A 144,179-nucleotide genomic window follows, 5' to 3' on the forward strand; every position below is an offset into this window, starting at 1 on the left:
CTGGCATGAGGGGACAGTTGCGGGTGTCGGTGACTGTGCCATGCCAGTGACGCATGGCTCAATAAGTCTGTACTACATGCACACATGTCAAAGGAGTGAAGGGGATGTGTGGCACCATCACACATGACATGTGTACACAGCTCATCATACTTTTATAAGCTTCACACCTCAGGAGTATAGTGCCACATCGCAGCCTGACCCACCTGTGCCCGACACATGTAGTACTGCACAGACAATGCCTTGATGTCCAGCCTTGGCCAAGTATGGCAGCTCACTTCCTTTCTGTGTGCCGCCTGTCACCACTGTCAGGTGTGAAACGCACCGTACATACGCTCTGAGGGCGTGTGTAGGGTCCCTATCACTATGGGAGTGCTGGCGTATGCGTACGCCACAGTGATACGGACCGTACAGGCGTGTGTAGGGTCCCTATCACTATGGGAGTGCTGGCGTATGTGTACGCCACAGTGATACGGACCGACCCTACACACGCGTGTACGGTCCGTATCACTGTGGCGTACGCATACGCCAGCACTCCCATAGTGATAGGGACCCTACACACGCGTGTACGGTCCGTATCACTATGGCGTACGCATACGCCAGCACTCCCTTAGTGATAGGGACCCTACACAAGCGTGTACGGTCCGTATCACTGTGGCGTACGCATACGCCAGCACTCCCATAGTGATAGGGACCCTACACACGCCTGTACGGTCCGTATCACTGTGGCGTACGCATACGCCAGCACTCCCATAGTGATAGGGACCCTACACACGCGTGTACGGTCCGTATCACTGTGGCGTACGCATACGCCAGCACTCCCATAGTGATAGGGACCCTACACACGTCTGTACGGTCCGTATCACTGCATTTGGGGTGCCCTAGGGCCATGGAACGGACCATACCTGTGTGTAAATATTGAAATTACATAGGGGACACATGAGGGACAAGTATAAGGGCCTAAATGCATGCTGGTTGTCATGGAGACCCAGTTTAAAGTTTGAATTATTGCATCAGGTGGCCAGCAGAAGTCGGTTGGAAACAATATACTTTGTTGCAAAGTGGTTGTTGACTTGACATCATGCTCAATTTTTAAACCATGCAAAGCCACTCACTGGGGTAGGTTTAAAGGGATTGGAGGAAACGTAGGATGCTAATGTGACTGAACAATCACTCTGTACTCCTGTAAATGAAACAGGCCAGCAAGGCAGATATAAGGCAGCCACGTCCCATGAGAGAGCACTTGCCTGCACATCCTTTCCTTCCACAACACTGCTGCTGCTTGTGATTCCTCTGGCACCATGTCCAGGTCTGTGGAGAGGGCCCAGCCATTCACCATGGAGGAGAATATGGCGTTGGTGGATGTGATGCTCCCACAGTACACCATGCTGTATGGTCGACCAGGGGAGCAGGTGAGTGCAGACTCCACTAGCTTAGACTGTGCCCCTTTTTTGTGACTGTGACTTCTGGCATTGTGTCCCTGTGTGACAGACATGCAATGTTGTTTAGAGTGGGTCCCATGGTGGGGAAGGCCTCATGTCTCCCATGCAGAGCATGCTGTGGTTCCTTTGTGCACTCCTCACTTGCATTGTGCTTACTGTGACAATCAATGCATAGTGCATGCCACATTCTGCCTGGCTACTCCTCCTGGGAATGTTGTTGCTACAGTCCTGATGTGATTCTGTGGTCCCCCCAGTGTGACAGGTGACAGTACCCATAGATGTGTGTTTGTTTAGTGTACCTGTGCTGTGAGTGTCCAAATGATGTGTTCGTCCCCTGGACATTGGTGTGTGTGTAAGTCCCCTGTCATGTGGGTGAGTGCATATTGGGAGTGTTGCACACCAGCTGCATGAGGGATGGATATACCCTGCCCATGTGATGTGAGCAGGGAGCAGTGCTGTGTGACTGCCGTGCTGAGCCTGCCCCACACCTGTGACACCCCCCAGTCTAGTGGCACATGGGCAGAGTGAGGTTTGTACCCGCAGTTGGCAATGGCAGGTGATTGTCCTGTGCCTGTGTGTGTCTGTGTACTCTGCTGAGGTAGCGTCAGTGGGCTGGGGCATGTGACTGCTTTGAGGTGCTGTACATAATCCTTGTGTAGCTTGTGATGCACAGTGTGATCGCGGATCATTGATTGTGTGGCACCCCTCATGCCACCTGTGTACTTTCAATGCCACATAGTGCATTTTGCCTTCCACAGTGGATTATGTCGCTATGACAAATGTGCAATGAGTTGCCTGCATTCCATGGCCTGTTCAAAGAAGACAAATTGTTAATATGTGTGTCTCTGTGTCATTACTCAGGTGAATTAAAGTATTCTCACTTTTGCATCCTCACAGGTAGGCGTCCATTCCAAGGGGGAGATATGGAAGCAAGCCGTCAGTGCCGTGAGGAATACGGAGGGTCGGAAGCGGCGCCTAGCCCAGGTGAGGAAACGCTGGCAGGATATCCGGTGCTGGACGAGGAGGATTGCACGGGTCCTGCTGGGGGACTCACCTGAGAGCCGGAAGAACCGTGGGCGCCGGCGTCTGACACACATCCATAAGCGTGTGCTGGCGGTGGTCTTCCCCGACTTGGATAGGCGCTTACAGGAGAAGCAGCAGCAGGAAGGGGGTAGGTACATAAGTGTTTGTTGTGTGTCACCAGCTTTTGGAAGTGCGCAGTTGCATGGATACACTGCCAGGGTTTACATGTGCAGTGCATAACCAGTTCCCCAAAGTAAACCGGTGCTGTTCTTCCTCCCTTCCCCTCCTTGCCATGTGTTCCCTGGTCTGTGTGTAGTCACTCTTGCACAAGGTAATCTAGGCTGGCAGTTAAACCAAGTGCCCAATGCTTGCAGCATCATGTGTGGGGGTGGAGCGTAACAGGTTTTGGGACCTTGGCTGTGCCCTGGCCAGTTCAGTCATTGTGGGGTCCATGTCAGTTGGCACTGATGCTGAGTCCCAACATAGGAGTGTGTCTTTAAAGTGTACTGCCTTCCAGCATGCATGTACAATGTTGTGCCCTCTGACATGATGTGCATGAGTGGGAGTAATGCATAGTGCAGGGACGGTTGCTTCAGTTGCAGTCATATCCATCCAGGACCATGGAGGTGTGTGGCCACTACCGTGTCCTGGGGCACATTTTCCTAGGTATCATTTGTGTCATCCAACAATGTGGACATTCTCTGTGTCTTCGGCATAGGTTGGGCTCTGTGGCATTGTACCCTGGCCTCATCTGTATTTACATAAACTGTGCTACATGTGTCCACTGTACAGTGTGACCCAATTTTGCTTGTGCATACTCACAGTGGGCAGTGCCTGTGTGTATTGGAAGGACAATCTGATGATGGTTGATTGTCAATGATATATGTGGACAGGCGCACCAGGGGTAGTTTGTGTACAATCAGGATTTAGTGCAGGCCATGTGTTTTTATCCCAGAGTAAGAGGTGTAAGTACTTCCTCTGTCTCAATCACATTGTCTCAGGTAGGGGGTGCTTTGTGCGGGCAAGGCCTACATGTCCAAATCTGATGTCTCCCTGCTAGGTCTGGCCTGTGTGTGATGTTTGTCTGGACATACACTCAAGGTGCAGTGACCCAGTCATGTTGGGCATGTTTTAATGTATTAGCTTTGCAGCATGTGCAAAAAGTTAATAGACATGGTTCCTGCCCATCCCTTTTTTGTCAATGCTGTGTGGTACAGATGCTGTGCACGATTGTCCCCAGAGCCTGGCTCCTCTGTCCTATTTGATAGCAAGTAATTTGCTGTTGGGTCATGCTCTCCATTGTTTCTCTGTGGCATGGTGGGTCAACCAGCTGTGTGTTGCAGGGCCTACATATGTACCTTGTGTTGTAGATGTTACTCATGTTGCTTTTCAGGCTATGCACTGTGACCTATGTAGATTTGACTCATGTGACATATGTATACAGGTGTCTGATTATTTCCTGTCTCTTCACCTTGCCCACAGCATCGTCGGGGGACTCCGAGGGAGACACTGGCACGGACCGTGAGGAGGGAGCAGGCACCAGTGGCAGCAGTGCTGTCTTGTCTGGCGCATCGAGTGGCACGGAGGCCGAGGGGAGTGAGGCGGAGGACCTGTCCAGTAACACCACCGACTATGACGCTGACGGGTCCGAGGCTGATCTCCCAGAGGGGGTGGAGGCTGCTCCCACAGCTGACAGCAGCACTCGATCTCTACCCACCCCTCGATTCCCATCACCGGCCTCCCACTTGCTCTGGTCCCTTCCCGCCGTGCTAGGTCACCACATGTCTCCTTCTTGCCAGGCACCGCACCCCCTGCCCCTGTCTCCACTGCTGCCGCTAATGCCGAGTCTGTGGACATCCTGCGCCAGTTGCAGGTTGGTCAGACTGCGATGCTTAATGTCCTCCATGGCCACACACGGGTGCTCACCCAGATGGAGGCATACATGGAGGGCATCTCAGCTGCGCAGTCTGACCAACGCCAGTTGCTGAGGTCCATTGCCTCGACACTGACTGCAGCAGTGGGTCTCCTGCAGTGCTACGTCCCCCCCACCCCTGCACCATCCACACTTCCCACTCCCATGCCTGTCCAAAGCACACCCAGACGTACCCATGCACGCACCCCACCAGACACAGGCACCACACCACCAGGGAAGGCCAAGCACACACCTCCTGTCACGCACACACAGGGTGAAGTAGGCACACCCACTGGGTCGGGGGGGCAAACGGAAGACACGCAGCCACAGTGGGAGTCCACATTCATCACAACCCACTACCTCCAAATCCACTCCCCTCAGCTCTCCTGGCCAGGATTCCACCAAAGAATCCTTCATGGCTGCTCTGTCCCTGAGCCCCAGTGTGACACCACCCCGCAAGCGGTTGAAGGAGTCCCCGGTCAGGGTAGTTGAGTCCCCCCCCTGTCCACACCCTTCCCCAGTAGCGCTGCGACCCATCCCTCCGACACCCCCCCCCTCCTTGGGGCCTGTGGTTCCTTCGGGTGCAGGGGAGATGCTGGGGGACCTTGCAACCGTGTGCAGCGCCATTCTCACCTCCACCTTTGGCGCTGCCCCACCCCCTGTGGTGGAGTCCTCCGTCCCTGCACCCACAACACCTACCCTTGCCCCTCCTGTCCCTGCGGTGCCTGGTCCTTCTCCTGCAAAGGAGGTATGAACTGTGCAGGCAAGCTAGGGGACACACGTCCCTATGTGTCCCCCACCAGGAATTGGACTATTGACTGCCCTATGGGCCTTGTACATATTATTCAACTTTTAATGACAAATCTTTTTTAATGCTGAATAAAGCTATGTTTTTTTCCCTTTGCACACTACTGCTTTTCTGGTTTTGCTGTTGCTGGTGCAGCTCCATGATTTGGGGTGGGGATAATGTTTTAGGTGTCTGGCAAATGTAGTAGTGTGCTGCTCATGGGATGGACCCTGGTATCTGTGTGCCATCACAAGGTATTTGCGAAATAACTTTGTTCATGTCATGTATGTTCTTACTGCATGGTGACATTGTCCCAAGGTGTGTTCCTTCCTCTGTGGACCCTGACATCTTCCCTGCAGGGTGTTTCCTAAATGTTGTGCTGAGCTGTGTCTACATATCCTTTGTGTGTGACGGATCCGTTCAACTTTGGCCATGCATGCTGGGCAATGTCTCCACCTGCATCATTTGTGGCATCCTTGGTGGTCACTGTACTTGTGTGTGGAGTATATTGAAGTTACTTCATGTGGACATGTTCCCTTTTACACACTATGCATGTGTGTACTACCAGCCTCGCACACATGTTACGTGTTCTGCAGGGTCTTTGAGCACCTGACTGACAATTGTGGGCATTGTATCTGTGGGTACTGCACCCTTTTCCTTCCATGGGCACTGCTGGGAGGACTCTGCACCCACCCCTCTTGTGTCTGGGCACTGCTGGGAGGACTCTGCACCCAGCCCTCCTGTGTCTGGGCACTGCTGGGAGGACTCTGCACCCACCCCTCCTGTGTCTGGGCACTGCTGTGAGGACTCTGCACCCACCCCTCCTGTGTCTGGGCACTGCTGAGAGTGATAGGCACCCACCCCTCCTGTGTCTGGGCACTGCTGGGAGGACTCTGCACCCACCCCTCCTGTGTCTGGGCACTGCTGGGAGTGATAGGCACCCACCCCTCCTATGTCTGGGCACTGCTGGGAGTGATAGGCACCCACCCCTCCTGTGTCTGGGCACTGCTGGGAGTGATAGGCACCCACCCCTCCTATGTCTGGGCACTGCTGGGAGTGATAGGCACCCACCCGTCCTGTGTCTGGGCACTGCTGGGAGGACTCTGCACCCACCCCTCCTGTGTCTGGGCACTGCTGGGAGTGATAGGCACCCACCCCTCATATGTCTGGGCACTGCTGGGAGTGATAGGCACCCACCCCTCCTATGTCTGGGCACTGCTGGGAGTGATAGGCACCCACCCCTCCTATGTCTGGGCACTGCTGGGAGGACTCTGCACCCACCCCTCCTGTGTCTGGGCACTGCTGGGAGGACTCTGCACCCACCCCTCCTGTGTCTGGGCACTGCTGGGAGGACTCTGCACCCACCCCTCCTGTGTCTGGGCACTGCTGAGAGTGATAGGCACCCACCCCTCCTGTGTCTGGGCACTGCTGGGAGGACTCTGCACCCACCCCTCCTGTGTCTGGGCACTGCTGGGAGTGATAGGCACCCACCCCTCCTATGTCTGGGCACTGCTGGGAGTGATAGGCACCCACCCCTCCTGTGTCTGGGCACTGCTGGGAGGACTCTGCACCCACCCCTCCTGTGTCTGGGCACTGCTGGGAGTGATAGGCACCCACCCCTCATATGTCTGGGCACTGCTGGGAGTGATAGGCACCCACCCCTCCTATGTCTGGGCACTGCTGGGAGTGATAGGCACCCACCCCTCCTATGTCTGGGCACTGCTGGGAGGACTCTGCACCCACCCCTCCTGTGTCTGGGCACTGCTGGGAGTGATAGGCACCCACCCCTCATATGTCTGGGCACTGCTGGGAGTGATAGGCACCCACCCCTCCTGTGTCTGGGCACTGCTGGGAGGACTCTGCACCCACCCCACCTGTGTCTGGGCACTGCTGTGAATGATAGGCACCCACCCCTCCTATGTCTGGGCACTGCTGGGAGTGATAGGCACCCACCCCTGAAGGACTGGGTTATTCTTAAGACCCAGCGGTGCCAGGGGACAACACCTGAAACCTTCGTGGGTTACCTGTTCTGGCGTACCAAACACAGAGACACGGGACACTTCCAGCGACGTCAGAGATCAGCGTTTATTTACTGCAGGGATACAGAGGTCACAAGAAGTACACAACGTGTAGGTTCTCGGAGACTGCTTCAAAGTCGTAGAAGTGGGTCGCTCCTTTTATACAGGTTTCGGCCATAGCACAGTATGATGAACAAAGGTTACAACTCAGTTCCCACAATAAACTAAAAAAGGGTCGCATTCATGTTTCAAGAGGCCGGAACATAATTACAACAGTCTTGCCGGTTCCCAACTGTAAAAACATATCCCCTCCGTGATAAACACATTCCATCCTAACCATAAACGCATTAAGAGGAAGGACGGAAAACAGATGTAAGGAAAGGACAAGGATGCACAACAGGTTAGAAAAGAGTGTTGGGGGCAATAAAGGAAACTCGATAGAGGGTCAAAGACCTCGTGTCTAATGTATGCGTGGCTAAAACAATAGACCGGCGCGGCAGGATGAGCCTCGAGCGGGGCCATCTGCCTTAGTCGCGCTATTCCCCTCATCATAAAAGTCACCTCAAAGGAACACGTGTCCTTCGTGTAAGCTTGAGAGTTCCAGGGTCACGAAGCGGACAAGAAGCCCGTTCGCTGGCTACCTGAGGGCAAGAAACAAAATGGACGCTGTATCTAAAATGGAACCCGAGGGCTCGGATGAACGAACCCAAAAATGAGGCGAACCATACGTGGCTGCATAGCGAAACTTCGTACACCCACTATACTCGTCATTTGCGGTTCATAGATACCAAACTCATCCATATTCGTCACCACTCAAAAACTGCCGTCCCGTCTCACACGGAACCTCAGACGCTCCTTTTGCCCTCATGTAGGCAAGCACTAGTCAAGATCGGAATCTATATCAATATTCATCAGATCGTTCAGATGCTGCTGGAACATCATTCTATTCATCAATGTCTCCTTGGTAACAGATGGCCGCCTTATACACGTCGCAGCGCATAGGCCACATAAGGCAGGACCACACTGCACACAAAGACAACACGTGAACAGAAACGCTACAACAGCCCCTATGATCATTAGAATCTTCCAACCCCAGGTTGACATCAAGCTCCAAAACCATCCTAGGAGCGTCCAATTACCTTCGTCCACGTGTATGGACTCGGAAATCTTGTGCAACTTCGAGATGGCTTGATAAACAGTTGGAGCATTGTCAGGAATAAAAATGCAACAACTCGAATGGATAATTTTACACACGCCCCCTCTATCTGCAAGAACAACGTCTAGAACCATACGGTTCTGCAGCGTCATGAGTCTATCCGCCTGTAGTTCAGCTGTTAGATTACCAAGGGCATTTGCAGTAATATTAGCAGTCGACTCTACCACACGGGTCAACTGTCTTAGGTTCCTACTATTAACCATAGGTCCCCAAAACGGCAAGAAACCCTTAAAGAAGTCTCCTGCTTCTTGACCAGCAGTATCCTCTTTGCTAATAACGCCTCTCATGACTCTAGTTTTGTGGTAGTCCGAAGCAACTGTGAAGGTTGGAGGCAAAAGATTCGCAATATAACAGGTACCCGAAAAATCGCGGGGTAACCATGTATATGCGCGTTCATAACACACAAAATAGGTGCCCTTAGCAGTCAGAAAAACAGGGGAGGAGAGCATCGGTAGGACGTACGTTTCAGTGCAAGCACTGTTCCCAAGTTGTGCTCTCGGATTTCGACCCAAACCCTGCAAACAGAAATTTCCAAGGTGCGGTACAATCCATATTGGGGACGAGCTCTTAAGTTGTCTATCACCCACTGACGTACTATACTCAGTCTCGCTCAGATCCTTATAGGCCTGCACTTCTTCATCTGGAATGAGTGATGCATCAATAACATCTCTATCCAGATCTGCTATGGCTATCGCCAAAGGTTTGTGGTACGGCCCAGGACCAAAGTTGACAGACCGTGGCTCTCGACTGGGGTAGGAATCTAGTGCACTGCGAAACATAGTTTGGAATGCTCGAGCTGAACCCTGGGAGCTGTATGGAAGGACCAAATACGGAATACCCCTATCCATAGTGTGTGGCATTAACCCACACACCCAACAATTGGTAGTATTCACCACCAACTGATGCTGATGTAGGAGTTGAATAAAGGAATTATTCATGAATTCCGCACGTCTAACCTGCTCATGTTGAGGCAAAGGATGAAAGGAATGTGGGGAAACAGTGGTGAGGGAACTTAGGTTAGGAGCAGAGGTAGGTGAAGCAGAAGGCAAGAACAACGATACTCCGAAATATACTCCACCCACCAATAACATAGATACAGTTAGAAACAATAGAAACACCTGAAACAGAAAACATTTTGTTTGTACAACCCTCCATAACTCTGATCTCTGCGCTGACACCCTTTCTTCGTCCACTAGCTTAGAGAATGCCATCCTCTACAAACCGTCCGTGACGTACTTGACGCACTTCGTTCTGAGTAGCGATTATCAATCCCCAGGAGTTCCCAGAGATCGACAAAAGTAACCAACCTAACGTCAGAAACCTGCTAAACAGAAAGAAGTACCCGCACGGCCCTACGGTGACCCGGATGGCGAGGTTTCCTTGAAACGTTCAAATTTATTACAAGTCTCTTAGCAGTGGAAAGCACAAAAACTCAGAAAGAAAGGATGTAATTGTTCATAATATTCGTGACGTTAAAAACCACTATACTGTTAATTTCTATTAGTCCTTGAACGAAGAAAGTATCGACTTCTTCCAGGTCGAGTTTGCTCTACGAACAATTGTTCAGATGGCGCAACAGTGTTCAATGAAACAGATGACGAGTCGGACCTTGGGTTCTCTGCTACTAATGACTCCACCTGTGGATCTGACAATGACGAATCCTCCTCCACAGGGTGAGCGTCGCTAAATGGCACAAAGCGCAAAGGAGTCTCAGTTTCTGCGGCCGAAATCCCAGTTCTCACCCAACAGTCGGTTGGTAAGGGGATCGGTACCTTCTTTGTGTGGCTGGCATGAACCCAATTTTTCCGGCCCGCCAGTCGAACCGCTGTCCTCGTTGTCAACAAGACTTGGTGGGGTCCGACGAATCTTGGCTCCAAATTACGCTTTCGACCAAAGTTTCGGGTAACCACCCAATCTCCTGGCCGAAGCTGGTGTCCAGGACCCTCTGTCTGCGCTGGTAGAGCTTCAAAGACCTGTTGGTGAATTAACCGTAGTTTAGTGGTCAAATCATGCAAGTAATCGATCAACATTGGATATTCAAGACTATCAAAAGCCCTAGGTCTCGGGACTCCCCAAATATTCGCAGGGCGACCGAACACAATCTCATATGGGCTGAGCCCTACTCGAGAGTGTACAGTCGCTCTGGTCGATAGGAGAGCCAGAGGCAAGGCATCAGGCCATGACAGACCAGTCGTAGCTTGAATCTTGGCAAGTTTCAGCTTCAGGGTACCATTGTACCCTTCAACCAAACCCGCTGCCTGAGGATGATTAGCACTGTGGAATTTCTGACGAATTCCAAGGCCCTTACACACACTCTGCATTACACTTCCCACAAACTCACTCCCATTATCCGACCATACAATCCGGGGCATTCCGTACCGAGGAAAGTATTCCTTCAGCAGGATTTTTGCTGTGGACAGGGCAGTATTATCCTTAAGAGGATAGGCCTCAATCCATCTGGAGAACGCGCAAACCACAACCAAAACATACTTCAGATTATTGCATCTCTCCATATGGATGAAGTCCAGCTGGATAACCTCAAAGGGACAAACAGGAGGAGCGAAATGACCAGGTGGAGTGGGGGTGCCTTTTCCGGGATTATGCATCAAATACACCATACAATTCTTAACCACTCTTTCGGCACACTTAGCGATACCATCATTCCTCCATACAGGAGACAAGAACTTACATATTCCTTTCGCACTAATATGTGACAACCCATGAGCCATCGTCACAACAGCTAATACATATGCGTCTGGTAACATCCACCTCTGGCATTCCGTCAGGTCAACCCAACATCCATGCATATCCAATTTCCCTGTACTTTCTTTCCACTTGGTCTTTTCAGCTTCCGTAGCTTCGTTCTGAATTGCTTTCACACTTTCAACAGTATTTTCACACATACCAGTCTCCGCCGGCCAACTCACTAAACTCGTGACATACGTTCGAGTCGCAAGATTCTTAGCCGTTTCTTTAGCAATCTCATCCGCAAATGCATTACCACGACCAACATCATCCGTCACTTTCCGATGTGCACTACATTTGACGATCGCCACTTGTTTAGGCAACGTAAGTGCATCCAAAAGATCATTCACAAGATGCCCGTGCTGGATCTTTGTACCATGCGATGTCATAAATCCTCTTTCTCTCCACAATCTTCCAAAATTATGCGCAACACCAAATGCATACTGACTGTCGGTAAACACATTCACGCGCTTTCCTTTCGACAAAACACACGCTCTTGTTAATGCAATTAATTCTGCCGCTTGTGCTGAATTCTGGTTCAATCTCGCAGTTTCCACAATCGTGCTCAACGTCACCACAGCATACGCAGTCGTCACATCGCCATTCGGCAATTTGAAGCAAGAGCCATCCACATACAAAGTACCATCAGGATCTGACAAGGGGGTGTTTTTCAGGTCCACACGACCTTTTGTTTCTTCCTCAGTCCGTAAATAACAATCATGTGGTAGCACATCATCTGATTCCATATTAATCGGCAATAATGTCGCCGGATTCAGTACATTACAACGCTTGATCTGTACGTGACTTGCCAAAAGGGTCAGCTCGTACCCAGACAACCTTGCACTCGTCAGATGTTGAGTCTTTGTCCGATTCAAGAGAGTATCAACTGCATGCGGAACCATTACTATGAGCATATTGTCCATGACCAGACCTGCGGACTGCCGAATAGACGCCGCAGCTGCCGCTGTCGCCCTCAAGCAACTTGGCAACGCTCTAGCCACCGGGTCTAAGGTCGAGGAAAAATATGCACACGGACGCTGCTTATCACCAAATTGTTGCGTTAGAACACTCAACGCACAACCGTCCCTCTCATGGACGTATAATGTGAAAGGCTTACTGTAATCAGGAGTACCTAACACAGGAGCCGAACACAGCGCATCACGTAGTTCAGAAAAACTTTTCTGACATTCCTCCGTCCAAGGCAAAGGGGTTGAAACGTCCTTGCACGTGAGAGCTACCAATGGCTTCGCTAACAGTGAAAAATTCGGGATCCACTGTCTGCAGTATGACGTGATACCTAAAAAGGCACGCACATCTCTCTGAGTTGCTGGCACAGGCATTCGAGCAATTGCTGCAATTCGTTCAGGGGTCAACCTTCTTCCCGCCTTTGACAATAAGTGACCGAGATAGGTAACTTCTTGACAACAATATTGTAGTTTGGAAGGTGACACTTTATGATGTAAAGCACAGAGATGCTGTAACAAAGACACTGTAGTGGCTCTACAGAGCTGTTCAGTGTCAGCAGCAACTAACAGATCATCAACGTACTGAATCAAGGCTGCACCAGCCGGTAACACAAACGCATCAAGCTGACTCTTAAGAGCTTGACTGTAGATTGATGGACTCTCACAGTAGCCCTGTGGAGCGCGTTTGAATCTGAAGCTACGACCACCTAATGAGAAACCAAACAAATCTCTGCTTTCCTCAGCAATTGGAATGCTAAAGAACGCATTCTTCAGATCGATGACCGAGAACCATGATGCAGTGGCTGGAATCAGAGTCAGTAAAGCTGTAATGTCTGGCACCACAGGAAACTGCGGAACAACGACTTTATTTACCTCCCGTAAGTCGATAACTAGACGATACACGGGAGGCTTGGAGGGATCCGTTCGTTTCAGAATAGGCAACACGGGACTATTGCACACATTACCTCGTGTCTCCTCAATAACATCCTTGCCGATCAGATCACAAATGATCGCTAATAGTGCCCTTTCACCATCAAGGGAAATACGATACTGAGGTATACGTGGCAAACGCGCACCAACTTTTAGGTGGACAACATAAGGTGGTATATCCAACAGGCCCACGTCATTGGGACCTGTCGCCCACAAAGAGGCTGGAAGAGATCTCAATTCCGATGGAAACTTATCGATCGATAAATACATAGGGGAAATCACGCTCTTACCCAACGTGAGCTCCACACCCGTAGGAGAACAGTACAAAGTCGCATGTAACCTTTTCAACAAATCTAAACCCAAAAGATTCTCACCACAACCAGTAGTCAAAATCAAAGGAGCTTCCAGCTCATGAGACCCAATTGTAAGGGGCAAAGGGCTAGAAACTGGATTACTAACGGGGGCGCCAGAAAATCCAACGGAAACATTCGTGAAGCCAGACAAAGGCGCGCCAGGGAGTTTTGAATGCATGATGGAACTTTTTGCCGCACCAGTGTCCAACAGAAAAGGCTCAACGACGCCCAAAGTGGCTACTGAAACGTATGGCCCTCTCTGATCAACCGGAACTGATACTTCTCCCTTCCTTTGTCTATGGCTGTCCTAATAGATACCATCCGCATCAACATCACACTCAACATAGCAATCATCCACATGATACTGAGTAGACCGACCGGACGATTGTTCGCGCCGATCGAAACAATTTTGCGAATCCGAAGACGTCGCAAAGCGTTCGGCCTGATTCTGGGTAACTCCGCGACCTCTACCACGAGAAACCTGTTGAGGGCCACTACGTCCTCCTCGAGCCGACACACCATTGTTCCTATCACGGAGAACCGGACAGTCAAACTTCAAATGGCCTTCCCCACGACAATACGCGCACTGATTATATCCCAGCACAAAGCGAGGCGCAGGCGAAGCATTGCGCGGCTGTGGTCTAGAGAACTGTGATTGCGATCTGTTTGGCTGCTGTGTATAACTGAAATTCGAACGCGATGGATAGGCTTGCTGCAAAAAGACCTTAGTTTTGAGATCCTTAGTTTTCTTTTCCGCACGCTCACTTTCCTCTTTTTCTCTATTTTCGTAATATTGGGCCGTAGCCAATATTTGGGCAGTGGTAGAGACAGCCCACGCACTCTCAGAATTCTTCAACTTGTTGCTAAGGTCGGGCAACAAATTCGATACAAACTTATCAACGAACAGCCGCTGACCACCCTCGGAACCCATGTCCTGACCGCTATGGTCAATGAACGCTTCCTCAAATCTCGTAAAGAAATCAGAAACACTTTCATCCCTCTTTTGCCTGCACGCCGATAATTTGTCCCAGTTGACGCGCATCGCTGGCATAAGTGTTTTCATGAGGGTAATTATCCTCTGGGGCAAAGCCACGATAATCTGTTCGGGTTTAGCCCCGCCGACCTGCCGGGCATCTGCCGCTGTAAGGGCAGCCCAGTCACCGCCTAACTCGGCCACGTGATTCTCGTGACGAATTTTCGCCCAAATCGGCTGAGGCACCACATTGCCAAACAACATATCAACATCGGCTAGGTTCATAACAGTAGCATCCACCAATTGGGACAGTTCTTTATAGTACCCTGCAGGATTCTTACGGGGATCAGGTAGGGATTGCTTCACTTGCAAAACTTCCGATCGCTTCCAAGGGAGGTGTATCCACACTCTCTGGAAATGGCCTGGGACAGGAGGGTTAGCAGCCGGATCACCTGGCATCCATACCGGGGGAACTTCCCGCATAGGATATTGACCAGGTTGTGCCATCCATTCCGCGGTCGCGTCCTTAAACAGCGCACGCGGTTGCACTGTACATCGAAAGGATAACAAGCGTTCCAGAGCCTCTCGAACTTTGTCACCTACAATGACACCCGTGGCAAACCGAAGCTGTAGCTCGGAAACCTCAGGTGGTATATCATCAGCTATATCATCGTCCCACTCCTCTTTCAATGACTTACACAATTCTTCGAACACGAATCGCTGCGTGGGCACATTAAACTGAGAAAACGTTTCGAACACTACACGTGGGGTGTATTTAACAGGGTTACGAATCCATCTACGTGCCGTTTTCACCAACGATTCACGTTCCCTACCATCAGGAAGCTGACTGCGTCTTTGAGCAATGTCTGAAAGAGTCGAGCCAAGTATCGGCCCAAAGAGCGGAGAATAAAGAGAAGCAACAGCAGTCAAGAGACGACTACGAACAGAAGGAGAAGAAGACGAAGATGCAGGCGTAGCAGCCATAGGGGTGGAAACGGTAGAAGTAGACGCAGCAGCAGGAGTAGCGGGAACGACAGGCTGAGGAGGAACTTGGAAAGGCGCAGTAGGGAGAGAAGCCGGGACAAAAGGATGTACGATCTGTGGCCCAAGGGGATTCGGGAGTACGGGAGGAACGGCGGGCTGACCAGCAGCCGCCAAATCAGCGGGTTGAGGAAGAGGTGGACGAACGGGACCCATAACATCAGGAGCATAGGGAGGTGGCGATTTCATCAGATAAGACAAAAGCGAATCTTCCACTGATTCTTCTCCTGTCTTATCGTTCGTAGAAGGTAGCGCCGGATAACATTTGTCCACTGCCATATGGTGGAGCCGAGCACTAACTTCTTGCTCTTTCTCATCTTTGTCTAACTGATACTGTTCCGCATTGCGCATCACCGTAATGACACCTTCTCGCTTATTTTTCTTATTCCGTTTGATTTCTTTCTGTTTGGCCTCTTTCCGCCATAACCGGAAGGAATCAAACATGGCCGGCCTAGCTTTCTTTTTAAATAATTTAGCTTCCAAGTTATCTAAAATGGCAGTCTCGAAACTACCATGAGGTGGCCAACTAAGGACGCCATCCTTTTTAGTGTAACGAACCCAATATTCATTATATACGATAGGACCCACGCCATGGCGACTATAGAGCTCGTAAAGCGGAGTTCCAGCCGGAGGTATCGGACATGAATCCTCCAGCCGGGAATCCATGCTGCAACATTTGAGAAACCCAAACAAAGTACTACGGCCAGGCATCGTGCACACTAACCGAGTATACAAACTTCAAGGGCTATCGGATTACGATGTCCTCGCAAAAATGCAAGACCCTCGGTTTTTGGCAATTGCAATCGTCAAATAAAACCCAACAACTAAGAACCACGAATGCTATGGAACCATGCAAACAACAAAGCAACACTGGGAGCGACCCACAAATACTTAACTGAAAGAACAATGGCGTCACCAGGAAGGCCCGTTGATCGTCTCGCCGTTCAAAGGACTACGCCAGGCGCCAAACAGGTCGACAGTCAGGGCATCGGTCCGTCGCAGCCGTCAGGAGGCGGGGATCTTCGCGGGAAAAGACGTCGGGCCACTTATTTCGACAACTGGATCGATGAAGCGGGGTGCACCTTCCCTCGGAGATTTCACACGAAGTTCCTCACGATCGTCGGGCTTTGGACCGGTACCGTTGATGTCGCCCCACGTTGGGCGCCAACTGAAGGACTGGGTTATTCTTAAGACCCAGCGGTGCCAGGGGACAACACCTGAAACCTTCGTGGGTTACCTGTTCTGGCGTACCAAACACAGAGACACGGGACACTTCCAGCGACGTCAGAGATCAGCGTTTATTTACTGCAGGGATACAGAGGTCACAAGAAGTACACAACGTGTAGGTTCTCGGAGACTGCTTCAAAGTCGTAGAAGTGGGTCGCTCCTTTTATACAGGTTTCGGCCATAGCACAGTATGATGAACAAAGGTTACAACTCAGTTCCCACAATAAACTAAAAAAGGGTCGCATTCATGTTTCAAGAGGCCGGAACATAATTACAACAGTCTTGCCGGTTCCCAACTGTAAAAACATATCCCCTCCGTGATAAACACATTCCATCCTAACCATAAACGCATTAAGAGGAAGGACGGAAAACAGATGTAAGGAAAGGACAAGGATGCACAACAGGTTAGAAAAGAGTGTTGGGGGCAATAAAGGAAACTCGATAGAGGGTCAAAGACCTTGTGTCTAATGTATGCGTGGCTAAAACAATAGACCGGCGCGGCAGGATGAGCCTCGAGCGGGGCCATCTGCCTTAGTCGCGCTATTCCCCTCATCATAAAAGTCACCTCAAAGGAACACGTGTCCTTCGTGTAAGCTTGAGAGTTCCAGGGTCACGAAGCGGACAAGAAGCCCGTTCGCTGGCTACCTGAGGGCAAGAAACAAAATGGACGCTGTATCTAAAATGGAACCCGAGGGCTCGGATGAACGAACCCAAAAATGAGGCGAACCATACGTGGCTGCATAGCGAAACTTCGTACACCCACTATACTCGTCATTTGCGGTTCATAGATACCAAACTCATCCATATTCGTCACCACTCAAAAACTGCCGTCCCGTCTCACACGGAACCTCACCCCTCCTGTGTCTGGGCACTGCTGGGAGGACTCTGCACCCACCCCTCCTGTGTCTGGGCACTGCTGGGAGTGATAGGCACCCACCCCTCCTATGTCTGGGCACTGCTGGGAGTGATAGGCACCCACCCCTCCTGTGTCTGGACATGTAGGCTCGGGACATACACGGGTGTGGGTACGCTCCATTCATACACGGGTGGGGGTACGCTCCATTCATACACGGGTGGGGGTACGCTCCGTACATACACTGGTGGGGTGTGGGTACGCTCCATTCATACACGGGTGTGGGTACGCTCCATTCATGCACGGGTGTGGGTATGCTCCATTCATACATGGGTGGGGGTACGCTCCGTACATACACTGGTGGGGTGTGGGTATGCTCCATTCATACACGGGTGGGGGTACGCTCAATTCATACACGGGTGGGGGTGTGCTCCATTCATACACTGGTGGGGGTACGCTCCGTACATACACTGGTGGGGTGTGGGTACGCTCCATTCATACACGGGTGGGGGTATGCTCCATTCATACACGGGTGGGGGTATGCTCCATTCATACACGGGTGGGGGTACACTCCGTACATACACTGGTGGGGTGTGGGTACGCTCCATTCATACACGGGTGTGGGTACGCTCCATTCATACACGGGTGTGGGTATGCTCCATTCATACACGGGTGGGGGTACGCTCCGTACATACACTGGTGGGGTGTGGGTACGCTCCATTCATACATGGGTGGGGGTACGCTCCATTCATACACGGGTGGGGGTACGCTCCATTCATACACGGGTGGGGGTACGCTCCGCACATTCCCGTACCCACGATCTGTAGGCCTGGGTACGTACCGTACCCACGCCTTAGGAGCGTGGGTACGGGTCGTACCACGCCCACCCCTACGTCACCCAACAATGGCGGTACGGCCCGTACCCACGTTCTGAAGGCCTGGGTACGGGCTGTACCAGCATTGTTGGGGTGATGTAGGGGTACGCGTGGTACGACCCGTACCCACGCTCTGAAGGGCTGGGTATGGTGCGTACCCCTACGGCGCCCCATTGGGGGTCTGCACTGTACCCAGGCCTTCAGTGCGTGGGTACGGGTCGTACCACGCGTACCCCTACATCACCCCAACAATGCTGGTACGGCCCGTACCCAGGCCTTCAGAACGTGGGTACGGGTCGTACCGCCATTGTTGGGGTGACGTAGGGGTGGGCGTGGTACGACCCGTACCCACGCTCTTAAGGCGTGGGTACGGTACGTACCGGTATTGTTGTGTTGCCGGTTCGCGTCAACATCCACTTCCGTTGTGGGGGACGCTTGCGTTGCTGGACACGCCCCCACCCCCTCGAGGTGACCAGGTCCTGCAGGTCAGGTATGTCCAGGGCATGTGTGATTTGTGACTTGGGTGGGGGTTATGTGTCCTGCCCCTGCCCCCCCCTTTGCCCCTGGGTGTTGTTCTGACCTTCTGCGGCGTGTGTGTCGGTTCCTGTAGAGCAGGTGGACTGCTATGAGTGCTGGGATGACACGTAGGTTCGGGTCCATGGCTGTCCGTCGCGTCCAGGTGCTCCTTGTGCGCGTCGTCCTGATTTCCCGGCAGTTTTTGGCAGCCGGAGAATTTAATCTGTGCGGGATGACGTCGGTGCGGATCGTACTTCCTGGTTCGTGTAACGCAGCCTGAATGCGTCCCGACGTCACGTCGGCGCTGTCTCGGATCACATTGGTATGTATTTTTTCGTCGGTCGGTGTTTTTTACGATTCGTACGGAAATGGTGTTTCCGTGCGAATCGTACTTGCATGTTTGTAATGTTTTTTTCCCGGGTATGAGTCGGACGGAGAAAACGCTCCGACCGACGGTTCGTACCCGGTTTTTCCAGGATCGGAATCGGCACCTTTGTGTATGTTAAAGTAAATCTTAAGACAGCAAAAGGCTGTGGTGTGCCCTTGCTCCTTATAATCGGCAGACTCTTCATACATCCTGGTCCAGCAAATAAAAAATAACAACCCACCTGCTTATACCAACGTTACACTCTAAGATTGGAGTACTGGAAGGCTAGGCGGTTAATTGCCAGTGATTGTAATGCCAATCTTTTTTATATGGGCGCTTGCTCCTGTTGGCTAGACATCATCAACTACTGATGTAACATCCTGCCAAAAGTAATGCAATTTCAAACGACGGGTCCACTTGACATTCATTTAGGCAATTCTCCTAAGGAGATGGGACTTTATATGTTGAACGGGAGAGGTCCGGAAGATCATCCTGCAGCTTATACCCACATTTCTCCATATAAATTGGTGACGCTAGACCACAAGAGGATTTCCATCAAGCATGTCCACGACATCAGTGGGTTCCAAATGACCCCAACGATTTTAAGTGATCATGCATGGGTGGATTGTGTCCTGGGAGTACCCTTCTTGGAGCACAAGACAACTTTGTACCAATTTGAAAGATAAAGTGGCAAACAGATAATATTGATCACTGTGACAACTGGTTGACACAGAGCCTGGATTATATTGTGCCAAAGGATCAAGTGTCTACTTGGTTACCTGGGAAATGGCCGGAGACAATCACAACCTTGCTCGAGTCATGCACCCGCAAGTTGCTCCTGGAAATGAAATAGCTCAGGCCTTGTCTAAAGAAGTCAAACTGAAAACGTAACTAAAGGACAAACTAGGAGCAGTACTGGTTAAAAACGCAACTTTAAAAGAAGAAGCTATAAAAAAACTCAGGTCCAGTTACAGGAAAAAGCTGTAGGAAAAGAAGAAATAGGAAGATAAGCGGAAAGGGGCCAGGATTCACATCGCTATTACATCATATTACCCACTCAGATTCTGTATATAATAAATGAGACACTGGTCCCCCAGTCTAGCCAAAATTCAAGTGGCATCTTGTCAGAAGATTGTTTAAAACATATAGAAAATGTCTACACTGATAAGGTCTCGAGAGAGCTTCAGTTGCCAGTTGAATCTCTCAGTATTAGCAATACCTCACGGACGGCTTAATCTCTTGAATAAAAAGAGAGTGGGGAAAGCAATCCAGTGATGCAATGGGGCTCCTGGACCCAACAGCAAGCATAACTCCACTGAATAACAAGTGCCTATTGGGAAACATAGTCCCAGATAGGTGGAGAGGATCCTTATTGGTGCCCATCTACAAACAGGCATTGGTAAATGCATTTGGTTTCACCTATGTGATTGAAAATATATTTTTTGTGAGCTTTAGCTTGTTGAGTTTTGTGCAATGTAAGTTAAAGAAACTCTATGAAAGTGTTACGACTTGTTTTTTGTTAAAGGTACTATATTGTGCAGTAACTGGTGGTGATATGAAGCGCTCCTGTACCCGAGGGTGATGTTGGTACTATATAAAAGCATACAAAAAATTACTTAAATACAAAACATGTTACATAGCAGCACTGTAACGTTTTTTATTTAAATTATTTTAACTTTAAATGAATGCTTTACCATGGACTAAGGTTGCACTACAGTTTGATACCTTATATGCCTAGTTCTGATTGCTGTTCCTACTGTTTGTACTATTAATATGATTATTGAAAGGAATGGTGGATGTTGTCTAGATTTAGACTACTGAATGTGTAAAGCATTAATGCAATAAAAGGTACTGGTTAATGTTTTTTAGAATTACAAGAAAATATAATAGCAAAATTGAAACAAAAAAATGTGTTTGTCTGGTCTGCAGCAGTTTCTCTATGTATAAAGTAGTATGTCTCTGTCTGTAGACTGTCTGTCTCTAAACACATGCAGTAAAGGACCCAGCAGCCTGGCAGCTTTCTTCTGGCGGTGCTAGGTATGGCCTGGGGTAGTGGGAGTCACATTTGAAGTACTCTAAACACTTATAACTGGTAAGGTCCAACATTATATTTTTGTGCACTAATTGGCATTAGAAGGTAGTTGTATTAGGGTGTGCAGTACTTTAACCTGTAAGTAAGGGCTCTAAGCAAGTCTGTTTCCAAATGTTATCGATGCAGAATAATTGTTCTGTCTAATAAATAAGTAAAGGAAATACTTTTATGAGCATCTTGGAAATCTGTTGTTGAGTGAATACCCTCACTGATGTGTTAGGACTGAGACGGGGAAATTCAATGTTGATGTAATGAACATTACTGGTAAGACATATGCCACATGCACCAGCTTTGCACATGTAAAAAGGTCCTGCAATATAGCCTTCCCAGTCCCTAGTATAGTTTCACTTCTAAAAGTGAAATCTCTCATGTATAGTCTGCAAGTATATGATCACTGGCCTGTCTCTGTAACTCTTTGAGTCTGGCAGGAGGCCAACAACAAATGTAAAACACATTTAAAGTTCTCCCTCCAGCGTCGCAAAGTTAGTCTATCTGTTTGTCTATTGGTCTGAGGGGGGAGACCAAATAGCTGCCTGGTAAAAGTGTTCTCGGCCTTGATGATATTTCTCAGAGAACTATGCCCCCAGAGTTCAGACCCATACATTGCAGCACTCCTTGTCTGCACTTTGTAGATTTCCAATTGTGGCCCAATAGGTTTATGGAAAAAGTTCCTAAATAGCTTAATCAACCCTCCTGTGTTCTGCACTAGCTTCAGGCTTGTTTTATCGATTTGTGCCCCCAGTCCATTTTTCCAGTTAAAGTGACCCCAAGATACTCAAATACAGACACCCTCTCCAATGGAATACCATGTAAACTGGGATTAGGACGAGTTGAGCTGGTTGGATTAAAGACCATATATTTGGTCTTTTGGCAGTTAATATCGAGCCCCCTACTATCGCAGCAGGCCTTGAAGTTGCAGAGGATTCTCTGAAGGCCCATCAGTGACTTTAAGAGCAAGTGAGTGTCATAGGTAAACATCATGGCTGGTACCTTACTGTTTGCTATCTTGGGTGTATCATTATCCTTCCCCATATTCAGTGTGTCTATGAGTGCATTTATGAATAGGAAAAAAAGGGTGGGCGCTAACACGCAACCCTGTCTTAACCCTCTATCTATAGCTATGGGAGTGGTAAGTTCACCATGTTTGCCGAACTTGATTTGGGCGTAATTGCCTTCGTGCAAACGCCTGAGCATATAGCATAGATAGGACGGCACCCCCTAATCACTTGAGACAGCCCACAGTTTATCCCTTGGTACTAGATCGAACGCGGATTTTAAGCCCACAAAGATCAGATTGAGGCTGCCATCCTCTAAAGTCACTATTGTCCAGTATAAGAGTTGAAGCCTAAATATTTGTTCTATGGTGGACAGGTTTTTCCTAAAGCCAGCTTGAAATGGGATCAATATTTTAAATTTGGCCATCTAGGTCTGAATACAAACCAACAATACCCTGGAAAAGATTTTCTGGCTGACATCAATTAAGCTTATAGGTCTGTAGCTGGAGAGAAGAAGTGGTGAGCCCTTTTTGTCAACCGTCAGAGTTTCCGCGCCAGCCCATGTAGCTGGGATTGCCATTCCCTGCAGTGTGGCAATTAAACAAGATCCACAAATAGGGGACCCAGATAGTTGGCTCAGTGCGGAAAATATCCCCTGGGATCTTCTCAAGACCTGGAGCTTTGTAAGGGGCAATTTTGCTTATGGCATTTGCTAATCCTGTGAGCGTTATCTGAGGGGCCTCAGAGTAGATGTCCTGCGGTGGAGAAATATGTTTAGCTGTACCAGTGCCCTCATCCTCCAACCTTAAGTACAGGTCCTCAAAGTGTTGTTTCCAGACATCAGCTGTAATGTTTGGTTCAGTGGCCTGCTTCCCTTCACTGCTACCTGTATTGACTATACACCAGAAAGCCTTCATATCATGAGTGGATAGGGCCTGTTTCTGAGTATCCCAAGTGTCTAACTCTCGCAGTGTTTTTGATTCAGTGACGCTAGCTCTATAGAGTGCCCTCTTTTCTCTGATTAGGGGTCTATCTTTGGTTTTAATTGTCTCTATCAGAGCAAACTTGGCATTCCGACAATTATCCTTAAACCAGGGGTGTTTGGCCTTTTTGCACCCAATATCGGCAAAGATAGATGTGAACACCTCATGGGTCTCTGCAACTCACATGAGGGAGATGAATGTACCACCACTGAAAATGGACTGTTCTGCTGCCACTAGACATGGAATCACTGAGTCGTATAGAGAAGCCATCCTAACGCGGCATTGCTGTAAAGCTAATCACCGGACTCTATTGTTGGTCGGTGTTAATCTGTCATCTGGCGGTATGTTTATACCAAAGACTCCCTAACTAATCGGCAGTTCCACCTCCACAATCAGGGCATTGTGATCACTGTTGTGTTGGGTAAAAACAACAAAGTCCACCACCCTGTGCCACATCCTGAGATCTACCAGGATGTAGTCTATAACAGAAGAGTGTCCTGGGCAAACAGAAGTATGCTTCCCTGGTGTATCTGATTTGGTTTGACCATTGCATGCCCTTAGGTAGTGGTTTAAGGTGAAGGATTTTATCTGGAGCACCAGCGATGTCCAGGCCCTGGTTGGTGAAATGTTAGCCCCAGGAATTGCTGAGTGTAGATCTTCTTCGCTGGGAATTCCTTCGTTAAAACCATTCAGGGGCTCAAACTGGCAGTTAAGAGGGGAAATGCTTTGCCCGAATCCTCAATGAAGAAATAGAAAAATGGGCTCTTGAAAATCAACTGATTCCATGCTATCAGACTGGCTTTCAAAAAGGCTGTGGCATAGAGGGCAAACTATAGTGTCTTACAACACTGTTCAAGGAGTCCATGACCAAAAATGGGAAGTTGTTATATGCAGCCTTTATCAATTTTACAACTGCGTTTGATAGCATGGTAAAAGGTGTTCTGTGGTCAAAGTTGTCGAAAAGGGGCATTTGCCCAGTCCTTCTGAAGGCAGTCATCACCCTGTTTCCTGATATATGGGTGAAAGTTACAGACACATATAACTAGGCCACCAATGAAATGATCTACACCAGATTACGTCTGAAGGAAGGATGCATCCTTGCTCCATTACTGCTTAACCTATACCTAGCTGATCTTCCTAAGTCTTTGGATGGAGCAAGATCCTTTGGACCTTAATTTGCTAACAAAAAATTAAGGTTCTGCAATATGCGGATGATACAGTCCTACCTCAAACAAGGGTGGGTCTGCAAAGTTCGTTCGATGCAATAGCTCGGTTTGGTCAAGCTAATAAAATTCAAATAAATACATCAAAATCTAAATTTGTAATTTTTGGCTGAAAGGTAACGGACTCCCTCTGCCTCAATAATATGAAGTTGAAGACGGTTTGGGCATATAAATACCTGGGGAGTTGGGTAGACGAAAGAGGACGAAAATTGATTCATCTAAAAGGTCCTTAAAAATTCTGCTTGAATCTTAAGTTTTTGAAAGATTATGCAAGACTTTGACTTGCCCATGTATAAGTGTAGGAAGAAAAGTGATTCATATTAAACTAACTCCCACTCTGTCACTTGGGGCCATTGTCTTGCTGAATAAATAGCTGCATGGTTGTACAAGGAACTGACTAGGATTGCATATTCCAGCATGCACTTGCTGAGCTCAAATTCCTTTAGGACATGACCATCCAAGAAAGCAATTTATGATTTTGACCAGATTCTGGTCCTGTTTTGGCAAGGCAAGTATAGCCCATGGTGGTACGCTCAAGACCCTAATTTGGCAGATTATAAGACAAGCTACCAAGCTTCCTTATATCCAGACAAGACAGACCTGTCCAAAGAGGGGGTGGCCTGGCAATAATATACCGTAACACACTAAAATCTCCACATTTGACCTCACAGATCTTAAAAGGGCAGAAAGTCTTGGTTTCTGCTTTCAACTCGAAAGCTCTGTCACCTACGTAGGAGCCCTGATTTATTGGCCCCAGGCACTAGCTTTCACATTTTAGACACCCTGGGAGAAAATCTGAACACCCGGTGGATAAATACTCCAATTTTACTCTACCGGGAGATTTTAACTACACTTACAATCATCGGAAACCCGGGAGAAAAAATGTTTGGAGAGATTATTGAGACTCTGAGACTCGAGCAGTGGATAGCTGGACCGACACTCTACGTGGAGCACACCCTGGACGGAATTTGTACAAACTCCACCAGACTCAAAGTAGATCCCACGGTCAATATAACCTGGTCCGACCATAAATGTATCCCCCTTATGACAGATTCCATGAAACACTCCAGACAAATAAGCCACAAAACTATGCGAAAATGGAACAAAATGCTAACAAATCCTAATCTGCACACGGTGGCAGAACAAGGTAGACCTACCCTAACAGGGGACACACGCCTTCAATGACTGGATGGCCTCACTTAGTCACGTCTTTGCACCACTTGCCCCGCCAAAAAGAAACATCACAAATAAAGCCTCTGCCCCCTGGTTTACTCCACAGCTAAAATAATTAAAAGGTCATTGCATAAAAATAGAACGTAGATGGAGGAAAAGCTACAGACTAGAGGAGCTCACACTTTTTAAAGCTGCTCTCAAAAACTGCCATCAGCAAATCAAATCAGGAAAGAAAGCCCACTACGCGAACTAATCAGTCAGTCAGCATCAGATCAGAAAACAATTTTTAAAATTCTTAAATCTTTTACACACCCTAAAATGCTCGAACACGTGATTCCACCTTCACAGATCCTCAGTGATCAGATTGCTGATCTCTTTGATAAAAAAAGTCCAAGTTTTAAAAAAAATACTTAAAGTCAACGACCATTATGACTGCGCAAGGATCAGACCATGACAACAGACCTAAGCTTAATTTCTTTAAGGAGGTTAGTCTGGAACAGTCAGGCCAAGCTATCCTCACCTATAAATCAGGCTCCCCTCTTGACCCCTGCCCGCCAAAGATACTACATACTATCATTGATACAATCAATCAAACTATCAACAAAATAATAAATGTCTCTTTCATGCAAGCAACAGTATCAGCTAATTGGAACATCGCAGGAGTCAAACCTCTCCAATCAAAGTAACTACCTGCCCCCAGAACTCTTGAACCTCAGGCCCATTTCCCTGCTACCCTGCATAAGCAAAATAACAGAAAAACGAGTAAATACCCAACTGACAGCTTTCTTGCAGGAAGCCAATATTTTACATCCAAGTCAATCAGGTTTCAGTCCTGGACACTCAACAGAGTCGACATTGCTACACACCATGGAAACGCTGAAATTCGCTTTTGATCAAGGGAAGAATGCTGTGCTGATTCTGTTCGATCTATCGGCCCCGTTTGACACAGTCTCCCGTGACATCCTTGGAGACCGACTAGCATCATGTGGCATTTCACACAGGGCCCTGGCCTGGGTAAAATCCTTTCTAAAGAATAGGAAACAAATGGTAACCTTTGGCAACTACCAATTGACGGAGAAACACTTGCTTTCTGGTGTTCCACAGGGCTCGGCCCTGAGCCCAACACTCTTTAATATATATATGGCCCCTCTGCTCAACCTGATTTCATCTTTTAACATTGAGATTATCTCGTATGCTGATGATACACAACTAATCCTAACGTTTGACAAAGATTCTACTGTGGCAGAGGAAAACTTCCGCTGTCATATACTGGATGCAATCAAATCATCTCAAATGCAATAGCCAAAAAACAGAGATCATGCTGCCTGGAAAATAACACCTTTATTCCCAGACAGTGGTGACCGAATGACACTCCACCTCCACCAAACACAGTGGATGTTGGGAGGAACACCTCTCTGTCCTTCCATCAGCAATCTCTCTCTGTAGCCGGCACATGTTTCCACATGATAAAGTCCCTTAAAAAGTTATTCGATTTGCTACCAGGCACAGCTAGAAAGACAGTTGCCGTGGCCCTAATCCTGTCCCGTCTAGATTACTACAACAGTCTGTAGGCAGGAACCAAACATGGCCCTAATCCTGTCCCGTCTAGATTACTACAACAGTCTGTAGGCAGGAACCAAAAAGGCAGTCTGAAAAAATTACAGGTAGTCTAAAACGCAGCAGCCCGCCTGGTACTAAAATTGCCCCGAGGGTCCTCGGCATCAGCAGTGCTGAAGACACTACACTGGCTGCCCGTTCATAAAAGAATTGTCTTTAAGATCTTAGTAATCACATTCAGAACTTTCAGGTGAACAGGACCTAAATACCTCAGGACCAGAATCAAACCGTATGTGACCCAACGCCTACTGAGATCATCATCTGAAAACTTTCTAGCACCACCCAGCTTTCAGTTGACATCCAGAGGGGGGAAATCGATGGAGTCCTGGGGACTAAAGCATGGAACTGCTTACCCACCCATCCAAACTCCCTCAGTCAGAATCTATTTTGCAAGAAACTCCTGAAATCCTTGATCTTTGTAGCCCCAGACAATCTGGTATTTTCACTCATCTGATTAGTTTTTGACCACTCGGCTGCTCTCCTATCTCAGTTTCTTCCGCACTAGTGCCATGATGCTCCCCGGAGTGAAAGCTGTGCTCTGTAAATGCCAGATCACTGACAGAATGTCGACGACCACAATATCGAGTTTCTAAAATATCGGGACATAAATATCATTGTCAATAATATTGATTTCCTATCTTCATAATGGTAAGTACAAAAATATCGAAAAAAATATCGTTGTCAAAAATATCGATGTAGAATATATAGTTTTTTTATATATATATAAAAAATAATGTAAAATAAATTAAATAATAAATGTAACTTAAAAAACATTATTTAGATTTATTTGTAAATGTTAACAATTAAATTAAACATACATATATAAAATGCAATACACTTATTTCCTTAAAAACAACTAATAAATAATAATTTTAAAACGTTATAAATATATCAAAAAAATATAAATAAATATACATATATACTTACACTTGTAACATAAAAATAAATAAATATTTTTTTTAAATTATAAATTAAACTATTTAGGGGCCGACTCCGATCCTGATTTTTTTTTTTTCGTACGACTCGTAACCGTATTTTTTTTCCGTACGAATCGTACAAGTCACGTCCGACCTGTGAAGTATGATTCGTACGGGAAAAAGTACATACAGATCAGCCCGATCCGTACGAATCGTATCAGGAAAAGTTGTACGAGACGGACCCGGACACTTTTCCGTACGAATCGTAAAAATACAGTCCGAGCGTACAAGTACGATCCAGACCGGCTTTCCGATTTACGATTCGTACGGAAAACGTCCCGTACACGAGGAATGACTTTACCCGCTACGAAGCGAAGTTTGTACGCGCTGGGGGTACGGTGCGTACATACGCGCTGGGGGTACGGTGCATACATAAGCGCTGGGGGTATGCACCGTACATACGTGCTGGGGGTACGCACCGTACATATGCGCTGGGGGTACGCACCGTACATACGCGCCGGGGGTACGCACCGTACATACACGCTGGGGGTACGCACCGTACATACGCGCTGGGGGTATGCACCATACATACGTGCTGGGGGTATGCACCGTACATACGTGCTGGGGGTATGCACCGTACATACATTGGGGGTATGGTGCGTACATACGCGCTGGGGGAACGGTGCGTACATACGCTGGGGGAACGGTGCGTACATACGCTGGGGGTATGGTGCGTACATACGGTCTGGGGGTATGGTGCGTACATACGCTGGGGGTACGGGGGGTACGGTGCGTACATATGCGGGGGTATGGTGCGTACATACGCTGGGGATACGGTGCGTACATACGCGCTGGGGGTACGGTGCGTACATACGCTGGGGGTATGGTGCATACATACGCGCTGGGGGTACGGTGCATACATATGCGCTGGGGGTACGCACCGTACATACACAACGCATGGGGGTGTATGCCTGTACGACTCGTACCCCTGGGGACTGAGCTTTTACAGCTGTTATTGGCTCCCGTAAAAAAAGAGCCGTACGGAGTGACGTAGGGACGATTCGTACTTGCTGGGCCGTAAAACGCTGCTTAAATACGTACGGACGTCGCGTACAGGCTGTTCCGGATCAGAATCGTAGTTTTTTTTTTTTTACACGTACGGTCTTTTGTACGATTCGTACGGAAATACCCTTTCTGTATGAATCGTATTTCCTAGGTTGTACGGACAGTTTACCGGGTATGAGTCGTATGGAGAAAACGCTCCGTACGACGATTCGTACAGCCTTTTTCCAGGATTGGAATCGGTCCCTTAATGTTTTTTAAACCTACATTATGCACTACATTGAGTGCAACAGTAGACAAAGTGTTGGATTGCGGAGGGGAAAAAATTACTAGTCCCAATCCAGCGAGTGCAACAGTAGGGACAGTGTTGGATAGCGGAGGGTAAAACATTACTATTCCCACTCCAGTGAGTGCAACAGTAGGGAAAGTGTTGGATAGTGGAGAGTAAAAAATTACTATTCCCACTCCAGCGTATGCAACAGTAGGGAAAGTGTTGGATAGCAAAGGGGATAACATTACTATTCACACTCCAGGGAGTGCAACAGTAGGAAAAGTGTTGGATAGCATCTGGATATAAATTAGTATTCCAACAGAACAAAATTCAAATTTAAAAACAAACAAAATGTCAATTACAATACAAAATATAATAAAAAAACAAAAAAACTAAAACATATATTAAGAATATAAAAATTAACAAAACATATAAAAATATTTTAATGTAGCAAAAATCTAAAATTAACCAATCAACAAAGCTTTATTTCGGGCGTGGCTTGGCGCCCGCGAGTGGTGGCGGTGCCCGAGTAAGGCTCCGGAGCAGCACCGTGAGACCAGCCGGTTCCTGCTTTCTATTCCTGGGGGCGAACAGATGAGAACGCGTTGGATTATGTCCTGATCGCACCCGACGGCGAATGAAGCCCTTTCGTGTCTTCGCGACGATGGAATTTGTCGCTTGAACGCTCCCTCAGGATTATCTCGTTGCGGCAGCCATCTTAGCTCTGCAGTCCAATGCGTGTTATCCTGAGGTAACTGCTTCGCCAGCCCAGCGCTATGAGCGTCTGATATTACACATTCCTTGTGGCCCATAACTCACTTTTATGACAATTTTTTTTTTTTTTTCATCTCTACACTGATTTTTGCAATGCCTGTCTTTTATTCGGAGCACTAGTCACGCATACTGTATTTTAACAATGTTCCTTCACAAAGCGCCCTTTTTCAAGATGTGACATTATCAACGTCCTACTAGGATATTCTCATGCCTTCATCACGGTTGCACGACTGGCTGTTCCTTTATCATCAATGCTATTAGTTGTTGTAGGTTTCTGTGAGGTACATTAGAAGCCATTTCGCTTCGTATCTCGCCGTTTTGCTTGAGAACACCTTGCACTACGAAAGGTGATGTTGTTGACATTCTGCAAAACATTGCCACACTAACAGCATCCTGATACCATCACAATTGGTTCTTCTGTCTTTACCCATGAGCCCTGGCAGCTGATTGCGTCTGAGTATTATGGAGATGGTTGCTTTCTATGCCTGACGTACTTACCACCCTCGTACGCCTGCTGTGTCTTCTCCTGAGTTCTCTTTGGTCTAGCTTTTTGTGACCTTCAACGAGTCAACCATTCCACGGCTCTGTCATATGGGTAGGCTCAAGTCAATGTCGCACTCAACTCGCCCACTCAAACCTCAGATTCTGAAGAATTCAAAGGTTTTTTCTGCTTTTTCACAACTGGAAGATTCTCTTAATTTGTCTGGCTCTGCTACGCCAATGCATCCTTCCAGGCACTCGCCGGATAACTCTAAATCCAACACGAAGAGGCTTAAGTCGGACTCCCTCTCGCCTCCAAAGCATTCTGGTCCAGTGTCCATGGAATTATTGTTAGAAGAAATAAGATCCTTGCGTCCTTTCATGGAAGAGACAAACAGTAAGCTCCAGGTTCTCACGGACAATTGGTCGCAAATGGAGACGAGGGTTACATCAATTGAAAAATCTGTCCAGTCGTTCCAAGAAACATCTTCTGTTGTCTCGAACCTGAAATCTCAAGTTTCAGATCTCCAACAACAAGTAGAGCAGTTGGAAAACAGAAACAGATGCAACAACCTTCGTATTTATGGCCTAGTTGAAGGACTCGAAGGGTCTGACCCAATTACTTTCTTCAAGACGTTCCTTCCCAAGCTCTTGCATTTGCCACAGGATAAGGCTCTCAATATTCAGCGTGCTCACAGACTGGGTCGGCCACCTTCTTCTGCTTCTCCCTCACAGAGACCCAGAGGGGTCATCATCTACTTTCTGGAATACTTAGATCTCTTGATGGTTTTGACGGCGGCCAAATCTTCTCCGAATCTGTCTTGGTCCGGCTCATCCCTATTCTTTGCACAGGACTATGCTAAGGCCACCGCCAATCGTCGCAAGGTGTTTCTCAGCCTAAGAGAAGATCTGCGCGCGATGGGGGCACGATATGGCCTTTATCACCCATGTTTTTTCAAGGTTACCTATAACAACAAGACTACAACCTATGAAGATCCTGTGCGTTTACAAAGCTTCATTAATGCGCACAAATCCTCTACCATGGATGTTTCCGGACCATCATCCTCTGCTCCTGGTTGACTAGTGCTTATGTGACTATTTGAAGGCTCTCTCTAGCTTGTTTTTGTTTAAGGTCCCTCGTTGGACTGCAGTTATCCTAAGTGCTTCTGTTTATTTAAATATCCACTTTGTCGACGTTCTGTTGTATATGCATGATGCTGTCCCCTGTTCTATTTGTTAGTCATAATCTCATCATAATCCCCTAGCATGGTTTAATTCCTTGTTCTTCTTTTTCGCTTTACAGGAATTTTTTCGTGTTCAATGGTGTCTCCCGGTCCCTGCTTCGTTGCTCGTGGATGTGCTACCTCACCCATGTGGTTCCTCCCCTCCCCCACCCTTTCTCGCATCCCTCCTCTGTAGGTATGTTCTTTCATTATTCCTTCAATTGTTTTTCCCGTGCATCCACCGTTCTTTCCCTCTGTCTCTTCCTATTTTTTCTTCCTTTGTTCTCATTTTTGTCCATTTGTATCCATCTTGTCTTCTTACCTCTGATCGGAACCTTTAGATTGTGTAAGAGATGTATCCCTTGTTTCCTTACACACATTTGTCTCTCCGCTGTTTTCTTACTTTTGACTCTCTACTTAAGTTTTTGTACTCCTCCCCTACACTTGTCCTTTCTTGATAACAAGTATGCTCTTATTTGCCCTCTTTTCTTCCTTCTCTTCAACATTTTCATGCTATCTTCTCCTCTTTCTTTATATCTTTTCTTCTTTTCATGGGTTTTTTATTCACTACTCACGTTTTCCATATTTTTTGTGGAATTATTATTATTATGTCATTAAATGTATTGTCATGGAATGTGAAGGGTATTAACTCTCCGATTAAGCGTCAAAGGATTTTGTCACACCTAGCCAAGTTGAACGTTGACATTGCATTCCTTCAAGAAACGCATCTAATTGATACAGAATCTGTTAAACTCAAACGTGGATGGGTGGGCGAACTCTTTTATTCACAGGGTGACGGTAAACGTAACGGTGTGGCAGTTCTTTGTCGTAAATCTCTCCCCTTTCAGGTCCTTACCCAAGAATCTGACGCTTCTGTTAGATGGGTCTACGCCAAGCTATCACTTAGGGGTGTTCCAATCTCTCTCCTTAATGTTTATGGCCCAACCACGGGTGAACCCTCTTTTTGGGCCAGTTTCTCTCCACTTCTAACTAAATTTATGGATCACAATTTTATTCTGGCGGGAGACTGTAACCAACCGCTAGATCCCTTTATTGATAGGACATCTAAGACCCCCTATACTCCCAACAAACCCCACAAGCTGTTTAGTCATGCTATTTCGCAACATAAGTTAGTAGATTCTTGGCGCCTATGTAACCCAAAATTACGGGAATACACTTTTTATTCTCCCTGTCACAGTTCCCAATCACGATTAGACTACATTTTTGTTTCCCATAATCTCGCCCAATCACTTTTACACTCCGAGATTGGCCCGATACTGCTTTCAGATCATGCTCCTGTTCTCACATGTGTCGATGTATTCCCTAAGATTGTTGGTCCCAGAAGATGGCGTTTTAATAATTCCCTCCTTGCCGATTCCAAGTTTACAGCTACCTTCACCTCCTTTTTTGTTGATTTTTTCTCGATTAACGATAACGCCGCCATCCCGGAGCATACTATTTGGGATGCCTTTAAAGCAGCGGCGCGTGACTTTATCATTAGTTACGTTGCAAACAAACGCAAAACTGCTCGAAGGTCCACCAAAAGTCTCCTTTCAGATATTAAGAGATTGGAACATGCCTATTTCACATCCCACTCTGCTGATAGCTTGACGGCCCTTGTTGCAGCAAAAATGAAATTGAATGAGAAATCTACAGAAGATGCCTCCCTGTACCTGCTGAAGTCGACTGCTAAATTTTATGGGGGTAGGAACAAAGCAGGGAAGCTCTTAGCTAACCTTTTGAAGATTAAGCATAATAAGTTAAATATTGAATCTATTTTTGACTCTGATGAAAATGTGAAACATGTAGATGCTGACATTCTTGCTGAGTTTTCACGTTTCTATGAGACTTTGTACACACCTGGGACTCAACCCTCTCCTAGTTCCCTTGCCCGCTTTTTTTCTACCATCCAAACACCAGCCAATTTCCCCCTTGACCTCTCTTCTTTAGAATCTGACGTTACACAAAAAGAATTGCTCATTGCTTTGCAACTTCTCAAACTCAACAAGGCTCCTGGCCCAGACGGGTTTACCGTTGAATTTTACCTTCATTTTTCTAAGTTGTTGATTCCACGATTGCATTCCCTTCTTCACACTTTTATTGTCCAAGGCGCTTCCTCAGGGACGTTTTCAGATGCTCATATTTGTTTGATAGCCAAACCTGGGAAGGACGCTAAGTATTGCAAAAATTATAGGCCTATATCCTTAGTCAACATTGACTACAAGCTTTTCGCTAAAGCATTGGCGATTCGACTGGACCACCTTCTCCCTGATCTTCTGGGTGAAGAGCAGTCCGGATTTGTCAAAGGCCGACATATTACGGACAACACCAGACTCCTATTTAATATATTGTCAAAATCTTCCCGCTGTCAGCATTCCCTTGCAGCAGTAGCCCTTGACGCCGAAAAGGCGTTTGATCGAGTCGAATGGCGCTACCTCTTTCACACCCTCACTTGGTTTGGCTTTGGACCTAGATTTATTTCTTTAGTCTCCCTTCTGTACTCACACCCCAGAGCGGCAGTATTTGCAAATGGTCAAATCTCTTCTTATTTTGATTTAGGCAGGGGCGTCCGTCAGGGTTGCCCCCTTTCCCCCTTTCTTTTCAACCTTGCTTTAGAACCTTTTCTGTCCAAATTACGTCAGAATCCCGCTATCCATGGATTCCAGATTGCAGACTCTCAAATTAAGCTCGCTGCTTATGCGGATGATATTTTACTTTTTCTTTCCAATCCTGCAGAATCCATCCCCGCTTTTCTGGACGAAGTCCGAAATTATTCCTCCATTTCCGGATATAAGCTTAATCATGATAAATGTGAGATCCTACCCTTGACTAAACTCACTTTCAAACAAGAATTTAGTGTCTCCCAGTTTACTTGGTGTCCCTCCCATATTAAATATCTGGGGTTATATATCACTTCTTCCATTCCAGATACTGTCTCTTTATGCATGTCCAAATGCGCACAAAAGATTGCGGACCTCACTGCAAGGTGGCATCCTCTGTACCTGTCCTGGTGGGGTCGCTTGGAGACTATTAAAATGATGATTTCCCCCATTATTCTTTATACATTGTCCAACATTCCAGTATCAATCCCATCGCGATTCTTTAAAAAGTTTAACTCAATATTATCCTCATTTTTATGGAACTCAAAAAAATCCAGAATGTCTCTTGCCAGATTAATTCGCCCTGCTTCTGAGGGGGGTGTCAACTTTCCTGACTTTCCTGCATATCAGAAGGCCTTTTTGTTACGTCAAGCTTCCCTCTGGCTGCAAGATCCCACCTCTCCCTGTCCTTTGTGGGTTAAGGTTGAATGCAATCTCTTATCTCCATTTTCTTTTGCAGAATATCTTGCTTTCTCTCGTAAACCCTCTTCGCTTCCCACTCCTATCCACAAGTACACTCTCAAGCTCTTATTGTCTGCTGCCCCTAATCCCCCTCTGACCATTGATGATTTCCTCTCCTCCACCATCTGGCACAATAAGTATTTCTTAATTAGTCGTAAGCCCTTTTACTGGAAATCTTGGAGAACCCGAGGTTTGATTTGGATCGCGCAACTTTTTTCTGGTCCCACCTTTCTTTCTTTCTCTGATCTCTGTTCTTCTTTTGGCCTACCCTTATCCTTTCTCCCCAAGTATCTTTTACTCAAAGCTGCTGTTCTTGAGACTTATGAGCGGATCTCGAACTCTTCGCCTCCCCTTGCTTCACCCATCCCTACCTCTCAACTCCACTCTCTCCTACGCAGCACCCCCAAGGCATCTCTTATCTATAAATACCTACACACGCATGAGTTGCCTAGACCTAAATCCAAGGTTGAACATCAATGGGAATCAGATCTCGGAATAAGTTGGCCGATATCTATATGGGATAAGATTTGGGCAAAACTCCGTAAAACTTCCAGAGCGGCCTCCCTGACACAATCCTTATTTTTTATAACAGATTGCTTCTTACGCCCTCTACACTGAATAAGCGTTTTTCAAGTACCCCAGATGTATGCTGGTCGTGTGGTACCCCTAATGCTACCTTACTCCACATGCTGTTTCTTTGTAAACATGTCCACGACTTTTGGTTACAGGTGTGGGCTCAAGTTAATGTTATTTTCCATACTTGTATTCCTTTTTCTCTCTCTCATCTCTTCTTAGGTAGCTTATCTCCTTGCTGGGAAAATGTAGATATGCATGTCCGCATTGTTGATTTATTATTGGCTGTAGCTTTTCAACAAATTACTGTTAACTGGAAAAATGCATCCAATGTTTCCCTCAAAGCGTGGTGGTATAATGTCTGCCACAACCATAGACTTGATAATGCCTTTGTTTTTCCTGTTCACTTAGCAGCTAAACGTGCAGACCTATGGCTTCCCGTTACGCTGTATTTAAATCACTGTGCTGCTCGTTCTTTTAGTCCAAGGCCTGTTCAACAAGAAGTTTCTAAACCTCCGTGATACCCTTTTCACATTCACGTTTTTCTAGCATATTGTTTTGTTTTTTTTCTTCTAAGATTTGTTGTTTAATTTATAACGGTTATGCCTTTTATGATTCTTCTCTAATGCCCATGATTACTGTTTCATTGTAGCTTTCTTATCTCTTACATTTTGCATATGTAAACCCTCCCCCCCCCCTTTTTCTTCCCTTCCTCCTTCCTCCCTCCCTTTTATAGCTGATACTGTGTATTGATTATTCCTTTTTCATTCCTTAATAAAACTTCATTGAACTTAAAAAAAAAACAAAGCTTTATTTCGATATATAATATCATAAAAGCTCATTTGCACATAGAAGCACAATTCATGAAAGTACATTAAAAAGGAATTCGTATAAGAACCTTTTTGTTACAATAAATATTTTAAAAATGTATTAAACTTTAACAGCTTTGTGAATATTAAGAGACATTTAATAAAATTCATCAAATAGCCTTCTGCCTAATCAGCCATGCCCAACGAAGAAATTTAGCCACCCCGCACACTATGGTTGTACTAACATCAGCCTTAAGGATTCTAAGTGCAACAGAATAGTCCCTAGTTCCAAGCTGCAGGCACACAGGTTTTAGCCATTTCGTTCTGGGTTTCGAGTAGGCTGGGCATACAAAGAAAAAGTGAGGAATATTTTTCAAAAACACCTGAGCAATTTGGACAATCCACGGGAGTCTGGTACGGGGGGCTCCACTTACTTGTGCGATCGTGAAGTGGGAGGGTGCCCATCCTAAACTGGATGAAGAGGGATCTATCCCTGGGCTTCGTAATAAAGTCTAGATAGGGCTCCAGGCGGGGCGTGGGCTTATGCTGCCGAAATGCCTCAGTCAACCTGCCTTGGTTTGGATCCCTCTGCTCCTGGTGATCAACCCATGCCCAAAAGGATCTCTTAGTTTCTGCCTTAGATAACAGTGCCCCAGACTCCCAAGCAGTTATAAGGCCTATTGCCAAAAGAAGCTTCTTTATGTTAACTAGCCATCCAATTTTATGATCTCCTTGGAGATTCATGACCTCTCTTAGGCCATCAGCGTATCTAGAGAGCTCTGGGGTGCGCCATAACCGCACCCAATATAAAAGAGGACGCAGAGTGACTAGGTCTTTAATAGATCGCCGGCCCAAATCACTCAAGAGTGGCTTGGTTGGGGTGCCCCTCGGCAGCGATACAAGCTCCCTAAAGAACTTATTTTCTGCGGTAACAAGTACATCTACACAACCAAAGCCCCATAGTTCTGCGCCATAGAGGGCACAGCCTACAGCTTTAGCAGCGTATATTTCCAGAGCTGGAGCAACGGGCTTGGTAGTAGAGGCACGAAGTTCCCTTCCTAGAGCTCCTACTACCCGCCTATGGTTTAACGCCATTTTGTCAATGTGGGGCTACCATTTAAATTTGTCAGAGATTCTAATCCCCAGGTAGTCAAACTCTTTGACGCGCTCTAATGGCTTCCCATTGAGAGTCAAGGTGGAGCTGGATGATCTACTCGGGTTAAAATAAAGAAGTTTAGTTTTAGAAGTATTAAGGGCAAGGCCCCTCAGCTTGCAAAACAAAGAGAAGCGATCCAATAGCTTCTGCAATCCTGCCGGTGTTTTCGATACTAACAGCGTATCGTCCGTCTAAAATTAACATAAACATATTCATTTTGTAAATTTAACAAACAATTTGCAAACAAATAAATATTTTGTAACAGTTAATAATCTTAATCCAAAAAATAAAATGTACATAAATGTGATATTTTATTTTCCTACCCTATAACACCACACAATTTACAACACACATCTAAATTAAACAAAGAAGTTTATCTCCATAATTTACACAATTAATTATAAATTAAAAAAATATTAATTTTAAAACACATTTAAAAATGTTAAAATTAATGTACAAACCAAACATTACAGCCATTGAACCTAAATCCACAAACAAAATAAAAACTAAACAATTACCAAAAATATTTATTAATTAATAAATGGTTATTATTGAAAAAGTCATGATTAATTAATGTAAACGAAATTACTTTTCACACTACCCCAAAAAACACCAAAACACACCTAAAAATATTTACACAATTTCTATAACTAATTTTTCAATAATAAATTAATAACAATTAGCAACAAATCATTTTTCTTTTTGTATTTCTTCATACCATTTACCACTATAAACCCCACAACTCACACATCACAATTATTACACAATTGACATATTTAAATATTAATTAATTAGCATTAATTAACAAATAATTAGTTATAAAGAAATTGCCTCCCACCACATTTCGTAAAACATGGCATAATTAACAAACATAATTAATTAACAAATTATTAATTAATAACAATTAACAAGCAAAATATAAATAATTATTAAAAAATTAATTCACACAAATAACACTTTAAAATACAATTATTATATAGTATATTATATATATGAATAAATGTATTAAAATAAAATTACTTCCCACCCTACTTCCCTATCAACCCACAACACACTCCTAAAAGAATAACACAATTAACATAATTACTAATTAATTATTAATAATTAACAGCCCATTATTACATAATTAACAAATTAATTCCGACGATTAATATAAAATATAAAATAATTAAATATTAATTAATAAAATATATCAATAAATTAATTATAATTAAATTACTTCCCACCCTATTCCCATAAAAACCCACAACCCGCTCCTAAAAAAATGACACAATTAACAAAATTACCAAATAATAATGAATACAAATTAACCGCAATTATTCATGAATTAATTATAAATTAATTCCCACAATGAATGCTATAAAATCAAAATTAAATAAATACTAATAAATACAATTTATTATTCAATTTATTATAATTAAATTACTTCCCGCCCTATGTCCCTTTAAACCCACAACTCGGTACGGAACTAAAACGCAAAAGTTTATTAAAATAAAATTAATAACTACTAAAAAGTGAACACATATATACAAAAGCAATACTTATAGAAAAAAACAGAGCACATACATGTAAAATACATACTAAAACACATAACACTAACAAAAAAAGATACTTTTTACAACTATATTTTTGCAAACAATATTAATGACTTCGATATTTTAAAAACAATATTTCTTACCTTAAACTCTATATTCTTGACCACGATATTCTTGCTGTCGATATTTCTGTTCCTCGATATTTCAAAGTTGATATTAGTGCAGGTCGACATTTGAAACTCGATATTCTGACATCATTCATTCATTCAAGAAGGTCCGTCCTGGAACAACTGCCTTAATCAGGCATTTCATAGCCTAGATGGAGGTGGTTTGCTTCTAAAGCTACTTGCAAAAACTTTATCTAAGCAGGTGAAGGTTATCTCTGCTAAATTGGATGTTGAAGGTCTTGCTAAAAAATCACATGGCAGCTTGGCAGTTATACAATACGATCCCATTGAAATTCCCCGTGCATTTATCCCAACCACTATCATAACATCAGAAACACCAGTAGATGTGACTTGGATTTGTTTGATCCATTAAGAAAATATTGCTGTGGCAGAATCTAACGGGCAACAGACTGTGCATGCCACCTTTGTGACTCGCCGAAGGAGTTGTTAAATCATGTAGTCTACAAATCCGGAAACCTTTCTTCCTATGGAAAATTCTGGCTGCGTCTGATGTTTAGAATCCTCAACATCTGGACTTGCAATGAGTCTGTCGAAGGCTGCTTAAAATGAGAGTCCACACAGCAGGCCTCATGTTTTTTTAAAGTTTTGAAGGTGGCCTGTAGTGTTCCAAACTTTTCTCAGAATTCTTAACGGATAAGGTGTCTAGAGTGGACCAGACTACCTTTGCAGTAGAGCTGCTCTGCATCCTAGCACCATGCCTCAAAGTCATTATAAGGGTGGTTTGATGAGATTAAGATTGGGGTCTCGACTTGCACAGCTACCAAGCACTTTCATAAGTGTTAGGGCTCATTTAATCCCACCCATGTAAGAAATGTGGATAGGTCTGACTATGCTCTGCTCTCACCTTCTCTTGCCAACTGACGTAGGCATCGCTGCCTGGTCGAAATGGAAATTTGGTTTTCCTCAATCATGACTTTGTCTAGTTTCAATCTGCACATTATATTTGGGAAATTAATTATGATGCACTTTCTCCTAGCTTGTAATCAGCACTCGAAGTCCTTTTATTATTCCCTTCCAACAATGTTTTGTGCACCAATGCCATTGTGCCCACAGAGGGCCATTAGTGCCCCTGGCGCCTACAGTATAGAAAATTATAGGACTATCTTTTAAAATTGGATTCATAAATTTCTGTCATTACATTTTTAGATTGCTGGTATCTTATACCAACAACCAGACGAGATTCTTGCTCTCTAACTGTATGGTTTTATCTATCTATAGAAATAGTATACAGAGGAAGTGTGATATCATGCCCTAGTGTAAAATGTATTTAATTTATATTATGCCTTGATTTTAAAAAACGGCTTCTATTTTTTTATTTTATACTCAAGGGGCGGGCACACTGTCTGGCTAATTGTATCGACTGACTGTGTGTTTGGTCTTTTTAGAATTCCGCTTGTATTGTCACAATAGACTTGCAGTACTTAATACTAGAAAGTGGGATCGGGGTTACAGGATTAATTGATTTTAACCTATTTGTTAATCTGGTTTTCCTTGTAAGATTTTACTGAAAGAGGAGTTCGGGTGGATTGGTGACAACGGTTTTGATTAATTGGGCCAAATACAGATTACATTGCCTACCTTTGATTACTTTCGTAAAGAACTCACCACAAATCAAAATGGGAGTCCACTGCTGCACAACTGAACCGCAAAGTAGCTCATTTTCAGTATCTGCAGAGGATGTCATTGTGGTTTGCTATATATGAAAAACAGGCTTTCAAATGCAGTTCATCACCCCCATCTATCCATTTCAAAATCTGGTAAAAATTCAAATATAAATTATGTTTCACATAAGCAAGAGTGTTACATTGCATATATTTGCAGTAAGAAGTATCACAATGGAAACATGTTTCTTTCTTTTTTTTGTTTCAGACAATGTAAACATTTTTCAACAATAAAGTATCCCCTTTTATGTTAAATTCACCCTTTGACATGTCTGTAGTGTCATTCTGGCAGGCTGCAATTGAGTGCATCATGTTCCATCCTCTATGCTTCTCAATTTAAAATCTATAAAACAACATAAATAGTGAACGTGCTTCCGACCTCTTGGAGTCCTGTGCTTGTGCTGGACCAAGCACATATCTGTATTATACCTGCTTGGCTGAGAAGGAAGTGGAAGCCCATTGGCTTTGCTGACAAGTCTTGTACCTACACGTAGATTCTGGCCCATATCCAGATTTACAAAAAAGATATGCAACACAGGTAGCAAGTAAAGATGCTGCACTATTGCCTTGTGCGAATTGGATAGCTTATAAGAAGTGGTGCAATTTGTCCTCTCCCTGCCCTGCATTGTGCGAATTGGAGATAGCAGAACTGCGTCATATCTTTTAAGAAGTGGTTTAGTTTGTCTTCTCCCTGCTCTGGCACACTTCTGAAAGCCATGCGTCAACAAAGGTACCCAAGCCCCATAGTACATGGGTGTCTGTGTTGTTGTCAGTATAGGTTTTGTGCCGGAAGGCATCCCGTCATACACAAAAACAAAGGCCCAGGTTTAAATAGATTTTGCCTTGGGTTTAGTATTACTTTTCTAAAGCAGATGCGACAAAAGTATTGGGTTGGTATTTGCAATCCACTGCAAATCATGGATTGCATTTGATTATAACCGAAAGTAGTGCTATGCAGGGCAATGCACTGCATTATGTTACTTTCCATCAAGGGGCATAAGGGTGGTGCCTGTACGGGCGCTCGTATGCAACCGCTTATGGGTCCTGATGGAAATCCCTTTCTGCAAAAAATTATAGGTTGGGATTTGCACCAAAATCCTGAGCCTCCTTGAGGCAGGAATATAAGAGAAAAAATATTTAAATGTTTCCATGTTTTTTCCTCTTTCCTTGTCTGCTGTATTCTACAGCATATACATAGAGAGGAAAATGCCTTCAAGTATACTTTTTGTTTAAGAAGGGACCTTTTCCTACACAAAACTATATTGGGCACAACAGAAACATCCTTCCACTATGGTACGAGTGTCTGTGTTGGTGCATGGCAGCCAAAAGTGCAGCAGCACAGGGACAGAGCAGAATAGCACCACATCTTAGTAAATATGGAACTGCTATGATCTCTCCCTTTCACGAAACACGTTGCAGCAATTACACTTGATGCACTGTGTGATTTTTGTTTTGTATATCTAGGTTTATAATTTAAGGAAATTTCTTCTTTGTGCGGAATGCAGTATACATGCAAAGTGGGAAACATCTTGTTGCCTCAGGGAGCCACTGGATTTTGGCACTAATTCCTGTTTACCACTCTTTGTAGATAGTGAATTGTGTCAAAACCCAATGGTGGTTTCACAGGAATGCCAATGGCCCACCCATGGAAGATCCTCGCAAAGTAAAGCATAGCAGTGTATTGCACTGCATTGTATTACATTTGGTAACAAACCAGTGCTAATCAGGATATGCATTGATTTGCAAATATCAACCTATAATTTGCGTTGAGTCCGCGTCATAAAAGTAATGCAAACGTGATGCAATTTTTTTAAAATCCTGAGCCTCCATGTCTGGTGTTCCTGCAGCTGTACATTAATCAGAGAGTGTACACGGAGACAGTGCCCCAAACACCATGAAGTCCTTGGAGTTGGACCTGGATCACCATGATCTATATATCAAGGTGAGGTCCACAACTAGAGTGAGGTGGCATGTGGCAGAGAGCTCCTGGATCCACTCCAGATACCTCCACTGCTGGGAGTTTGTGGAGAAATAAGTAGCAGCAGAGGAAAAAAGAAAGACACAGAAAGACAGTTGACAACCAAATGGAGGATATGGGTGAGCAAGAAGTGGACCATCAGCTCCACATGAAAAAATGAAGAGATTAAGAAAGTAAAGTGGTCAATGGAAGAAGACAAAAAGAAAGTCTAGCAGTAATACTGAAAATGAGAATGACATTTTGTTGATGAGCAACTGAGGCATTTGACTGACAGACAAGGACTTATGGACTGTCAGAGATGCGTAAAGGGCAGAAACCCCTCCATTCTGCCTCTCGAAGGGGTCGCAAGACTAGGTGGCAGGTGCGTGGGTCCCAATGCCCATGCATCGGGTCTGTCCTGGCATCGGTCAACAACACCCCGGGGTAGAAATATAATGTGTTTCATCTCTTTTCTACCTGCTAATAAGTACAATTATGACCAAACAAATCCCATCTTCCTTTCACTTGCTATAGGGCTGGCTTCAATATTCGGGTTCTGTGCTGGCCTCTAGCCAGGCAACACTACTAACCTATGTACTTCTGCAAAATACAGTCCCTGGGGAATCCGCCAGGATTGTGTGAATCGTGTGTATCCCAGTGGATTTTCTTACCCAAAACGCAGTGGAAATATAAAAACAATGGCCAGAAAAACCTAATTTCCTTAGAAAAGTAGGACTATTGTTATTATCTGCTGAATTGCATTACATATTTGGCTTCCAACTGTAAGTCAGTGTGTACAAAACAATACATTTTTCCAAACACCTGCAGAATCATTTGATAGTGTGGGTAATTCCAAATTCTGCGTGCTACGCATTTTCTATTCCTAAATATTTGAAAAAATGCATAGTTTTTCCTTCATAACAATTTTTTCTTGGTGGAAATAAAAAAGAATTATAGCAGCAGCTTGGTTGATTGCTCTGAGTATCACATGTTTTTTTGACAACTAAAAAAAAAAGTATATATCTGTGAATGGAGAAGGGAAGGGGATGGAAATAATGGCAATTCATTTATTTCACTTTCCTTGAGAAATCTATTAATGATCTACACTTACTCACAGACTGCAAAAAATCAAGTGCACACTCAGAAACTTCTCTGTACAATAACACCGAGACTTAAAAATATACATCAACTGTAAGAAAGAAAAATGCAGAACATTTGGCAAGCAAATCAGCTGAAACAGATGCAGACATTGACGTACATTGATTGTGGGAACTATGGGTCAGTACTAACATCTAGCATTCCATATTGGGCAGTGAAAGACAGGTCATTTCTATCATGTTCAATAAAGAAATCCTTGCTTAAAACCTCACAGATGGCCAGGAAAACATTCTAGCAAAACCGGATCTCCAGGAGGAAATCATTACAACCCAGCAGAATCCACAAACAACCTAGTATAAGATGTGAACATAGAGCTCAGTATAAAAATAACACTTGTAAAAGATTGGTACAACATTTGAACATCATTGTTCAATCTTGCCATTTTCTAGAGACTCCTAGTTGCACAAACTGGGACTCCATTGTCATAAATATATGTAAATGAGTGTGTATGAACAGTAATATAAGTAAATATGTATGCACCATTATTATTAGTGTATAATCCAAAGGTTCCTAACTGACACTACAATTTTACTTAAGTGTAATAACATTTCCCAACTCACACAGTAAAACACAGATCATATCCTACTATTAAAGACACTTACCGACAAGAATCGAAAGAAGAGAAACAGGGGGGTAGTGGGAAGGTGGCCATTTGCCTGATTGATTGGCCTCCAAAAATCAGTTTACTTGATCGAGCACCATGGACTTAAAACAAGTTACTTCAAGCTTCAACAGGGAGGGCATATGGTGTAATACCTATGTGCGCCTCAAACAGCAGTACGGTGAAGGTAAACCTTATTCAAACATATACCTTCAATCAGAAATGGTGAGGAGGAGGTGAAGTGAGGATTCAACCTCAGCCCACCCTGTTTTAATTTTTACATTTCATCAGTGTCAACTGTCCATCAAACTTCATATGAGTAAAGTGCAAAAACATGTATAGATGAATATAATTACCTCCTGTCTCAACAGATACTTGGCACCAGTGGCGTAGCTAAGGAGATGTGGGCGGGGGCGGTCTGCCCTGGACGGCACTCTTTTGGGGGGGTAGAGGTGAGCAAGTCATCTGTCGACTACCACCCCTCCACAAGAGCAAGTCGTCTGTTGAATGCCTGTCAAGATCTTACTTGGACAGTTTGCACGGGAGCCGAAAGATGCTTGTTCCCAATGCCCTTCCAGGAATCAAACCACTAAGTTTGTACTTGAGTTAGTCGAGTTCCCAGGGGGAAAAGGGGGATGGGAGATAAGAAGAGAAAGCCTGGCAGTCGTGGTTCTTCTCAGATAGGTTACTTCAATTCTCAACCACTTGTTCTCTCTCTGCACCCTTCTGATTAATGGAAGAACATTAAAAGAGAAACAGAGCATGTATAATTCTACCCTAATCTATATTCTAACATGCTATCTGTATTCTTAATCAATGTTACTATACCCAAAGCTATCTAGGCTATTGCTCCTCTTCTGCGTCTTATGTAAGTTCCATTTCTTGTGTTGTATGTTTCTTAATTAAGAATTATATTAGCAGTTTTGTTTCAACAATATTAATCTTTTAACTCCTCTTTTACAGCTTCTACTTGCGTGTCTGGAGATCGTTGGAGAGAAGCTGACTCGAGTCTTCATTCAGGTATGAAGATGTTGTTGTCTTACTTCTCTGGAAATCTTCTAAGCAAGTTGGTTGAGAAGCTTGCCAAAAAATCACTCTTCTACTGTGGCCAAATTCTGTGACATTACTATTGTATCGCTATTCAGACTCTAACCCCTTGTCCAAGAGATTAATACATTTTTAGTTTCTTAGTGACTCTTGTTTGCAAATGCGCGGTAACAGTCGGAGGCAAACACTCTATGCTCATAACTCCACGGAGACTAAGGGCGGGTACTAAATTCTCAGGCGAAAGAAAGTACCAATTTAATTCTCTAGCATCACTCGTTTGTGAATGCGCAGTTAACCACAAGGTGAAACACTATGTACGTGTTACTGTAGGGAGGCTATTAGCGGCAGACTCTCTATCAAGACACTAACCAAATGAGTCGCGCAGACTCAAGAAAGGCTTTTCCTTTGTCGAAGAACAGATCTACATGAACTGTAACTGATGAAACTATACGACGCCTCTACCTTAACTATCTAGCATGTTGGAAAGGTTACTCCCTTAGCAATTTCTTCAGGTGAAGTAAATGTTCATTTGCCTATGCGTCTCACATTCCATTGTAATTAATGAAAGAACTAAACCGCTTCAGGAGGAGAAGAGTTGGCAGACATCTTGAGTTTCCAGGGCTGCCAGCTCAACTTTCGTTTATTGCCTTCAGTACCATGTTTCCATTTTCTATTATTTTTGCCCCCGGATTTACTGGCAATGGTTGTGGGGATCCTCCTTAGGATCCTGACACTGCCACTCCGACTGCTCCTACCTGGACCGGGCGGAAAACTCTGGGAGTGCCCAGGGCGGCAATAGGTTGAGATACACCACTGTTCAGCACATAAAATTCTGCAAACACATTCTCACCGTGCATGGAAATTCAAAAAACGTTTCTCTTATTTCAGAGGGTAGGCAGACACACGGCTAGTTTGAGATTCTCCTCATTTTGACATCCTTATTGTTAGGATTCCGTCTACAGCTCACCTTTTTGACTATTACAATATACTGGCTTGACTATTATCATTCCTCCCAACACTTATGAATGAACAAACGTCTTGTACCCTGACTTTTGACCATATACAATATGCTGTTGGTAATAGCTAGCTGTAGCTGGTGGTGTTAGAAAAGGCTTAATAGCTTTTACAAATATTTTACCATGCATATGCCAGGTCAGGTTTCAGGCGCCATGTAAACATCCCAAAAATCCACCACAATAATCATCAAGCAATTGGCATAGATTACATTCTAAAACAACTTCTAGGAGACAGCCTCATCAAATTAATCATCTGCACCTGTTCCTTGCTATAAGCAATTAGAACATGATCTTTGTGAACATTCCAAAAACACCTTCTAGGAGACAGGGTCATCAAATTAATCATCTGCTCCTGTTCCTTGCTATAAGCAATTAGAACATGATCTTTGTGAACATTCCAAAAACACCTTATTGAAGACAGCCTCTTCAAATTAATCATCTGTAGGTGTTCCTTGCTATAAGCTATTACAAAGTGACCTTTGTGAAAATTCTAAAGCACCCTCTAGAAGGCAGTCTCATCAAGTTAATTATCCGCACCTGTTCCTTGTTGCAAACAATTAGAATGTAACCTTTATGAATGTTTTAAAGCAATCTTATTTAAAGACCGCCCACGCTGCTTCCCTTCTCTTAGCCTCTTACCCTGCCATTACCTTTTTCCGGCTTTCAGGACTCTGTCTTGCCAGCTCATTTGATTCTCCTGCTTTGACCTAACCCCAAAGAACCTCCTGCATTAGTCTCACACCTGGTTGGAAAAAAGAACAAGAAGAAAAGGAGAGACACATTATCAGACTTGATTTTACTACACACTGAGCTCAGTCTCAACATCGTGCAACTTGTACATACTTTTAACAGGGCTCTGCCAGAGAGGACTCGGAAGAAGATAATCTTACTCAAATCTACTTGTAAGTTTAATGCAGAAATTATATTTACTACTGTTTCAAAAATGTTGATAAAGGAGCCTCTATGAACAATCTAAATGAAAGCAATACAACAGCAAAACTAAAGGTTGGTTGAGATTTAAAATTCTTTTGTGAGGTTATACCCTAAGAGATAGAGTTAATATTAGACTAAAGCCTTATTATTTGTTTGTTTATAGGTACCACATTTGCTGGTACCATTCATCAGACTAGTGTGAATGCCTGATACAGTGTTGCTGTTGAGTAGACGAGCCAGAACTTTTTTGACTCTACATGCTCTCTCCATCACAAACCTCTTCCCCCTTTGATTTGCCACAGAGCAGTGTCTCCTCCTGTAAGCCGAGGGCGAGTCTCGGGTGGAATCAGCAACTAGCATCGCCACCCCATTGGAATCATCTGGGGTCCAGGTAGGTGACTTATGACACCTATCAATCGCCTTACTGGCCTGAGTGTTTGTTGAATGTTGAGTGTGCTGCCCCCTTTTTTGTGTGTATGATAACTGTTATAGGGAGACCAGCACGATGCTTGTAAAGTCACTCCTTCCCTCTACCTGTGTCATTGGAAAACTCAAAACCAGACACATGCTCACAAAATACAGTGACGACAGACTACAAATAGAGATTGACTGACAAAAATCAAACCATGAACCCAGAGGGGATCGAATTTTCTAACTTTGATGAAGGAGAGACAGAAACAAACTCTCATACACTGCTCTGACTATAAAAAACACTAAGGCACCCACTCTGCAACATGCTGCAAGGAAATTGATGATTTTTCTGGAATATCTGAATATCAAAGACCATTCTAGTTATTCAGCTGGAAACTGCAGAAAGAGCAGAGATTTACCAAGTGGGTGTGTAAGAAATAGCGTTACTGGTTGAGGGGGTGAAGCTCTTCTCAAGCAGCAACCACAATTATTTTCAAGGTGAAGTCACAAGCAAATCCCAACTTAACCTATGCTCAACCCTCAGGTAGCTTGGCATAGAGCAGTCATGCTTAATCCAGGGGCAATGTGTAAAGTATTTGTGCAACACTACAAACAATAATGTAGTGAAAACACACCACAATAGGAACCCGCAAAAGTTTTAGAAAAATATATTAGTTTATTATAAATAAAACACAACCAAAATGACAAAAATCCAATCAGTAGAACAGGAAATATTACATTTTAAAGATTTTAGTGAAATAGCGCCAAAAGGTGGAAAGTGCAAACAGTAGATATCTGGTTGTGTTGGACAAGGACAAGGACTAAGACATCATTTCAGGCCAGCCACAATGGACTGCAGGCCAACACAGGGACCCAGTCAGGCCCACTTAACAGAGTAAATACTGGTTTGCAGAGTGTTGCAGGGTTCAGTGTCGAAGATGCATTCCACAGCCGAAGGGATGTGACAGTTTTGAGATGAGGAAGCAGCGGTGTGTGGTCCTGCTGTGTCATCATTGAAGATCCCGTTGATGAGAGCTTGCGTTGTGAAGTATGGAGATCAAGGATGCATTGCGCAGTCGGGACAATGTGTCGATTCCGAGGAGCTGCAAGGCTGCTAAACTGAGTCTGATGTCATCATCAAGGCTGTCATCAACGATGATAGCAGGGCCTGATTTGAGGATGTGTCACGCCATGGTGATGGTTCCGATAAGAGTCCTTATGGTGGTTTCAGCCAATGCAGCAGTGGCGATGCATTGGTTGTGCTTGGAGTTGTGCTGCCCCGCAGAGGAGATGCGTCCATTTTGTTGGATCTACAGAGCCTGGTAAAGCACCTTAGCCCCACTTCCAAGGGTCCAGGACTGGGGTAGCACCACTTGGCAGGGTAGACTCACTGATGGAAGAGTCCAGGTGCAGGAGTATGGTTTTTGGAGCCTCCTGTCCCTGAGGCTTAAGTCAGGAGGCCAGCCAACTAGCCCTTGGAGTCACAGTTGTGCATTTGAAGTGGAGGATTAGCTTCTAGAGGTTTCCCTTTGAAGTCCCCAGGCATCCTGCATTCCCTGTCCTGGCTGCAGACAGGGGGTATACTGCCCTTTGTGTGAAGGCAGGGCACAGCCTATTCAAGTGTAAGTTAGGCTGTGCCAAGCTCCTCCCTCCCATCCTGCTAGTCATGGACCATTCAGGCACACCAAAGCTCCCTATTGTGTGTGGCTGTCTAGGAGGAATACACAACGCTGTACCCAGTCATGTGAGCAGAGTCAGGCTACAGGGACTAAATTGCTTAGACAGGAAAAGGCCAGCTTTCTAAACGTGACATTTTCAGAATTGTAATTTCAAATCCAACTTAACCATAAGTTAGGATTTTGAATTAGGATTCTAGAAACACCAAACATGAACTGGTTGCCTATTCTCATTTGGAAATTACTCTTATAAAATGTAGTAAGGGGACTCAAATGTTATCCCATGGGAGAGGTAGGCCTTGCAGTAGTGCATAATAAATGTAAGAAATGTTCACTACAAGGACATGTATACCTTAAAAGCAAAGGTCCTACATTTAAGTACATTGCACCCTTCTCTCTGGACTGTCCAAGGCCTACCCTAAAGGTGACATATGTATTAAAACAAAGGTTTTGGCCTGGCAAAAGGGCTACTTGAGACATGTTTAAAGGGCTACTTAAGTGGGAGGCACAATTTAGTTTATAAGTGGTGGCTGGTGAACTTAGAAAAAGGTGCGGCATACATATGAACCCGGAATCCAAGCAGTAGAGCAAGGCTGACACTCTAAAGGAGGGTTTAGGGGGGAATTCTATCACGCTAGAACATTTTGAAAATAGAATGCTAAATGTGGGATTTTACTGTATCATTTTTACCAACATTGGCTAATAATCCAAAGGTGCTGAATAAAATACACCAGTGCTCTTTGTGGTGTGCCAAGCACGTGCTTCTCCCTGCCAAGGTGTTGGAGCGCAACTTCCGCAAGATAACTGTGAAAACATGGTAGCAAAATGGTACGGTTTTCATCAGAATTTACTTTAAAAACTACCTAGAGAGCTGTATATAATGCAGAATGTAACACATGGCTATGCCATATCACAAGACTCATCATCTCTTAAAATACACATTTTTCCATCTTGCTTCTTCACAATGTGAATCTGAGTCATATGCATGAATGAATTTCTGCTTGGGAGAGCTAATCCAGAAACACTGGAGATAGCACTCCTAGAAGCACACCTTGAAGTCAATAGTAACAAAAATCCAGGTACAAATCAACTTCCGGCAAGTTGACACAATAATAGTAAACAATAGTCAGCTGTGGAATGCATTTTTAGTTGCAATTGGAGGACACCCAAGATTCACAAGCTTCCTCAAACTAATTATTGGGGCTCAAGAAATTGTGCGTGGTGACAGAAATAATGGTAACCCCTTAAATGGAACTCAGACCTTTGCCTTGTTTCTTCCAGCCTTTCTAGTTATTTTACCAAACCAACAATAAAGGTTTATGCACAGGTTTGTTTATTGCAGTCATATGGATATCATGGCACCATGCAGGATTAGAAAGTGGTTGAAACCAATGGGTTTGCTTGGGTGTTGGATTGAAAGAAGAAGTGAACAATGATGGTAGATAGAATATATATCTCTACTGAAAGCTAGAGGCTGAAGTCTGGCTCTGGTTTATCTTGAGGCCCTGTTGAAACCTTTAGCCCATGACAAGTCGAGATTTCAAGTGGATTCTTTCTCTCTCTCTCTGTCTCTCTCTCTCTCGCTCTATCTCTCTCCCTGGCCAGGATGTGGCATTACGGCCAGAGCTGCCAAGTTTGGAACTGGGAAATCAGGTTCGAGTCTCCACATAGGTTCAACTTTCTGTGATTCTGGGCAAATCAATTAGACCCTGATTTACTGCGGATTTGCATTGTCTTTGCTTCATGCAAGATGACAAAATGGAAATGCACACCCCTTGAGAGGCTCTGATTGGCATAGTAAATCTGAGAGTAACACAAGGCAGTTTAAGTTGCTGCCTTGCATTACTCTGCCCTTGGAAGGTGTTCCATGGTTGGAGCTGTGGTGTTCCTGAGGGCCCTCCCATGGGTTATGGAATGTATCAAAATGCTATGCCTTCCCATTGAAGGCATAATGAGGAGAAATATGTTCATTTGTTCTGTTCCTCTTTCTACATGTGCTGCATTCTGCAACATACACAGAAAGAGGAAAAAGCCTCTGAGGATTTTGCTTTTGTGCAGGAAGGTGTCCATTCTGGCATTAAAACAACCCTGCCTACAACACAGGCACCCTTCACCATGGGGAAAGGGTGCCTGCATTGGAGCATGGCAGCCAGTAGTGCGCCTGCACAGGGAGAGAGCAGGAATGCACCGTATCTTACTAGATATGTTGCATTCCTGCCCTCTACATATGACGCAGCACAGCAAGTTGTCTTGCTGCGTTACACTGCCTCAAATGTCAGTAAAGATGCCCCTAAATCTCTCTCTATCTTTGCAAAATGTATGTGGTTTGAATGATGTAAGTGGTGCTCACTAAAGTGCTCCAATACCTTCAGCCGAGTTTGCACTATATACAAACTGCAGCTAAAAGGCACAAAGATGTAAATACAAAGTGTTAACATTAAAATAGAAGTCAACTAGATACCCATTTAGTAGCTGATTTTGCACTCAGTGAAACCAGAAAACCTGGATAAATCATGGCTTCTGCGCTTAAATTGTGTGATCTTAGGCACAGATTTTATTTCACCAAAGCTCCTTAATCTTCATTATCGCACATGAAAACACTTTCCAATATGAGTTCAGAATACCAGTTTAACAAAAACCTACTGAGGTTGATTTATTAGACTATAATGTTTCTCTATAATAATCTGGACCACGTGCATGGAACATGACAACTGTCTTGCCTCTTAGTTTACTAGTAGTTCATGTTTAAAAACTTGTAATTAGTATTTCTCAGTGTAGTGGGATAATGTGACGAATTCAATGCCAAGGCTTCCACGCATTAAAGTAGCACGCTGTATCATATTTCTGTGATGTTTTGTTGAATGATTTACATAGCAAACATTTTCAAGGCTCGTAGAAAATGTGTATGAATAAAAATGCGCTCACATTTGTTTTTCTTCCATTAAGAGAGACACAAAAGACTTGTAAATTCACTCACAGCCATACTCTCAGACATGCACCACACCTGCAAGTAAACATACATACATAGATACACTTGCATAACACATTTGGAGACCCACACATTCTAGTATTGGAGATCGACCCTTCTTCTCTAGTCCGGCTTCTGGTAGGGCATGTTAGTGTATGGCAGATTCGGTATAAGCCAATGTCACCATGTTTTATGGAGTAAGCAAATGCGCGATATCACTGGTTAGCAGTGGTAAAGTGTGCAGAGTCCTAAGGCCAGGAAAAACAAGATTAGCAAAAATGGAGAAGGAAGGCGAAAGGTTTGGGGGAAGACCACCCTAAGGCTGACGGGTCTAACACAGGGTATCTCAAAAAAGGCAGAGGTTCTACCAGAGCTTTTTAAGGTCACTACAATCACTACTTTCAGTCTATGAACAAGGAACTAGACAACTTAGCTCCCCTTCAACTGAAAAGAGTCACCGCAAAAGAATCAAACCTCTGGTATGATGGTAGGCTAAATGAAGACAGAAGATCACTAAGAGCAATTAAAAAGACAATGGAGAGCCGCTCCATCAACTGCCCACCTCAAATTGCTAAGAGGCATGAGAAATTCCTATTATAGAAAGATTAGACGATCAAAAGCTGACTTCATAAGTAAACAATTAGACCAAACCAAGAATCGTCCCAAAAGACTATTTGTAATAATAAAAGCTCAATCCAAGGGTGTCTCCCACTCCCCCAAGCTAATCCTGAAACACTCCCCAATTGCGAGGAGCTTGCATTCGTCTTCACAACAAAGACTGAAAACTTGAAGAAAGACCTACTTAATGATCAATTATGCCATACCGACCCACATATGAGAGCCTCACTGACCACACCTGGTACCCCGATTATCTGCTCTACAAAGCTCGACCTCAAGAACAATGCCTCCTGGACCGCCTTCAGCTTTTACAGCAAAGAAACTATCTTAAAAATGGTCACGGCCCTGAATCTTTCCAATCCCTTCACAGACCATCTACAAGCAACCCACTTAAAAACCTTCACTCCACTGCTAGTGTCCCTATGGACAAGGATTATAAACACCTCTCTTCCTCAAGGAATCATCCCATACATCCTCAAAGCTGGTCAGGTATTCCCCCATTCTAAAGAAACATTTGGCGGACCCGTCTGACCTGAATAACTATCGCCCAATTTCCAACATCTCGAACCTGGCCAAACTACTAGAAAAATGTGTCCACGCGCAGCTTAGTAATCATATAGATCACTTCAACCTGCTCGATCAATTCCAATCAGGCTTTCGAACAGGGCACAGTACAGTATCAGCCATGACCCACATAATTGATGGCGCACTACAAATATTGGATCAAAACAAAGCCTGCCTGCTAATCCTGCTTGACTTATCCTCAGACTTCGACACAGTCAAACATGACAACCTACTAGTCCTCTTGAAACACAGGATGGGACTATCTGGTACAGTGTTGAACTGGTTCACTTCCTTCCTCCAAAACAGAACACAAAGATTCAAGATCAACCAATCGTTATCTAACCCCTCCCCGGTCACATTGCGAGTACCCCAGGGCTCCTCCCTCTCCCTGACACTCTTCAATCTGTTTATGGAACCACTCACTGAGCTTCTCAACTTCTCAAATATCCAATATCACATGTATGCCGATGACACACATCTCTACATTAAGGTCCACTCTCTTGAAGACATCAAGACCCTTAATGCAACGCTCCATAAAACATTGGCTTGCAATGAACCATTTAAAACTAAACACCCTAAAATCAGAATTTCTCTTAATCGCACCTCCCAACTAAAACAACCACCATCCGCGAGTGGATGAAGCACATTACAGCACTCGATGGTCAACCTTTCATCATTGATTCCGCTAAATCACTAGGAATAACCCTGGACAATAAGCTAAATATGCAGAAGCACATCAGCGCGGCAACTGAAGGAGCAAATTTCCAGACGAACACCCTGAGAAATTGAAACCCTTTATACCGGCAAGTGACTTAAACAGGCAGTTCAATCTCTAGTAGTTCCCAGAGTGGATTATGGCAGTGTTGCTCTTTGCGGCCTGCCCAGATCAACGACCGCTCCTCTAAGAGCCTCAATCAATACAGCCACCGGAGTCATCACAGGCTCCAAAAGAAACTGCCACATTTCCCCTGACCTTCGTACCCTCAACTGGCTACTTTTTGAGGCCAGAATCCATTTGAAAATCGCCTGTATGACACATAAGGCATTACATCACAAAACACCGAGATACCTAGCGATGAAACTGGTACTATCGGGTGGTAACAGATCTACTAGGAGCTCTAACAATCTTCTACTTAAACCACAACATTTCTCCAAGAAGAAAACATACTACCGTTCCTTCTCAGGAATGGATCCCAGGATTTGGAACGCCTTGCCCCCAGAAACGAGACTTAATCCACCCGCAGCTTTTTAACCCCTTCAGCGCGGCGCGGATAATCGCGCTGTGCCGAAGGGTTCGTGTGCGGGCGGGGCCATGGCGGAGCGGTTCCGTCATACGCACAGCGCAACCGATGCACATGACGGTACCGCTCTGTCATGCGCATCGAAAGGGTTAAAAAAAAGAAGTTTAATTGATTCTCTTGGCCAAATTCACCTGAACCTTTTATACACTCTTGTAAATATGTGCTGTTTTCCAATATTTACCACTACTGTATTCAACAAATTCATTGTACTTTTACGTTTTATGTCAATATATTTGGACCGCAAAGCGCTCTGATACCCGCAAGGGTCTTGCACGCGCTATACAAAACTGTCAAAATAAAATAAAAAAAATTAAAGACCTGCACGTGGTATCAGAAGTCAGCCAAGGACAGATGTGGGTATCTTGACAATGGCCTCTCTTTAAAAAAAACTTAGGGTCAACAAGAATTGCTTAAGGAACATTTCAGGGCGAAGGATATGCCAGCAAGTGCTTTTTATCCCTAATAAGCAAATATCCTTAAAAAGAAAAAATTCTACAAAGTTTTGATCAATGTAATTTACCTACAGTTCTCCTTCGTCATGCCTACCAGTCACACAGACAAACTACATGCTTACCAAAACATTTTTTATATATATGGTATGGCAATGCTGGCTGACCCCTGGGCCTTTGATCTGTACTGGCACCTCATTTTTACAGAAACAGGTCATGCACAACACATGTCCATGTCATGTGCCCCTGACTATTGATGCTGTATCACTTTTGCATTAGATTACACACCCTTTGTAGCAGTAAAACAAAAGTGGTAGGAAAGAAAGTCCTCATCTTTTCAGTGGCCCATCTGCAGAAAAAAAGATTTACATCTTCTACCAAAAACTGAAATTTCTAAATCATAACATGATAATTGTTTCTCTAAGTTGTTGAAAGGTGTACAGTTTGACGTTTCGAAATTTCTGGATCAACAGCATGCTTCAGCTGAGATCACTAATCTGTAAGTCTTGGTAATAATAACTACAGAGTGGCTAAACTCCTCAGGGGAGATATTTTCAAAATGCTGGCAGTGGAAAACAACTGGCTGTTCTGTAATGAAAGTACATTTCGGAATGCACTCCCTGAGGACAGAAAAAGTAATCATTCTTTGACAACTGTGTCAAAGCTGGAGAATTATAAGTCACAAAATGAATGATTCATAAATATCGCATGCATAATTTTATTTCAGCGGTTATTTAGAGAGTGTTGGAGATATAGCTGTCAGAATTATATATCCATTTTAGAATTATATTTCTACATGTTGGGAAATAAGTCCCAAGTACAAGCAGGACAGTAATAAGGAGACCAAAAAGGCTGTCAGGAAATGCTGCTCAGCTGTTTGGCCTTAACTGTTTTAGTCCACTTCCGCTTTAGACAAGACGACAAGCAACATCAGACAAAGTTCGTTTCGCCCCTCCGGCGTGGTGTAACTTCAGTCCGTAAACACAGCAGGCAAGGGGTGTCCAACCGGATATACAATCTCCACTACAGGAGACCCAACCGAGCGAATGTTCTAGTAAAAAGTAATACCTTTCAAAAAGAACAAATGATTCCCAACCTTTTCATTTAATAATGCATGTCTTTGACGTCTCTTGTCTGAAGGTTTTTGACTGCTGTGATGTCCGTGAACAGCTTCTGCTTGGCTTGATGCCTTTGTTCTCTAGACAAAGGCAAAAGGCAAGAAAGTAATAACTTCTGAGAAGGGGGGGTTGCTTGGGAAAAAAGACGGCGAGCACTTGAAAGAGGTCCGAAAGACTTGTAGTATCGCCGCTAATAGTTACCTCGATCATGCAAGTTACATGCACATACATGACACGGTCCAAGGCTACACAGTTGAATACAATGGTGACTGGCAGTGACTGGCAGTACAAAAGAGAACACACAGACTGCATGATCTATCTGGGGGCTCAGAAAAACCGCATGTGACATCCATCAGAGAGCTGCGTGAATAATTACCTGGTAATACCCTCAGCACAATGCAAACATGCACATACATGACACTGTTCAGGGATCCATCATCTAGAGCTGACATTAAATGACCATTCATCATGGTCCCCCATTAAAGCAGTGCACTTTGTGATCTGCATGGTACATGTTCTTTGTAGCAGGCACATTAACCCTCTGTGCTACCTTTCCAGGAGTCAACCCTTCCACTAGACACAACTCAGATCTCTCTCTAGGAAGAACATTAATCACCAAAGTTATCATGAAATTTTTATTGTTTCTGAAAATTGCTGGAGGCCAGGAAGGAGGCAGCAAGTTTTTTTCAAACCATAATATACTTGCAAACACTACGCACCCACCCGAAATAGGTACCCAGTGCGGTCACACCGTTCGCATCGCCCTAACCTCCTCAAGGTCCATGTGACCTAAGTGACAGAGTCACAGCGACTGGATCACTGTTGCTCTAGGGTGTGCTGCTTCGTAGGCCTGCCCGCAAGACTGGAGATGAACTTCAGTATGGATTGTGGTGGACAGGCCTTCAAGGTTAACCCACAATTCACACCACTAGGGTACACCTGTTTGTGCTAAGACATCAAGCCTTCTAAGGTCTAGTGGGGCCTTCTAAGGTCTAGCATGGGAATGTGCTCCCTCAGTAGAGTGGTCTGATGGACTGGTCATGAAGGCTGAACCCGGTTCCCCAGTTTCAAATTCGACAGCTCTGGCCATAGTGCCACATCCTCTCCCCCACTGAACACCATACTTCCCCACTGAGAGAAACTCGCACTGCCTTCAGCTATAACCTAATTGTGCCCGCTATAAACACTTGGATGTGGCTCAATTAAAATTATGCACTTGATAAGAGTAATATGCTGCCTAAAAAAAAAAGTAAACGCAACCACTCCTAGGGAATGCAAGATTAAGTAAAGCATGTGAAATGTAAGCAGAAACAACATGGCTACCTTAACGATCTCTCACTCACTATTCAGAACTCAGCGAGTGGTTTTACCTGAAAAGTTAAGGACATGAATAGAGGGCCCTGAAGGGAACCGTTTTAATGTCCATTGCTTATATCCTTGCAAAACGTAAGCAGTATGGTTTAAAAAGACCACATCCATAAACACAGAGCCATGGTACACATTGGGTTTTGCAATCCACCCATCAACCAGGTATTGCAGTACCACCTGGGAACAACAATGCTGTTCAAAGAAAGACGAGAAAACAAAAGTAGCGCTTCACTGGCAAACTTTGTAAAGTGATGCTGATGTATTTGGATGTAAATAAAAGCAATCTGGCCACTTTGCAACCCCTCTGTCTTGCTTTGTTTAGTTATGTATTTATTCTTCATATTTAAAACCTTCTATTTCTCTCCATCCCGTTGCACTTTGGAATAGAAAAATGTCAGAAAAAGGGCATTTCTCGCAAGAGTGTTTTTCTTTTTTGGATCCATTTTACAGGAAAGCAACTAAATGAAAGAAGGAAAGAGAGGTTGTGAACCGTTTCTTCAAGTCAAGGATTTCAGTAAGTGAGGAGCAAGACAGAAATAGAGGGAATAATAGGAAGAGGGGGTGGGACAGCTGCCAGCACAAAAAAGAAGAGGACATTGCCCGAGTCCTATTCCTTCTCTGCCCGTCCCCGAACGTCCACGGAAGCAAGCCGAGCCTTATCTGAATGCCTTTGTCCTCCCCCAAAATAGTGCCGCCTGGGACGGACCGCCCCCACCGCCCCACCCTAGCTACGCCACTGCTTGTCTTTAAGAAAGGAATCCTTCAAATTGTGCAGGCAAATGTGACCCATCTGGAAAAATCAATTGGTGCTTGATCCAGATGTGCTACATTGTTTAAAAATAGCACCCCTATTGCACTGAGCCCTATTTAACTCTGCCCCAGAAACTATTACATCCAGCCAAGCTGAACTCTGCCATACTAGCATCTGGGTTCGCCCACTTCTAATAAGTCCTGCCCCCATCTGCTTTAAGCCCACCAGGTGTTGCAGTTCACATCTAACCGGGTTACCTCAGCCTGATTCCACTATCCTTTGGAAGCACATGGATTTGTTTTACCAGTTTTTGAAATATCGACAACAAAAAACACTGTTCTGCCAAAATATAGTGCCAATTTATCGAGGACCAAAATATCGAGACAGTAAGGTGCCGATTCCGATCCGTGAAAAATATTCCCCGTACGAATCGTATCCGGTTTTTTTTCCGTACGAATCGTACAAGTCCCGTAACTGGCAAGTACGATTCGTATGTGAAAAAATCCATACGAATCGCATTGGGAAAATTCCCCGACACGTCCTCGGGTCGGAAAAAGTGTCCGACACGTCCCCGGACAGTTTTACCTACGATTCGGGAAACTGAAGTCCGAGCGCGCAAGTACTATCCGTCCCATCCGTCCGAATGCACAACCGTATGGAAAAAACACCGTACGGAGCGAACTCCCATAGCAACTATGGAGACGTCCAAATAGTTGCCCGCATACGCGCCGAACACCCCCCCAGCACACACACCCAAGGACGCGCCGTACCCCAGCACCACCCATGTCCGCGCCGTACCCCCACCCCACCCCGTAGGTACGGAGCGTACCCCCACCCCATAGATACGGAGCGTACCCCCACCCCCCCGCATGTACGGTGCGTTACGCGCTGGGGGGTCCACAGCGCACCTACGGAGGTGGTGGTACGCTCTGTACCTAGGGGGGGTGGGGGTACGCTCCGTCCATAGGGGGGGCTGGGGGTACGGCGCGTACATACGGGGGGGTGGGTGTATGGCGCGTACATACGGGGGCTGGGGGTACTGCACGTACATACGGGGGGATGGGGGTATGTGCTGGGGGATGGTGCATACATACGGGGCTGGGGGTATGCACCGTCCATACAGAGGTGGGGGTACGCACCGTCCATACAGGGGTGGGGGCACACACCGTACCCCCAGCACCCCGTATGTATGCGCCGTACCCCCAGCCCCCCCACATGTACGCGCCGTACCCTCGGTTCACATATGTACGGCATGTACCCCCAGGCCCCTACACCCTGCCCGTGCTTGTACGCACCCTACCCCAGGCCCCTACCCCAGCACCCTCACCCAGCCATGCGCATGTACGAGTTGTACCAAGCCATAGCAAATGTGAGCACTGTACAACAACATGGCCGATGTACGCACCTCACAGACACGAAAAACACACGTACTGAACCAGGACACTGCAAAACACCACACGGAGAGTCAATTCAAATCACACAACATCACAAAACACGTCCAACAAGCTCAAATACATCCAATACACTGACCTGCAACAGCCAAACAGGTAAACAGAGGCCCAAAACACAACCACTCCTTATAACACACCTACCCAAAGTTCAGACACAGCCACACCCACAAATGGAACAATAAAAAGGGCCCACAGACACAAACCATGAGCCTTTGCAACAGACCCACTGCTGCCAGACCCCACAGACAACCCACAGCACCATACTTGAACCTTTACTACACCTTACACTTGCACACCTTCACACAACCACCTTCACAAACACCCCCTCATCACATTCACACACACACCTTCACAACCACACACACACACACACACAAACAACCATCCACACCCACACCCCACACCATGCCCACAGACAGGAATCCAAAGTTCACAACAGCGGAGCTGGAGATACTTGTCAACGAAATCATCAGAGTCGAGCCACAGCTCTTTGGAACATTGGTCAGACAGACCAGCGTAGCAGTTAAATCAGCCATGTGGCAGAGGATCATCGAGAGGGTGAATGCTGTTGCGCCCATCAGAAGGACCAGGCATGAATGCCAAGCCAGGTGGTACGATCTGCGGAGGATGGTCCGCCGCAAAATGACAGACGAATACAACCAGGGGAACATCACTGGAGGTGGCCCGCCCCGCAGACCGGTACACTACCATCCCTGGGAGGAGAAGGTGATGCCCACGCTGCCGCCGGTGGGAGTACACGGAGTAGGAGGAGTCGCAGAGCCTGGTGAGTACACAAACAACTCACCCCACATGGGGGGAACCGCATCAACAACCCAACTCACAATAATGCACGCAACTACCCCAAAGCCATCACCGGACACAACCACACTCAAAAAACACGCACATGCCACTAGCGGCTCCAATGCCCATGCACCAAGCAAGGCCATGCCAAGTCACAGGCCACACAAAACACCAACCCAAGACAGGATGTCCGTGATGCCGGGAAGGGGGGCCTCCAAAATCTCATTGTGCAACTCAGAAGCAGACACCAATGCCCTCAGCCCATATGGCCTAGGGAACAGCTATACAAACAGTGTGTCCCGACACTGTACTGTGTCGCCTGCAAATGGCGGCCGCATCGCAGGATGACATGGGTATGAAGGCCCAATTTGCACATAACAGCAGCTAATGAAGAGGCATCACTGTGAATGAGTGACAGCACACACCGCCGCTGCAGCGCAGACTCAGAGACACTCTGCCCAATGGGGACCGGGAGATTCTAAACAAAGCCTCATAAACAAGCCAATGGCCTTTGAAAGACCTGCAAAGTGTGTGTGCCCAGGAAGCTGGGCTGAGGTGACAGAGGGTGACAGACAGACGGAGGGAGAGGGAGAGAGAGGGAGGGAGACAGAGGGCGACAGAGGGAGACAGACAGAGGGAGGGAGAGGGAGAGAGAGGGAGGGAGACAGAGGGCGACAGAGGGAGACAGACAGACGGAGGGAGAGGGAGAGAGAGGGAGGGAGACAGAGGGCGACAGAGGGAGACAGACAGAGGGAGGGAGAGGGAGAGAGAGGGAGGGAGACAGAGGGCGACAGAGGGTGACAGACAGACTGAGGGAGAGGGAGAGAGAGGGAGGGAGACAGAGGGCGACAGAGGGAGACAGACAGAGGGAGGGAGAGGGAGAGAGAGGGAGGGAGACAGAGGGCGACAGAGGGCGACAGAGGGTGATAGACAGACAGAGGGAGAGGGAGAGAGAGGGAGGGAGACAGAGGGCGACAGAGGGAGACAGACAGAGGGAGGGAGAGGGATGGAGGGAGACAGAGGGCGACAGAGGGCAACAGAGGGAGACAGGCCGACGGAGGGAGAGGGAGAGAGAGGGAGGGAGACAGAGGGCGACAGAGGGAGACAGACAGAGGGAGGGAGAGGGAGAGAGAGGGAGGGAGACAGAGGGCGACAGAGGGCGACAGAGGGCGACAGACAGACGGAGGGAGAGGGAGAGAGAGGGAGGGAGACAGAGGGTGACAGAGGGAGACAGACAGAGGGAGGGAGAGGGAGGGAGGGAGGGAGAGGGAGGGAGGGAGGGAGGGAGACAGAGGGCGACAGAGGGCGACAGAGGGAGACAGACAGACGGAGACAGACAGAGGGAGACAGACAGAGGGAGGGAGAGGGAGAGAGAGGGAGGGAGACAGAGGGAGACAGAGGGAGACAGACAGAGGGAGGGAGAGCGAGAGAGAGGGAGGGAGACAGAGGGCGACAGAGGGAGACAGACAGAGGGAGGGAGAGGGAGAGAGAGGGAGGGAGACAGAGGGCGACAGAGGGCGACAGAGGGAGACAGAGGGAGACAGACAGACGGAGGGAGAGGGAGAGAGAGGGAGGGAGACAGAGGGCGACAGAGAGAGACAGACAGAGGGAGGGAGAGGGAGAGAGAGGGAGGGAGACAGAGGGTGACAGAGGGAGACAGACAGAGGGAGGAGGGTGACAGAGGGAGGGAGAGAGGGAGACAGAGGGAGACAAAATCACCCTTGGGTGGTGTGGGCATGTCCGCTCATCAGCAGGTAGACTGTGTGCATGTTGACAAGGTCTGGCAGTGCGTGAAACACCCCTCATTCATTTGGAAAGCACTGGGCCATGTGTCAAACTGTGCAGGAGTCGATCCTTGCTGCAGGCACAAACCTAACCTCACACCCAGTATACCCACTCACTGTGTTTGTTAGAACTCAGTCACAAATGCATAAGTTACCTACCTGCATTCTCCAATAGACATGACAAAGCAACATTTGGCCATGTACAGTGCAACACGTAAGTCGGTTCTGCAGTGCTCACTACGCACGCTTGCTACACTGCTCACTGCGTTCAAAACTGATGCAACAACAAAGAGTGTGTCACACATAGGAAAAGTGTTGACAGCTGTGGCCAAGGGACATACCCATGCACCATGCACAATGCACAGGGACTTGCAAAGTACAGACAAGGTAGATGACACTTGGCCCTGCTGTAGACAGCAGAAGGCAAACCTGTGACCACTGTACACTCAAACACCAACTCCACATGCCACCTACCTACCACAGGAACTCACATTCACTGTCATGCGAGCAGGCACCATGAGGGGCTAGACACATCACCTGGAAGACCCAATGACAAATCACACCACACCCAACAGCATGCCCGGTCACACACACCCCCCCCCCTTACACAAGCACACACCCCCGGGGCAGCCAACGCAAATTGGCACTCCCACAATGGATATGTGACACAACAAGACCAATCCATAGCCAAATAAGCATCCCAACACTCATCAGACAGGCCAAATAACCAGGAGTACATATCAATCTGTCCCCCGCAACATACCCATCCACAAGTGCACTGTGAGAGGAATGCTAGACATATCCAACTACCCAGAGGAACTGTGCCAACTTGAATATGTATGAAACATGGATGACGCATGTAACACCATTAACATTGTCTCTCTCTCACACACAGGGCAACGTCGTCGATCTCCCCCCAACACTGGGGGGGAAGAATCACAGGACCAGGCTCGGCGTGATGATGATCCCACCGGCAGCGACGACTCTCACCACACCGTGGATGACCCCGACCAACCTGGCCCCTCTGGTGCCCAAGCACCTGCAGCACCTGCGTCAGGTACAACTGTGCCAATCACCACCCCCATTCCTGCCACATCCCAGGATACACACAGGAGCCCTGCTCGCACACAACGCAGCCAGTCTGACCAGGAGGGACAAGGTACCCCGGGCACCCAGGAGGAGGCAGGCAACCCCGCAAATGCCATCCCTCAGGGGTCCCGGAGACCCAATGTGCCCACAACGGCAGGCCAGGCTCAAGTGGGCAGGGGTGGTGGGAGTGGAGGACGGCTGAGGCGCGAACCTGACCAGACAGCTGAGGAACCGGTTATGTCACCCGTCCGCAACATCCTGGACACATACCGGCGTGACACCAGGGGCATCAGCCAGGCCGCGGAGGCCCTCAATCACATTAAGAACCTGCAGGCCGAGCAATATGCCAGTCAACAGCAACACCAAGGACGAATGGAGGCAAGACTGGCTGAGCTTGTGGCGGTGCAAACGGATATGACCCGTGTACTCCGTCGGATTGCCGAAAACATGGGCAACCCTCCCTGTGCCACCAGGCGTAGATCACCACCAGACACAGGGAGGGATCAGGAGGAGGAGGATTTGTCCGACGGAGCATCCCAGACATCGTCACGGCCTGCTTCTGAGGGTCCCCGGAGGAAGGTGGGTCGTCCACGCAAAAGACCGTGAGAGTCAGCGGACCATCACCATCTCCCAGGTCACCTGACCTGGCACCTGGCCCTCTGGCGCAACAGCAGCACCTCATCCAATGAAATTCTCTGCCACATGGACTTGCTGGTCACTGTCTGACCAATGTTGACAAAGACTGTGGCATGGGCTCTGATGACTTCCAATGGCAAGGATCCCAACTCCCCCTGTGAACTTTGGATTACAGACACCCGGCAAGCACCACTTTACATCCCCCCAAACACGTACCCCAGCCCATAAAAATCTTAGAATTCACGAGATCATGCCGTCATTTAGCATTATTCCATTACATGTGTGTGTTGGAAAGTCAAACCATGCCTGAGTTTTTAAGTAACTCCAACCATGCATACCCTGGGGTCTGAGTCTGGCACAGGACACACATGGTTCACAATGTATCATCCAATACAGACATGGAGCACCATACTCACCCGTGATGGGCCCAACCAGCTGAGGGGGTGCCTGCACAACTGTGCGGACAGACCTATTTCGAAGAGCAACAGTCATGCGCAGAGGTCAGGGATCATGTGGAGTGTCCTGGGGTGGGAGTCCCAGGTATGTGTAGCCAGGTGGGAGAACTATGTCCTGCAAGCAGGAGTCAGGTGGATGTGGAGAATGGTGGCCAGGCCAAGGTTGGATGCATGGAGATGGCACAATGGGGTCTTGGATGACAGTGCCACAAGGTTGTGTTGGGGGCGTGGTCGTGGGCTGCATCCTGAGTGTGGGCGTGGATTGTGAAGGTCATCCTGCAGCTGACAGTGATCCATTGCAGCTATCTCTGTTGGACGGTGATGTGGCTGGGTCGCCGGATGTTGAAGCAGAGGTGTGCAGATGCACCCTGGATGTGGACAAGTCTCATGGGAGTTGTAACGTACTTCTCCCTAGAGTGCAGGGTAGGATTAGACACGGATGTTGAAGTTGACCTGTGGGATGGTCTGTCTTGCCTTGAGGTGGATCAAACTGTGGATCTTGTGCATAATGCAGAGTGTGCTGAAGCCTGAGGTACAGATGCTGGTGATCAGCATAGCACATGTGAGCAAGCATTCCATGATGCACACCAGCTCATGTGCGTGGACACTGTGTGCCTGTGCATGGCCCTTGCAGGTGGGACACAAGCAGTTGACCCAGCTGTAAGGGGACAATCTGCAGATGAACACCTCAGTCGTGTACAAGTCCAGCATCAGGTGTCCAACGTGCAGCCATCTGCCAATGGATACCATGCATTATTCAATATGAGAACTGGCAAGGACTGCGTCTTTGGGGAGGGTGAGGAGCACCTGCCTGTCAATGGGACACCAGATGATGATGAGATGCAGTGCGCATGTCATGGTGTAGAGGGGGACCCTGAACACATTGTAGACTGACACTCTGAGACATGATACCTGTGCCATGTGTCCCACAACGACACCATGCTACATGCAGAGGCCTGGAGTACCACTCACATGGCCATGTTGGGGTACAGAGCCCGTGGGGAGTAGGAAGGACATGACTTGGTTGGTGTGACAGGGCCTGGAAGGCTTGCCAGCGCTGTGTAGGCAGTTGGAGCTGCACACTCATTATGCAAAGGTGTTGTGTGGGCGATGAGTGCATGCCTGAGTGCATGCAACAGATGTATTGGATGGACATTGCTTGGTGGGTGGCCTCAACATCATGGTGTAGTGTGATGTGGCACATGCAAGGACATGAGGCACGTGCAATGTGCACGTAGCATGTGCAGACGGTCCAGCCTTTCCCACCGCAACTGTGTCACACACAAGCAGATTACACCAAAATGAATGGGTGGAGGGAGGAAGGGGGGTGCGTCTTAGAGGCGTGTGTGTGAGGGCAAATATAGAAACTCTGTGTGCTCTTGCTGCAGGGCCTGCAGCAGCAGGCGCCATGTCCTGAAAACCATGCCACAAGTTGCACACTAACACAAGCATGTCAGAAAGGACTACTGCAAAAGGTGTATGAGAAGGGAGGAGTGTCTGGTTCAACATGGCACACACACAGACAATGGATGCACATGCAGCAAAGTGGCCGTTGTGGAGACTGAGATGCCAAAATACCTACACAGCCATGTACATCATGTACAATACATATCATAATCCCTGACAAACAGCTTGCATCTTGCTGCTCTACACATAGACTCATATGCACAATCTGTGACAACTATGCCAGACATGCCGCATGCACAGTGGCAAGAGACCTGCATTGACAGAGATGAGGCACCTTGGAGGCTGAGGGACATCTCTATTAGTCATGTTTGCCGGAAGGCAAATGCATCTATATTAACAGATGCACAGGTCATGTGGATGAACATGTGGAACCTACACTGGCACCCCCCTTTGCACCACAGATGCAGGAAACCCATAGAACTGGCACACAAGTGACGGGTTTGAGGCAAACACCCCGTGCTGCTCACGGAGAGGCTGCAATACACCATTGAGCCACTAATGGGGATGTCCCACACTATGTCAACCCGGTGCATCCCGTATGTTTCCAAGAGCAGTGTTACACACTTTGATGCCTTCATCACAATCCACAATCACATTACAGATGACTGTCACCAAGTGTGACTATCAATTCAGGTGAATCCAGCTCCATGTCATGTGACCCATGGTGATTCTACATGTATGCTAAGTAACCAAACATGAACAGGAGCAGTGCACACACATTCCAAACACATAGCACACCCAAAAAGCCGTGGTGCATCCCTTACCCTAAGGTGATTTTTCGACATGTCCGTGCATGTTACGCTGATTCAGCACACGTTGCTGTATTCATGAGGAATAGCAGGAGCACAACAATGCCACCAGCAGACAGCATGCGCAAATACCTGGGGATGAGGGACACACAAGAAGTGAGCCAAAAGAAGCACATCCGCATGCATGGGCATGTACTCGACACGTAAAAGGTTGTCAACATGCTAGGTGAAAATAGTGTCTCAGGTAAGACATACTGTTATTACACCATCACTCGAGTGACACATCCAAACACACCTCTGACTCCCTTGCCATACATGCAGATGGACCCACACATTGCAACACATGCCACACAAGGCTGAATGCGTGCACACTTAGACACTGCAACTCACCACTAAGCAAAGAAGTTGCGTATGAGCCGACTCCGGATGTCCTCTTCCTCCTCCTCCTCAACATCACTTGCCTCGTCACCAAGCCCCTCGTCCTCCACGGGTGGATGTTCCTGCTCATCCGGATCCAGGATGAGTGTCACAGCTTTCTCCACTGCCATGTTGTGCAGCATGCAGCACAGGGGGAAGATTTTGCAGACCTTCACCGGTGCATATGGGAGTGCGCCGCCGGTCTTGTGGAGGCACCGGAATCGGCTCTTCAGGAGGCCAAAGGTCCTCTCTATCACTCGCCTGGTCTGCCCATGGGTGTTGTTGTACCGGTGATCAGCAGCCATTCTGGGGTTGCGGAGAGGCGTGATCAGCCATGGCATGTTGGGATAGCCAGAGTCCCCTACATGGAAACATCATGGACAGAATTGGGTCAGGAGAAGCAGTAAGACAGAAAGATGACGCTAAATGCAGAAGTAACATAGTATACCCACCAACAAGACATGCTCGTTCGTTGCACAGCTGCAGCATCATTTCAGGCACCCTGCTACGCCTCATGATGTAGGCATCGTGTGCTGATCCTGGAAAATGAGCACAGACATGGGAAATAACCATGTTAGCAAGACACACCACAAGGGCATTAATGGAGTGGTAATGTTTCCTGTTTCTATAGGCTACCTCCTGTGCCTGTGGTGGTACCAAAGTCACATGTGTCCCATCAATAGACCCAATGACATGGGGCATCCCTCCCAGGGCATAGAAGTCACCCTTGACACCTGTCAACTGCTCAGGAGTTGGGAAATGAATGAACTCATCCAGGTGAAGCAACATGGCCTCTAAAAAATCATGCAGGACATGGCTGAACATGGTCTGGGACATGCCACCAACATGAGCTATGGTCTCTTGAAACGTACCAGTGGCAAAGAAATGTAGGGCTGCCATCACCTTCATCTTGGGTGTCAGTGCAGTAGGATACCTGTGTAGCGGTTGGAGGTGTGGTGCCAGCCTTGCTGTCAAGTTCAGAATCAACCGTTGGGTGAAACGGTAGCGGCGTATACAGTCACGTTCCCTCAGGGCAGCCAAGTCTGGGATTGGTCGGGGGAGAGGCGGAGCCCTGCAGTAATTTGGAAGGGACAACGAAGAGTGAGTACAGTACAACAACACTGTCAATGTACTGAGCACATGTTGAACATCCAATACACATATGCAACATGCAGAGTCAGGTCTGTGCAATATATCCTGGACACGTATGCCAGGCAGGTGACACTTCTACCAAGAGCCAGCTACAAACGTGGATTCACAAGCTCTACGTGACATGGCATGAAACTAGCTGTGGGCCAGTGTAAGTGAACAGGCAGATGCATTACAGGAGTGACAGACATCCACATGTGTGCAGAATAAGGATGTTTATCATACAGACAGGTTGCGGAACACTAGAGGCACAGGTCACATGTCCCTGAAAAAAGGACAGACCACACACCTTGCCATGAAGGGGTACATGTCAAAACTGATCACACATACATTGATACTACGCAGATATGTCCTTGTCTCGCAAGTCCATGTTCGATGCATACATACGCACGTTACGTCTGATTCCACATGTGTCCTGGTGTGCATAATAGTGTGCCATTCCCATCCACACACATGCACATGTTGGATGCAGCAACTGCAGATGCATTTGACGGAACACCAACAGCAAGCTTATGGGAACACATGACACACACATGACATACTCACATCGTGCAACACCGGTAGTCACATGTCAGGTGTCATTATCCATGTACCTGGCATCACGGGACAGTTGCGGGTGTTGGCGACTGTGCCATGCCAGTGACGCAGTGCTCAACAAGTCTGTACTACATGCACACATGTCAAAGGTGTGAAGGGGATGTGTGGCACATAGTGCACCTTGACACATGACATGTGTACACAGCTCATCACACATCTATTGGGTTCAAACATGAGGAGATTTGTGCCACATCACAGCTTGACACACCTAGGCCCGAGACATGTAGGACTGCACTGACAATGACGTGATGTCCAGCCTCTGCCAAGTATGACAGCTCAATTCCTTTCTGTGTGCCACCTGTCACCAGTGTAAGGTGAGAAACGCACCGTACACATGCTCTGAGGGCGTGTGTAGGGTCCTTATCACTATGGTTGTGTCGCCGTAGGCGTACGCCATAGGGATACGGTCCGTACACGCGTGTGTAGGGTTCGTATCCCTATGGTAGTGCAGCCGTAGGTGTACGCCCTAGGGATACGGTCCGTAAAGGTGTCTGTAGGGTCCGTACCACTATGGTTGTGTCGCCGTAGGCGTATGCCATAGGGATACGGTCCGTACACACGTGTGTAGGGTCCGTACCACCGTACCACTATGGTTGTGTCGCCGTACGGGTACGCCCTAGGGATACGGTCCGTACACGCGTGTGCAGGGTCCGTACCACTTTGGTTTTTTTGCCGTATGCGTACGCCATAGTGATACGGTCCGTACACGCGTGTGTAGGGTCCGTACCACTATGGTTGCGTCGCCGTACGCGTACGCCATAGTGATACGGTCCGTACACGCGTGTGTAGGGTCTGTACCACTATGGTTGTGTCGCTGTACGCGTACGCCCTAAGGATACGGTCCGTACACGCGTGTGTAGGGTCTGTACCACTATGGTTGTGTCGCCGTAGGCGTACGCCATAGGGATACGGTCCGTACACGCGTGTGTAGGGTCTGTACCACTATGGTTGTGTCACCGTACGCGTACGCCCTAGGGATACGGTCCGTACACGCATGTGTAGGGTCTGTACCACTATGGTTGTGTCGCCGTAGGCGTACGCCATAGGGATACGGTCCGTACACGCGTGTGTAGGGTCCGTACCACTATGGTTGCGTCGCCGTAGGCGTACGCCCTAGGGATACGTTCCGTACACGCGTGTGTAGGGTCCGTACCACTATGGTTGTGTCGCCGTAGGCGTACGCCCTAGGGATACGGTCCGTACAGGCGTCTGTAGGGTCCGTACCACTATGGTTGTGTCGCCGTAGGCGTACGCCCTAGGGATACGGTCCGTACAGGCGTCTGTAGGGTCCGTACCACTATGGTTGTGTCGCCGTAGGCGTACGCCATAGGGATACGGTCCGTACACGCGTGTGTAGGGTCCGTACCACTATGGTTGTGTCGCCGTATGTGTATGCCCTAGGGATACGGTCCGTACACGCGTGTGTAGGGTCCGTACCACTATGGTTGTGTTGCCGTAGGCATACGCCATAGGGATACGGTCCGTACACACGTGTGTAGGGTCTGTACCACTATGGTTGTGTCGCCGTAGGCGTACGCCCTAGGGATACGGTCCGTACAGGTGTCTGTAGGGTCCGTACCACTATGGTTGTGTCGCCGTAGGCGTATGCCATAGGGATACGGTCCGTACACGCGTGTGTAGGGTCCGTATCCCTATGGTAGTGCAGCCGTAGGCGTACGCCCTAGGGATACGGTCCATACAGGCATCTGTAGGGTCCGTACCACTATGGTTGTGTCGCCGTAGGCGTACACCATAGGGATACGGTCCGTACAGGTGTCTGTAGGGTCCGTATCACTATGGCGTACACCTACGGCGACACAACCATAGTGATACGGCCCCTACACACGCGTGTACGGACCGTATCCCTATGGCGTACGCGTATGGCGACACAACCATGGTGATACGGACCCTACACATGCCTGTACGGACCCTATCACTGGAGTAGTGGTGCCCTAGGGGCGTGGAACGCTCCGTACCTGTGTGTGTATAGTGAAATTACATAGGGGACACATGAGGGACAATTATAAGGGCCTAAATGCATGCTGGTTGTCATGGAGACCCAGTTTCAAGTTCAAATTTTTTCATCAGGTGGCCAGCAGAACTCGGTTGGAGACAATAGACAAAGTTGCAAAGTGGTTGTTGACTTGACATCATGCTCATTTTTTAAAACATGCAAAGGCACCCACTTGGGTAGGTTTAAAGGGATTGGAAGAAACGTAGGATGCAAATGAGATTGACCAATCACTCTGTCCTCCTGTAAATGAAACTGGCCAGCAAGGCAAATATAAGGCAGCCAGGCCCCATGAGACAGCACTTGCCTGCACAACCTTTCATTCCACACCACTGCTGCTGCTCGTGATTCCTCTGGCACCATGTCCAGGTCTGTGAAGAGGGCCCAGCCATTCACCCAGGAGGAGAACCAGGCCCTGCTGGATGTGATCCTCCCACAGTACCCTTGCCTGTATCGGAGACCAGGGGAGCAGGTAAGTGCTGACTCCATTAGCTTAGACTGTGACCCTTTTTTGTGACTATCACTTCTGGCATTGTGTCCAGGTGTGACAGACATGCAATGTTCTTTGGAGTGGGTCCCGGGGGGGAATGCCTCATGTCTCCCATGCAGAGCATGCTGTAGTGCATGTCTGCACTCCTCACTTGCATAGTGCTTACTGTGACAATCACTGCATGGTGCATGCCACATTCAGCCTGGCTAATCCTCTTGGGAATGTTGTTTCTACAGTCCTGATATGATTCTGTGGTCCCCCCAGTGTGACAGGTGACTGTACCCACAGATGTGTGTGAGTTGAGTGTACCTGTGGTGAGAGTGTCCAAATGATGTGTTCGGCCCCTGGACAATGGAGTGTGTATAAGTCCCCTGTCATGTGGGTGAGTGTCTATGTGGAGTGTTGCACCCCAGCTGCATGAGGGATGCATACACCCTACCCATCTGATGTGTGCAGGGAGCAGTGCTGTATGTCTGACGTGCTGAGCCTGCCCCACACCTGTGACACCCCCCAGTCTGGTGGCACATGTGCAGAGTGATGTTTGTACCCGCTGTTGCCAATGGCAGGTGATTGTCCTGTGCCTGTGTGTGTCTGTGTACCCTGCTGAGGTTGCGTCAGTGGCCTGGGGCATGTGACTGCTTTGAGGTGCTGTACATAATCGTGGTGTAGCTTGTGATGCACAGTGTGAGCCGGGATCAGTGATTGTGTTGCACCCCTCATTCCACCTGTGTACTTTCAATGCCACGTAGTGCATTTGGCCGTCCCCAGAGGATGATGTCCCTATGACAAAGGTGCAATGAGTTTGCTGCATACTATGCCCTGTTCAAACCAGCCAAATTGTTCAAATGTGTGTCTCTGTGACATGGAGCAGGTGTATTGATGTTGTCTCACTTTGTCATCCTCACAGGTAGGCGTCTATGCCAAGGGGGAGATCTGGAAGCAAGCCGTCAGTGCCGTGAGGTCGGTGGAGGGTCGGAGGCGGCGCCTGGCCCAGGTGAGGAAACGCTGGCAGGATATCTGGTGCTGGACCAGGAGGATCGCCCGGGTCCTGCTGGGGGACTCACCAGAGAGCCATAAGAACCGTGGGCGCCGGCGTCTGACCCACCAGATGAAGCGTGTCCTCGTGGTGGTCTTCCCTGACTTGGATAGGCGCTTAGCGGAGAAGCAGCAGCAGGAAGGGGGTAGGTACATGTGTGTTTGTTGTGTGTCACCAGCTTTTGGAAGTGCGCAGTTGCATGGATACACTGCCAGGGTTTGTGCAGTACATATCCTGTTCCCCCCAGTTAACCGGTGCTGTTCTTCCTCCCTTCCCCTTCTTGACATGTGTTCCCTGGTCTGTGTGTAGTCACTCTTGCACAAGGTTATCTAGGCTGCCAGTTAATCCAAGTGCCCAATGCTTGCAGCATCATGTGTGGGGGTGGTGTGTAACATGTGTTGGGCCCTTGCCTGTGCCCTGGCCAGTTCAGTCAATGTGGGGTCCATGTTAGTTGGCACTGATGCTGAGTCCCGACATAGGAGTGTGTCTGAAAATTGTACTGCCTTTCAGCATGCATGACCAATGTTGTGCCCTCAGACATGATGTGCATGAGTGGGAGATATGCATAGTGCAGGGACGTTTGCTTCTGTTGCAGTCATATCCATCCAGGACCATGGAGGAGTGTGGCCACTGCAGTCCCCTGGGGCACCTTTTCCTAGGTATCATGTGTGTCATCCAACAATGTGGACTTTCTCTGTGTCTTCAGCATAGGTGGGGCTCTGTGGCATTGTACCCTGGCCTCATTTGTATTTACGTTAAGTGTGCTACATGTGTCCACTGTACAGGGTGACCCAATTTGGCTTGTGCATACTCACAGTGGCCGGTGCCTGTGTGTTTTGGTACAACTATCTGATGATGGTTGTTTGTCAATTATATGGGTGGACAGGCGCACGAGGGTTAGTTCGTGTACATTCAGGATTTATTGAAGGGCATTTTAGTAATCCCCAAATAAGAGGTGTAAGTACTTCCTCTGTGTCACTCACATTGTCTCAGGTGGGGGGGTTGTGCGGGCAAGGCCTACATGTCCAAACCGTATGTGTCCTTGCCAGGTCTGGCCTGTGTGTGATGATTGTCTGAACATACACTCAACATGCAGTGACACAGTCATGTTGGGCAGGGTTTAATGTATTTGCTAAGCAGCATGTGCCAAAAGTTAAAAGACATGGTTCCTGCTCATCCCTTTTTTGGCTACGGTGTGTGGTCCAGATGCAGTACTCGACTGTCCCCAGAGGCTAGCTCCTCTGTCTAATTTGATATCAAGTTCTTTGCTGTTGTGTCATGCTCTCCATTGTTTCTCAGTGGCATGGTGGGTCAACCAACTGTGTGGTGCAGGGCCTACATATGTGCGTAGTATTGTAAATGTTACTCATGTTGCTTTTCATGCTATGCACTGTGACCTATGTCGTTTTGAATCATGTGTCATATGTATACAGGTGTCTGATTATTTCCTGTCTCTTCACCTTGCCCACAGCATCGTCGGCGCCCCCTACATTCCCATCACCCGCCTCCCAGTTGCTCTGGTCCCTTCCATCCGTGCTAGGGGCCAACAGGTCTCCTTCGGGCCAGGCACCGCACCCCCTGCCCCTGTCTCCCCTGCTGCCGTCAATGCTGAGTCTGTGGACATTCTGCGGCAGTTGCAGGTTGGTCAGACATCGATGCTTACTGTCCTCCATGGCCACACCACACTGCTGACTAGGGGTGGGCGGAATTTGCGTAATCGCGTTACGCAAATCTCCGCAAAACGGTAAAAAATCTCTGCGAACATGCAGAAATTCCGCGAACACGCGGAATTGCATGTTCGCGATGCTTTTTTCCTGTTCACAGTTGCTTTTGCGTGCTCGGGGAGAAATATCTTGCGAACACGCATTTTGAGAACGCGAACAAGAAAAAATTTCGCGAAGTCGCGGAAAGCAGAATTTTGGGCATTTTCGCGTTCTCCGCGGAACGCCAAATTACCGAAATTCCGCAAATTCCGCGAGCGGAACAGAATTTACCGCCCAGGCCTACTGCTGACACAGATGGTGTCGTACTTGGAGGGCATGTCAGCAGCGATGTCTGATCAACGGATGTTGCTGAGGTCCATAGACTCGTCACTGACTGCATCAGTGGATCTCCAGCAGCGCTCCGTCCCCCCCCACCCCTGCACCATCCACACTTCCCACTCCCATGCTTGTCCCACGCACACCCAGACGTCCCCATGCACGTACCCCACCAGACACAGGCAGCACACCACCAGGGAATGCCAAGCGCACTCCTCCAGTCATGCACACACAGGGGGAAGTAGGCACACCCACTGGGTCTGGGGGCAAATGGCAGGCACGCAGCCACAGTGGGAGTCCACAGTCCTCAAGACCCACTTCCTCCAAAACCACTCCCCTTAGCTCCCCTGCCTAACAGTCGGACAAGGAGTCCTTCATGGCCAGTCTGTCCCTCAGCCCCAGTGTGACACCACCCCGCAAGCGGTCGAGAGAGTCCCCGGGCAGGGGAGTTGAGTCCCCCCCTGTCCACACCCTCCCCCAGTAGCGCTGCAACCCATCCCTCTGACCCCCCCCTCCTTGGGGCCTGTGGTTCATTCGGGTGCAGGGGAGATGCTGGGAGACCATGCCACCGTATGCAGCGCCATCCTCACCACCACCTTTGGCGCTGCCCCACCCCCTGTGGTGGAGTCGTCCGTCCCTGCACCCACAACACCTACCCTTGCCCCTCCTGTCCCTGCGGTGCCTGGTCCTCCCCCCCCATGATGCCCCCCCTTCTGTGGATGAAATGGAATAGTGAACTGTGCAGGCAAGCTAGGGGAGACACGTCCCTAAGTGTCCCCCACCAGGACTTTTCACATGGCCTGGCCTATGGGCCCTCTATATTCTGGACATTCATTTAGCAAATATTATTTTCTGCTGAATAAAGCATTTTGTTTTTCTTTTGCACACTAATGCTTTCCTGGACTTGCTGTTGGTGGTGATGCTTCATGATTTTGGGTGGTGATAATGTGTTAGGTGTCTGGGAAATGTTGTAGTGTGCTGCTCATGGGGTGGACCCTGGTATCTGTGTGCCATCACAAGGGCTCTGCAAATAATCCTTAGTCATGTGTGCTCTTACTGTATGGTGATTTTGTCCCAAGGTGTGTTCCTTCCTCTGTGGACCCTGACATCTTCCCTGCAGGCTGTTTCCCAATTGTTGTGCTGAGCTGTGTCTACATATCCTGGGTGTGTGACGGATCCCTTCAACTTTGGCCATGCATGCTCAGCAATGTCTCCACCTGCATCATTTGTGGCATCCTTGGTGGTCACTGTACTAGTGTATGGAGTATATTGACATGACTTCATGTGGACATGTTCCCTTTTACGCCCTATGCATGTGTGTACTCCCAGCCTCTCACACATGTGTTACGTGTTCTGCAGGGTCTTTGGTCACCTGACTGACAATTGTGGGCATTGTATCTGTGGGTACTCCACCCTTTTTCTGTCTCTAGGCACTGCTGGGAGGACTCTGCACACACCCCTCTCATGTCTGGGCACTGCTGGGAGGACTCTGCACAAACCCCTCCATGGGAGGCAACAACTTGTTGGCTGCCCCAGCACCTGTACATTCCTATCAGTCCTGGAATGTGTGTGACAGTGTGTGTTCCCCTTGGGTCTCTTAGTTTAGTAGGGTGGCACATGAGTATACAGTCTTGTTGCATGCTCTCATTGTGTTTATTGTGCTGCCAGCACCAGGGGTGGGTATGCATGTGTCATTTGTCATCACACCCACATGTGGTGTGTCATGCAGTGGGGGATGGACATCCACCCTCATGGGAGTGGGACACTGCTGTCAGTGATGTGTTGGCATGCCACTCTCAATATTGTCGCACTTTGTGTATGCCTTCATGCACCCATGGTGTTTTGCTAATTGTAGGATGGTGTACACACCACCATGTCTCTGTCCACTGCTGGGGGGACTCTGCACCCACCCCTCCTATGTCTGGGCACTGCTGGGAGGACTCTGCACCCACCCCTCCTATGTCTGGGCACTGCTGGGAGGACTCTGCACCCACCCCTCCTATGTCTGGGCACTGCTGGGGGGACTCTGCACACACCCCTCCTATGTCTGGGCACTGCTGGGAGTGATAGGCACCCACCCCTCCTATGTCTGGGCACTGCTGGGGGGACTCTGCACCCACCGCTCCTATGTCTGGGCACTGCTGGGAGTGATAGGCACCCACCCCTCCTATGTCTCGGCACTGCTGGGGGGACTCTGCACCCACCCCTCCTATGTCTGGGCACCGCTGGGAGTGATAGGCACCCACCCCTCCTATGTCTGGGCACTGCTGGGAGGACTCTGCACCCACCCCTCCTATGTCTGGGCACTGCTGGGAGACCTCTGCACCCACCCCTCCTATGTCTGGGAACTGCTGGGAGTGATAGGCACCCACCCCTCCTATGTCTGGGCACTGCTGGGGGGACTCTGCACACACCCCTCCTATGTCTGGGCACTGCTGGGAGGACTCTGCACCCACCCCTCCGAATCCGGGGAACTGCTGGGGGGACTCTGCGCCCACCCCTCCTATGTCTGGGCACTGCTGGGAGTGATAGGCACCCATCCCTCCTATGTCTGGGCACTGCTTGGGGGACTCTGCACCCACCCCTCCTATGTCTGGGCACTGCTGGGAGTGATAGGCACCCACCCCTCCTATGTCTGGGCACTGCTGGGGGGACTCTGCACCCACCCCTCCTATGTCAGGGCACTGCTGGGGCTGATGGCCACACCCCCCTATGTGTCTGTCCACTGGTGTGGTACGAGCCGTACCCACGTCCTAAGGCCTGGGTATGGGCCCTACCCCTACGGCACCCCAACAATGGTGGGACGGCACATGCGTTTTGGACGTGGGTACGGGTCGTACCCCCATTGTTGGGGTGCCGTAGGGGTACGTACCGTACCCATGCCTTTAGGACGTGGGTACGGCTCGTACCAAGTGTACCCCTACATCACCACTGCAATGGTGGTACGGGCTGTACCCATGCCTGTGGGACGTGGGTACGGGCCATGCCACCATTGTGGCGGTGACGTAGAGGTACGGCCCATACCCAGGCCTTTAGGACGTGGGTACGAGTCGTACCCCCATTGTTGGGATGCCGTAGGGGTACGTACCGTACCCATGCCTTTAGGACGTGGGTACGGCCCGTACCACGCGTACCCCTACATCACCACTGCAATGGTGGTACGGGCCGTACCCACGCTCGGGGGGCCTGGGTGTGGGCCGTGCCACCATTGTGGCGGTGGCGTAGGGGTACGTGTGGTACGGGCCGTACCCACGCTCTTCAGGCGTGGGTACAGTTCGTACCCTTACGTCAGCCCAACAATGGCAGTACGGCCCGTACCCACGCCTTTGGGACGTGGGTACGGGCCGTACCGCCATTGTTGGGGTGCCGTAGGGGTACGGCCCGTACCCATGCCTTAGGCGCATGGGTACGGGTCGTACCACGCCCACCCCTACGTCACCCCAACAATGGCGGTAAGGCCCGGACCCATGCCTTTGGGATGTGGGTACGGGCCGTACCGCCATTGTTGGGCTGACGTAGGGGTGGGTGTGGTACGACCCGTACCCACGCTCTTAAGGCGTGGGTACGGTGCGTACCACAATAGTTGTGATGCCGGTTCGCGTCCATGTTGACTTCCGTTGTGGCGGACGAAGGCCTTGGTGGAGACGCCCCCACCCCTGAAGTGACCAGGCCCTGGGGGTCAGGTATTTACAGGGCATGTGTGATTTTGGACTTGGGTGGGGGTTATGTTTCCTGCCCCTGCCCCCCCCTTTGCCCCTGGGTGTTGTTCTGACCTTCTGCGGCGTCTGCGTCGGTTCCTGTACACCAGGTGGACTGCTATGAGGGCCGGGATGACACGTAGGTTGGGGTCCATGGCTGTCCGTCACGTACAGGTGCTCCTTCTGAGCGTCGTCCTGATTTCCCGGCAGTTTTTGGCTGCCGTAAAATATTGTCCGTGCGGAGTGACGTCGGCACGAATCGTACTTGCTGGTTCGTGAAACGCTGCCTGACTCCGTCCGGACGTCACGTCCGCGGTGTCCCGGATCGGTATTGTGGGTATTTTTAGGACGGTCGGTGGTTTTTACGATTCGTACGCAAATGGTGTTTGCGTACGAATCGTACTTGCATGTTTGTAGGGTATTTTTCCCGGGTACGAGTCGGACGGAGAAAACGCTCCGTCCGACGGTTCGTACCCGGGTTTTAACGGATCGGAATCGGCACCTAAGTGTGGACAGTAAAGTATAGACTTACTATGCTTAATTCCACATCTATGCACTTTAGAGATGCATACATTTTGGCGCTCGTTATTTTTACCAAGACATTCTGCAGTCCAATTTAAGGTGGGATGCAATTCTAGCTTCAGCCCTTCTTTTTCTGCCTTTATCTCGTTTCTGCATCAGCCTGTCCTTCTTGTGCCTACAATTTCAGTTTTTACATCTGACTAAAAACAGCACTAGCTGTAATAGAACACATGATAGTACAATAGAGTAAACTGAGGGGCTGTGGGTGTTGATTTGCGCAGTTATACACTGAATGTTTTCTTGACTTAATTAAACGACCCAGGGAGCAGGCTGAGCAACAAATTAACCTCTTCAATGCCCGTGACGAGCTGGTCTCGTCATGGGCCGCGGTTGCGCTGTGCCCATGACGAGACCAGCTCGTCATAAACCCCGCCCGCTAATACAACGGCCGGCACAGGGCGGGGAAAGGGGCGGGCACTGAAGGGGTTAAATGTAAAGTTCAGTGAAGTAATCCAAAGTATTCAGCAGTTCTTTATTTACAATCTTCAATCTATTCTAGCGTATCTTCTTAAAGCCCTGGTGATTCGCTAGAGTAGAACGAAGACTGCAAACAAAGAACTACCAAATACTCTGGATTAGAAACTTTGTTGGGCTTTTTGAGTTCCAGACTTTTACCAGGACTAATCCAATTGAAGTATTCAACCTGGGCTCCATCGTGGTTGGACTGAAATTGCACCTTGGTCCTTGTGTACCATGACTGTTGACTTAAATTGGATGCTTATTATCACATGTTCCTCTTATTGGATTGATTTTGCTTTGGTCTTACTTCACTCATTACATTTTTATTTTAAAATTGATTTTCGGGTTTTATTGTGCTTTGGGTTACTTGGTGTGAAGTTTATGCACTGCTTAAATACTTTAAACATTGCTTTTGATTTAAGCCTGAATGCTTTGTGTCATGTTACCAAGGATTGCGCACTACTTTATTTATTTTAATTTGAGTGACATCTAGCAGGTGATATCCTTAGCCTTTCAGGTGTAGACTTGTCCAGACAAAACAATAATCCACTTTCCTATATCCATCATTCCATTATATCTATAAAGTTTGTGGCGTATTATTCGTCACGCATCTGATAATAAACACCATGACCATTTCTTTTAGAAAGTGCAGAGTTTAGGAGGTATAATAAGGTTATAGTGACTACTGGTTAAGCTAAAATCATATTCTTATACAACATCTTAATGCGCCTTGTACGGTCCTGTCATGCTGTTTTGGTACTAAGATCATCTCATCTATTTAGCAATATGGGAAATCCAAGTTTCAGCGTATACCTGATTATCACATAGAGCTGCTAACTGCCCAGCTTCCTTTGTGTGCCCGGAAAGCTGAAAATATGTTATTGATTCTGCAGGATAGTTCCCAGGTGAAGTGTAGGATTTTGGCATAGTTCATTATTTTGCACATATGTTGCAACTCAAAATCATAGATTTGAAAAAAAAATGTTAGTGCACTATTTGAGACCACTTTTTGCAACCTATCTCACTGTACATATGGTCCCATGTGACTTAGACTTGAAGCCTAAGGTTCCCTGTCATACCTCTGATGGTAATATCCGCTTTCACATGTTTTAGCCCCTTTGTCTTTTTGGAATTCTGAATTTTCTCATTAGGTGGTGTGAAATTAACTTATGAATGTACTCAATTGTCCTAGGACCCATCTGTACCCCTCTCTTGTCCCCACTCTCATTTTCACTATTCTGTTTCTTCTCCCTGCACCAATGACAGCTCTGAATTCTTTCGAGGAAACCTCTCACTTCCTTAGTGACTTGATTTTAATGCCTTTGTGCCATTTACTGACCCATTATGACATTTCATACTATTTTGTTAAAGCTTATGGGCAAATATTTGGTCCATTAATGTGATAGTAGCTAAGAGCCATGTGAAAAGGAAAAAAGGGGTGGAGAAGTAGCCCAAAGACCCAGAGTCAACAACAAGGATAATGACAAATACATGTGCAAAAACAAGGTGAATGATAGCTTTGTGTCAGCTTACCACAATGGAGAAACTGTGGAGTGAGTGGAGTCGAATGTGGACAAGAAAAGCATATTCCCCAAAAGACTCTCGGTGAATAAAAAATATCAAACATCTTTCTGAGATCCCCTGCCCCACCAGTACAGTTGTCAACAACTCACAGTGGTCTATACAGCTCTCCTGCATAATCTGAAAAGGGCGGTTATCAGTGTGGACACAGGCACAACTTTTGCTTGATACAGCTTGGCATCCAGTGATACCCCTGAATGTGCTCTAAATCCCTGTGTTTATCTAGTTTTGTATAGAGTGAAATCGATCCGAAGGTATCAGAACACTTTACATGAGCACCGGTTGCATTAAAGATGGACACATTCATTCTCTTAGGCACGGGGAAATTAAGTGATATGCCCGGAATCACAGGCTGTTGAGCGCCCTTGCCAAGCCTCAAACCCTGTTATCCAATTTCAAGGTTGACCAATCTTCCCATTAGATCACATCCTCTCCCCAGTCACTTGACTATGTTCAGCAGTAATAAGCATGTGTGTGCAGCTAGTCCATTCAGGTAAAGTTCTAGTCCAAAATATTTGCTACAAAACATATATTTTTCCAGAATGTCCATGCCAAAATGGAAACTTTGTACACTTAAAATTGATATAACTACAATGCCTATTACGAAAATAATTTCAACAATAATTTACTAGGTTTAAAACAGCCTTATAAAGAAGAAATCAACATACTACAAAAAATATTTTTTTCCATAATATTGTTAAAATAATGAAATCATATTTTAATGAAAAACAATGAAAAATCAGTTACAAAAACAATTAGGTAATCTAAATTAGTTAAAAATGTGTTTTCAGACAAAAATAAATATAGTTACTATATTTGTCATTTGTTTAGAAAAAGTATACTTTGTTCTCCATTTATGAAAAATTGAAATACAAGATATATTTTAAATGAAATATATTTATATGTACCACCACGTACATTAAAAATAAAACATAACACAATTATATACTTTAAAACGTGTCATAAGTAATTGCAATATTCTATGAAATCTACAATATAAAAATACAACATTTTTATTTAGAAAACATCAACAATTTAAAAACATATAGTAAATGCAGAATTTTAAATGAAACACCTAAATCTCAAAAACATACTCTCAACTCGTTCAACCATAGTAAATCATTATAATCATATATTAATATTAAATTGTTTAAATGCTTTAATAAATTACCTAAGCATCTGCAAATTAATTGCAAAAGTCAATAAATAAAAGCTAAAATATCAAAAGTGTCAAATTATACTTTTGTCATTGCACTTCTACAAAAACGATACAAACATGTGTGTACGTGTGGGTGTGTGTATTAATGTGTGTTTGAGATTTGGAAATGTCCTGTTTTCCATCCAGTTGTAAGAGAACTGTGGAAACTCCAGATAGTTTGGCTTCAGTCCAGCAAATGCTGGGGACAGTGCATATGTTTGGGGGAAGTGTCATATTCACCATTCTAAATCAAGCCATAGTAACTATGAAGAAAGTACCTTAAATTGGGGGGCATATTTAATATTATGACTCCAGCCCCAGGGGTAAGGGTGAGATTTGCCGTACAAAAAACAGCCCTACGGTCATTAGGAAACACACACAAATTTGGGAGTGGAGGGGAAGGAAATTACGATTTGAACTACTCAGCTCAAACTTGCTGTGCTCAAGTACTTAATGTATGCCAAATACCCATATTTGTCTCGTCTATTCTGAATATTCAAGACTGTTTATTAATTCAAGTTCTATGACCATGTAGGCATTCCACTCTGTTTGCCACCGAAGTATTCCTGCAATCACTGATGTCATTTCTTCACTTCTAGTGGTGTGCAAAACTGCAGCATTTTCTTTGTTAAATTTCACAAAATTACATAAATCTCGCTTTTAACGCAAAATGTATTTCCCTGGTATTTTGTGTGACTTGCTACACAAGTGGGGTACGTTGTGTAATGTCATGCAAGGTACTGGGAGGAGTCTCATTTGAGCAGAAAATGGCTCCTGCCAAGACTTTGTCCATCTCAATCAGTCTCCCACTGGTAAACATTAAGAAGCACTGTGTGATCACATTTTTGACTATTTCACACTTCATTTGTTTAGTTCAAATTGTCCCAGACATACCCAGTTCCTGTATCACAGCCAGAATTTTTCCCTTGTTGTCTAGCCCTAGATAAGGTGAGACTATGATTTAGATTTACCTGCTGCATGAACAAATGACATTCTACAAACCTTCAAATTTCTCTAAACTATTGCTACGTTTATAACCATATCAAGAAGAACGGGCCCATGGAGATTTATCTGCAATACACGCGTTTTACATTGTGCAAGTCATAACATCTCATTGGGCTTTAGTTCATACCAAGGCATTTCATCTTGATGGCCTCTTGAGAGGTTGGCTTGGCAGCTCGCATTCATTTCTAGGTTAAGATGAGTATATCTTCCATAGTACCATAGTTCCAGTATTTAATTGAGTATCTATGAGCCAACATTCCAAAATGCCTAAATGAGCAGATATTCTTCTAGAGAAAGAATCTCATGGGTAGTGATCTTTAATTTCGTAATTTTGCTGTTCTTATGGGCGAGGGTGCTCTCTTTTGGAATTCTTATTTCTTATGACTAGTTGGGTATCCCAAGTAGCAGAAATGCAGCATAGAAAGCATAATTTAAATACGATTTTCTGCTGCTCATCGCCATATTGAGGTAATATTCTCTATGCAGCGGAAGATTTTCCTAGATCAACATTGTTACTGGATTTTTAAATGCAACTATATAGTACTCTAAGATAGTAAGGCCCACATTATGATGTCAGGCGGAGAGCCATCCGACAGCTCATCGGAATGTTTCTGCCTGACATCATAGGTTTCCGCCCGACCACCGTATTATGATACTGATGGTTGAAGGGAAGCCCACAGGGGAATTCCGCCCCCTTTCGGCGGGCTCAGGGAGGCTGATGGGGCAGGGCGAAATTGTAATCCCAAAATGGCAGCATCGCCAGTCTTGACTCCACAGTCGGAATTACAATGCTGCTTTCTGCCTGCGCTTTCATGGTGGTCCGCTGACCATGAATAGGCAGGCAGAAAGTGACTTTAGGGTGCACCTAGCAGGGCCCCCTTGGCCCTCTACTATGGGGCCTGTGCCCCCCTAAACATCCCTGCACCATGTGACAGGCACCGAATAGTGCCTTCAGCACAATGCCGGGATGTTTAAAAACATTCATTTTTCTGCTGCGGCGCTTTTCCGGCCGCCACACAAGCTGCAGTAGAAAAATGGATGTTTCCGACTGCCCATAGGGTGGTCACATCTTAATACTGTAGGTGGAAACGCCGACTAATAGTCGGGCGGATTCCATTCCATTGTGGTGTTGGTCTGACCGACATCGTAATAGGGCCCTAGGTATTTACTGCTATAAAATGTTGTCCTACATTCATTTTGCTGCCTGTGCACACAGAGAAATATCACCATACAGCCACATCTCCTTTACCATCATCAATTGCATGGTTTACTATTGTGCTTTGGCCATTCAGTAACTGCAACCCTCATTCCACCACCAGCACTACGGCTGACATACAAACAAACGTGGGTTAGGGGTGCACCGTGAGGTAAAGTTGCATGTTCCAAGCCATATTACTGTGCGATTTGTTAGGCAATGTATGTCATAGAGCACTAGCTTGTAACCTTATTGTCAACGTGGTTTACAGTGTGTGACACAAATTTGTGTATGTACTGCTCGATGCATTATAGTGTCACAGTGCTCTGATAACATGAGCTGTAAACTTCCCTAGCATATTTCAGGGTACTCTCTTTATTTGCTATAGCGGTGCATGTGTTTTCTTGCTCTCACACCCTTTTTCAAAGATTTCCAGCCATGTATAAAAATGCTTCTTATCTCATGCATTTAAATGCCAATGAAAACCAGGATTGGCAAAGCCAGCAGCTTTGCTTTCCTAAAGGTGAGACCTAATGTCTTCGCGAATGCTTGTTTTAAATTGTTCATTGTGAGCATATTTGGAACGCTCATCAGTGCAGAAAATATATTTTCCAGACACATTTGTAATTCACAGATACATCAACAAAACAAGTAGTGGTGGCACTTCATAGGCCAGCAATCAAGTTCTCTTCAGATAAAGAAAACATGCATAACCAGGGACGCATTATCAACTGGATCATGCGCACGGATCACTAAAATCAGAGAGCATTTGTTTATTTATTCCATGTCATGGGTAGGCTGAGTGAAAGTTAGATTTTTTGGTAGAAAACAACAGACTTGATACATCACCGACTACTAGATGGGACACTTTGAAAGCAACACTGAGAGTGATTATGATGGGCATGATGTTGCATATAAACAAACAACTCCATGAACAATCGACATGTATAGAACTTGAAATCGAGGACACAGAGAATGCCCTCAGGAGAACCAAGGGCACTGCTACCTTATCACGGAAATAGATAGATATCTCGAAGGTCGAGAAAACCTGTAGTAAGAACCATGCAGGGAAAGAGTTAGCGAACTGCCTAAAATACACTAAAGGGAAAGCCATAATACATCCCATGAGAAACAAGAAAGATAGTACCTAGACGTCCAACATTCTTTGGTCCTTTCAGGAATATTGTTCCACACTATACAACTCCAACAGGATGGTTAATCCTGATGACTGTAGAGACAATACCTTTCCAAGATTACCATTCCTTCCATCGCTCTGAACGAAATAGATGCCCGATGCACCTTCTAACCAAATTGGAATTAGAAAAGCGGGAACGCCTCTGCCTTAGTTTTCGCTTCCTGGCTGATATCTGTTGTGCTGGGGTGGACTCAGTCCCCCAGCGGACACCGCTGTACCAGAGTAACGAGGAAGGAGCCTCCTGCCAGCTCAAAGACGCTAACAGTCTTCCGCAGTGCAGGAAGCTTGCAGTCATGCCCGGGCAAAGCCCGGACCAAGGGCGGGCTCATCTGGGCCTGTCCGTTGCTGGACGAGGCTGGGCTGGCCCTCCCTCTTTTAAGTTTGGCATTTTATCTGGAATATCAACAGACCCTGGATTTTTCTAAGAGGGAAGACGGACGGACAGGTCTTTGTTTCTCTTTTTTTCTTTTTTCCCTGTAATTAACAATGGATGAACCAGCATACAAACGAGGCATGGACATGGGCAAACACAAATTAGTCCAGGCAACTGGGACGGGGCCTCTAAAACAAGCAGTCTCTACCAAAGCAATTACAAGTTATCTAACCAATGCCATTGGTTTACTGAACAATGAAACTACCACTGCAGAGGAAAGATTGGCCGCGACTGAGTCTGCCCTATACAACGTTATGGACAGAGCTACCGAGAAAGATGCCTGAACAGGCAAATGAACTGCCCCCAAAAGAAAATATTTGCAGCACCCTGTGTTTTTAATGATTCACTTTTGTTCAGTGAAGATTCCCGGATAGGTGGGGCGCTAGGTGGCGCTAAACCAAGATGGCCGCACTGTAGTGAGGCTCCTGCCCGACCGGGCACTATCACCATCCTTCACGTTATCCTGACCAGACTGTTCCACCTACAACCCTCACCGATGTACGTGTGAGAACCTGCGGAGTCCAACGGTGTCAAAAACGGAGCGCTTGCACCCTGGCGAGCCGAGATAGCTGAGGTTGTTCTGGGGAGCGGAGGACGGCCCCAACGCGTAACCTGACCTGATCGGCAGCTGCCCACTAGGAGATCCCGGGGATCGGGGGCCTGCTTCGGGCTGCGGAGGCGGAGGCCCGCTGGGGGTGCCGTGTCACTGAGTAGGGGGCACTGGGCTGCCTGCGGCGCTGCCGCCCGACTGCTGCCTGGGTGAGAGGAGCTGAGGAGCAGAACGCATCGATGATCCTTACCGGCCGCTGGCTGCCACACCGGACCACTAGTGGAGGTCTCCCCCTCCCGGAGGTATTTTCTCGAGCCACGAGACATCACACCCCGCTGCACTGACCCCATCCACGCCGAGCGGGCTCACCTGCTGTCGGTCACCCTACGGGCCGGGGAGGGGAGCCTCGGACCTTTTGCTGCCTGCCACTGGCTGGTGGGAGCGGCGCTGCCGCTGGCCTTGGGAGCTGGGAGGCGCGGTGGACCTGCGAGCTGCGGCCGCGTCCTCGCCGCCATCTTGGATATCGACCTGCTGCATCGCGGGGCCCTGCCGCCCGCCTCCTGGGTGACCTCTGGCGTCGCCCCCCCGGACTGGCTGGAGCCTCGTGGCCCCCACCGCAATACGCAATTTGAAGCCTTCGACGCTTCCGTGGCCTGGGCTGGTCCCCCCCCCCCCCCCCGGGCATGGAGGGTGCTTCCCCCTTCGCTGCAGCCTGCCGGAACATAGCCCTTATCTGAGGGGCAGCCCCTGCAGAGCGGCCACGTCGCGGGGACTGCCGTGGTGCCCAGTCGCCTGGGATTGCTTCATGGGACCCCTTCTAGGCTCAGACCCTTCCTCCCACTGAGCCTGCGGCCTGCATTGCTGACGACTGTGCCCCCGACTGGAGTGCGGCGAGAGCGGGAAACTACCGCTGTCTGCCCCTGGGCCATTTGAACTATACACCCGGTTTGGGCCCTGTCTGTGCTACGGACTCCCGGCTGGGCCTGCGACGACTCCTGCTGTTCTAACCCCATCGCCCTCATTTGCGTGGCTGCCGTTGACCCTACCGAGAACCGGCCTGATACTGGGCAGGTTTGGGCCCTTGTCGCCTGCCAGTTGCTTTGGGGCCGGGCTTGATCGCCGTCTGGACGGCTGTGGACGGGGGGCTCCCCCCGTCGGGTTCCGGCCGAACCTCCCCCCCTGGTGGGATAGAAGGATTAGCGGAGGGGTCGACACCTCACCGCGCCATGGGCTGCAGCGAGACGCGCCAGTCCAAGCTGCCCTATGAGGCAAGAAGAAACCCCCCTCCGTCGGCTGGCGCGGAGGGGGGGCCTCCGCCCACCGAGGCCCCGGACGAGGACTGGAAGCCCCTCTTGCTGGGCATGAGACAAAGCCTATCCTCCATCGACTCCAAAATCGACACCACGAATGCCCGACTGGATGGAGTCGTGGCTAAACTGGATCAACATGACGCCCGCATCCAGGAGACTGAGGAACGAATCTCTTCCCTCGAGGACGGCGCTGCCTCCTCGGGCAAACAGCTGACACAAATGGACAGGCTCCTCAAAATCATCGCGGACAAGAATGAGGACCTGGAGGCCCGTTCCCGACGCAATAACGTTCGCATTCTGGGCCTTGCGGAGTCCACCAATACTGGGAAAGTTGAGACCTTCGTTGAAAACCTGGTGATTGAACTCTTTGGAAGGGACTCCTTTTCCCCGCATCTTATCGTGGAGAGGGCGCACAGATCCTTGGCCGTCCGCCCTCCACCTGGATCCCTTCCGAGGCCCATCATCGCTCGATTCCTGAACTACAGGGACGGAGATGCCGTGCTGCGCCGGGCGCGGGAAATGGGCACCGTGCGCTACGGCAATGAAACATTATCCTTCTTCGCCGATTTTACCGCCACTGTCCAGGAGTCTCGACGCAAATTTGCTGCTGTCAAGAAGAAATTGCAAGCACAGGAGATACCTTACGCCATGCTGTATCCAGCGAAATTGAAAATAACACACCATGGTAAACAACTCTTCTTTCAGCAGCCTCAGCAGGTGGAAGACTTTCTTAAACGCCACAAGAGGGACAATGCTCGAGACAGGGATGGACAACATCGCTCTAGATCGCCCTCTCCGATGGCACAGCAGGATTGACTCCTCTCGCTGTAGTGACACTGACATTCTTATGTGCCAATGCTGCATATATCTGCTTGAGCTGCTGCACACCCCGGTGAGGTAACCCTCTACTGTTATCAATGCTCGGTCTGGTCACTGTTGATGTATTTGCCTGGTTACCCAGCTCCGTCCCACATTGAGAGGCTGGACTAGCTATCTGGCTCTCGTGGGTGTAAGTAGGGAGATGGGAGGCTGGTTGGGCGCCCCCCTGGGCATTATCCCCCCGATGGGTGAACCCCACTGCACCCCCCCCCATGCGGGGTAGGGGTTGCTGCTCTACAGTTTTTTCTAGTTGGGGTGGTATTGTTGGGGATGGGGTGGGCAGGGTGGGGTCCTTATTCCCGGCCAGTTGGGGTTGCCGGCGTGGGTGGGCATGTGTTCCGTTTTCGATTTCCTACCACTGACTCCCTAGTTACGAAGGGGTGGGGTTGGGTATTTGAAGTTGTCCCCAGGAATGTCCTCTCATATCGTTACCACGCTTGCTATGATTTGTCCCATGCTATGTCTACCGGTCATGTGTTATTTGGCCTGGATCCATGGGGAGCGTAGAGAACACTGAGCCAGTGCAGCAGTTTCAGATAGTCTCCTGGAACGTGCGTGGGCTGAATGACCCGAGAAAGCGTCGCCAGGTCCTGGGATACCTAGATAGGCAAAAAGTATCTGTTGCCATGCTTCAAGAGACGCACTTGCGGCCGGGTGGGAGCCCTCCCTTCGCATCGCGGTGGGCTGCATGCAGGGTCTTTTCATCTTATTCGACTTATGCGAGGGGTGTGACCATATTGGTCCGGCGTGGGGTGGGGTTTCTACCAGCGGGTACTGAGGTGGGGCCCTGTGGCAGATATTGCATGATCTGGGGGAAACTACATTCACACACAATACTGTTCGCATGTTACTACGGCCCCAACGTAGATGACCCGGCAACGCTTCTGAACCTGTGGGGTAAGATACACACGTTAGGTATCTCTCATGTCATCCTGGGGGGAGACTTCAACACCGCACTCAGACCCGCAATGGACAGGTCGCACCGGCAGCCGTCACACTACTCGCGCACCCAGCGCAATTTGGTACACTTAACGGATGAGCATCGGCTGGTTGATGCGTGGCGACACCTTCACCCGACACTTCGACAAGGCACACATCATTCCGCTGTACACTCTACATGGGCTCGTCTCGACTATATCTTTCTCTCAGCGGGCATTGCCCCGTGGTTGCTTGGGGCGCGTCACCTAGCCCAGACTTTCTCCGATCACTCCCCTGTCTTACTGTCGCTCCACATTCCCCTTGATACCTCCCCATACCTGAACTGGCGTCTCAACCCCGCGCACCTCACGGATTCTGCCTTTATGGCGGAACTGGAGGACGACATGACAGACTTCTTTGACCGTAATGCTGCCTCAGTCTCCCAATTCACTACGGTATGGGAGGCTTTCAAGGTTACCGTGCGGGGATGGTGCATGGTGAGGGGCGGGGGGGTTCTTAAGGTTCTGCGCGGGGATGTGCGCAAACGTGAGGCTGAGCTGCTCCTCTTGGAACAGGAAATGGCACGGGCCCCACACGATCGCGCAGTTGCGGCGCGTCTCAGGGAAAAAGTGACCGCATACACTGACGCTGCAGCCAAAGAATGTAAGTTTCTAGGAAAGCCTTACGTTGCGCGGCTACACGGGGAGGGAGACAGACCCGGTAGAGCTTTGGCCGTTGTGGTACGTCCCCCTAGGTACCGAAATTACGTATCCACCCTTCTGGATGACCAGGGTGTCCCACAGAGGGACCTTTCGGCCCAGCTTCAAGTCCTTACCGAACATTATGTAGGCTTATACACCTCTCGCAGGACTACTCCGATAGCCCTGCAGGAGTACCTGGAGGACACCACGATAGCGTGGCTGGGCCCATCCCAGCAGAAATTCCTGCACCACGAACTAGAACTTGATGAGATAAAGGAGGCGATAATGTCTATGAAGTCTGGCATGGCGCCCGGATCGGACGGCTTGCCGATAGACTTTTATAAAGCCTTCATTCATGTTCTTTCCCCTATACTGAAGAGGGTGTATTACTCCGCCCTTGAGGAAGGCATCCTGCTGGGAACGATGCGCGAAGCCCTCATAACATCCCTGTTGAAACCGGGCAAGCCCCCGGAGCATTGCGACTCTTATCGGCCCCTCTCCTTATTGAACACGGATAGCAAGATCCTAGCGAAGGTGCTCGCTACGCGCCTTAACCTTCTGATGGAGCGTCTGGTCCTTCCCGATCAGGCCGGGTTCGTCCCCAACCAGGCTACATCCCACAATCTGCGCACCCTGCAAGCGATGATGCAGGATATTGATCCCAGTTGTGAAGCCGCGGCTGTTTTCCTGGACGCCACCAAGGCGTTCGACACCCTGGAGTGGGACTATCTTCTGGCCTTGTTGGAGCGGATGGGAGTACCCTTCAATTTCCTAGACTGGATCCGGTTGTTATACCGACATCCTCAGGCCACGGTTCTGCTGAATGGGTCCCGCTCTGCTCCCTTCACTATTCACAGAGGCACCCGGCAGGGATGCCCCCTCTCTCCCGTCTTATTTGCCATTGCTATAGAGCCGCTGGCGGCCAAACTACGACAACACCACAAACACCGCTCTCTTATTTATCCGGAGCGCCAACTCCTTATCGCGTTATATGCGGACGACATGACCCTGTTCGTCCACAAGCCGCGAGAAAATCTTAACCCATTATTGAGTGAGGTAACTAAATTCGGAGCCATAGCGGGCATACAAATTAACTGGGCGAAGTCTGCTTTGTTCCCCCTGACTGACAGTACTACACGGTTCCCGTTGGATTATCCCTTGGTGTGGGAAGCGGACGAGCTCACTTACCCGAGGGTTCGAGTAACCAGGAACAAGGAAGCCATGATCAGAGCTAACTACGGGACTGTCCTGGACAAACTCACGGATCAAATCACACAATGGATCCACCTCCCTCTGTCCATGGCGGTACGCATCTCCCTGATCAAGATGGTGGTGCTTCCCAAATTGTTATATCTATTTACCAACATCCCCTATAGCCCGGGGGCATACTTTTTCAAGACCCTGAACTCCCAGATTTCTCGGCTAATCTGGAGTGGGAAAAAGGCCCGGATCGGACTACGGACACTTATGTTGCCCTATCATCAGGGAGGGCTCGATGTCCCGAATTTTCAGAAATATTATGACTGCGCCGAAGGCCACTTCGCGGTTTACTGGGTCCACCCCCCCCCCTTTATCGCCCACCTCGCAGTTGAAGATGGGTTCATGAGGCCTGCGCAACCATCGGGGTATCTATACACAGAGGTTCAACCGGGGACTCGCGACCCCACTACGGTCGATTGCACAGTGCAGGCCTGGAGGCGCTTGGCGGATTACATGGATGTCAAATTTCTATATTCTCCCCGCATGGTCCTAGCGCATGATCCCAGACTGAGTGTCACTCGCGAGGAGCTTGGATGTCGGATGCTTACGTGGCTGGCGATTCACACGTGGGGAGATCTATACCATCAGGGGAGCTTTCGAGCGGCGGCGCACTTTTTTGGAGACGCTACCCCATCTGCAATGGACACATTTCTCTACGTTCACCTTCGGCAAAATATCAGGGCTGTTACGCCACACTTCCCGGCTGAGCCGGAGACTGTGGCACCATTGCACGCTCCAGACGCCCGCCCCGACGCATGTGGTCTCGCTGTTATATACACATGTGCGGGCGGCTCCCACCCCCCCCCTCGCTCAGGGCGCGGAGGGACTGGGACAGCGATCTGGGTGATCCCATGTCAGATGACCAATGGGAGGAAAGTTGCTCCCACATTACTGCAGTGACGGGCAATGCACGCCTCCGCTTGGTGCATTATAAATTTTTGCATCGCCTTTATTTCACTCCTGCCAAATTGTACCGCTTTGGACTCCGGGATAGCGATCGTTGTCAGCGGTGCCGGGAGCCGGGTGCAGATTTCATACACCTGGCGTGGTCCTGCCGTGCAGTGGCTAAGTATTGGACTGAGGTGTTCGCTGCCCTCTCCGTGATGGTCGGGATGGATATAGCGCCCTGCCCTACTATTGCCCTCCTGGGCCGCTCCTGCCCCGCGCTAAAGGCACATCGGAGGTTCCTCGCGCTGGGTCTTTTGCTGGCTAAGCGCCATGTGGCGTGCAGATGGGGGCGAGGGCGAGCGCCCAAATTTAAGACTTGGCTGGCGACGATGTCAACCTGGCAGGAACAACTTCACAATTACGCGGACCTGCTGCCTCGCAAGTCCCGTCCCAAAGACTTATGGGGGCCCCTCAAGGCATATCTCCTACGCTCTCCGGACACGACTGAGGCGGGAGGGAACCCGCGCGGGGATTCGGGGGGGGACTGCCCGCCTGCTACGAGCTAACCTGCGCCTACCCCCAATGGCGTTCCTCGCTGCTGCATCTCCTCACCCCGCTTGCCCCCTTCCTCCTGGTACACACCTCACACTGCGCTTCTTGACACATCCGGCTCGGCTATATGCTCTCCAAGGTACTCACATATCGCATGCCTGAGGCTCGGGGGAGATGGGCGGGGGCTCTGCGATTCCCCTGGCTCTGAGGTCCTGGGACCCTGGTTCCCTACTGGGGTAGATGGCATGGCATCCTAGATGGTAACACCACTTTCTTAGTTTCCTGATTGGTTCATACCGACCCCCCTCCCAGAGCAGCGGTTTTGCGAGCCGGGGCTGCGCTGCACCACTTCATGCTCCTACTTTCTTCTGTTGTGCGCTGCGCGGTGCCGCAGCCCCGCGCTGTAAGATACGGTATTCCACATACTGTGTATGGTGGACACACCCTGGGAGGGTGCTGATGTTGTGTTTTTTTTTAGTTAGTTAATACAGATAAACGAAACCTCGACTACTCCCTGTTTGACCTCTTATGGCTTTACGACTATGCATTCGCTTCCCACATAAGTAGCCTGTTGTTCCTATTCTGCTGCCGGCCCTTAAGGGTTGTAGGCATATGAGCTGTGTTAAATGGTCGGTACTTGCCCTGCAATGCTTATCACTCTCGATACTGTGTTGTCGCTTCCGGCCTGTATCAATGCAGGATGTAGGTAACAAGCTGTGTAAGATTTGACTTTGACAATAAAGGTTTAAAAAAAAAAAAAAAAAAAAAAAAAAAAAGATTCCCTGATAGGTGAGCTATCCTCCCCCCTGCAAAGAACACCTGTCTTTTGACAGAAGTTCCAACCATTCATTTAAAAAAGGGAAAAGTAACCATAGGAGGAAATGGAAAATCACTTGAGTTAGCAGTAAAGGAAATAGTAGCTCAAGTAAAGATACAACTAAGAATACTACTAAAAGGGAAGCCTCTCAACCAGATATATCGGCAACTATGATATCAGATACTGCCCCTACTTACCAACCTCTGGTTCCGGGTGTAAAAAAACAACCCCTCTACGTATCAAAAAACACATTCACACACGATTTTGCACCTCCCACCGGAAGCAACACCGTATGTAATTATATTGAGAAGCGTACCAAAAATGCAACTAAATGTGTTAGAAACCTGCAACAAGCTCAAAAATTATGTAATAAATTGGCTGGCTAAACAAACCAGGAGTACAAACTGTCTTGCTCAAGAAATAATAATAGTTAGAAGAGTTGGTTGGTTAGCCCCTTTGATTAAATCCAGTGAGGGCAATTGTGTCATTGTGAACTTTCGGTCCCCTCAGCTGGCCAGAACTTTACTCTTTTGATTGGGATACAGAAGAAGCCCTGAGATCATTAGAGAGAATATTTTAGAAGAACCTCCGGGTATTTCTAAAGGCTAGAAATGCTTTTGGGTAGGGTCGATACTCCTATACAAACAGACCTACTAGCTGAACAGAATCCTTCCAGACATCAAACCATTTCAGCTAACAAATCATGAATAACAATCCCGACTACAAACAGACTTCTCCCCCTCTCGAACATCGACGCACAGGATTGACAATCGGGAGGGGAGGGGAAGAAGGGTAGTAACCTCATTGATGTACGTCATGTAGACTGTGAAATTTAGAATTGGGGTACTTCGACTTGTATAAAGATAGGAAACACGAATCCTGTAATTAAGACATGGAATGTTGCAGGACTAAAAAGTAAACAAGTAAACAAGTAAACCCATAATGGTTGGAGGCTATTAGCAAAACTCACTTAGTCTGCCTGCAAGAGACGTGGGAAATAGATGATTTTTATGTGGAGGGTTTAATTTAATTTCTAACCCCGTCAACCAACTCAGAGGGAGGTCTGGCAGTTTTAATACCTATAACCACACCATTGATATTAATCAGGTATTATAGGTCCTCCCCCTACTTCTAAGCCCTCCACCTACAAACAGAAGAAAAAGTTAATTTGGTGTTAATCAATTTTTACAACAATGTTTTTGATCAAACAAAAGTAAACAATATTATGGACCTAAGGAAGGAGATTGAATCCTTTCAAACCTACATCAAGGACAACTATATATTAATATGGTTAGGGGATTTTAATTTGAGGATAAGTATTAGGAGGGGACCTAAAGGTTGCGGCTATGTACAAATAAATGGGGAAGAAATTGCACATTTTTTACATAACGCATATGGAGAGGCATTAAATGAAATAATTTTCAAATATAGTTTGGATCTGCTAGAATATTGCAAAGGGGAAGATCGATCATCAGTACCAACATACTATGGAAATGGTAGAAGCTCCGCAATTGGCCATATCTTGGTGACCGAAAATGAGCAGCGACTAATAGAATCTTTTGTTATTAGCCCAAGGGTTCTCAGTGATCATGCAAGCCAGTGGTTCTTAAAATATGTTTTTCAAGTTTAAATGATGTTATGAGAATATCATAAATCATAATATCATAAATGATGTTATGATAAATGATAAATGATGAAATTATGAATCAAATTGAAACACAGGGCAGAAATGGAATTCGTTTAAAATGAGCAAATATAGATAGTTCGGCTATTACAGGGAAAATCATGGCAGAAATCCATAGAGATTTTAATATATGCATGGATCTGGAGTCCTTACCAGTATGTATTATGGTATTCTTTTGTAAAATCATTGTAGGTATTTCAGAGAAATTAAGATACCGGCCCAGAAATAAAGGAAATAGAAAAAGGGGATGGTTTCATACGGACTATTCTGTGGTAAACAGTAATTTAAAGAAAGCCTTACAGGACACTCCGAGAGATAGGGATAAAATATGTAAATTAAGAGCCATGTATTTATGTGCCCTAGGAAAAACAGAGTTGAAAGATAAGACCAGGGACGACCTACTGCAGGCTGCCAATTTAAAGGACAATTCCCTTTTCTGGAAAATAATAAACCAACCCTTTTTGAAGGACAGAAGAGAATCAGGGGTAGAAATTGAAGTACTGGGTTTTTAGAACTCAGCGGTGCAGGGGACACACCCTAAGACTTCGAGTTCTTCCTGTTTCAGACCCACAGAAACACAGAGTCTTCTAGGTGAAGTCAAAGATCGATTTATTGGCTGCAGACCAATTACAGGTGTCCGAGAAGTACAACACAATGTATGTTCTCAGGAGACTGCTTAAACTTACAGAAACGGGCTTCTCCTTAAATACAAAATATCATGCTTCAGGCACACATTCCTCGTTTTACGATATGGTCATTCACATGTATCCATTACAAACGAAAAGGCAGAGTCATGATGACCATCCCACATTCCAGTTAAGCCAGCCCACAATTATTTACCCAGCGAGGCTCAGATCCCACATCAGATATCAACAGGCCCCAATAAACACGGGCATCTCCTGTTTGTAAAACAAGCCATAAAGCAGGAAGAGTCAGGTGTGAAAGAGATTAGCCGGAGGCTTGTGTTCATGAAGAGGCTTTATGGTGTGTCAAACCCTGATGCTAATCACAGGTGGCGTAGGATGGGCAGCTCGTGGGACCGGACTGACCTGGGGCGGTGGAGCCAAGCTGCACAGGTCACAGAGAAGTCAAACAGAAAGCACATGTGTTCTAAAGGCCCGTACTTTTTCGTAATGTGTAGCCTATGTGAGGGCAACCATAAGATGGCCACCGCTTCAAGATGGAACCCACAAAGTCAATGTGTAATATCGTATACAAAGTACATTTATCGATGAAATGTTATGCAAAGCACTTGTACATACCGCATTGACCATTCGCGGTTCGCAAATAACGGGATAGACAGGGGTAGGGCCCTGCCTCCTACGCGGTCCCAAATTTCAAAGTACCACAGACCCTCCTTTTGCCCTTACATAGGCAATAACTATACTCATATCAATCCGAGTCTAGGTCAATATTCATGAAGTCATGGAGATGTTGCTGTAGCATCATCCTATTGCTTAGCTCGTCCCTCGATACAGGTTTCCTTACACATAGGTGCCGATCACGATCCTGTAAAAACCGGGTACGGACCGTCGGACGGAGCATATTCTCCGTCCGACGCGTACCCGGTCGGAAAAATATACAAACATGGAATTACGATTCTCACGGAAACATCATTTCCGTACGAATCGTACAAAACCCCGACCGACGAAAATAAACATACAAATGTGATCCGGGAAAGCAGCCTGCCATTCACGAACCAGGAATCACGATTCGCACCGACGTCATCCCGCACGGTGAATATTTTCCGGCTGCCAAAAACTGCCAGGAAATCAGGACGACGCGAACAAGGAGTACCTGTACGCGACGGACAGACATGGACCCGAACCTACGTGTCATCCCGGCCCTCATAGCTGTCGACCTCCTCTACAGGTTCGGACGCAGACGCCGCAGAAGGTCAGAACAACAATGGGAGGGGGGAGAGGTGGGGGCACGACCAGGGGCAGGCCACAAAACCCCCACCCAAGTCACACAGCACACATGCCCTGGACATACCTGACCCCCAGGCCCTGGTCACTACGAGGGGGTGGGGGCGTGTCCAGCAAAGCCAGTGACCGCCACAACGGAAGTGCTTGACGACGCAAACCGGCAACACAACAATACAGGTACGTCCCGTACCCACGCCTTAAGAGCGTGGGTACGAGTCGAACCCCGCCCACACCTACGTCATCCCAACAATGGCGGGATGGCTGTACCCACGTGGCAAAGGCCTGGGTACAGCCCGCACAAGCATCACATAGCGTGGGGACGCATATGTACGGACCGTACCCCCACCCCCGTATGCATGGAGCGTACCCCCCACCCCAACAGTGTAAGTACGACCCGTCCCCTCACCCGCGTACGTATGGAGCGTACCCCCCACCCCAACAGTGTAAGTACGACCCGTACCCTCACCCGCGTACGTATGGAGCGTACCCCCCACCCCAACAGTGTAAGTACGACCCGTACTCTCACCCGCGCATGTATGGAGCGTACCCCCACCCCAACAGTGTAAGTACGACCCGTACCCTCACCCGCGTATGCATGGAGCGTACCCCCACCCCAACCGTGTATGTACGACCCGTACCCTCACCCGCGTATGTATGGAGCGTACCCCCCACCCCAACAGTGTCAGTACGACCCATACCCTCACCCGCGTACGTATGGAGCGTACCCCCACCCCAACAGTGTAAGTACGACCCGTACCCTCACCCGCATATGCATGGAGCGTACCCCCACCCCAACCGTGTATGTACGACCCGTACCCTCACCCGCGTACATATGGAGTGTACCCCCACTCCAACAGTGTAAGTACGACCCGTACCCTCACACGCGGACGTTTGGAGCGTACCCCCACCCCAACAGTGTAAGTACGACCCGTACCCTCACCCGCGGACGTATGGAGCGTACCCCCACCCCAACAGTGTAAGTACGACCCGTACCCTCACCCGCGGATGTATGGAGCATACCCCCACCCCAACTGTGTATGTACGACACGTACCCCCACCTCGCATGCATGGAGCTAACCCACACCCGTGTATGTTCTAAGCGTACATATCGTGAAATAGGAGGGGTGGGTGCAGAGTCCTCCCAGCAGTGCCCAGACACAGGAGGGGTGTGTGCAGAGTCCTCCCAGCAGTGCCCAGACACAGGAGGGGTGTGTGCAGAGTCCTCCCAGCAGTGCCCAGACACAGGAGGGGTGTGTGCAGAGTCCTCCCAGCAGTGCCCAGAGACAGGAGGGGTGGGTGCAGAGTCCTCCCAGCAGTGCCCAGACACAGGAGGGGTGGGTGCAGAGTCCTCCCAGCAGTGCCCAGACACAGGAGGGGTGGGTGCAGAGTCCTCCCAGCAGTGCCCAGACACAGGAGGGGTGTGTGCAGAGTCCTCCCAGCAGTGCCCAAAGACAGGAGGGGTGTGTGCAGAGTCCTCCCAGCAGTGCCCAGACACAGGAGGGGTGTGTGCAGAGTCCTCCCAGCAGTGCCCAGAGACAGGAGGGGTGTGGTCAGAGTCCTCCCAGCAGTGCCCAGACACAGGAGGGGTGTGTGCAGAGTCCTCCCAGCAGTGCCCAGAGACAGGAGGGGTGTGTGCAGAGTCCTCCCAGCAGTGCCCAGACACAGGAGGGGTGTGTGCAGAGTCCTCCCAGCAGTGCCCAGACACAGGAGGGGTGTGTGCAGAGTCCTCCGAGCAGTGCCCAGACACAGGAGGGGTGGGTGCCTAACACTCACAGCAGTGCCCAGAGACAGGAGGGGTGTGTGCAGAGTCCTCCCAGCAGTGCCCAGAGACAGGAGGGGTGTGTGCAGAGTCCTCCCAGCAGTGCCCAGAGACAGGAGGGGTGTGTGCAGAGTCCTCCCAGCAGTGCCCAGAGACAGGAGGGGTGGGTGCAGAGTCCTCCCAGCAGTGCCCAGACACAGGAGGGGTGGGTGCAGAGTCCTCCCAGCAGTGCCCAGACACAGGAGGGGTGGGTGTAGAGTCCTCCCAGCAGTGCCCATGGAACGCAAAGGGTGGAGTACCCACAGATACAATGCCCACAAATGTCAGTCAGGTGCACAAAGACCCTGCAGTACATGTACCACATGTGTGCGAGGCTGGGAGTACACACATGCATAGCGCCTAAAAGAGAACATGTCCACATGAAGTCTTGTCAACAGTCTACATACACAAGTACAGTGACCACCAAGGATGCCACGAATGATGCAGGTGGAGACATCGCTCAGCATGCATGTGCAAAGTTGAAGGAGTCCGTCACACCCCCAGCTGATGTAGACACAGCTCAGCACCACATAGTGGAAACACCCTGCAGGGAAGATGTCAGGGTACACAGAAGAAGGAACACACCTTGGGACAATTTCACCATGCAGTAACTGCTTACATGAACAAAGACACTTAGCTAACACCTTGTGATGGCACACAGATACCAGGGTCCCCCCTATGAACAGCACAGTACTATATTTCCCACACACCCAACACATGATCACCACCCACAATCATGTAGCAGCCCCACCAACAGCAATACCAGAAAAGCAGTAGTGTTCTAAGGAAAAAAAAATGGCTTTATTCTGCATTATCAAAAAATGTTTGTGTGGATAAAGTTCAATATTTACAAAGCCCATAGGGCAGTCCATGAGTCACAGCTGGATGGGGGACACAGTGGGACGCGTGTCCCCTAGCTTGCCTGCACAGTCAGACTCCTTCGTCTTCCACAGCGGGGAGGGCATCATGTGGGGGGGAAGGACCAGGCACCGCAGGGACATGAGGGCGAAGGGTAGGCGTCGTGGGTGCAGGGATGGAGGACTCCACCACAGGGGGTGGGGCAGGGCCAAAGGCGGAGGCCAGGATGTCGCTGCACACCTTAGCAAGGTCCTCCAGCGTCTCCCCTGCACCCGAAGGAACCACAGGCCCCAAGGAGGGGGGGGCGGAGGGATGGGTCGCAGCGCCACTGGGGGAGGGTGTGGACAGGGGGGGGGACTCAACCACCCTGACCGGGGACTCCCTTGACCGCTTGCGGGGTGGTGTCACAGTGGGGCTCAGGGACATGAAGGAGTCCTTGCCGGATATGTGGCCAGGAGAGCTGAGGGGAGGGGATTTGGAGGGAGTGGATTGGGTGGAATGCGGACTCCCACTCTGGCTGCATGACTTACGTTTGCCCCCGACCCAGTGGGTGTGCCTACTTCACCCTGTGTGTGCGTGCCAGGAGGTGTGCGTATGACCTTCCCTGCTGGTGTGGTGCCTGTGTCTGTTGTGGTGGGTGCATGCTGACGTCTGGGTGTACGTGGGACAGGCATGGGAGTGGGAAGTGTGGATGGGGCAGGGGTAGGGGGTGGGACGTAGCGCTGCAGGAGACCCACTGCTGCAGTCAGTGTCGAGTCTATGGACCTCAGCAACTGGCGTTGGTCAGCCTGTGATGAAAACATGCCCTCCAAGTATGCCTCCATGTTGTGCAGCACTTGGCTGTGGCCATGGAGGACATTAAGGATCGCAGCCTGACCAACCTGCAACTGCCACTGGATGTCCACAGACTCAGCATTGGCGGCAGCAGTGGAGACAGGGGCAGGGGGTGCAGTGCCTGGCAGGAAGGAAACATGTGGTGACCGGGCACGCTGGGAAGGGACACGAGCAAGTGGGAGGCAGCTGATGGCAATGGAGGGGGCGGGGTGCGATGTTGTGCCGCTGTCAGCTGCTGGTGCAGCCTCCACCCACTCGGAGAGATCATCCTCGGACCCGTCAGCTTCATATTCTGTCGTGCCAGTGGACAGGTCCTCGGCCTTACTCTCCTCCGCCTCAGTACCACTCAATGTGCCAGCCACGATGTCAACGCTGGCACTGGTGCTCGGTCCCTCTGCTCCGTCTGTGCTCATGTCTCCCTCCGTGTCCCCCGACGATGCTGTGGGCAAGGTGAAGAGACAGCAATTAATCACACACCTGTATACATATGTCACATGAGTCCAATCTACATAGGTTACAGTGCATAGCCTGCAAAGAAAGATCAGTAACACCTACAAAACAAGGTACAGATGTAGGGCATGCAACACACAGTTGGTTGACCCATCATGCCAATGAAAATCCATGGAGAGCATGACACAATAGCAAATGACATGAAATGGAGTTTGACATAGGAGCCAGGCCCTGGGGACAATCCAGCACTGCATCTGCACCACACAGCGTTGCCGAAAATAGGGATGAGCAGGGACCATATCCATGAACTTGAGGCACATGCAGCATAGGTAATACTGAAAACATGCCCACCATGACTGGCTCACTGCACCTTGAGTGTATGTCCAGACAAACATCACACACTGGCCAGACCTAGCAAGGAGATTTCAGGTTTTGACATGTAGGCTTTGCCCGCACCAACCACCCCCTACATGAGACAATTTGTTGAGACACAGGAAGAACTTACATCTCTTAGTCTGGGTGAAATACACAGGGGCTGGAAAAATGCAAGATTGGACTCAAAATACCCAAGGTGCGCCTGTCCAAATAATCATGTACAAATGGCCATTATCAGAGGATTGTAACAAGACACACAGGCACTGGCCACCGTGAGTATGAACAAGGAAAATCATGTCAGGCTGTACAGTGGACACTTGTACTACATTTTACGTCAATATACATGGCGCCAGGGGACAATGGCACAGAGCACAACCTATGCTGTAGACACTGAGAGTGTCCACATTTTGTGATGACACACATGACACCTAGGAAAATATGCCCCAGGGGACAGTAGTGGCCACACAACTCCATGGTCCTGAATGGGAATGACTGCAACACACGCCACCATCCCTGCACCATGCGTATCGCACACTCATGCATATCATGTCACAGGCCACAACATAGGACATGCGAGCTGTAAGGCATGACACTTGAGAGACTAACTCCCATGTCTGGACTCAGCATCAGTGCCAACTGACATGGAACCCACATGTACTGAACTGGACAGGGCACAGGCAAGGTCCCCAAACCTGTTACACACCAACCCCACACATGATGCTACAGGCAGAGTTCACGTGGAGAAAGCGCCAGCCTACATTACCTTGTGAAGGAGTGACTACACACAGACCAGGGAACACATTGCAAGGAGGGGAAGGGATGCAGGAGAGCACAGCTATACTGTGGGTTACTGGAACTGCACAGCACCTTTAAACCCTGGCAGTGTATCCATGCAACTGTGCACTTACAAATGCTGGTGACACATAACAAACACACATGTACCTACCCTCTTCCTGCTGCTGCTTCTCCTGTAAGCGCCTCTCCAAGTCTGGAAATACCACCGCCAGCACATGCTTGTGGATGTGGGTCAGACGGCGGCGCCCGCGGTTCTTATGGGTCTCAGGTGAGTCCCCCAGCAGGACCCGTGCGATCCTCCGCGTCCAGCACCGGATATCCTGCCAGCGTTTCCTCACCCGGGCCAGGCGCCGCTTGCGACCATCCGCACTCCTCACGGCACTGACGGCGGTCAGCCATATCTGCATCTTGGCAGAGGCGCCTACCTGTGAGGATGAACAAGTGACACAACATCAATACACCAGGCACATGTCACAGAGAGACATATTAGAACAAATTTGCTGTTTACAACAAGGCATAGTATGCATCCAACGCATTGCACCTTTGTCATAGGGACATGATCCTCTGGGGAAGGGCAAAAGCAGTACGTGCCATTGAAAGTACACAGGTGGAATGAGGGCAACCACACAATCAATGATCCAGGCTCACACTGTGCATCACAAGCTACACCAGGATAATGTGCAGCACCTCTAAGCAGTCACATGCCACAGGCCACTGACGCTACTGCAGCAGAGTACACAGACACACACAGACACAGGACATTCACCTGCCATTGCCAAATGCAGCGACAAACCTCACTCTGCACATGTGCCACTAGACGGGGGGGCTCACAGGTGTGGGGCTGGCTCTGCACATCAGACACACAGCACTGCTCCCTGCTCACATCACATGGGCAGGGTATATCCATCCCTTATGCAGCCCGGGTGCTACACTCCACATATGCACCCACCCACATGACAGGGGACTTACACACACACCGATGTCCAGGGTACGAACACATCATGTGGACACTCTCAGCACAGGTACACAGAACTAACACACATCTGTGGGTACAGTCACCTGTCACACTGGGCTGACCACATAATCACATGAGGACTGTAGAGGCTACATTCCCAGGAGGACAAGACAGGCAGAATGTGGCATGCACCATGCAGTGATTGTCACAGTAAACACAATGCTAGTGAGGACGGCAGACATGCACCACAGCATGCTGTGGCTGGGAGACATCAGGCATTCCCTCCCCGGGACCCCCCCTACAGTACATAGCATGTGTGTCACACCTGGACACAATGGCAGAAGTCACACTCACAAAAAAGGGACACAGTCTGTGCTAGTGGACTCTGCACTCACCTGATACCCTGATCGCCCATACAGCAGGGGGTACTGTGGGAGGATCACATCCAGCAAAGCCGGGTTCTCCTCCAGGGTGAAAGGCTGTGACCTCTCCACAGACCTTGACATGGTTCCAGGGAATTAGTAGCAGCAGCTGGGTCGTCGAATCCAAAGATGTGCAGGCAAGTGCTCCCTCATGGGACCTGGCTGCCTTATATCTGCCTTGCTGTCCGGTTTCATGCACAGGAGTACAGAGTGATTGGTCACTCACATTTGCATCCTATGTTTCCTCCAATCCCTTCAAACCTAGCACAGTCAGTGGGTTCTTATTGTGTTTTTTTCTTCAGCATGATGTCACCTCCAGAACCACATTGCAACAAAGTAGATTCATTCAAACTGACCACTGCTGTGCACCTGCTTAAAAAAATTCAAACTTTAAACTGGGTCTCCATGACAACCAGCATGCATGTAGGCCTTTATACTTGTCCCTCATGTGTCCCCTATGTAATTTGGAGCTTCACACACAGGTATGGTGCGTCCCGGGGCCCTAGGGCACCCCAAATGCATATCAACGGCCCGTACAGGCGTGTGTAAGGTCCGTCTCACAATGGGTGTTCTCGCGTATGCGTACTCATAGTGGTACGGACCGTACACATGCCTGTACGCTCACTATCACTATGAGTATGCATACGCGAGCACACCCATAGTGAGACGGACCGTACACACGCCTGTACGCTCACTATCACTATGGGTGTTCTCGCGTATGCGTACTCATAGTGATAGTGAGCGTACAGGCGTGTGTACGGTCCGTCTCACTATGGGTGTGCTCGCGTAAGCGTACTCATAGTGATAGTGAGCATACAGGCGTGTGTACGGTCCATACCACTATGAGTACGCATACGCGAGAACACCCATAGTGAGACGGACCGTACACACGCCTGTACGCTCACTATCACTATGAGTACGAATACGCGAGCACACCCATAGTGGTACGGACCGTACACACGCCTGTACGCTGGTTCCATGATGGAATATCGTTAACATAAATATCGTCAGAAATAAATATCGTCACTAAAATATCGCTTACATTAATATCGTCATCCTATACTTAAACAAGAATTCACACAAATATCGATTTTTTTTTTATCGACAACCCTAATGTCGTTCACACTAATATCTACAACATAAATATCGACTACTACATTATCGACTTTATTTTAAATATCATTACCTTAGACATTTATATCGACTACACTAACATCGACGACCTATCTGCTTATAGAAATATACAAAAAATATCGTCTTTTTATTACCAACTCGATATGCACGATTCTTTTATTTTACTCACTTGTTTTTACTATTTTACTTTACAAAACTATTCACACATATAATTATTTAGTTTTCCTAATACTTATTGATATAAAAATATATAATATATGTTAAATAAAATTACATTTACTGATACTATCATACACTCCGATGGCCTAAATGTGAAACACATTTCATTATTTTCTACATATAAACTATTTACATATAAAACAAAAAAGCACATATAAAACTTTTTACAATGTACTTTAACAAACAAATAGTGATGCAACAAACTCTTACGAAAATAACGGTTTTCTAATTCGAAATTACGTTCTCGACCAATGATTTTGAAATTTCACTAATTGAACCAATCAAAAGCTACCATTAATTAACTCACTAATATAAAAACAATTATACACTTAAGGTAATTTACCATTTTTGGCACAAACTTGGAGAAAAACGGTTACCTTGCTGAGAGAAGAGAATACAAACCTACGACTACAACTACAAAACGTCATACTACACTTCAAGTAAGTAAAATCGCATTGCTTTTTTCATTCGAACTTAGCAAAAAGTAGATAAACTCCCTAATTTAAAAACTGTTCTTCTTTAGAGTGAAAACAAAACATGTTGAACTTATCAACAACGACCAAAAAATTAGATGTAAAAACATTTATAAACTACCTTATCCATGTCTACTTAGATAGCTGATAAAAATTATTTAAACTTGCTAAGTAAATGTACTATTTACTTCATATGTTAACAACTACTATCATCCAAATACTATAAGAAACACAATGATTATTTTTTCCACAGACTCTACAAAATTATTTACCTATCTACAACTACACTACCAACATCTTCTACTACATCAAGTAAGTATAGTCACTGTATGTATAACAATTCTGAAAGTAAAATCAAACACCTATAACACTAAATCATGTCTTTCAATTATTCTTTAACACTACTACAGAACTTAAAAAGAAGAAAATTCAGAAAGAGAAATAAGAATAAAAGAATTACCAGTGAAGCCACATAGTAAGTATATGTTCACGCTTTTTCCTGCTCTTATACACATCTCTGTAAATAGTCTTCAATGTTCTTAAAAATACATATATATATTTTCCACAGATCTACCTTAGACATGGCAACTGGAGCTACTTTCATTACTTCGCAAAAAGGGAAACTAATGCTGAACTACATGGGTTACACCTACACCCAAGAAAGAGTAAAAGCGAATAAGACCCATTGGAAATGTAGCAAATATTACTCAAGTGCATGCTATGGTAGAGCAACAACTGTTGATAACAATGTGGTAAATGTACGTGAGCATAACCACCCACCAAATGTAACAGAAGTGGAAGTTAGAGAAGCACTGGAAACATTGAAAGATGCTAGTAAAGGATCACAAGAAACAAGCACTAGTATTTTGAAAAATGTTTTAAGCAAAGTGCCAGAACATGTGACAGGACAGCTACCTTCTATTCCCAACTTAAAAAGATTAATTTCAAAAACTAAACGTGCTTCAGATCCAACTCCACCAACGCCAGAAAGTTTTAAGGATATAAAAATATATCCTGAATATACTATTACACATAATGAGGATAAATTCCTAATGCATGACAACCAGAGTCATGACAAACGATTTTTACTTTTTGCTACTAATAGTAATTTGCAAAAACTTAAATCATGTGAAACATGGATGATGGACGGGACTTTTAAAGTTTGTCCAAAACCTTTCTATCAACTTTACACCATCCATGGGGAATACCAAGATACAAATATCCCTCTAATTTATACTCTGCTGCCAAACAAAACAAATACTACCTACGTTGAACTTTTAACAAAGATCAAAGAATTAACAGATAATTACTATCCTCAAAGAATTATAATTGACTTTGAAATAGCCATGATTCAAGCTATACTTAAGATATATCCCCATACCTCAATACAAGGTTGTTATTATCACTACAACCAAAGTATATGGAGGCACTTACAAAAATCTACCTTAAGCATTGAATATTCTACAAACAGTCACTTTGCTTATCAAATAAAAAAGTTGATTGCATTGGCATATGTACCAACAACAGAAGTAGCTAACTACTACAATTTATTAATTGACAGCCCTTTCTACCGCACCAATGAGAAAATACTAACTCCCTTCTTGGACTATTTTGAAGATACCTGGGTTGGAAGATTACATCGTTCAGGCCACCGTAGACAACCTAAATTTCAGATTCCATGGTGGAATGTGTATAGTAGTACAATAGCACAGAAAGCTAAAACTAACAACGCAGTTGAAGGATGGCATAATGCCTTCCAAGCCACTTTAGGAAGAAGTCAACCAACACTTCACAAACTAATCCAAAGCATTAAAAAAGAACAAAGCTACCAAGAACTCAGAATAGAGCAATCCCTTTCTAAAATTGGCCCTAAAGTAAGTAAACAAACATTAAGGTGCCGATCACGATCCTGCAAAAACCGGGTACGAACCGTCGGACGGAGCACAATCTCCGCCCGACGCGTACCCGGTCGTCAATTTTCACAAACAAGGAATTACGATTCGCACGGGTACACCATTACCGTACGAATCGTAAAAAAGCCCGACCGAACAAAAAAACACCTACCAATGCGATCCGGGAAAGCGCCGACCTGACGTCGGGACGCTCGCAGCCAGCCATTCACGACCCAGGAATCACGATTCGCACCGACGTCACCCCGCACGGTGAATATTTTGCGGCAGCCAAAAACTGCCGGGAAATCAGGACGACGTGAACAAGGACCACCAGTACGCGACGGACAGACGACGACGCGAACAAGGAGGACCAGTACGTGATGGACACACAGGACGACGCCACCAAGGAGGACCCGTACGCGACAGGACGACGCGATCAAGGAGGACCCGTACGCGACAGGACGACGCGAGCAAGGAGTACCAGTACGCGACGGACAGACATGGACCCGAACCTACGAGTCATCCCTGCCCTCATAGCAGTACACCTCCTCTACAGGTTACGACGCAGACGCCGCAGAAGGTCAGAATAACTAAGGGAGGGGGGAAAGTGGGGTGGGGTGGGGGTGGCACGACCAGGGCAGGCCACAAAACAACCACATAAGTCACACACCACACATGGCCTGGACATACCTGACTCCCATGCCCTGGTCACCACGAGGGGGTGGGGGCGTGTCCTGATAAGCCAGCGACCGCCACAACGGAAGTCCGTCACCACGCGAACCGGCAACACAACCAGACAGGTACGTCCCGTACCCACGCCTGAAGAGCGTGGGTACGAGTCGGACCACGCCCACACACGTCACCCCAACAATGGCGGGACGGATCGCACCCACGTGGCAAAGGCCTGGGTACGGACCGCACAAACATCACATAGCGTGGGGACGGACATGTACGGACCCTACCCCCACCCCGTATGCAAGGAGCGTACCCCCCAGCCCAACAGTGCAAGTACGACCCGTACCCCCACCCGCGTATGCATGGAGCGTACCCCCCATGCCAACAGTGCAAGTACGATGCGAACCCTCACCCGCGTATGCAAGGAGCGTACCCCCCAGCCCAACAGTGTAAGTACGACCCGTACCCCCACCCGCGTATGCATGGAGCGTACCCCCCATGCCAACAGTGTAAGTACGACTCGAACCCCCACCCGCGGACTCACGGACCGTACCCCCACCCCAACAGTGTAAGTACGACCCGTACCCCCACCCGCGAATGCAAGGAGCGTACCCCCCAGCCCAACAGCGTAAGTTCAACCCGTACCCTCACCCGCGAATGCAAGGAGCGTACCCCCCAGCCCAACAGTGTAAGTACGACCCGTACCCCCACCCGCGAATGCAAGGAGCGTACCCCCCAGCCCAACAGCGTAAGTATGACCCGTACCCCCACCCGCGAATGCAAGGAGCGTACCCCCCAGCCCAACAGCGTAAGTACGACCCGTACCCCCACCCGCGAATGCAAGGAGCGTACCCCCCAGCCCAACAGTGTAAGTACGACCCGTACCCCCACCCGCGAATGCAAGGAGCGTACCCCCCAGCCCAACAGTGTAAGTACGACCCGTACCCCCACCCACGTATGCAAGGACCGTACCCCCCAGCCCAACAGCGTAAGTACGACCCGTACCCCCACCCGCGAATGCAAGGAGCGTACCCCCCAGCCCAACAGCGTAAGTACGACCCGTACCCCCACCCGCGAATGCAAGGAGCGTACCCCCCAGCCCAACAGTGTAAGTATGACCCGTACCCCCACCCGCGAATGCAAGGAACGTACCCCCAGCCCAACAGCGTAAGTACGACCCGTACCCCCACCCGCGAATGCAAGGAGCGTACCCCCCAGCCCAACAGTGTAAGTACGACCCGTACCCCCACCCGCAGACGTACGGAGCGTACCCCCATCCCAACAGTGTAAGTTCAACCCGTACCCTCACCCGCGTATGCATGGAGCGTACCCCCACCACACCAGTGTAAGTAGACTCGTACCCTCACCTCGAATGCATTGAGCGTACCCCCACCGTGTATGTGCCAAGCGTACATATCCTGAAATCGGAGGTGTGTGTGCAGAGTCCACCCAGCAGTGCCCTGAGACAGGAGGGGTGGTTGCCTATCACTATCACACTAAGAGGGGGACCAGGAGCAAGAGTTAAGAAGAAGGTCCTGTACCAGCGCTCCTAAGATAGCTTACTACACAAAATGGTATCAGTTCCTATGATTGGCAGTACCAGAGTGGTGAGCTGCCTGAGGGGTTGGGAAGATAGTGGTGGTAGGTAAGGTTCGTGGTGATGTCTCTGGTGTAGGCCAGGTACTCCTAGGTGGTTTTCCAAGTGCCCTCACACACCCTTGCGGGTGCAAAGCATCATCATCGGGCGTTGCTCCTCGTGGGGGTGGCGCTGCAGTCCCTCACGGGCCCTTCAAGAGGGCTCTCTTTCGGAGATCTTTTGATTGGAGTAGCCGTAGTTGTGCGTGCGGGTGTGTGGGGATGGTGGGTGATGTGGTGAGGCTAAAAAGACCTATAGGAACCCCAAGTAGTTTATTAATGAGTCCTATGGGTCTGGTTAAAATCTAACGGGGAGTGATGCCTGAATAGTACTCAGGAAAAGTAGGGGGAAAGGTAGGTAGTTCTGTTACTCTCGACCCGTATATAGTGAAGTTAGAGTGAGAGTGAGAACGTGTGGTGGGTGGTCAACATGTTTCGCGCTTCCCAACGGTCCCTAACGGATCCGTAGCGCTTCGTCAGGACCAAAAGAAAAATGAAAACAAAAATAATAGATATAGGTCAATACGTATCCTATGTATCCATAGTTAGGGGGTCCCGTTGTATTCGAGTCCCTAAGCGCGAACCCAAAGGAATTAGGGTCCAGGCTATACCGGATAAAGATCAACTGGGGCGCGGGGCGCCAGTTAAGCCCCGGGAATTCTTCTCTGAACACCTACGTGCCTCCAGGATCGCCGGACCATTCACCCTGGAGGAGAACATGGCTCTGCTGGATGTGATCCTCCCACAGTACTCCATGCTGTATGGGCGACCAGGGTATCAGGTGAGTGCATAGGCCACTGCCACAGACTGTCCCTATGTTGTGACTGTGACTTCTGCCATTGCGTCCAGGTGTAACACACATGCCATGTACTGTCGGGGGGGTCCCAGGGGGGGGGTGCCTGATGTCTCCCAGCAGTGCCCTGAGACAGGAGGGGTGGGGGCCTATCACTCACAGCAGTGCCCTGAGACAGGAGGGGTGGGGGCCTATCACTCACAGCAGTGCCCTGAGACAGGAGGGGTGGGGGCCTATCACTCACAGCAGTGCCCTGAGACAGGAGGGGTGGGGGCCTATCACTCCCAGCAGTGCCCTGAGACAGGAGGGGTGGGTGCCTATCACTCCCAGCAGTGCCCTGAGACAGGAGGGGTGGGTGTGGAGTCCTCCCAGCTGTGCCCAGAGACAGGAGGGGTGGGTGTGGAGTCCTCCCAGCAGTGCCCTGAGACAGGAGGGGTGTGTGCAGAGTCCTCCCAGCAGTGCCCTGAGACAGGAGGGGTGGGTGCCTATCACTCCCAGCAGTGCCCTGAGACAGGAGGGGTGTGTGCAGAGTCCTCCCAGCAGTGCCCTGAGACAGGAGGGGTGGGTGCCTATCACTCCCAGCAGTGCCCTGAGACAGGAGGGGTGTGTGCAGAGTCCTCCCAGCAGTGCCCTGAGACAGGAGGGGTGGGTGCCTATCACTCCCAGCAGTGCCCTGAGACAGGAGGGGTGTGTGCAGAGTCCTCCCAGCAGTGCCCTATCACTCCCAGCAGTGCCCTGAGACAGGAGGGGTGGGTGTGGAGTCCTCCCACCAGTGCCCTGAGACAGGAGGGGTGTAACACATGTGTGTGAGGCCAGAATTATCCACATGCATACTGGCTACAAGGGAACATGTCCCCATGAACTCATGTCAACAGACTCCACACACAAGTACAGTGATCATCAAGGATGCCACGATTGTTGCAGGTGGAGACATGGCCCTGCATGCATGGCCAAAGTAGAAGGGCTCCGTCACACACACAGCTCATGTAGACACAGCTCTGCGCTAAACATTGGGAACACCCTGCAGGGAAGAAAGCTGGGTACACAGAGGAAGGAATACACCCTGGGACAAGTGCACCATGCAGTAACTGCTTACATGAACAAAGAAAGTTAGCCAACACCTTGTGATGGCACACAGATCCCAGGGTCCCACCAATGAGCAGTACACTACTACATATCCCACACACCCAAACCCTTACACACCACCAAAAACCATGTAGCAGCCCCACCAACACCAATACCAGCATAGCAGTAGTGTGATAATGAAAACAAAATTAAGCTTTATTCAGCATGAGCACAATGTCCGTGGATCGCAGGCAGTTCAATCTTCACAAAGCCCATAGGGCAGTCAATGATTCTCAGCTGGATGGGGGACACAGTGGGATGCGTGTCCCCTACCTTGCCTGCACAGTCAAATGGCATCGTCTTCCACACTGGTGAGGGCATCAGGGGGGGGGGAAGCAACAGGCACCGCAGGGACATCAGGGCAAAGGGGCGGCGTTGTGGGTGCAGGGATGGAGGACTCCACCACAGGGGGTGGGTCAGTGCCAAAGGCGGAGGCCAGGATGGCACTACACACCTTTGCAAGGTCCTCCAGGGAGTCCCCTGCACCCGAAGGGACCTCAGGCCCCAAGGAGGGGGGGGGTCAGAGGGATGGGTCGCAGCGCCACCGGGGGAGGGTGGAGACAGGGGGGGAGACTCAACCACCCTGACCGGGGACCTCCTTGACCGCTTGCGTGGTGGTGTAACTGTGGGGCTCAGGGACAGAGCGGCCATGAAGGAGTCCTTGTGGGAGATGTGGCCAGGAGAGCTGAGGGGAGGGGATTTGGAGGGAGTGGACTGGGTGGAATGCGGACTCCCACTATGGCTGCGTGTCACACGTTTGCCCCCCGACCCAGTGGGTGTGCCTACCTCACCCTGTGTGTGCGTGTCAGGAGGAGTGCGGTGGACCTTCCCTGCTGGTGTGGTGCCCGTGTCCGTTGATGTGGGTGCATGCCGACGTCTGGGTGTACGTGGGACAGGCATGGGAGTGGGAAGTGTGGATGGGGCAGGGGTAGGTGGGGGGAGGTCGCGCTGCAGGAGACCCACTGCTGCAGTCAGTGTGGAGTCTATGGACCTCAGCAAGTTGCGTTGGTCAGCCTGCGATGAATGAATGCCCTCCAAGAAAGCCTCGATGTTGGTGAGGGTTTTGCCGTGGGCATGGAGGACATTAAGGATCGCAGCCTGACCAACCTGCAGTTGCCGCTGGATGTCCACAGACTCTGCATTGGCGGCAGCAGTGGAGACAGGGGCAGGGGGTGCGGTGCCTGGCAGGAAGGAGACATGCTGTGACCGGGCACGCTGGGAAGGGACACGAGCAAGTGGGAGGCGGCTGGTGGAAACTGAGGGGGCGGTGCGAGGTGTTGTTCCGCTGTCAGCTGCTGGTGCAGCCTCCGCCCACTCGGAGACATCCTCCTCGGACCTGTCAGCTTCGTAGTCTGATGTGCCAGTCGACAGGTCCTCGGCCACACTCTCCTCCGCCTCTGTCCCACTCGATGTGCCAGACCCGATGTCACGGCTGGCACTGGTGCTCGGTCCCTCCGCCTGGTCTGTGTCCATGTCTCCCTCTGTGTCCCCCGACGATGCTGTGGGCAGGGTGGAGAGACAGAAATTAATCAGACAGCTGTACACATCAGTCACATGAGTCCAATCTACATAGGTAACATTGCATAGCCTGAAAAGGAAGATCCCTAACATCTACTGAACAGGGTACCGATGTAGGGCATGAAACACACAGTTGGTTGAGCCACCATGCCACTGAAATACCATGGAGAGCATGAGACAATAGCTAAACACAGGAAACGGAGTCTGACATAGCACCCAGGCCCTGGGGACAATCCAGCACTGCATCTGCACCACACAGCGTTGGCGAAAATACCGATGACCAGGGACCATATCCATGAACTTGAGACACATGCTGCATAGGTAATGCTGAAAACATGCCCAACATGACTCGGTCACTGCACATTGCGTGTGTGTCCAGACACATCACACACTGCCCAGACCCAGCAAGTGGAAATCAGGATTTGACACATAGGCATTGCCCGCCCCAACAAGACCCTACACGAGGCAAATTGTTGAGACACAGGTGGCACCAACATCTCATAGTCTGGGTGATACACACAGGGGCAGGCAAAAAGCAAGATTGGACGCCAAACAGCCAAGGTGCGCCTTTACAAATAATGAGGTACCAGTGCCCATCCTCAGATGAGTATAACAAGACACACAGGCACTGGCAACTGTGAGTATGAAGAAGGACAATCAGGTCAGGCTGCACAGTGGACACCTGTACAAAATAGCACGTCTATATACATGGTGACAGGGGACAATGGCACAGAGCACAACCTACGCTGTAGACACTGAGATTGGCCACGTTTATGATGACACATACACCACTGAGGAAAAGGTGCCCCAGGGGACAGTAGTGGGCACGCAACTACATGCTACTGAATGGTAATGACTGCAACACACGTCACCATCCCTGCACTATGTGTATCGCACACTCATGCACATCATGTCACAGGCCACTACATAGGACATGCGCGCTGTAAGGCATGACACATGAGAGACCAATCCCATGTCTGGAGTCAGCATCAGTGCCAACTGACATGGAATCCACATGCAGTGAACTTGACAGTGCACAGGCAAGGTCCCACAACCTGTTACACACCACCCCCACACATGATGCTACAGTCATTGTTCTCGTGGACAAAGCGCCAGCCTACATCACCTTGTGAAGGAGTGACTACACACAGACCAGGGAACACATTGCAAGGAGGGGAAGGGTGGCAGGGGCACAGCGCTATACTGGGGCAAACAGGATCTGCACAGCACCTTTAAACCCTGCCAGTTAATTCATGCTACTGTGCCCTTACAAATGCCGGTGACACACAACGAACACACATGTACCTACCCCCTTCCGGCTGCTGCATCGCCTGTAAGCGCCTCTCCAGGTCTGGAAAGACCACCGGCAGCACACGCCTGTGGAGGTGGCTCAGACGGCGGCGGCCGCGGTTCTTGTGGCTCTCAGGTGAGTCCCCCAGCAGGAGCCGTGCAATCCTCCGCGTCCAGCACCGGATATCCTGCCAGCGTTTTCTGACCTGGGGCAGGCTCCGCCTCCGACCATCCACACCCCTCACGGCACTGACGGCGGTCAGCCAGATCTGCTCCTTGGCAGTGGCGCCTACCTGTGAGGAGGAACAAGTGACACCACATCAATACACCAGCCACATGTCACAGAGAGACATATGGGTACAAATTAGCTGGTTACAACAAGGCATGTCATGCAGCCAACGCATTGCACCTTTGTCATAGGGACATCATCCCCTGGTGAGGGAAAAAGCAGTACGTGCCACAGTGGGTACACAGGTGGAATGATGGCAATGTCACAATCAATGATCAAGGCTCACACTGTGCATCACACCCACCCCTCCTGTCTCAGGGCACTGCTGGGAGTGATAGGCCCCCACCCATCCTGTCTCAGGGCACTGCTGGGAGTGATAGGCCCCCACCCCTCCTGTCTCAGGGCACTGCTGGGAGTGATAGGCCCCCACCCCTCCTGTCTCAGGGCACTGCTGGGAGTGATAGGCCCCCACCCCTCCTGTCTCAGGGCACTGCTGGGAGTGATAGGCCCCCACCCCTCCTGTCTCAGGGCACTGCTGGGAGTGATAGGCCCCCACCCCTCCTGTCTCAGGGCACTGCTGGGAGTGATAGGCCCCCACCCCTCCTGTCTCAGGGCACTGCTGGGAGTGATAGGCCCCCACCCCTCCTGTCTCAGGGCACTGCTGGGAGTGATAGGCCCCCACCCCTCCTGTCTCAGGGCACTGCTGGGAGTGATAGGCCCCCACCCCTCCTGTCTCAGGGCACTGCTGGGAGTGATAGGCCCCCACCCCTCCTGTCTCAGGGCACTGCTGGGAGTGATAGGCCCCCACCCCTCCTGTCTCAGGGCACTGCTGTGAGTGATAGGCCCCCACCCCTCCTGTCTCAGGGCACTGCTGTGAGTGATAGGCCCCCACCCCTCCTGTCTCAGGGCACTGCTGTGAGTGATAGGCCCCCACCCCTCCTGTCTCAGGGCACTGCTGTGAGTGATAGGCCCCCACCCCTCCTGTCTCAGGGCACTGCTGTGAGTGATAGGCCCCCACCCCTCCTGTCTCAGGGCACTGCTGTGAGTGATAGGCCCCCACCCCTCCTGTCTCAGGGCACTGCTGTGAGTGATAGGCCCCCACCCCTCCTGTCTCAGGGCACTGCTGTGAGTGATAGGCCCCCACCCCTCCTGTCTCAGGGCACTGCTGTGAGTGATAGGCCCCCACCCCTCCTGTCTCAGGGCACTGCTGTGAGTGATAGGCCCCCACCCCTCCTGTCTCAGGGCACTGCTGTGAGTGATAGGCCCCCACCCCTCCTGTCTCAGGGCACTGCTGGGAGACATCAGGCACCCCCCCCCTGGGACCCCCCCGACAGTACATGGCATGTGTGTTACACCTGGACGCAATGGCAGAAGTCACAGTCACAACATAGGGACAGTCTGTGGCAGTGGCCTATGCACTCACCTGATACCCTGGTCGCCCATACAGCATGGAGTACTGTGGGAGGATCACATCCAGCAGAGCCATGTTCTCCTCCAGGGTGAATGGCTGTGTCCTCTCCACAGCCCTTGACATGGTTCCAGGGAATCAGTAGCAGCAGCTGGGTCGACGAATGCAAAGATGTGCAGGCAAGTGCTCCCTCATGGGACCTGGCTGCCTTATATGTGCCCTTCTGCCCAGTCTCATGCACAGGAGTACAGAGTGATTGGTCACTCACATTTGCATCCTATGTTTCCACCAATCCCTTCAAACCTAGCAGTCTGTGGGTTCTCTATCGGTTTCATTCTCCTGCATGATGACAGCCCCACAAACACATTGCAACAAAGTAGAAGAATTCCAACTGACTTCTGCTGTGCACCTTCCAGAACAATTTCGAATTTTGAACTTGGTCTCCATGACAACCAGCATGCATGTAGGCCTTAATACTTGTCCCCTATGTAATTTGGAGCATCACACACAGGTACGGTGCGTTTCGGGGCCCTAGGGCACCCCAAATGCATGGCAACGGCCCGTACATGCATGCCTACGCTCTCCATCACTATGGGTCTGCACGCGTATGCGTACCCGTAGTGTTACGGACCGTACACACGCATGTACGCTCTCTATCACTATGGGTCTGCACGCGTATGCGTACCCATAGTGTTACGGACCGTACACACGCATGTACGCTCTATATCACTATGGGTCTGCACGGGTATGCGTACTCCTAGTGATAGTGAGCGTACATGCGAGTGTACGGTCCGTACCACTACGGGTACGCATACGCGTGCAGACCCATAGTGATAGTGAGCGTACATGCGTGTGTACGGTCCGTACCACTACGGGTACGCATACGCGTGCAGACCCATAGTGATAGTGAGCGTACATGCGTGTGTACGGTCCGTACCACTACGGGTACGCATACGCGTGCAGACCCATAGTGATAGTGAGCGTAGATGCGAGTGTACGGTCCGTACCACTACGGGTACGCATACGCGTGCAGACCCATAGTGATAGTGAGCGTACATGCGTGTGTACGGTCCGTACCACTACGGGTACGCATACGCGTGCAGACCCATAGTGATAGTGAGCGTACATGCGTGTGTACGGTCCGTACCACTACGGGTACGCATACGCGTGCAGACCCATAGTGATAGTGAGCGTAGATGCGAGTGTACGGTCCGTACCACTACGGGTACGCATACGCGTGCAGACCCATAGTGATAGGGCCGTACACACGCATCTAAGCTCACTATCACTATGGGTCTGCACGCGTATGCGTACCCGTAGTGCTACGGACCGTACAAATGCCTGTACGCTCGCCATCACGATGGGTACACATACGGCAGCACTCCCACAGTGATTTGGGAACATGCACAGGCCCTCTCAGCAGCAGTACGGCGGTTTTTACACATCACTGTGGTGATAGGCGACACACATGTAGGAATAGGGCGGACATACTTGTCCATGGATGGACATACTTGTCCAGGAATGGACATCAAGGCATCGTCTGTGCATTACTACATGTGTGGGGCACAGGTGTCACAGGCTGTGATGTGGAACATGCCTCCTGAGTGGAGAAGGCACCAGATGTATGATGAGATGTGTACATGTGTACTGTGTGAGGGTGCAATGTGTGCCAGGCATGCCCTTGACTCCTTTGACATGTGTGCATGTGGGACTGCGCACTTGGGGTGAGCGTCACTGGCATGGCACGGACACCAACACACGGAAGTGTCCCATGATGCCCGGTACAGGGGTCATGACACATGACTTGTCACTACCCACAGTGCACAATGTGACTATGTCATATATGTGTCCGGGATTTACATCAGGTTGATGTTGTAGCACCCTCAAAAGCTGCAGCCGTTGCAGCAACCAACATGTGGCTGTGTGTAGATTGTCATTGCACACTGTTCCCAACACCATGCCACATGTGTTATCGGATGTGAGGTGCACATGTATGCATGGGACACGGAGTAGCGTGACAAGGCCATGTCAGCAAACTCACAAGGAATGTGTGGTGAGTCATGACATGTGCACCTTCATGGCAAGGTGTGTGGGCTGGACTAGTGTAATGTCATGTGACCTGTGGCTCCAGTGTTCCGCTACCAGTCTCTGCAATCGGCATCACACTTCTGCTGATGTGTGGGTGTATGTCACTCCTGTCTTGCGTCGGGCAGTGCACTTGCACTGGGACACAGCTATTTCCATGGCGTGGCATGGGGAGGTTCTCAATCACCGTGTGTAGCTGGGTCTTGGAAGGAGTGTCACCTTGCATCCATACGTGTCCTGGGCATGTAGCACATGCCTGACTCCCTATGTGGCATGTGTGTATTGCCAGATTTACATGTGCTCAGTAGACATGAGTTGTTCTCGTAGTGCACTCACTCTTCCTTGTCACTTCCAAATTACTGCAGAGCGCCTCCTGTTGCCCGAAGAATTCCAGACTTGGCTACCATGCAGGAGAATGACAGGATCCAGCTCTACCGCTTCACCCAACCGTTGATTCTGGAGCTGACGGCGAGACTGGCACCACACCTGCAACCGCAGCACAGGTATCCTACGGCACTGACACCCCAGCTGAAGGTAATGGCTGCCCTACATTTTCTTGCCACGGGTACCTTCCAAAATACCATAGCTCATGTTGGTGGCATGTCCCAGAGCATGTTCAGCGGTGTGCTGCATGATTTCTTGGAGGCCATGTTGATTCACCTGGATGACTTCATCAAGTTCCCAACCCCTGAACAGATGACTGAGGTCAAGCGTGGATTCTATGCCCTGGGAGGGATGCCCCATGTCATTGGGTCCATAGATGGGACACATGTAGGTTTGGTACCACCACACGCACGGGAGGTGGCGTACCGCAATCGGAAGCACTACCACTCCATCAATGCCCTTGTGGTGTGTCTGTCCAATATGGTGATTTCACATGTCTGTGCTCGTTTCCCAGGATCAGCACACGATGCCTACATCATGAGGCGTAGCGGGATGCCTGATATGATGATGCAGCTGCGCAACGAACGGGCATGTGTTGTTGGTGGGTACAGTCTGTCTGTCCTGTATTCTGTATAGCCGACCAGCACGACCGCTACACCAGTTCTAATGATGTCCATGTGCTTCCCATGTAGGGGACGCTGGCTATCCCCACATGCCTTGGCTGCTGACACCTCTCCGCAACCCCATCACGCCGGCCCAGCTCCGCTATAACACCGCCCATGGCCGGACAAGGCGAGTGATAGAGAGGACGTTTGGCATGCTGAAGAGCCAATTCCGGTGCCTCCACAAGACCGGCGGTGCACTCCCTTATGCCCCGGCGAAGGTCTGCAAGATCTTCATGGTCTGCTGCATGCTGCACAACATGGCAGTTGAAAGAGCTGTGCCACTCATCCTGAATCAACATGACGAGGACCATCCACCCGTGGAGGACGAAGGGCTTGGCAATGGGGCTAGTGATGTGGAGGATGTGGAGCCGCAAGAGGACATCCGGACTCGGCTCATACGCGACTTCTTTGCTTAGTGGTGAGTACCAGGGTCTGAGTGTGCACGCATTGGTCCCCGTGTGGCATGCGTTGTGATGTGTGTCTCCACCTGCATGTATGGCACGTGGGTCAGAGGTGTGTGTGGGTGTGTCACTGGAGTGATGGTGGCAGTGATGGTAGTATTTCCCCAGTCATAATTGTGACCTAGCATGTTGTCATCCATACATGTGTCGAGTAACTGCACATGCAAGTGGCTGTGCTTTTTGTGGCTGACTTCTTGTGTGTCTCTCTTCCCCAGGTACCTGCGCATGCCGTTTGCTGGTTGCATTGTTGTGGCACTGCTATTCCTCATGGACATGACATCGTGGGCTGACTCAGCGTTACAGGCACGGACACGTTTGGAAGTCTCCATGGGGTAAGGGATGCATCTGGGGTGTATTGGGTGTGGCAGTTGTTCACGATGTGTGCACACTGCCCCGGTCGGGGTTTGGTTCCTCTGCAGACATGTGGCATCCCCATGGGACACGACATGCAGCTGGGTACACCTGAATAGATGGGCTGCCTGGTTGTCAGTCATCAGTGATGGGATAGTGGATTGTGATGATGGCATCAATGTGTGTGACACTGCCCTCGGACACATACGGTTAACATTGTCTTGACATGGCGTGGGACTTCCACATCAGCGGATGTATGGTGTATGGCAGGCTCTCCGTGAGCAGCTGTGGGTGTTTAGCTGTTAGCCGACGCTTGTGTGCCAGTTCCATGGCTATCACGCATTTGTGCTGCAGAAGGGGGGTGCCAGTGTTGGAGCCACATGTTACTCCACATGATGTGTTCATGTGTACTTCAAGTTGCCTCTGCAATCCCAAAAACATGACTAATAAAGGTGTCCCTATGCCTCCAAGGTGCCTCTTCTCAGTCAATGCTGGTGTGTTGGCACGGTGCATCCTGCATGTCTGGCATGGTATTCCCTGATTGTGGCTATGTGTCAATGTGTCGAGTGGCAAGATGCAAGCTGTGTGTGTGTGCTGAGACTGTGTATTGGGCATGATGTCCATGACTGTGTGGGTATTGTGACATGTGCCATCCCCATGCAGCCAACGTTGTCCATGACCCCATTCTCTGCATCCACCGGACTCAAGCTTGCAGGACATGGTTCTGCCACCTGTCTACACATACCTGGGTGCCCCCCAGGACACGGGCCAGGATCCCTGACCTCTGCGCATGACTGTTGCTGTACTCAATGTGTCTGTCAGCACGGTTGTTCGGCCACCCCCTCAGCTGGTTCTGACCATCACGGGTGTGTATGGTGCTCCATGTCTGTCTTGCCTAATAAACTGTGACCCATGTGTCCTGTGCCAGACTCAGGCCCCAGGGTGTGGATGGTTGAAGTGAACAGATGACTCAGGCATGTTTAGACTGTACAAGACACATGTTAGGTAATAATGCTACCAGCAGGCATCTACTCTTAATAGTGTGATTTATTATTGGGGGGGGGGGGACAAAGTGAGGGGCTTTCCGGGATTAGGGAATCCAAAGTTCAGTAGGGGAGTTGGTGTCCTTGCCATTGGAAATCCTCAGAGTCCATGCCACAGTCTTTGTCAACATTGGTCAGCCAGTGACCAGCAGGGCCATGTGGCAGAGAATGTCTCTTGATGCTGTGATGCTGTTGCTCCAGTGGGCCAGGTGCCAGGCCAGGTGTCCTGGGAGATGGTGATGTAGCAGCCACCCTCACGGTCCTTTCCGTGGACGACCCGGCTTCCTGCGGGGAACCTCAGCAGCAGGCCGTGACGACGTCTGGGATGCTCCGTCGGATGTTTCCTCCTCCTCCTCATGATCCCTCCCTGTGGGTGGTGATGTTCTCCACCTTCTGGCACAGGGAGGGTCGGCCATGGTGTCGGCCATCCGACGGAGTTCAGCGTGAATCCCCTGGGACGCCGTCACTTGCTCAGCCTGTCTGTCCTCCATCCTCCGTTGGTGTACCTGTAGACAGGCTATTAGCTCCGCATGTTGCTGGGCCTGCTGGACCTTGATCCCCTCGAGGACGGACACAACCTGGGCCATGCCCGTGGTGTCCTGCCGGTATGAGTCCAGGATGTTACGGACATGGGAAAATACCGGATCCCCAGCCAACTGGTCAGGCTCGCGCCTCCGCCGTCCTCCACTCCCACCACCCCTGCCCACTTGCGTCTGGCCTGCACTTGTGGGAACATCGGGTCTCCGGGACCCCTGAGGGGTGGCATTGGCGTTGTCGCCTGCCTCCTCCTGGGTGCCCGGGACACCGTGTCCCTCCTGGCGAGCCTGGCTGCATTGTGGTGTTGGGGCAGGGATCCTGGGTGTCTCCTGGGATGTGGCAGGAGTGGGGGTGGTGGTTGGCACGGTTGTACCTGACGCAGGTGCTGCAGGTGGTTGGACACCAGAGGGGCCAGGTCGGTCGGGGTCGTCCGCAGAGTGGTGAGAGTGGTCGCTGCCGGTGGGATCGGTCTCCTGCAGATCCGGGTCCTGTGAGTGTTCCCCCCCAGTGTTGGGGGGTGCAGCACGACGTTGACCTGTGTGTGAGAGAGAAAATGTTAATTTTGATCCATGCAACATCCATGTTTCATCCGTTACAAAGTTGGCACATTTCCTCTTGGAATTAGGATCTGTCTTGCATTCCACTCACAGTGCACTTGTGCATGGGTGTGTCCCTTGGGCACCAATTTGGCCCCTTTAACTATGTGTGGCACAGTCTTACTTGCTGCGTCAAGTGTGACTGCAGTCAGCAGTGGAGTGTGCATGTGTGGCGAGCCATGCATTTGCGCCTTCCTTGTAGCACTGTACATGTGCACATGGAGTGGATCCACACACTTATATGATGCAGGTGGCTGTCCTTGTGCTCGTGTACAGGTTGTGACATGGCCCTGCGTTTTGCCATGATGAAGAGGGGGGGTTCTGGCACTGGCCACCCTTGTCTACATGCACGCAGTCCACCTGCTGACGAGCAGACATTCCCACACACCAAAGGACTGATTTGCTCTCCCTGTGTCTCCCTCCTTCTCTGTCCCCCTCTCCCTCCCTCTCTGTCCCCCTCTCCCTCCCTCTGTGTGTCAGCCTCCTCCCTCTGTCCATCTTCCTGTGTCTCCCTCCCTCTCTGTCCCCCTCTCCCTCCCTCTCTGTCCCCCTCTCCCTCCCTCTGTGTGTCAGCCTCCTCCCTCTGCCCGTCTCCCTCCCTCTCAGTCCCCCTCTCCCTCCCTCTGTGTCCCCCTCTCCCTCCCTCCGTGTGTCACCCTCTGTCACCTTGGCCCAGCTTCCTGGGCACACACTGTTAGCAGATCTTTGAGTGGCCCTTGGCCTGTTGATGTGAGTTTGTTTCTGATCTCCAGGCACCCATTTTGTCTGCTGTGTGTCTGTGCGCTGCTGCTGTGGTGGTGTGTGCTGCCACTCTTTCACAATGTTGGCTGTTCATTAGCTGCTGTCATGTGCAAAACAGTGCCTTCACCCCCATGTGTTGATGCAAGGCGTCCGCCATTTGCTGGCAAGTCATTCCTGTGTTGGGTAACAGTGTTTGTCTGGCTGTGACCTAGGCCATATGGGCAGAGGGCATTGTTGTCTGCTTTGGAGTCGCACTATGTGATTCTTGGTGCCCAGCCTCCCACCATCCGGGTTACCGTGTCATGTGTTGTTGTCTTCTGTGGCCTGTGACTTGACATTGTCCAGCTGGGTGCATGGGGCATGGTGGCAGCAGTGGCATGTGCCTGCTCATGGAGTGTGGTTGAGTCATGCGATGGCTTGTGGTGGTTGCGTGCCTGTTATTAATTTTGGTTGTGGTTGCAGTTCCCCCCATGTGAGGTGCGTTGTTTGTGTACTCACCCGGGTCTCGGAGTCCTTCTACTCCTTCAACTGCCTCCACCGGCAGTATGGCCATCACCCTCTCCTCCCAGGGATGGTACTGTACGGCTCTGCGGGAGGGCCCTCCTCCGGTGGCGTTGGCCTGGTCGTGTTCCTCCTGCCTCTTGGCTCTGACCCTCCTCCGCAGATCGTACCACCTGTTCTGGCAATCCTGCTTGGTCTTCCTGGTGTCCGCAACAGCATTCACAGCATCGACGATGGTCTGCCACATGGCTGTTTTGGCTGCCTGGCTGGTGCTTCTGACCAATGTTCCAAAGATCTGTGGCTCGACTCTGAGGATTTGATCAACAAGGACCTCCAACTCTCGGTGACTGAACTTTGGATTCTTGGTAGTGGGCATGGTGAGGGGTGTGGGTGGGGATGGTGTGGGTGTGGGGGGTGTGTGGATGTTGGGGGGGGTGTGGATGGTTGTGTGTGTGTGTGAATGTGATGAGAGGGTGTTTGTGAGGGTGGTCGTGTGAAGGTGTGCAAGTGTAAGATGTGGTGTAGCTTGTAGTCTGGTTCTGTGGTGTCTGGCAGCAGTGAGTCTGTTGCAAAGGCTCATGGTTTGTGTGTGTGGGCCCTTTTCATTGGTCCATGGGTGGGTGTGGCAGTGTTTGAATTTTGGGTGGGTGTGTTATAAGGAGTGGTGGTGTATTGGGCCTCTGTTTGTTTTTGACAGTTGCAGGTCAGTGATTGTGTTATTTTAGTGGTTGTTGGCCATGTTTAGTGGCTGTGTGCCTTTCGAATGGTGTATTCTTGTGTTGTTTTGTTTTGTCCTTGTTGTGTACGTGCGTTTTGAGCGTGTGTACGGTGTGTACATGGGCCATTTGGTTGTACGATTATGTCCTTGTGTGTGGCTTTGTACGACTCGTACATGCGGTTGTGATGTTGGGGCATGGGGTGCGCTCCGTACTTAGGAGGTTGTGTTGGGGGTGCGCCAGGAACGTACTGGGGTGTAGGTACACGGGGGGTATGACACGTACTGGGGTGGGGGTAGGACTCGAACGTACTGGGGTGTAGGTTCACGGTGGTATGACACGTCCAGGGGTGGGGGTACGACTGGAACGTACTGGGGTGTAGGTACACGGGGGGTATGACACGTACTGGGGTGGGGGTGGGGCTCGAACGTACTGGGGTGTAGGTTCACGGTGGTACGACACGTACTGGGGTGGGGGTACGACTGGAACGTACTGGGGTGTACATAGACGGTGGTACGACACGTACAGGGGTGGGGGGGTGTACATTGACGGTGGTACGACACGTACTGGGGTGGGGGTACGACTGGAACGTACTGGGGTGTGGGTAGACGGGGCTATGACACGTACTGGGGTGGGGGTGGGGCTCGAACGTACTGGGGTGTAGGTTCACGGTGGTACGACACGTACTGGGGTGGGGGTACGACTGGAACGTACTGGGGTGTACATGGACGGTGGTACGACACGTACTGGGGTGGGGGGGTGTACATTGACGGTGGTACGACACGTACTGGGGTGGGGGTACGACTGGAACGTACTGGGGTGTACATGGACGGTGGTACGACATGTACAGGGGTGGGGGGGTGTACATTGACAGTGGTACGACACGTACTGGGGTGGGGGGGTGTACATTGACGGTGGTACGACACGTACTGGGGTGGGGGTAGGACTCGAACGTACTGGGGTGTAGGTTCACGGTGGTACGACACGTCCAGGGGTGGGGGTACGACTGGAACGTACTGGGGTGTAGGTACACGGGGGGTATGACACGTACTGGGGTGGGGGTGGGGCTCGAACGTACTGGGGTGTAGGTTCACGGTGGTACGACACGTACTGGGGTGGGGGTACGACTGGAACGTACTGGGGTGTACATAGACGGTGGTACGACACGTACAGGGGTGGGGGGGTGTACATTGACGGTGGTACGACACGTACTGGGGTGGGGGTACGACTGGAACGTACTGGGGTGTGGGTAGACGGGGCTATGACACGTACTGGGGTGGGGGTGGGGCTCGAACGTACTGGGGTGTAGGTTCACGGTGGTACGACACGTACTGGGGTGGGGGTACGACTGGAACGTACTGGGGTGTACATGGATGGTGGTACGACACGTACTGGGGTGGGGGGGTGTACATTGACGGTGGTACGACACGTACTGGGGTGGGGGTACGACTGGAACGTACTGGGGTGTACATGGACGGTGGTACGACACGTACAGGGGTGGGGGGGTGTACATTGACGGTGGTACGACACGTACTGGGGTGGGGGGGTGTACATTGACGGTGGTACGACACGTACTGGGGTGGGGGTACGACTGGAACGTACTGGGGTGTACATGGACGGTGGTACGACACGTACAGGGGTGGGGGGTGTACATTGACGGTGGTACGACACGTACTGGGGTGGGGGGGTGTACATTGACGGTGGTACGACACGTACTGGGGTGGGGGTACGACTCGAACGTACTGGGGTGTAGGTTCACGGTGGTACGACACGTCCAGGGGTGGGGGTACGACTGGAACGTACTGGGGTGTAGGTACACGGGGGGTATGACACGTACTGGGGTGGGGGTGGGGCTCGAACGTACTGGGGTGTAGGTTCACGGTGGTACGACACGTACTGGGGTGGGGGTACGACTGGAACGTACTGGGGTGTACATAGACGGTGGTACGACACGTACAGGGGTGGGGGGGTGTACATTGACGGTGGTACGACACGTACTGGGGTGGGGGTACGACTGGAACGTACTGGGGTGTGGGTAGACGGGGCTATGACACGTACTGGGGTGGGGGTGGGGCTCGAACGTACTGGGGTGTAGGTACACGGGGGGTACGACACGTACTGGGGTGGGGGTACGACTGGAATGTACTGGGGTGTGGGTAGACGGGGCTATGACACGTACTGGGGTGGGGGTGTGGCTCGAACGTACTGGGGTGTAGGTACACGGGGGTACGACACATACTGGGGTGGGGGTACGACTGGAACGTACTGGGGTGTAGGTAGACGGGGCTATGACACGTACTGGGGTGGGGGTTCGACTGGAACGTACTGGGGTGTACCTAGACGGGTGGGGGTATACATATACGGGGGGTACGTGTCGGACGTACGGGGGCTGGGGGGAGTGTTGGGCGCGTATGCGGGCACATGTCTCCATGGTTGCTGTAGGAGTTCGGTGCGGACGGTGTTTTTTCCATACGGTTGTAACCTCGGACGCACGGGATGGATCGTGATTCCTCGGTCGGACTTGGATTTTCACGTTTGTAAGGTAAATCGTCCGAGGACGTGTCGGACACATTTTCCGACCCGAGGACGTGTGGGGAATGATTCCCAGTGCGGTTCGTATGGACTTTTTACCATGCGAATCGTGATTGCCAGTTCGTACGGCACTTGTACGATTCGTACGGTAAAAAGACCCGATACGAGTCGCACGGGGGAATTTTTTACCGGATCGTGATCGGCACCTATATATGTACGAATATCTCCAGCAAAAAACTAGACTGTACCCAAGTATAGAAGGTCTAGCATACTTAGACCTAATAGCTAAATCCATCCTTTAAATATAAATTTACCATGTTTAGTAATAATTTACTTTTTATTCTTAAAAAACAAATGAATATTGTAAAATATACATTAATATGTTCAACAGAATTATGTATTAATTGTTTATTGTATATTAAAAAATGTTTTTCATTGTTAAATATTTTTCTCAGATGTTAAAAAATGTAAATTTATGTTATGTACATATCGTGATAAAATCAATGTCATAAAAAATATGTAATATATTAAATTTTTATAAAAAATATTAAAATTTAATATACTAATGTATGCATAATTGAAACTGTATTTATGTACAAAACTGCAATATAATTTGTTAACAAAAATTATGTTAAATGTTTTATAAAATTTTCAAAATCTTTGCAGTAACAAATTAAACTATGAATAAAAAAAAAGATCTAAAAATTTTTATTTCTTAATTTAGAAACTTGTCATATGTATGTAAAAATGTTATAGATAATGCTGGATAATAAACCATAATAATTAACTATTCTAACTCCAATCCTACGTAAATCAGGGTAAATGGTGGATAGTAAACCATTATAATTAACTATTCTAACTCCAAACAAAACATAAGTCAAGGAAAGTGCTGGATTGTAAACCATAATAATTTACTAATCTAACTCCAATCCAACATAAGTCAGGGAAAGTGCTGGATTGTAAACCATAATAAATTACTATTCTAACTCCAAACATAACATAACTCAGGGAAAGTGCTGGATAGTAAACCATAATAAATTACTATTCAAACTCCAATCCAACATAAGTCAGAGAAAGTGCTGGATAGTAAACCATAATAAATTACTATTCTAACTCCAAACATAACATAAGTCAGGGAGAGTGCTGGATAGTAAACCATAATAAATTACTATTCAAACTCCAATCCAACATAAGTCAAGGAAAGTGCTGGATAGTAAACCATAAAAAATTACTATTCTAACTCCAAACATAACATAAGTCAGGGAGAGTGCTGGATAGTAAACCATAATAAATTACTATTTTAACTCCAAACATAACATAAGTCAGGGAGAGTGCTGGATAGTAAACCATAATAAATTACTATTCTAACTCCAAACATAACATAACTCAGGGAAAGTGCTGGATAGTAAACCATAATAAATTACTATTCAAACTCCAATCCAACATAAGTCAGGGAAAGTGCTGGATAGTAAACCATAATAAATTCCTATTCTAACTCCAAACATAACATAAGTCAGGGAGACTGCTGGATAGTAAACCATAATAAATTACTATTCTAACTCCAATCCAACATAAGTCAGGGAAAATGCTGGATAGTAAACCATAATAAATTACTATTCTAACTCCAAACATAACATAACTCAGGGAAAGTGCTGGATAGTAAACCATAATAAATTACTATTCTAATTCCAATCCAACATAAGTCAGGGAAAGTGCTGGATAGTAAACCATAACAAATTACTATTCTAACTCCAATCCAACATAAATCAGGAAATGTGCTGGTTAGTAAACAATATAAATTTTTCTATCTAAATTATTTTTTATACCCTATTACCCTATAATACCAAAATAACGCTTCTTCAATATTAATTTAATATTTTTTATTAATATTAAAAAATAAATTTCATGTAAAATTTAAAATTTCGAAGTTAAATTTTGATTTCATGATAAATTTCTAATTTATTAATATTTTATACACTTTTAAAACACGAAATTTTTAAATTACTACCCACCCTAATCCCCTATAATACCAAAAACCCGCTCCTAAAATTTTTTTGGGGAAGTTTAAAATTTAATTACAAATTTAATTTGGTGAAAAATTCGAAATTTCTAATTAAAATTTCGATTTCTTAATTGTTTTCTAATATTTTTATATTTTAGAAATTTTGTAAAAAAACAATTTTAAATTACTACCCACCCTTAGCCCCTATAATAGCAATAACCCGCTCCTAAAATTTTTTGGGGGAATTTTAAAATTTAATTACAAATTTAATTTCGTGAACAAATCGAAATTTCTAATTCAAATTTGTATTTCTTAATTATTTTCTAATATTTTTATATTTTAGAAATTTTGTAAAAACCAAATTTTAAATTACTACCCACCCTTATCCCCTATAATACCAATAACCCGCTACTAAAATTTTAACAATTCTTTGGTAGAAAATATTTTTTAACACATATTATTACTAGTAGGAGTTTTGTAAGTTTTTTAAAAACATAATACATATTTTTTTAAAAATTTTATAACAACTTATATTTTTCTGCCGATATTATGTAAAACGACATTTTGATCAACGATATTCTGTTCATCGATATTTTTTCTTGACGATATTTTTGTCATTCTCAAGAAACGATATTTTTTAAAAAGATATTTTCTATTACGATATTTTTCACAGTCGATATTCTTACCACGATAATAATGCTAGTCGATATTTTCCCGTCGATATTCTATCTTTATACCCTGTACGCTCACTATCACTATGGGTGTTCTCGCGTATGCGTACTCATAGTTGTACGGACCGTACACACGCCTGTATGCTCACTATCACTATGAGTACGCATACGCGAGAACACCCATAGTGATAGTGAGCGTACAGGCGTGTGTACGGTCCGTCTCACTATGGGTGTGCTCGCGTATGCGTACTCATAGTGATAGTGAGCCTACAGGCGTGTGTACGGTCCGTCTCACTATGGGTGTTCTCGCGTATGCGTACTCATAGTGGTACGGACCGTACAGACGCCTGTATGCTCACTATCACTATGGGTACACATACGGCAGCACTCCCATAGTGATAGGGAACGTACACAGGCCCTCTTAGCGAAAGTACGGTGCCTTTCACACATCACAGTGGTGACAGGCAGCACACAGGAAGGAATAGGGCTGACATACTTGTCCATGGATGGACATCAAGGCATTGTCTGGCCAGTACTACATGTGTGGGGCACAGGTGTGAAAGGCTGTGATGTGGCACATTACTCCTGAGTGGAGAAGGCACCAGATGTATGATGAGATGTGTACAGATGTTATGTGTGACAGTGCAATGTGTGCCAGGCATGCCCTTAACTCCTTTGACATGTGTGCATGTCGTACTGCACACTTGGGATGAGCGTTACTGGCATGGCACGTCAACAACACACGCAAGTGTCCCCTGATGCTCGGTACAGGGGTTACCACACCAGACATGTCACTACCCACGGTGCACGATGTGACTATGTCAAGTATGTGTGGGGGGTTCCCATTAGGTTGATGTTGGTGTTCCCTCAAAAGCATCAGCTGTTGCAGCAACCAACATGTGTCTGTGTGTAGATGGACATGGCACACTGTTACGCACACCAGGCCACATGTGGTATCGGATGTGAGGTGCGTATGTATGCATGGGACACGGAGTAGCGTAACAAGGACATGTCTGCATCCTCTCTATGAATGTGTGGTGAGTCATCACATGTACACCTTCATGGCAAGGTGTGTGGGCTGTCCTAGTGTAATGTCATGTGACCTGTGGCTCTAGTGTTCCGCTACCAGTCTCTGCAATCGACATCCTACTTCTGCTGATGTGTGGATGTATGTCACTCCTGTGTTGCGTCTGGCTGTTCATTTACACTGGGACACAGCTAATCCCATGCCATGGCATGTGGAGGTTCACAATCTCCGTGTGTAGCTGGGTCTTGGTAGGACTGTCACCTGGCAGCCATACGTGTCCAGGGCATGTGGCACATACCTGACTCCGTATGTCGCATATGTGTATTGACAGATTAACATGTGCTCAGCACCAAAAAATTGTTGTTGTAGTGCACTCACTCTTCCTTGTCACTTCCAAATTACTGCAGAGCGCCGCCTCTTCCCCGAGCAATTCCGGACTTGGCTGACATGCGGGAGAATGACTGTATCCGGTGCTACCGCTTCCCCCAACCGTTGATTCTGGAGTTGACGGCGAGGCTGGCACCACACCTGCAACCGCTGCACAGGCATCCTACGGCACTGACACCCAAGCTGAAGGTAATGGCAGCCCTACATTTTCTTGCCACAGGTACCTTTCAAAATACCATAGCTCATGTTGGTGGCATGTCCCAGAGCATGTTCTGCCGTGTGCTGCATGATTTCTTAGAGGCCATGTTGCTTCACCTGGATGAGTTCATCCATTTCCCAACCCCTGAAATGTTGACTGGGGTCAAGCGTGGATTCTATGCCCTGGGAGGGATGCCCCATGTCATTGGGTCCATAGATGGGACACATGTGGCTTTGGTACCACCACAGGCACAGGAGGTAGCATACAGGAATCGCAAGCACTACCACTCCATCAATGCCCTTGTGGTGTGTCTGTCCAACATGGTGATTTCACATGTCTGTGCTCGTTTTCCAGGATCAGCACACGATGCTGAGGTTCTGGACTTTTAAGAGTCCAGAGGTGTCAGGGAAACAACACCCAAAGACCCCTGAGTTCCTTCCTTCCTTGGTGCACAAATAAACAGAGACGCGGGCTTCTCGATGGTGGCTTCAGAGACCAAGATTTATTTACTGCAGAGACACAGAAGTCATAGGAACCACACAAAGGCAGAATCTACGAGACTGTTTGAATTGCAAAAAGTGGGTTGCTCCTTAAATACACAAAATATGTCTTCAGGCAATATTACACGAATATCTTTCATGCCCAACCCGGTATCCCAAACAGACAATAAACATACACCAAACAATAATTAGTCGTAGGTTTTCAGTATTCGATCAAGTCTCTTTGTCAGTTTTCCATTCTTTGACCGATCCTCCCCATCATAAAAATCGTATCCTCCCATAGTAAAAGTCCAGAGGGAGAGGAGCAGAGCCAGGTGTAAGAGATAGAAAAGTAGGATAAGAGGCGTTTATGGATCATAAACGGGCATGGCTATCGTCTTCGGCCTCTTAATCAGGACAATGGACACGAGAACCAGTATAGCAGGGCTGGCCTCAGGCAGGGGAGGCAGCTTGATTCTGCCTAGTCACGCAGCGTCAGCTTCCTCAGGCTCGAGCTTACGTGTCCTTAACAAGGTGATTCTGCCAGGGTCATTGCTCGTCCATTGACTATGTGAGGGCAAGAAACAAAATGGGTGCCGTATCTAAAATGGATGCCGTGACTTTACAATAGAATGCCCTATTTCTCAGTGAATTCATGCTCGTAGCGCAGCGAAAACACTGTCATGCATTAAATGGATCATTTACGGTTCATTGGTACCAAAATCGTGTCAGTACTACGAAACCGAATACACGGGTTTGGATCGCTACAGAACCTCAATGCCTACATCATGAGGCGTAGCAGGGTGCCTGAAATGATGACGCAGCTGCGCAACGAACGAGCATGTGTTGTTGGTGGGTACACTCTGTCTGTCCTGTATTTTGCGTAGACTTCCAGCACGACCGCTTCTCCTGTCCTACTTATGTCCATGTGCTTTCCATGTAGGGGACGCTGGCTATCCCAACATGCCATGGCTGATCACACCTCTCCGCAACCCCATCACGCCGGCCCAGCTCCGCTACAACACCGCCCATGGCCGGACAAGGCGAGTGATAGAGAGGACATTTGGCCTCCTGAAGAGCCGATTCCGATGCCTCCACAAGACCGGCGGCGCCCTCCCATATGCCCCGGCAAAGGTCTGCAAAATCTTCATGGTGTGCTGCATGCTGCACAACATGGCAGTTGAGAAATCTGTGCCACTCATCCTGGATCAAGATGATCAGGACCATCTACCCGTGGAGGACGAAGGTCTTGGCAATGGGGCTAGTGATGTGGAGGATGTGGTTCCGCAAGAGGACATCCGGACTCGGCTCATACGCGACTTCTTTGCTTAGTGGTGAGTACCAGTGTCTGTGTGTGCACGCATTGGTCCCCGTGTGGCATGTGTTGCGATGTGTGTGTCCATCTGCATGTATGCCATGTGAGTCAGAGGTTTGAGTGGATGTGTCACTGGAGTGATGGTGCCAGTGATGTGTATTTCCCCAGTCATAATTGTGACCTGGCATGTTGTCATCCTTACATGTGTCGAGTACATGCACATGCAAGTGGCTGTGCTTTTTGTGGCTGACTTCTTGTGTGTCTCTCATCCCCAGGTACTTGCGCACGCCGTCTGCTGGTTGCATTGTTGTGGCACTGCTATTCCTCATGGACACGTCATCGTGTGCTGACTCAGCGTTACATGCACGGACAAGTTTGGAAGTCTCCTTAGGGAAAGGGATGCATCAGGGGTGTATTGGGTGTGGCAGTTGTTCACGATGTATGCACACTGCCCCTGTCGATGTTTGGTTCCTCTGCAGACATGTAGCATCACCATGGTACACATGACATGCAGCTGGGTACACCTGAATAGATGGTCAGACTTGTTGACAGTCATCAGTGATGGGATTGTGGAATGTGATGATGGCATCAATGTGTGTTACACTGCCCTGGGACACATACGGTTTGCATTGGCTTGACATGGTGTGGGACTTCCACATCAGCGGATCAATGGTGTATGGCAGTCTCTCCGTGAGCAGCAGGGGGTGTTTAGCTGTTAGCCGACACTTGTGTGCCAGTTCCATGGCTATCACGCATTTGTGCTGCAGAAGGGGGGTGCCAGTGTTGGACCCACATGTTACTCCACATGACCCGTTCATATGTACTCCGAGTTGCCTCTGCAATCCCGAATACATGACTAATAAAGGTGTCCCTATGCCTCCAAGGTGCCTCTTCTCAGTCAATGCTGGTGTGTTGCCACGGTGCATCCGGCATGTCTGGCATGGTTTTCCGTGATAGTGGCTATGTGTCTATGTGTAGAGTAGCAAGATGCAAGCTGTTTGTGTGGGATTAGACTGTGTATTGTGCATGATGTCCATGACTGTGTGGGTATTGTGACATGTGCCATCCCCATGCATCCAACGTTGGCCAGGCCACCATTCTCTGCATCCACCTGACTCAAGCTTGCAGGACATGGTTCTGCCACCTGTCCACACATACCTGGGTGCCCCCCAGGACACTCCACATGATCCCTGACCTCTGCGCATGGCTGTCGCTGTACTCAATATGTCTGTCGGCACGGTTGTGCGGTCACCCCCTCAGCTGGTTGGGCCCATCACGGGTGTGTATGGTGCTCCATGTCTGTCTTGCCTAATACAATGTGACCCATGTGTGTCCGGTGCCAGACTCCGGCCCCAGGGTGTGGATGGTTGAAGACAAATGAGAACTCAGGCATGGTTAGACTTTACAAGACACATGTAAGGTAATAATGCAATCAGTAGGCATCTTCTCTTTATGGTGTGACTTTTTATTTTGGTTGGGGTAGGGGTGGGGGGGTTTGACATGAGGGGCTTTCCGGGTGTGTGGAATCCAAAGTTCACTAGGGGAGTTGGTGTCCTTGCCATTTGAAATCCTCAGAGTCCATGCCACAGTCTTTGTCAACATTGGTCAGACAGTGACCAGCAAGTCCATGTGGCAGAGAATGTCTTTTGCTGCTGTGCTACTGTTGCTCCAGTGGGCCAGGTGCCATGCCAGGTGTCCTGGGAGATGGTGCTGTTGCGCCGACCCTCACGGTCTTTTCCGTGGACGACCCGCCCTCCTGCGGGGACCCTCAGAAGCAGGCCGTGACGATGTTTGGGATGCTCCATCGGATGTCTCCTCCTCCTCCTCCTGATCCCTCCCTGTGGGTGGTGATGTGCTACGCCTGATGGCACAGGGAGGGTTGCCCATGTTGTCGGCCATCCGACGGAGTGTACTGTGAATTCCGGTGAACACCGTCACGAGCTCAGCCTGTCTGTCCTCCATCCGCCGTTGGTGTCGCAGTAGACAGGCATGTTGCTCCGCATGTTGCTGGGCCTGCTGGGTCTTGATCTCCTCGAGGATGGACACAACCTGGGCCATGCCCATGGTGTCCTGCCGGTATGTGTCCAGGATGTTTCGGACATAGGAATATACTGGTTCCCCAGCCAACCGGTCAGGCTCGCGCCTCCGCCGTCCTCCACTCCCACCACCCCTGCCCACTTGCACCTGGCCTGCCCTTGTGGGCACATCGGGTCTCCGGGACCCCTGAGGGGTGGCATTGGCGTTGTCGCCTGCCTCCTCCTGGGTGCCCGGGACACCGTGTCCCTCCTGGCCAGCCTGGCTGCATTGTGGTGGTGGGGCAGGGATCCTGGGTGTCTCCTGGGATGTGGCAGGAGTGGGGGTGGTGGTTGGCCCAGTTGTACCTGATGCAGGTGCTGCAGGTCGTTGGACACCAGAGGGGCCAGGTTGGTCGGGGTCAGCTTCGTCCACAGAGTGGTGAGAGTTGTTGCTGCCGGTGGCTCCCTCATCCCGCCGAGCCGGGTCCTGTGAGTCTTCCCCCCAAGTGTTGGGGGGTGATCCACGACGTTGACCTGTGTGTGAGAGAGACAATGTTAATTTTGTTCCATGCAACATCCATGTTTCATTGGTTTCAAAGTTGGCACATTTCCTCTGGGAATTTGGATATGTCTTGCATTCCACTCACAGTGCACTTGTGCATGGGTATGTCCCTTGGGCACAGCTTTTGTGACTTTACCTATGTGTGGCACAGTCTTATTTGCTGGGCCAATTGTGACTGCAGTCAGCAGTGGAGTGGGCAGGTGTGGCGAGCCATGCATTGGCACCTTCCGTGTAGCACTGTACGTGGGCACATGGAGTTGTTCCACACACTTATATGATGCAGGTAGCTGTCGTTGTGCTCGTGCACAGGTTGTGACATGGCCCTGTGTTTTGCCATGGAGAAGAGGGGGGGTTCTGGCACTGGCCACCCTTGTCTACATGCACGCAGTCCACCTGCTGACTAGCAGACATTCCCACACACCACAAGGCTGATTTGCTCTCCCTGTGTGTCCCTTTCTCGCTCCCTCTCTGTCCCCTTCTCCCTCCCTCTGTGTGTCAGCCTCCTCCCTCTGTCCGTCTCCCTGTGTCTCCCTCCCTCTATATCCCCCTCTCCCTCCCTCTGTGTGTCAGCCTCCTCCCTCTATCCGTCTCCCTGTGTCTCCCTCCCTCTTTGTCCCCCTCTCCCTCCCTCTGTGTGTCAGCCTCCTCCCTCTGTCCGTCTCCCTGTGTCTCCCTCCCTCTCTGTCCCCCTCTCCCTCCCTCTGTGTGTCACCCTCTGTCACCTCAGCCCAGCTTCCTGGGCACACACTGTTAGCAGATCTTTGAATGGCCCTTGGATTGTTGATGTGAGTTTGTTTCTGATCTCCAGGCACCCATTGGGTGTAGTGTCTGTGTCTGCACTGCTGCTGTGGTGGTGTGTGCTGCCACTCTTTCACAGTGTTGGCTGTTCATTAGCTGCTGTCATGTGCAAAAACGTGCCGTCACCCCCATGTGTTGATGCAAGGCGTCCGCCATTTGCTGGCAAGTCATTCCTGTGTGGGGACACACTGTTTGTCTGGCTGTAACCTAGGCCATATGGGCAGGGGGCATTGTTGTCTGCTTCTGATTTGCACTATGTGATTTTTGTGGCCTACCCTCCCGCCATCCGGCTTACCGTGTCATGTGTTGGTGTTTTCTGTGGCCTGTGACTTGACATTGTCCAGCTGGGTGCATGGGGCATGGTGGCGCCAGTGGCATGTGCGTGTTCATGGAGTGTGGTTGAGTCATGCGATAGCTTGGGGTGGTTGCGTGCCTGTTTGTGAGTTTGGTTGTGGATGACGTTCCCCCCATGTGAGGTGAGTTGTTTGTGTACTCACCCGGGTCTCGGAGTCCTTCTAATCTATCCACTGCCACCACCGGCAGTATGGCCATCACCCTCTCCTCCCAGGGATGGTATTGTACGGTTCTGCGGGGCGGCCCTCCTCCAGTGACGTTGGCCTGGTTGTGTTCGTTGGTCATTTTGGCTCGGACCCTCCTTCGCAGATCGTACCACCTGGTTTGGCATTCATGCCTGGTCCTTCTGGTGTCCGCAACAGCATTCACAGCATCGACGATCGTCTGCCACATGGCTGTTTTTTCTGAAATGCTGGTCTGTCTGACCAATGTTCCAAAGAGGTGTGGCTCAACTCTGAGGATTTCATCGACAAGGACCTCCAACTCTCGGCTAGTGAACTTTGGATTCTTGTTAGTGGGCATGGTGAGGGGTGTGGGTGTGGATGGGGGGAGGTGTGTGGATGGTTGTGGGTGTGTGGGTGTGGTTGTGCAGGTGTGTGTGTGAATGTGATGAGGGGGTGTTTGTGAAGGTGTGTGTGTGAAGGTGTGCAAGTGTAAGGTGTAGTTAAGGTTCTAGTATGGTGCTGTAGGTTGTCTGTGGGGTCTGGCAGCAGTGAGTCTGTTGCAAAGGCTCATGGTTTGTGTGTGTGGGCCCTTTTTATTGGTCCATTGGTGGGTGTGGCTGTGTTTGAACTTTGGGTGGGTGTGTTATAAGGAGTGGTTGTGTTTTGGGCCTCTGTTTTGGATTTTGGCAGTTGCAGGTCAGTGAATGTGTTGTTTTTGTGGTTGTTGGACATGTTTTGTGGCTTTGTGCCATTCGAATGGTGTATTCTTGTGTTGTTTTGCTTTGTCCTGGTTGTGTACGTGCGTTTTTAGCGTGTGTACGGTGTGTACATGGGCCATTTTCTTGTACAGTGCTGTCCTTGTGTCTGGCTTGGTACGACTCGTACATGCGCGATGTTGTGTAAAGGTGGTGATGTTGGGGCCTGGGGTGCACTCCGTACTTAGAATGTTGGGGTGGGGGTACGCTCCATGCATACGCGGGTGGGGGTACGCGTCGTACATACAAGGTTGGGGTGGGGGTACGGTCCGTACATACACGGTTGGGGTGGGGGTACGCTCCATACATACGCGGGTGAGGGTGCGGGTCGTACATACACGGTTGGGGTGGGGCGTATGCTCCATACGTATGCGGGTGAGGGTACGGGTTGTACATACACGGTTGGGGTGGGGGTATGCTCCATACGTACGTGAGGGTACGGGTCGTACATACACGGGTGGGGGTACGACTAACGTACACGGGTGTACATACACGGGGGGTACGACATGTACACGGGTGTACATACACGGGGGTACGACTCTAACATACACGGGTGTACATACACGGGGGGGGTACGACACGTACACGGGTGTACATACACGGGTGGGGGTACGACTCGAACGTACAGGGGTGTACATACACGAGGGTGTTCGACACGTACACGGGTGTACATACACGGGGGGTACGACTCGAACGTACACGGGTGTACATACACGGGGGGTACGACACTTACACGGGTGTACATACACGGGTGGGGGTACGACCCGAACATACACGGGTGTACATACACAGGGGGGTACGACACGTACACGGGTGTACATACACGGGTGGGGGTGCGACTCGAACGTACACGGGTGTACATACACGGGGGTGTTTGACACGTACACGGGTCTACATACACGGGTGGGGGTACGACTCGAACGTACACGGGTGTACATACACGGGGGTACGACTCGAGCGTACACAGGTGTACATACACGGGGGGTACGACACGTACACGGGTGTACATACACGGGTGGGGGTACGACTCGAACGTACACGGGTGTACATACACGGGGGGTACGAGACGTACACGGGTGTACATACACGGGGGTACGACTCAAACGTACACGGGTGTACATACACGGGGGGTTCGACACGTACACGGGTGTACATACACAGGTGGGGGTACGACTCTAACGTACACCAGTGTACATACACGGGGGGTACGACTCGTACGTACACGGGTGTACATACAAGGGTGGGGGTGTACATACACGGGGGGGTACGACTCGAACGTACGGGGGCGGGGGGGGTGTCTGCGCGTATGCGGGCACATGTCTCCATGGTGGCTATGGGAGTTCGGTGCGGACGGTGTTTTTTCCATACGGTTGTAACATCGGACGCACGGGATGGATCGTGATTCCGCGGTCGGACTTCACTTTTCACATTTGTACGGTAAATCGTCCGGGGACGTGTCGGACACATTTTCCGACCCGAGGACGTGTGGGGAACTATTCCCAATGCGATTCGTATGGTCTTTTTCCCATGCGAATCTTAATTGGCAGTTTGTACGGCACTTGTACGATTCGTACGGGGAAATTTTTTTCCGGATCGTAATCGGCACCATAATGTAGCACAAGGGCCACATATCGCAGGAGCACACTGTATACACAGACAGAACAGGAAAAGAATGGCTAAGATCATTCCAATGACCATCAGAATCTTCCAACCCCAGGCAGATATCAGTTCCCAGAACCACCCCATCAGTGACCAATCTCCTTTATCCACGTGTATAGATTCAGATATTTTGTGCAGTTTGGAGATGGCTTGATAAACTGTTGGAGCGTTATCTGGTATGAAAATGCAACAGCTAGATTGGATAACCTTACATACCCCACCACGGTCTGCAAGTATGACGTCTAGAACCATACGGTTCTGCAAGGTCATGAGGCGATCCGCTTGGAGCTCAGCTGTCAAATTACCAAGGGCACCAGCCGTTACATTAACAGTGGATTCAACCACACGAGTCAGTTGTCTCAGGTTCCTACTATTGACCATAGGTCCCCAAAACGGCAGGAAACCCAAAAAGAAGTCTCCCACTTCCTGACCGGCAGTATCCTCCTTACTAATCACGCCTCTCACAACTCTGGTCTTGTGATAATCAGAGGCAGCAGCAAATGTCGGTGGTAGCAAATTTGCAATATAACATTTGCCCGAGAAATCAGGGGGAAACCATGTATATGCTCGGTCATTGCAGACAAAATATGTACCCTTGGCAGCCAAAAATGCAGGGGAAAACTGTGATGGAAAAGTGTACGTTTCAGTACAGTCACTTTTCCCCAGTTGAGCTCTTGAATTCTGACCATTACCTTGTAGACAGAATCGACCTATGTGGGGTACGACCCAAATTGGGGATGAGATTTTCCGCTGCCTTTCACCCAGACTAATGCTATACCCCGTCACGTTCCACCCTACATAAGCTCTCAACTCATCCTTGGGAATAGATTAGTATGCGTCGATATCTCTGCTCATATCGGCAACTCCTTTCATTAAGGCTTTATTATTTGTGCTAGGTCTGATGGAACGCGGTTGTCGCGGGGAGTAGGCATCTAATGCAAAAAGAAACATGGTCTGGAATGCCCATGACGATCCATTGTAACTAAACGGCAGCACTAGATAAGGAATACCTTTGTTAATGGTATGTGGCATTAACCCACACACCCAGCAATTGGTTGTATTCATGACTAGTTGGTGCTGGTGCAGGAGCTGAATAAACGAGTTATTCACAAACTCAGACCGTCTAGCTTGTTTGTGTTCAGGCAGAGGGTGAAAAGAGTGCAAAGAGACAGTAGGAGGAGGTAAAGGCTGTTCAGTGGGTGCAAAGGGCTCTTGAGAGGAGAAGAATACAAATCTTACAGTAAACACTATCATACTACATAGTATAAACAGACATAAAAATACAAAACGTTTGCTCTTCATTATTTTACATATTTTCGTTTTAAAGTCCATTTCCTCAGCGGGCCTCTCCATCTTGAAAAACTCCATCCTCTAATCGTGCCGCTCGCGGCGGGTGAGTATCTTCTGCTAAGGAGTACGCCTGTCAGTCCAGGGAACGCCCTAGACCAACCAGAACCGTTGACCTAACGTCTTCGGCCTGTACACCAAAGTCTTGGCACCGCGACCCTGCGGCTGAACCCGGATGGTGGTTCGAAAAACAAAAATCAAGAAAGTCCTTCAGATGGGAGAGCTATAACATCAAGAAAAGTAGTAAGGGATAGGAATATTTATTTGTCCATAGGCCTTGGTCTCAAGTTGTAGCGGAAACGGCCAGGTACTGTCTGGTCTTGAAACAAGAGTTCAGGCTCTGTGGTGTCCAATCGAATTGACGGTGGCACAGCTTCTTGTAAAATATCGTCACTTTCTTGTGCTGAAGTTGTGCCTTTCACGCGTGCATCACTAAATGGTACAAAACGAGGCACAGTGTCTGTTTCAGAATCAGCGATACCCTCCTGGACCCACTGGTCATATGGTAGAGGCAAAGGGATCCGCTTACAGTGGGCGCCGTGAATCCAATTCTCCTTCCCTTTTACTCGAACCGCTGATCTTGTCGACAGAAGTACGAGGTGAGGGCCAATCCAACGGGGCTCATCGTTGCTCTTTCGCTGGAAGTTCTTTACGAGAACCCACGTGCCAGGGTCGATAGGGTGTCCTGGAGCTTCAGAGGCCTGGGGGAGAGTATCATGCACCTGTTGGTGTAAAACACGCAATTTAGCCGTCAATTCATACAGATAGTCAAGCAGTACTGGATGTTCGATTTCGCTGAATTTTGTCGGTCTTGGCACACCCCATACATTGGCCGGGCGGCCAAAAATAATCTCATATGGGCTAAGTCCCACTCGTGAGTGCAAAGTCATTCTGGTGGATAGGAGTGCTAAAGGCAGAGCGTCAGGCCATTTAAGACCAGAGCTCGCCTGGATTTTGGCCAGCTTGAGCTTCAGAGTGCCATTGTAGCACTCTACTAACCCAGTTGATTGGGGGTGATTTGCAGCGTGAAATTTTTGATTCATCCCTAACCCCTCACACACATTCTTCATCACTCGACCCACAAATTCACTCCCATTATCACTCCACACCATTCTTGGCATTCCAAACCTAGGGAAAAATTCCTTCACAAGGGCTTTGGCTGTGGATAAAGCAGTGTTGTCTTTTAGGGGATATGCTTCTATCCATTTTGAAAAAGCGCAAACAACAACCAGTACATATTTCAAGTTGTTGCCCCTTTCCATGTGGATAGAATCTAGCTGCAAAACCTCAAATGGATATGATGGGGGCGCAAAATGACCAGCTGGAGTTGGGGTTCCCTCTACCAGGGTTGTATTTCAAACATACCACACAATTCTTGACCACATTCTCTGCACACTTGGGAATTCCAGCGTTCTGCCATACTGGAGCCAACAACTTACAGATTCCTTTCACGCTGATATGTGCCATTCCATGTGCCATAGTAACTACTGGAAGCACATATGCATCAGGTAACAACCATCGCCGATGTTCTGACAAATCAACCCAACAACCATTCTCATCCAATTTACCCGTACTTTCTCTCCACTTGCTCAACTCTTTCTCTGTGGCTTCAGCTTGAAGGGACTTCACACTCTCTATCGTGTCTTCACACATTCCAACATCACCAACCCATCTTGCAGGGCCTGCAACATATATTCGAGTCTTCACATCTTTTGCTGTTTCTTTCGCGATTTCGTCAGCAAATGCATTACCACGACCAACATCATCGGTGACTTTCTTGTGCGCACTGCATTTCATAATCGCAACTTGTAACAGTAGGGTCAGTGACTCAAGGAGATCATTCACCAACTTGCCATTCTGAATTTTAGCTCCATGCGAAGTCAGGAACCCACGTTCTTTCCACAATCGCCCAAAACTATGCGCCACACCAAAGGCGTACTGGCTGTCAGTATATATGTTCACTTTCATTCCCTCAGACAACACGCATGCTCTTGTAAGGGCAATCAATTCTGCTGCTTGAGCCGAATTATGTGGCACACGTGCAGTTTCAACAATCGTGTGCAAAGTCGTGATAGCATATGCAGCAGTCGTATCACCATTCGGAAGCTTGAAACACGAACCATCCACCCATAAGGTACCATCACACTCAGTTAGGGGAGTATCTTTAAGATCTATTCTCCCTTTTGTCTCTTCTTCTGTTCTGAACAGACAATCATGTTGCTCAATCTCATCTAGGTCTGCTGGAATCGGCAATAATGTAGCTGGATTCAACGTGTTGCATCTCTTTATGTGTATATGATTTGCCAACAGTGTCAATTCATATCCTGACAATCGCGCACTAGTCAAGTGCTGTGTCTTGGTCCTGTTTAACAATGTATCCACAGCATGTGGAACCATTACAATCAATGTATTATCCATCACTAGTCCAGCAGACTGTCGAATAGACATAGCTGCTGCGGCTGTAGCTCTCAGACAACTTGGCAATGCCCTCGCTACCGGGTCCAAGGTTGACGAAAAATATGCGCATGGACGCGGTCTGTCGCCAAAAGGCTGTGTTAACACTGATAATGCGCAACCATCTTTTTCATGAACACACAATGTAAAAGGCTTACTGTAGTCAAGGGTACCCATCACAGGAGCTGAACATAATGCATTACGCAATTCCCAAAAACTTTTCCGACACTCCTCAGACCATGGAATAG

General features: G+C 48.7%; 1 protein-coding gene across 2 annotated transcripts; it reads right to left on the reverse strand.

The window, feature by feature from the left end:
* Nucleotides 1-7,261: 7,261 nt before the first annotated feature.
* Nucleotides 7,262-86,586, reverse strand: LOC146856621 (endogenous retrovirus group PABLB member 1 Env polyprotein-like). 2 transcript variants are annotated; one of them, XM_085650755.1, is made up of 3 exons: nucleotides 86,382-86,586; nucleotides 47,743-47,834; nucleotides 7,262-10,368 (listed from the first exon to the last, which is right to left on the reverse strand). In XM_085650755.1, the coding sequence occupies exon 3, from the start codon at nucleotides 9,604-9,606 to the stop codon at nucleotides 8,059-8,061; it is 1,548 nt and encodes a 515-aa protein (XP_085506881.1). In that variant the 5' UTR covers nucleotides 9,607-10,368; nucleotides 47,743-47,834; nucleotides 86,382-86,586; the 3' UTR covers nucleotides 7,262-8,058. The 2 variants fall into 2 exon arrangements, with proteins under 2 accessions (XP_085506881.1, XP_085506882.1); XM_085650756.1 differs by having other exon boundaries at nucleotides 47,732-47,834.
* Nucleotides 86,587-144,179: the final 57,593 nt, after the last annotated feature.

Source organism: Triturus cristatus, chromosome 4_1, assembly GCF_964204655.1.
Source record: "Triturus cristatus chromosome 4_1, aTriCri1.1, whole genome shotgun sequence".
Lineage (NCBI taxonomy): Eukaryota > Metazoa > Chordata > Amphibia > Caudata > Salamandridae > Triturus > Triturus cristatus.

What these genes read in the sequence shown, in the direction of transcription:
- LOC146856621 (XM_085650755.1), bottom strand. Translation starts at nt 9,606, where the DNA reads ATGGCATTCTCTAAGCTAGTGGACGAAGAAAGGGTGTCAGCGCAGAGA.